At 37.8% G+C, this 144,179-nt stretch overlaps 1 protein-coding gene and 1 non-coding gene across 2 annotated transcripts; one reads left to right on the top strand and one right to left on the bottom strand.

Annotated features, from left to right (window-relative positions):
• Positions 1 to 82,265: 82,265 nt before the first annotated feature.
• Positions 82,266 to 138,993, bottom strand: LOC114153688 (polypeptide N-acetylgalactosaminyltransferase 10-like). The gene is made up of 14 exons (XM_028032388.1): positions 138,719 to 138,993; positions 124,053 to 124,149; positions 121,349 to 121,487; positions 115,396 to 115,562; positions 96,719 to 96,904; positions 94,083 to 94,266; positions 91,941 to 92,058; positions 89,080 to 89,187; positions 87,520 to 87,741; positions 85,089 to 85,205; positions 84,397 to 84,546; positions 83,984 to 84,216; positions 82,582 to 82,751; positions 82,266 to 82,433 (listed from the first exon to the last, which is right to left on the bottom strand). Exons 1-12 carry the CDS (start codon positions 138,881 to 138,883, stop codon positions 84,052 to 84,054), a joined length of 1,818 nt encoding a protein of 605 aa, XP_027888189.1. The 5' UTR covers positions 138,884 to 138,993; the 3' UTR covers positions 82,266 to 82,433; positions 82,582 to 82,751; positions 83,984 to 84,051.
• Positions 131,059 to 131,130, top strand: trnae-uuc (transfer RNA glutamic acid (anticodon UUC)). Its single transcript has one exon. It is a non-coding gene; the product is annotated as a tRNA-Glu (tRNA).
• Positions 138,994 to 144,179: the final 5,186 nt, after the last annotated feature.

Raw genomic sequence — 144,179 nt, 5'->3', positions numbered from 1 at the left:
AAACAGTCTGATACTGTTAAGGTAAATCAAACGTTAGTGCAATCACAATATATATCCACTTCCATTTGATTGGTTCATGTTAAATTCTCTTGCTGCTGCTCTATTCCCGTGTTCTACTGTGTGACTGATTGCCTTGAGTTTAAACTCTGCGTCGTAAGCGTGTCTCTTAATAGAAGCCATTTTGGGGTCGTTACACAAAACCCAGCGTGCACCGCACGCTTCTTCTTCTACGGGGGAAAATGAAGTCGGCGGCTGCTTACCGTAGTTGCAAGACCTGTTGTGGCTCAATATTGGTCCATATATAAGGTGCACCGGATTATAAGGCGCACTCTTGGCTTTTGAGAAAATTGAAGGTTTTTAGGTGCACCTCATAGTGCGGAAAATACGGTACATGGAATACACTGCTTTCTTGTTTCACACAATGGGAAAGTACAAAAAAATTATCAAAACTTGCCATAACATTTCCTCAAAGTCCTTAAGGACCTTGAGGAACTGGTTTGAGTTTTGAGTTGGTTTTCCACTTTTAATCATCATTGTGTTTATGCTTCATATTGAAGTTCCCTGGCCTCTGATTCCCTTGTTTATTTTGCTCGGTTATTTTCTCCAGTCAGCGTCGGTCTCCTGGCTTCGCGCCGTAGTTCCTCCTCATTCCAATAATCACATGTCCTAGTCCTTGTTTTCATTCAGTCTTGGTGACATCCAACTATTGTACAACCAAGATCCCAGCTATTGTCACCCATTGCTCCTCTCGTGTCAAACAATTCTTACTGCTGTTTCTGCAGTTCATGGTTCTAGAGTCTTTACATTCTCCCTGTGTCCAGTGTAAGGCCCTCAATAATTGAGCTTCATCATACAGTATATCAGACACTGGATTTTCTTTATGGTCACAAAAGAAACTTTTTGCTCTCAGGCTGCACATTTCCATGCATTTGGATCCGTCTGTGTGTCTCCCCCAGCAGGTGGTGTGGATCAAGGACTTACTGGTTTCTGGCATAACAATACTTTTCCGTTTCATATTGAAATTGCATTTCACTCTTTCCTTTACATGTTTATTGAAAGAGTCCCCTCATTACTGACTGAACAGCAATTCATTATGCAGTGAGTCACATCTCGCTGAAGTGAGAGCCGCTGTCAACCACATTCATTATCTTCTCATAAGGGTTATGTTTGCTTGTATCTATTGTTGATGCAAAACAACATTCTATGTAAGAGAAATTTAATACATAATAGACTGGGTGATGAGTTAAGTGCAGCTCTTTAGCTGCTCTACATGCATTTTTAAAAGTAGAAATATCTCAAATTGACCAACAGTGTCAACATTGGTCATATTTAGCCAGGGTCTGATATGAAAAACGTTCATAGTCCTTTACAAATTGGATTTATAAAGTAGAACATTTTTGAACAAACATCATGTGCAAACATCATGCACATGATGTTTGCGTTACATCATGTGCATAAAACCAAATCAGCTTTCGAGGTTTCACCAGTAATTTACCAGCGGACAATTTGCTTCCACTGGAGTCAATGTGCAAAGTTATACTGAAAAGAAAAAAATCTGATAATACCCAATTAAATACAAATAAAACAAATAGAGATATAGCTTTGAAATCCCTCAGCTTAATAGGACTGATTTGCTTTCATTATATTGACAAGAACAGAAGTTTATTTATCAAAAGTTGTGAAAAAGGAAAAAAAAAAAAAAGCTAAGATAGTAAGTAAAAGGTTCTGTTTCTTTTTTATGTTCTTCATTAGAAACAAAGATAATTAGTTACAGTTAGGATCATGACTGCCCAACTAGAGTCCTCAAGATCTTCTATCCTGCATCTTCTACACACCTGGATCGGTTTATTGGCTCGCTGCCAGGCCTCTGCAGAGCTAAAAATTTAACATCTTAGTATGTACATTATTGCATTATTTTGGCATTTGTTGTGGTATCTTGATAAGACTTCTTTTTTTAAAATTGCTAATAATCATGATGCTCCTGTTGCTATTTTTGAGTTTTTTGCAGTTATGTTTAAGGTTGATGTTATTATTACGTTTGCTGGGTCAGATGGTCATTGTGATGCGGAGTTTTACAACATGGAGCTGATGTTGTAAAACTCCACAACTGACATCCTTAGTTAGAGTCTTACTGCTGGGTAAATCCAGTGGATTGATTGGTACTTTGCTTCTGGTTAAGTCTTTCTGATTTCTTGGTTATTTTTCTGTTTCCCACAGTGATTATTTTATCCTTTTGTTATCTTAGGTAGGACTATCTCTGCTATCTTGTACCACTAGTTGATTCCTAAAATTTTTTGGTTTGGTAGAATTTAACCTGTTGTATGTTCAGAGTTGAACCTGTAGGCAATCAAACATTAGTTAGATTTATTTTATATACATATATAAATTATTCACTGGTTCCCACAGCTGGAGAACACCAGAAAGTACTTCACATTGGGAAATTTTTGCCAAGGTGTAGAAAAGAAAATACTTCTTATTAATTTTTTCCATCTTTTGTAGCTTTAAAAAAAACAAAATATGCCTTATCTAGATAAAACCTGATTAATATTTGAACATCCAACTCCAAAATAAGGGTGGTGTAAAGATGCTTCGTTTTATGTTGTTCAACTAAATAAACAATTAGAATATCAGAAAAAGGGCCTAGTTTTCCTTTGAGAAAAATACTTCCGTTCTTTGAATTATGACAACTACAAAAGCCTACAGAGAATTACTGTTGATACGCAAGTAGAAAGAATTTGGAACAAAATGACAGATCCCACCTTACATAAAAGAAAAATGAAACACACAGGAAAGAGAGTACCATCACTGTGAGCGAGGATTAGAAAGCTGTGGCTGCATGTGAAACAACAACAAAGACAGGATCTTGTTAGCTCATTTACTGCGGTGAGAAAAATGTCCGTGAACAGATCAGAAGATTGTATGTATAGCAGATAACAAGGAGAGCAAATCGCTGCATTAACTCTGAGGTCCAGACTTGGAGGGTTTTTACACCATTAACAACGGTACGGCTTGAAACTTCTCTATAACACATTTTATAGGAATATGGAGTTTTGCTGCTTGCTGCAATAAAAGGGTATTTTAGTGTTGCAGAGTTTTGGTAATAAGCTAACTCCTTTTAACCACATTAGTCTTCTTCAGCATCAAATCAAATTGTTTTCCAAAGCAAAAATGAAACCCCAGTCGGTCAAGAGTATCGGCTTGTTGTTAGGCCGATGTCGCTCAGGCCGCACCGAAAACAAGTGAATGCAAAATTTCTGTCTGGAACCGTTGAACACAGATATTAGTTAGCTCCTCAACAGTTTCAAATAATATGTTTTAATTTTTTTTTTTAAATATATCAGGTGGAAATTAAATGTTTTAATGTCTATTCCAAAAATGTTTCCTGTTCCGATGTCATTTTGGAACATTCATGTTTCCATTATTTCTGCTTCCTTCCTCACATAAACAGACATAGTTTGAGTTGTGATTTTAAGTAGATGTGAGCTTGCTTTGCTGGCTGTCTCTATCTGTCAGGCGTCTGATGGTCTGTGTGAAAATTCTCATTTTACATTACAGGAATCTCTGGTGGAAAGGACACTTTGGATAAACAGAACATGCTGCGAACAACTGTTAAAAAAAATCTCTTTGTGCTTGCACCTCCTCAAGGCCCTTCATCTTCCTCCTCAGACAGTAACTGACCTGAATACGTCCATCCGTGTCCCCTGTGACCCGAGCTCGCTGCTTGCCACACTGCCACAGTCGTAATTTTCCATTAGTGTGAGACAGAGAGGCCGTTTATGGCAGGAAAACCCAATGGAGAAGCATGTTAGCGGTAATTATTCAGCTGATAGGTTAGCAGAAGAAAGGATCTGTCACACCTACCCTGGCTCACTGAACTCTGCAAATCACGAGACAGGATGAACATTTGCCACCATGGATATTAGTCACACCAGCAGTGAACATCTCGAAGAGAAGGAGTTAGGTTTTACTAACGTGGTACAGTGCTCTCTCTCTCTCTCTCTCTCTCTCTCTCTCTCTCTCTCTCTCTCTCTCTCTCTCTCTCTCTCTATATATATATATATATATATATATATTCTTCACCTTTTTTTCATGAGCAACTTTCTCTCATCTTAGGTTCAATAACCACACAGGGAAGAAACTTGTTGAACTCAGGAGGTCAATACAAGCCTGCATTCATCTCTTTGCAGGAACACGTCATTTGTAATTGTAATACTGTGTACATTTGCTTCCTTTCTTCTGAATTTTCATCCCTGTTTTTTATATGATATTTCATATACAGTACTTAATTTTGTTGAAAAAAGTAATAACTCAGGTTGCAAATGTACCAAGTCCAGAAAAGTAGCATAGCCATATTTAGTCCTGCAAAGAAAAGTTGGACTTTTGCATAGGCCTTTGGAAACCTACTTAATGGTAGCTGCTAAGGTTAGTTTGCTCCAGAAAGGGGAATAAAATAACAGAAAGGTGCATTGAAATATTGCTAATAAAGTTAGGTTTATGTTTAATACCATCCATCCATTTTCTAACACCTTGTCCCTAGAGGGGTCGGCAGGTGCTGGTGCCTATCTCCAGCTAACGTTCCGGGCGAGAGGCTGGGTACAGGTTGGCAGTCTGTCGCAGGGCAACACAGGGACAGGCAGGACAAACAACCATGCACACACACACACACACACCTAGGGAGAATTTAGAGAGACCAATTAACCTAACAGTCATGTTTTTGGACTGTGGGAGGAAGCCAGAGAACCCAGAGAGAACCCACCATGCACAGGGAGAACATGCAAACTCCGTGCAGATTCTGCTTGTTTAATTTTTTTTTCCATTAAAACCATTCAGTGTCTTATTTTCCCAGCTCCTGCAAGTAGAAAATATTGTTTATTTGTCTACAGGAAGGTTTTCAGACATACTGTTTGGTTATGATCTCTGAAGATTGAAGAAAACTCACTGAGTAAAGATGTTCTATTTCATTCTGCAGCATGCAGCCTTCAAATCCTCCACAGAGACTCCACAATGGGATGAGTATCGATTCTGACAAACAACCAAGAATACACACTGCCTCAGTCTGTTGATGGGCCATATTGGTACATATGGCAGACACTGAAAGTGTTCAAAATGGATGAAACTGAGGAGAGAGAGAAAGTAGGAGACATGCTGAGCAGCTGGGGAAATGAGAATGAGGTAGACAGGTTTAAACAAGGTTTTGTGTGACAGACACTTGAGGGAACAACCCCATCTGTTAAATATTTTACAAGCTGAAGTTGCTTAACTTTGCTTAAAGAAACTTTCTAGGGTGCACCTTGAATAAGCTGCCTGTCTCCTCCAATGTACAGTGAAGAATCTGAGTAGAGCCAAGGTAATTAAAATAAACATCAAGACATCGCAAGGCAAGTTGTTTTTTTTTGTTGTTTTGTAAAGAGTAATTAAATTACAAAGCAATTCTAAGATTTTTTTTCCTTCCATTGTCTACAGCAGATGAGACTCTCTTTTAGTACTTTTATTTATCCTCTTAGAAAAGTTCCTCTGATGTTGAAGTAATTTGGTTCACATGCAGTCACAATAGTCAGCTAAACCAAAGGACAGAGAGCGAGGCCTGACAGACCCAATGAAACATCCATACAGAAGCGCATAGTGTGGTTTAGTAGAAGTCACATTATGAATTTGCATGATGGTTGGTGGTCAGATTGTTCAGCTGGGAGGTATGTTTTATAACTATATGTTGTGGCAGCATAATGAGTAATATCTATTAAAATATATTACTCTACACAACAGTCAAGTCAGAAATGTCAGGAGTAGCGCCTTTTACCCAATCTTTGTGTATAACTGTGTTGTTGTTTATGCGATGGAACGTGAGCATTTATTGTTTCTGTGTGTTTTTGGCACAAATACCTTTTTTCCCTGCTTCCCTTTAGGCTCAGTTTTCACCATTAGCCATTCAGACAACTCCACTGAATAATTTTCTTTCCACCTCTATTCGGCCTTGCCAGGCAGTGACTATAACCCTGCAGCTCAACATTGCAGAGTATATATCCCTGTGTGTCACTTTCCCTGTTGGGTATTCATCCTGCTGCTTTTTGCCCAGACCTGTGCTCACCCAGTACTCCGGTCAGTTTAGCCTCTCCAGGAGATTGAATGCCGTGTATTGATTTTGGATACCTTTGAACCCACATAGGCACTCAGAAGAGGCTTATCATGACCATCTGGGTCAGGCCTGAACTACTCACTGCCATTTCTGAACATCATCAATAGTGGATTTGTTTCATTTTTATTATATTTTCTAACTATATTTTGCCTGTTCTGGCCATAAACGTTGGAATTAGATGTACATAGTTTGAAAGACTGATAAGACACATTTGTTTCTTCTGGCGTTTTCCGTGTTATTTTTCTCTCCTGTTTGATCTGTGCAAAAATTCATGCAGTTATCAGACAGGGCCATATTCAAACTAGCTTTCTCCAATGCAATCTATAAAAACTTTGAAAAGTATGTAATTGTCTGCTAATATAACAGCTCCATTGTTCTATAATTTTTCTACTTTTGAATTTGTTAACTCTTTTTGTGTTCCAAAACCTTCTTTGAATTCTTCTGACTAAACTCATGGTTAGTTGAAATTGCACTATAACTGTGTTCTAACTCAAGCATATTGAGGAATTCTAGTCGTTTTGGAACAGAATATTCCAGTTTTACTCTCCATCAAGGCTTCACGTCTGCCTTCATTTGAACTTCCCTCCCTCCAGCAGTAATTGAGTAGGAGACAGGGACAATCGAGAGAGAACAGTTAACAGCTAACAGACATGTAGCCTGAAGAAAACCCACACATGGATATGGAGATCATGCAAACTCCAATCAGAAGAGCCCCAGCCCAGAATTCAAACCCAAAAACTTCTTGCTACCAACTGTGCTGAGCTACTTTAAGAATCATATTTGAATACGATGTTGAAGTATTGACTCTTGCTTTTGTCATGGAAAAAAACTATTTCCAAGCACTGTTCAGGTAAAATCACTCAATCAGGTTTATTCATGAATTGTGCACAACTCAGAGAGCTCACAGGACAGTCAATAATGAAGCAAGTCTGAAACGGAAAGCTCTGCCAGGCAGAGACAACACATGAGTTTTGTACAAAGGGATAAGGGATCCAAAGCATGGGAATCAGACTGGTTCCCATGCAGCTTGGGAAAAACAACGTCCAACCTTGTGCATGTAACCCAAATAGCTTTAACTTGGTGGGAATATACAGAACTTAGAATAAACATATAGCAATACAACTAGCAGGTGTAACCTAACTGTACTTTTTTCCACATCACTTTCATACAAGCAAGAGTCAAGAGCACCATGATGAGAGTTCAAGTCCCCATTGACTATACTTCTGGCGCACACGAGTTTTTTCCTCTAAATCCAAAGTTAAAATGCTTAATTAACTGGAAATAGGTGCACTGACCCCTCCAGGTTGGGGTCATTTTCCTTCGTAAGTGATTAAGTTCAATGACTTTGAAGATCCTTTTATTCCCTATCAAATAGAAAAAGATTATATTTTTGTCCAAACGTTTTCAAAGCCCAGATAGAAACACAAAGCCTAGTTGTAAGGCACTTTGTTTGTGGACGTTTCAGGTCAGTCTTAAAACCTGAGTTAGCCACTGTTTAACTGAGCTGAATGTTCAGTGCTAATAAAACTATGACATTTAATACGACTGTTTAGCTAAACTCCCAAAGCAGGGTAGGACTGTTGCTGCCTTAGTTCAATAGAAGTTATCATAGTTGTTGGTTCAGTGCATTACAGTTAACATTACTAAAACAACAGACTGATCTTGCAAACGTGCTGTATTTCTGTTTCAGCTTTTTGATAAAATGCTGTTGTTTTTTTCCTTTTCCCAGGTCACAACTCTCCAACTGATAGTTTGTGCTTATTTTTTTTTTTCAAATGAACCAAAAAGGCAAGAAAACAAAAAGGCAATTATCAGACACCTTCACATGGTCCTTCACCTCAGCAGATGAGCAATCTCAGTCTTTATGCTGCCAATGCAAGCATTTTTAGTTTTAATTGGCTTTTTCTATTGCTGTTTAGAGGTTGGCAGTCATGAGATTACCACTCAGCATGGATCCAATTGCAACCAAATAGGAAAATGTGCTGCTAATTGCAAAAATCCTGTTTATTGTTTAGGACAAGAGTGAAAAAGGGTTAAAGCACAAAAACCCACTGGACCGCTATCACATCTGCCACAAAGTATACATTTTATGAAAAGGAGACTAATTATTCAAGTGGGAGTATGAAGCTGTTTAGAAATGAGTAATGTTGCACAGTAATTCAGCTCAATTCAGTGTATTTACATAACGGCAATTCGCAATGCGTCTCGTCTAAATCTAATCAGACAGATTCCAAATCAATTTCACGCATTATAAGTTGACCCTTGACAATGCTGTCAAGTTTTGTTTATTGTTAAAATTGGTTAAAAAGTTTTCTACCTAAATAAATCCAGCAGATTGCATCGAGTCATTGACTTGCAATATTCATTCCTTCTGGATGAACATGTAAGGGCAGTGGACAATCTTTTGCATTTTGTTGTTGATGTTTGAAGCAATCCCTGAGACTCAGCATGCAAGTAGCAGTGAAAATGAAAACTTTCTTGGAACAGTAAGAAAACCTCAGGGTCAGTGTGAACAATTACCAACTTGGAGAAGACAGAGCACATGCACGAAAGATACAGAAATAAGGATTACTTGCTCCTTTTTTAGTAAAAAAAGAAGTTAATGGCAGTATTAGCTCATCTAGTGGCTTCATCTAGGAGAGAAAAAGCTAAGTACAAAGGCTCTGAGTCAAATTCAAGAGAGCACATGCAGCCAGCCTCAGTCAAACCTCAGGAATTTCTACAAGAGAAACCAGATTAAACAGTGATAGACAGGGCAAAGTGTATCATCTATAGTAGGAGAACTTAAGTTGTTGATGCCTACCTACAGGAATGTGTCACAGCTAACGGAGCAAGAACGTAAAAGTAAACGTTGGAAAGCGGCATGACACTGCTTCCTTTTTGTTTCCATTTTCTCAGACAAACTTCTCTATATAGATGTAAGTATCATACAGGATACTCTATAGAGAGTGAAAAAGGGTTTTTTCACCCTTTTTTTGCTTCAGATGAAAAGTAAAAAGTGGCTCTTAGATTGACCCATTCGTCTACGATCATCATAACATGTCCTGAATTTCTGGACACCACAATTTGTGTCAGCATGTCCTAGCCTGAAGCAACTTATGTCCTTCTTCCAACTGACAGACATGATCACCTGCAGACAGAGATGGGGGAATCTACTGTAACCCTGACATGTGTGCCAGAGGCTGTGTATCATTGGTATCTTCATGTGTGCAGTTTGAATATACAAGTGGCTGACAAGGTGTAAACGACAGAAGGCTGGAAGGAAAGTGAGGCAAACCAGGGGAAGAAAAATACACACAAACAGTTACGGAGAATAGAAACATGCATTTTAGACCCACTAAGACAAAGATTTCAGCAAAGATAAACTTTAAGAAAGTTGTCTCACAATCAAATATGTAGGTTTGATTCCAGCTCTGAAATGGTGATGTGCACCTGGGCAAGGCACTCAGTCCACAGTGTAAATGTGTGTTTATAACCTTAAACAGGTGACTGTGTCTGTAGTTGGGAACACTTTGCATGGCACTATTTAAATTTAGTATTTGACATTTTTGTTGTCTGAAATAGACTTTTTGAAGAAAATTTCAAGCATTTTTATTGGAGAGATGTGAAGGAGAGGACAGGGCCAATGTCAAAGCAATTGCTGCCTTCCCATTGAAAAACACTCCTTGGTTAGCACTTCTGTGCTTCAGTGTCTCTTTCCTGGATGAAGACATTGTAGCTTTTGACTTTAAAATGTAAAAAAGAGACTTCTGTTTTATGTTTACAGGTGTTGTCCTGCTTGAGAGTGAAGACTTTAGTCTTAAGTTCTCCCTGCATTGCCCTGTATTTACTTTCATCCAATTTCAGTCAGAGACAGACTGCAAATGCATGCAGCACTTTCCAGATTTCATTCAAAAACTAACTTGTTTTCATTTCACAAAATGAAAACAAGTTAGTTGTTTTCAATAAAAACACACATTTTATTGTGGTGTTTGTTAAAACTTTTTAAGCTCTCACACATTCCCTCATGCAAAATCCATGATGGTGAAAATGCTCCTCCATTCCTACTGCTACACTGTGAGTCTGAACTGAGTTTAATGGCTAGTCGATCGTTTAAGCGAAAACCTAGAGTTATTGTCACCGTCCTCTTTGTGTCGGCTGTCTGTATTCAGATGTTGCAGCTCTGAAGCTTGAACGGAATATTGGCATGAAAAGATCAGTCGGAGGCTTATGAGTCAATTTACCATGGAAATGGAAAGTGGCTCATTGACTTTTTCTGAGATGCCAAACGTCGGCATCGTATCTACGTTTTTTAGACAATATTTTGCAGCAGGGACAGACTTGGCAATAAAACACAAAAGCGAATAACAAAAGAACATTTTACTGAAAGACAAAAGAAGACAGATGTATGGTGGTTCGGGGAGCAGAGGGAAACTAAAAAGCCAGACTGAGACATTAAACAAACGGAGAAAGCGATAACAGGAAGGAGAAGGAGGGATAGTTGCTCGAGCTAGATTTAGCTGAGCAGGTTCCCTTGATATGCAAATGTGCTTCTGCAGTATAAATGTTTGATGGCTGCTGAAGCCCGACATGCTGCACAGGCCAACAAAGCATGAAATATACATTACAACTTTAGGGATTGTGTTTGCGCAGAAAGGTGTGAGGCGCACACACCAACATTCATGAACTCGGCAGCAAGAAGTCCTGCTTCAAATCGCTGCACACCCAGAGACAAAGAACAGCAGCTCAGCTTGAGGTCAGACACTGCGTACCTACAACACATCTTGATATGTGCAAATCTGAAAGCATGCCTTTTTATTTACACTTTTGCATTTTTTTAATGGACGGGAAAAAATTAATACATAGCAAATACCTCCAACCTTACAGTAAAAGGAAATGAAAAGTTTAACAAAAACTATGAGAAATACAACCTAACTTGATATGTAATGGTAAGAGCTTTGAGTTTGACTTTCCATTAAGGTTGTCAAATCAAAAGATGAGGCAGAGGAAATTGTTGAGACAATTTATTCTACTTCTGAACTAGAAAAAGATTCAACACAGCATTGGTGTCCATCTTTGGGCCCATAAGATATGTGATTAAAGTGAAAAAGGCTGGAATAATGTGCTGTGGCCTGGACAGGCAGATGAGGGTTGCTGTTTTTTGGTGCTCTGACTTTGTGGGGATGTCAAAGAGGTGAACATCTGGTGGTTGATGGAAAGCCAATTACTTTTTTTGTTTGTTTAGCAACTTGGTTCTTAAAAACATAGACATTTGGGCACAGATCAAACATTCTACTATATCTGACAGTCTAAAAGTATTAGTTGTAAAATAATGTAAGGGTATGATCTGAGATCTATGATATCCCATCTAAGCATCACTGACAAATAACTTAAGTTGACAATCAAAAGATATTCCTAATGTTTTTACCAGCGGATGTTCTCATTTTTCAGCTCTTTCTTTTTACTAATCCTTTAATTAGTTGAAAAGCCAAACTTCACTCTTGATGTGTAGTTTTCTATCTCCAGCTGGTCTTGAACCCAATCGTTAAAGTGGATGATACATTTTGAGTGTCAACGTTCAGCAGCAGAATCACCATTACAAAGCCATGAACAGCAATGTACTGTATTTTATGCAGCACAGACATTATTCCCTCCATATATTCCCAGACAATACATATCAGTCTCTACCCTCTCTTCTCATTCCAATGCCAAACTCCCCGTCCTCCCATAGGCATGCCAAACATTTTGCTTCCTTCCTCCTCTGCATCCGACTAACTGCAGGGACCCATTGTTTGTAGAATAGAAAGTATAAGCTCTGTGCCACTGGGATTATTCTGACAGACTGCAGTCATTTCTTCCCTGAAACATATCCTGCACGTTGTGGATGCCTCATCCCAGGATGGTTTGCAGCTTTACATTAAGCAGTCACTTCCAGGTGACAGGAAATAATTCCAGCTTTTGTCTGGGTCATTTGTTTTGTTTTACGGTGCTTGACCACAACGATTACTGGTTTATGCACCCATAAAGACTCTGCTTGAATCAAATCTGGAAATCAGTTTGGGAAGCTTTAAAAGGTGCAATTCTCTCTTTTTTTTATTTGCTCACCCTATTATGGCTAAACTGATGCTAAGCATCTCAACTTTTTAAACTTAAAAAATAAGAGTTTAAAGGTAAAATACGTTTTTTTTAAAAATACCCGCAAAACGTCCAAAAATTTCTTGGCTTTTCTCAAGTTTATATCAAAGACTTTGCTCTTTGCACAACGTGAAAATAAAACACCAACTCCTCGTCTGATCCAAACAGACTTAAAAATTGACATCAAACATTTTGGTTTCCAGTTCCCATATCGAGCCGTTTCTTGCAGCTCATCTTGTTTTTAGACTTTAAATAAGCCTCATTAGCTGGATGTGAAGCAAAGATCAGCTCTCCTGCTGCCGAGTAAGCAACTTCTTTGGTAAACTTTCCATCTTCAGATGCTGCCATCTGAGTGTGTGGGAGGAGGAAATAGATAGAAGAAGTTAGTCAACTTTTTTTTTTTTTTAAGGGAAGTTTATTAACGTGATATGAAACACAGAACTTCTGACAGTTTTACAGTAATGCAGTCAGCTTTTTACTTAAGAGCCTGAAGAGAGTGGTGAAGAGAGAGAGAAAGAGAGAGAGAGAGAGAGAGACAGAGAGAGAGGACTGCTGCAGCTTTTTCCTTTTTTTCCTTTTATAGTCAAGGCTGAGCGTGCTCTTCAAGGCCAAGAACCAATTAACCCATCTGCGCCTCTGTGGGCTTCGACCGCTGCGACAAGCTCCACAGTACCCAAACACATAATGGTCCAGAGCGGAGGGTGTGCTGGGAGGTCCTCCCTGCCGTGGCGCTGAATGGTAAGAATTGTGCAGATGAGGATGCACAGGGCAGGCCACTCTGCTGCTGCTGCTGCTGCTGCTGCTGCTGCTGCTGCTGCTGCTGAGAGATCAGCACAATGTGACAATAGGTGATGATGGTGCTATTGTCAGAGGTCCTACTTGTCCTCACCGGAGGCAGCAGCTGTCGAAGTGAGAATGAAAGAAGAGCACTTCTTGCTTTAAGAATCTCAATAATAATAATAATAATAATAATAATAATAATAATAATAATAATAGCAATCTTTTGGAGATATTGTAGATGAAGGGAAAGAAAAGAGTGCAAATGTTTCATATCTTTCAAAAATCTCTGAAAACTTTAACATGTAAATGTACTCAGACTCCCACATTTGATCTGAATCATATCTTCACTGCAGATACATCTGAGTCTTTTATCAGTTTTGTATGAGACCAAAAATCTCACCTCTTCCTCTCATAAAAACCCAAAGCACAGTGAGACTAATTATTGTTTTGAAACGTAGCCCTGCTTCTCCACAGGTTGATCCCTGACCTGCTCTGCTCCTTGGTCTTCATAATGCCGTATTGTTCAACAATATTCTATATATCCAACCTGTCTAAAGGGTAATTAGTTATATTAAAGTTAATGGAACATCACAATAAAGATAAGTACCTTTAGAGGACCAATGTATGCACAGGCAGAACAAACTTTCTCAATGAAGACAAATTTAAAGGGGCAGTATTATGTAAGACACTGCACCTTTTTTGAGCTTTACATCATGTTATTATATTATTTCCTCATCACAAACAAACCTTGATTTTTTTCATGCATGTTTGAGAAATACTTTAATCTCCCATGGCAACCATTGAGCTGTACAAAATGCCTGGGTGTTCTTTGAGGTGCTGCAGTGTCCAAGCCTCTGCCTCACAGAGCACTCCTCCTCCATAACACCTCCACTCAGCTCCTTCAGCGTAGTGAGCAGTAATCAGCAAACACCTGGTGGAGCTGTGTATCTGCTGAGCTCATTATGCGAGCTACTTCTCAGTGAAACACTGGTAAAAACATTGTTAAAGGGTAAAAAAGAGTTTTTAAAGAAAGGCCCAGTTTCAAGGTATTAAACAACAAAATCATATTTCACGTAAGTAATATTTGATATATATTGCATTTTATAACAACTGAAGGTACCAGAGTAGCATGATTGTTCTATAAAATGGCACTACGGGCCTAGAAAACACATAATACCGCCCCTTTAAACTCAGGACCTTGTTGCTGGAAGGCAGCAGGGCTCATTCCCTGGGATAACATATGTCCACATTTTTGTTTTTGTCTGGCAAACTCCTGGCAGGTGATATTTCCTGCCATCTCAGATAAAGGCACTCTTTTAAACTACATGTCTCACAACAAGCTCACAAAGCATATGGTGATAAAAGCACCCAGCAGCAGCAGCCATTACTGTCTCAGCAATCTTCTGCAAATAGGGCTTTCTGTGTTGGTTGTGATTATTTCAGTTTGATGTGTCAAACAGCTACAGCTTAGGGTAGACTGACCAACACATTAGCAGAGGTGGCAATTTCTGCTCATGTGGGTTTCTCCCAGAAAAAACACATACAGGCGTGATAATGGTTCTCTGGAAGAAGAACAACTGTGTAGCATTTTTCCTGCAGCCTCAAGCATGCTGTCTCTTCATAGAGATTGGTTTAAATTCTAGCTTACTAGAAATCTTGTACAAGGCACTCTTAATGGTTAAAAATCTCGCTAAATGGGATGCCTGTATGGTTAAGGTTGAATAAAATTTTAATCCCAGCAATAGAGCAGTATGAATAAAAAAATGAATAAATATTGAATTTTGAAATACTAGCCACGTTCTGGCAAAAATCTAACTATCACAGTCCAGCAATGTCATGTTTTGGGTGCGCTTTTCTTCCACAGAGACAAAGAAATCCAAAATAAACTGTCATGAAGCTTGTTATTTTGTAGCTAATTGTGGAAAAGGTGAAGCTTTCTGTGTATGATTGCAAACATTGCAAAGTTTCTAAACACACCACCCAGATAAATTTGAACATTTAAGCATCATGGCCTGACTGACACCTGACAGTCTGTTCAGCGATTTGATCACCGCTTTGAAACACAAATCATGATAAAACGATAAACAAGATATTTCTCTTTAAATTTCCTTTGCTGATGTTGAGAATTTTAATCATGATAAAATCACATCAGATCAACCTAGTGAGACTAACTTCTGAATTTTACATCATAACTTATTTCAGAATACCTTAAATTATTCGTTAGATGGAAGTTCTGCTTTAGTGAGAAGAAAAAAAAAGTTAATTTTTTTCTCTTGAATGATCATCTGATGATGCCACCACTTGTGCCCTCTGGTTCTTTCATAAATGGCACCAGCTCATTGAAAATCACTTTGAATAATTTTCATATCCATCATCAGCCTGCATATGAACCAGACTGCATCTAAACTAGATCCATCTTCCTGGGAGTTTGTGACAGACAATATATTTATTTATTCTCTGTTTCTGTCATTTTTGGTCTCTAGAGAACGATGGAGTCTAGCTTTGAATTACTGAAATGATTAGATATTCTCCTAATCATAACAGCGTATCATGAACAGCAAATTTTGGCAAAAAGTTGCCTGTTTACCTGTTTTATCAGACAGAGAGAGAAGGTTTGGAAATGAAGAGCTTTTCAATTTTTCTTGCTAAAATTGGTTTGTTTTTTTTCCCTCAAAGGTGCTCATGATACACTTAAAAAGTGAAACTTGGCTAAAAATGAAGAAATATGAAGTGTGCCGTACTTTGATAAACAAACCCTTTAGCTGCTTAAAGGAGCATACAATATGTCTGCTGAGAGCACAGATAAAAGCCGGGGTGGAGAGTTAGCAGAATCACTTGAAATAATTGCCTTCAGTAGAAGGAAGAGGTGGAGAAGATCTAGGTTTTACTTAAGGCTTACGATGTGAAGTGTAAATATTAAAATCTTTTGTTAAGCGCTAAAACGGGAAAATAAAAAGTAAACATTACAATATTAATCCTGAGAAGTGAATTGTTTATTTCCTCTGCAATGGCGGTTTAATTGTTGCTGTAAAAGAGTTTTTAAATGCTGTCAGGGCTTTTTGAATGAATTTGCATTTTTGAAAAAGACAGTCATCCACGTCAAGTACTTACCATTTGTCCTGTGAAGTCTTTTATAAAATTCATAAATGTTTTTTTTTTTTTTTTTTTACTGAAGCCAATAAGGACATTCTGATCTGGTCACAATAAAGGCATCCACACGTTTTCTGTGCAATGTTTTGACAGGAAATGTCAAAAAATTTCCAGACTTGATTTGGTTGTCAAAATTTGGACCTGAGTGAATAAGTGCACTCAGGTTCCTTGTATACTCTGAGGTCTGTAGCCCTTTTTTGTCTACCTGAGCCCTGACTGCAATCCTCACATCAATGGCAACAGAAAATATCGTTTCTGTATGTTTCTGTACAGATGATAAATAAAATTGGACAGAGAGTAGACTCCTAATGAACCTCACTATTCCTTTTTATTCATTCTGGTTTATAAGAATCAACTCACTGAAACCTTTTAGCAAATCACCAGACAATCTTACCTATTTTTTCACTCTACAACTTAGTATACTGCGATCAGTTGCGTCAAACAAAGCAAGTTCTTGATCCATCACTAAGTCATTCAAAACCTTTACCAATGCAGTCTCTGTGCTGTGGTGAGGCCCAAAGCTGGAAAACACTCAGGAGAACTTTATCTGTTCAAAAACTCCTTCAAACTGAAATAAGATTTTATAGGTTTGAGTCAATGTGACAAAGTTAAAGGAGCATCAGAAATCACAGACTCTGTAAGATGTTCTTTGATGTTTCAAGTGTTCACACATTATTGTACTAATCTTTGTCACATTCAAGGTATTTACACTTTGACCTGCAGTTTGGACTTTCTTCCAAACTGTTAAGCTAGTTATCAGTTATAGTGCAGTGTCAGAAATCTTCTAATTAGCAATACTTGTGCTTTTCCATTAGCTATTTCCTCCACACACCATACTTTAATCATATACATTTAAAGCCTTTGCGTGCTTTTACATTCTAATAAGCATATTTTAATATTTAAAAGGGCATATGCTTCACACCATGTTTTAGTATTGCAAAATTTCAAGCCTCACTACTGTAAAAATCGGTCTGGAACGACATTTTCCCCCCTTTGCTTCATTCCCGCCGTCATCCTTTGACTCAGTCTGTGCTCTCTCTCTCTTCACTGATGCTGCTTCTCTTTTCATCTCAGAATGCGCAGTGCAATAAAGTCCAGACAGAGTAATTACAGGCTGCCGACAAATAACGCAGAACCATCCGACAGAGTGCAACTTCATATGCTTTTAAGCAGCTTATTTTCAACCCTCTGCAAATTAGACACTTTGTGCTAAATCGACTGGCCTCTCCCTCACACGCATCCCTGTCAGGGTTTAATTGTGTAAACAAAAACCCACAGACACACCTTCCTCTACGAATGCTTTCTGCAGGAACAGTATCTGATGAACCAGTTCATCTATTGGTCTGTCTTTGACAAGCCTTTCAGACTTTTTAATATGCAGCAAGAGAATGATTTCATGCACATAAATTTCCATAATATTCTGGTCTAATTGTTATATTTAATATTAAATTACCAGCCTCTTCATGGACAACAGATGGATGTCACTGATAGGCAATTTCTTTATTTGTGCTTTAATCATCATGGTATTGTTTTATTTATACATATATAAAAAAGTCTGTTATTTGACCAAAACGTAAAGTACAAAAGAAGAAAAATACAAAGTGTCCAAAACCACACAACTAAACGGTTAAATAAAGGAACAGAAAATAAAACAAATGTACAATATACAGAATAGTTCATTCATTTCAGAGACTCAGTTAACTAACTGAAACCTGTATGGATCAATTAGACATGGGATCCTCTGGATCAGTGCTTGAGACTTACAGTATATGTTTGTTGTCATCAGAATATCATGACAATTTGAATTACACAGAATTACGCACAGAATGTGTCTTAAACGTTTGGTCAACTGATGAACAGCACATTTAAAGGTCTAGAAGACCTCAGAATGGCACTTTTATTACAGAGGATGTGGAAAGTCGCCACTCTCGCCTTTCCAGATTGACCAACAGCTAACAATTGTCTCTGGGTTTTTAGAATCAAAAACTGTTTTCATGCAAACAAAAAGTTTACATGCAGTTCAGTTTGTGTTGTGACAATATGGTCAATGACGGCAAAAATCTTTATGGAAAAATTTTATTCTTTTCAAAATTTCCATTAAGCAAATTTATATCATTTCACTTTGCACAGTTTTATGGTTCATGGAACTGCAGCTATGGGCAGGAATAGTCCGGGAACAGGAATGGAGACAAAACAAGGGAATGGAGGGACTTCTGGAAAACTAATAGCACAGGGCAGTCTGTAATCTGGCAGGGAGGCTGAGGGGAGCTTAAGTGCTGCAGCAAACAGGTGAGACAGGTTGACAGTCAGACTACACACTGCTGGGCTGAATGAAGCTGATGAACAGAGATGGAGCTTGGCAGGAGGAGCGGAGAAATGTGGAAGCACAAAAACATTGTGAAAATGGCATGGAGATGTGACAGCCCGCACTTACAGGACACTGTGAGTTTTAGTGTCTAACCACCTGAAACCTGCTGAGACGTCGATGGATGTTTATATACAAGACTGCTTGCTGGAAACTCTACTGATCTTTTTTTTTTTTTTTGTAAGTGGTGTTCTGGCCAAAAACATAAACATTTTCCTTGAAAATGTTTGGCTGTGCCATCCCTTTTCACTTCACTAACTTCAATTTGAACTTATAATTAACTGAACGGTGTCCTGCAGTGTCGCACTGCATGAAGAAATATTAGGGAACAGATGTAACAAGGTAAACAAGCAACATTTTTCTCTCTTTCTAGGCTTCCATACCTGTATCCAAAAAATAAAAAGAAAAGAAAACCTACTGTTTTGTGTGTTGCAGTGGAATGGTCTGAACAGGTTTTGTTTCAAACTGTCACAGTGCTGCAGCTTTCATTTTAGGTTGTTTTTTTTGTTTTTTTCTTATAGAATAAATTTGTCATTTTTGAGCACTGTTATCACCACCAGCAGCCGTCTGCTTGACAGAGATTGGGCTCAAGCCGAAGTAGGGAGGGGGAAGAAAATGGAAGTGGCACTGATGACAAGATAGTAAACAATTTGCTGGGATGGCAGGAATTACAGGAGAAATCCAAAATAGATGGAACAAAATTCAGAAGGAGGGAAGATGTAATAACAAACCCAACGATCAAAGGAGGGATCAGAGAGATGGAAACTTTGTGTGAGCAGAACAGACTGAAAGTCTGCAAATCACCTGTTAAATAACTATAAAATTCCTCCTTTCACATGTATTCGTTCATCGTTATTCATTCATACAAAAGAAGCTGATGTCAGCAGGAAGACTTTCATGGTCCAGTTATCTTGCTATATGTTTTAACCGAGACCGCTGGAAATAAAGCAGCCTACTGGATAATTTGAGTTTTGTACCAACAATGTACAAACATACCCCAAAATGGAAAGTAAATTATAACGAGACTATGGTCTCATAAGATGGAGAATGTCTTTGAGCCAAGGCGGCGGGGTCAAGGTCATGTTCATTTTGGGCCATATCAAAATCATGAATGTCCTCAAATGAGAGGTTGTGATAGAATGTATTAATAACACCCATTAACAAACTGTTACATTGTTAATAAACAACACATTTCCTAAATAATACCGAGTATCAAACTAATGTCATTTGCACTATGAAGACAAAAACTGCTTTGATTTGATTAATGACAAATATTTTAATCACATAACTTTTACCATTGAAGGCTGAAGATGACAATTATGTGTTCCTCTAGAGGGCCACATAAAATCTTGTATAGGGCCGGATTTGGCCCCCAGACCTTGAGTGTGAAGATTTATTTCTTAAAAGAGTTCTAACTCTGGAGCTTTTTCAGAGTTAACTTGGGTTTCTTTCCTCCATCACTGATTAATGCTCCTATTTCCTGTCCTGTCACTTTAAGTAGTCTGACATTTTTGGTAGGTTTCCAATTATGTCACTTGTTCCATTTTCGGATGATAAATTGAACAGAAGTCTGTGAGACATTTGAAGCCCGGGATGCTGTTTTCTAATCTAACCCTGCTTTTAAAAATCTGCACAATTTAACCTGACCTGAACTCATGATGGTTTTTGTTCTCTAATATTCTCTACAGATTGTAGATGGATTTCACAGAATACAGAGAAAATATTACACATTTACTTTCACTTCTGCAGATAGTTCACTGGGTTGTATTTGGTGGTTTTGAATATAATTACAGAACATTTAAAAATTAGATTTTGAAACCTTTTATAAACAATATCTGTATCAATTTTATAATTCTTCATCTCTTTGTGTTTTTCTACCTCAAAAAAGTCAAATACACTGAAGTGTGTGGTTGCTACAAAAAAAAAGTCAACAAAAGTTCCAGGACTATTTAAAAAAAATAAATAAATAAACTACACATATCCTAACCAAACTTCAGTCATGATTAAAAGAGGTGAACCCTCCTGGTTCTTCAAGCTTTTTCCCTGTCATGATGGAGCATCAGGCCTGATTATAATGGCTGTATCTGTATCCCAGCACGTTTCTGACACAAGTCAGTCACCAGTGGGTGTTTTGAGCTGTGACTTTTCTGCTTGTAGATCAGAACATTTTGAATCGAATGGCATATTTTAAGAATAAAAAAAAAAAAAAAAGAGAGAATGATGCCCTTTGGACGGCAAATACAAAACTCTAGACTTAACGAAGGCGTTTCAGTCTGAAGCCCGGCAGGCTGCGGCTAATGAGGCGACTTCGTTAGGTGAGGAAGATGACAAGCAGGGAGACCAAGTGGACGAGCTGACTTTAAGGGTTAAGGACAGAGGGAGAGCAAGCAGAAATCTTAATGAAACCCTCCTTATCTGATGTCTGGCAGGCCACATCTAATGATCACTTTGGGTGAGTGAAGGTGAGGAAGGAAAGTGGGACCGGCGGTTAAGATAGTGGGGGAGATTTGCCATTTCCTGCCACTACACATTCTGAAAAGGTCACAACACTTTCCTTAACTCTGACTCTAAACTCTCTGTGGCAAAAAAAAAAAAAAAATGCTGACATCTTTCTGCCACCCTCTTTTAATCATTTATGCTCGTTGGGAATGACTTTCAGTCTAAATACGACATGAAATTTCCAGCGGGACTCAAAAGCCCCAGACTTGACCCCGGTCTACACTTTAGGATGAGTTCCTGTCAATCACATCTTATCTCCCAGCATCAGTAAGTGTTTTTTTTTTTTAATAATATTACTATGGCTAAATAAAGGAAGGTTCTTGCAGCCAGACTACTATTTTGAATGATCCACTTCATCTGAATAACAGAACATTTCAGAGTAGGTTCCAGCAGCACTGAGAAGCTCTCATTGGACTCCACCTTGCTCTATTCAGCAGCAACACATTCCCACAACAAAGTTCCCATGCATGTTCATAACTGGAGCAGACACGACTCTTCTGAGGTATATGGTTATCCTCCATGAAAGAATTAGGCCATGCTGGCTCAAAAAGACAGTTCATCATGGGTATGTATCCTCTGCTGCTCCAAAGCTGTAACCAGGACCAGCCATAAATCAGTTTTCATGCCTTGCAAAAGTTTTGTGTATCCTAAAAACTCGTGGGCTCTCTTCTTTTTTATTACTTGCAATGATAGAATCGCCCATTAAGTTCCTTAACATCAGGCTAAAGACAAGAAGACTGTTTGGCAAGACAAAAAATACAAATCTTAACTTGAACGTGGAAACTGTGTATTTTTAGAGTTGGGTAGTAACTAGACAAATTTACTTGATCAATTTAATCAATTTACTTTGATTTTAAAACAAAGTACTTTTGGAGTTTTTTTGTTTTTTTTTACCGCACTGTATTTTTTTACTTTTACTTGAGTAATTTCATTATGATGTGTTGATACTCTTACTTGAGTAACATTTCTGGATACTTTACCCTCTGTGAGTAACTTCACTGAATGAGGAACACATTTGTTTTTTGCCAAAACCAGACAAACACTTGCAGTTTTTGTTCAGGTTTTGTACGTTTTTTGAAATTATATTTCTTACATATTTTTAGCTTTTTGATTTTATCACCGTGTCCTGAAACTTCTGAGTACCGTAATACTCCACGTCTCTCTGTTTCTCTGGGGTGTAAACAGGACATGAAAGAGAAGCCCATTTGTCTCTATTAATAAAAACAAAACACAAAACAATTCAGATGTATGCTCAGGGGTCAGATACTGGCAACAAGAAAACAGCTTCTTGTCTAAACTTACATATGCATTTTGAGCAGCTATTAAAGTTTAAAACTTGGAAATAAAACAAAAAACTTTGCGTCAAAGTGTATCTACCTTGCCACAACACAGCAATCCCGATGGTAATGAAGATAAAAACAAACCCTTAATTCAAGGCATAATCACATCTCAGTTCACGTTACCATGACAACCATCAGACGTTTCCCCTGCCATCACAAATTTAACATGCGTAGTTTGCATATGAGATTAACTGGAACTGTGTGGTTTTGTCGGTTGAAATTAAAATGAAGATTTTCAGCAACAGACAATGACTGATGGGTCTGGTGCAAAATACAGGATGAATTTGAAGAAATGTCTGTTATCTATGCTGATAGACATGTGATGTCATAGGCCTATTATTTGGTGATACCAGATTTCAAAACAAATACAAATGTGGAGGGTTCTCTCAAAGATCCAAAAACAGGTTTTTGGTGGATCTTTAACCAGAACAATCTGTAATATATTGCCAAATCATTAGAAAAATCATGAAATCAACCTTTTGTTATTGTCATCTTAGTCTTCAGATCTTTTTATTAAACTTATTTTAATACTTCTTCACAGATCAATAGCTAAGGTTAAGTTTAAAACTGGCCATTACCAACTCATGTCATGTTGAATTTTCTGCTGGACCAAAATGAAGGAAGGAAGAGACTCAAACACAAAGTGGGGAGTTTTTAATAATAAAAAATAAAAATGGAAGGAGAACAAAAGAAAAATGAAAAGTTATCAGACATGTTGAACAGCAAGGAAACTGAAGCATAGTTTCTATTACAAATGTATGTAAAACTGTTGATATTCTGTTAATGTCAAAAAAGCACAACTTTGTTATCGCGGTGTTTCCACTAAGTAAGAAACACAATTAAAATCACATCTAAATAAGTTTGTTGATTAGTCATTAAAAAACATGCCACGCCACCTTCATCCTGCCACACTTTCTATTTATTGTTTTTGTCAGCAGTAACATTCGGTTATTAATCACGTGGCTCGTGTGTTTCCATTGCAGGTTTGTGAAATACATACATTTTGATACGGTTAAAAACATCACATCATCCTGGAGCAAAAACCTTTTATCGAAAAACAGGAAGTTCTTTTGAAAATGGCGTAATTTTTTGTTAATTCCAATTTGCACAATTATATGCAGCTATATATATGGAAACGCAGCTACTGATGACGACTAAATAACTCAAAAGGAACTACAAACCAAGAGTAAAAATTTAACACAGATCTGAGGCAAACTGATCCTAAAGCAGGAAGAACAAAACACAAGAATAAACTAAAACACTAAACGCAAAGGAATGAACTAAAATGGCAAGACCTGTAGAAATTTATCAAAAACTAAAGAAAACCAAAATCCAAAGACTATAGGATGATGACAAGTTTTTTTTATAATTAAAGACCTTGTTAACAGTACAGTTATTCAAAGGAGAATCCACACCTCCTCTACACAGGTGTGTGTATCCTCCCCTACACAGGTGTGTGTATCTCTCTCACTGCTATGCCTTCACTACTATGAGGCAGAGAGGCTGAGCGTTCAGCATCATTACCCCCATTTTGATTTGTCTCTGAGGTTTCCTATTCTCACTTTACCCTTTGTGTTTACTTGCAGCGATGTGTTTATGCGCGAAAGGTGTCTGCAGGGTAAAAGCTGCCGTTTAAATTTGCATGCATACCTTATGTATCCACAGGAGCAGAGAGAAAAATGAGCGGTGGCTCATTCAGCTCTCCGCCTTAATGTGACTTCATCATTACGCTCTAAAGAGAGGTTCGCTGTTACAAATTGTTGCTTTGTAAATGATAGCACACACACCTGGAACACACCTCACAGAAATGAGTCGTCTTTCTTTTGTCTCAGGCATAGAATGTTGCAGTTATTATAAAGACTAATTAAATGGAATTTATTTTTGAATAAGAGCCACAATGCGAGGAACATGGCTTTATTAGCATCTGTAACAGTAAAATACAAATGTTGATGCTTCACATCTTCTTAATAAGGTCATTGTTGTCGTTGTCATTTTCGACGGAGTCATCCTCTGCACCCGAGGAAACGTTTATCACCTGTAAAGGACACAGAGGAAAACTTGCTGGAGGGAGAGGCTGAGGGAAGAGGTGAGAAAATGCATATTGTTATTTTTTAATGGCTTTCCTCTGGGGAACGGAGGGGCCCATTTCCTGTTCAGCTAATGAAAGAAGCGAGGACAGCAGAGAGAAGAGTGAGAAAAGAATGAGGATAAAAGGATAAAATGGGGTAAAGAACAACAAAAACATGAGAAGTTTTCATGATTTTAGCCACATCAGTTCACCCTTAGGTGTTTCGTTAGAGAACAATACAAAAGGTAAAGTGGCAGGTTAGACATTAGAATTCCACTAAACATCTGGAAATGATGAGTTTCATTTCCTTTACATTCACATAATGTTCCTCTGTAGTACACAGAGGGCTGTTGAAGGCTTAACAGGGTGTCAATGATGATCATTTTCCAGTAACTCTAAAAGCAGCAGTGCTTAAGGTTGTGAGTCAGACATGGATCCAGACTGAATGGCAAGTTAGCCTGGACTTGTAGTGTTAACCTCAACTTTGGGGGACTGGATCTATACGAACATGGAATACTGCAAAGTAAAATTTGTGGATTTGGTCCTACAAAGAGAAACCATTTTTTCCGACTGTCAGACGTTCCTCTTCGATTAAACGCTTGTGTCATGTGAAATGTTTAGCAGCTGCTAGAACCCAGTTTACCCCGAGACAGATTGTACAGATTTTACTTTATCTAAAAGAGAACAAAAAAAATAATAAATCAAGACGTTGATTATAGGTGAGAGGGTGGGATAGAAAACAACCACAATAGTAGTGCAGACGGTGAAATACTGATGCAATGTTGTGGGAATTTGAAGTCTAGTTTGAAGTTCAATGTGTTTTTTTCAGACAAAAAGCTTTATAGCTTTAATAAAACATGTGTGCAACTATGCCTTGTTACAACATAAAATTATCTTTAAACTTTGGCAGTTTGTAACTAATTTGTAGCCTGGTCCTTGTATGTGATGATCAATCTGCAAATCTCAAAGTTGAAAGAAAAAAATGTTAGAATTAAAAGCATGTCCAGCATTTGAAAAGTACTTGAAAGTCTTGTCCTCAAGAAGAAGAAAAAAAACCCCAAAAAACAGCAAAGACTCAACATAAAGTGAGAGCAAATTTCCTTTTAGAAATGTTATTTCTGTTTAACATCAATAGATTTTCAGTCACACTGGGCTTTAGTTTTGTCTGTCACCATCTGCATTTCCATTGACAAATAATTGCTCAATTTGACATTTTGAAAATAAATTTGCTTAATGGAAATGTGGCAATATTTAAAGACAACTTATTTTTTTATTAAATGTTTTGGTTTGAAGGAGAGATGGTATCGAAATTGGCCTTTTTTGCAAAACTGTAAGGGAAACACTTTTTTGCATCAAAAATCTGATTATTGAACATGTGTTCAATAACCAGATATTGCCACTGGCGCAAACCACAAAGGAGAGGATGGTTGGAGGATGATAGCGCCATAAGAGAAATATTGACAGCAGAGTTTTGTACACTTTTATTATGGAAACTCAGACTCCATATTTGTTAAGCCATAAATAACCCTAACCCATAAATAAATAAGGATGCCTCCACATTTATTCCTACTTTACAAGACTAAAATCACAAAGTTGTACCACATCGGGTGGGTATGATTACAATAAGGTGGACACTCAGTATTTTAGGGTCTAGGGATCACCGCTTCATATAAATTGCTGAAATCCATGTATACTTAAAATTTCCTCTAAACTCACTTTTAACTGCCTACTAATGCAGTTCAAACACCAAATGTACCTTAATTTGTATTAATGCACAGTGGGAATTGTCTTAGCATCACCAATGTGTGTGATATTCATGGTCTTCCTTACTCTTGGGGAGTACACCCCATCTGCAGCAAGAAAAATGGATGGCGCTCCTGGATTGACTGCTTTGGGAATGCCAGTCAATAGTACATCAACTAGTATTTCAGCTCTCGTAGCTAAACTTTCTGTTTTAGAAAAACAATCTGCAAATAGATGAAGTTTTAGACATCAACAAAGACAGGCAAAGTCTGAATTTCTTTCTCTAGGCTTCTCAAGGGAAATTGGCTCACAAACCAAAGTCAAATGTTCTTCAGAAATTATTCACTTAAGTACCAAAAAATAAGTAAAAAAAAAAAAAAAAAATTCAGCAAAAGAAACTAAAAACCTTAAGATTTTTGATCAAGATGTCTGTAGCATAACAAAAATCCTGAGGAAAAATCAAAAGATACCTGAGAAACTTTTCCCAGTACTGTACATTTTCCCAAAGTTTTCCAAATCATGCTGACCAGGAGTGCGAGAAAAAAAAGGAGGACTTATCGCTTCACTTGGCTGACTCTCGATCTTCTTATGAAGATCACAGCTGTAGAGTCCTCAGTTTGATATTTTCTGATGTGACCACAGGCCTTGGATGAAATTTATCAAAACTGACAATAATGCAAACTGACTGTTACAGCTGATGTCTGGACTGAGAAAAGGACAGAAACATGTTTAATATACCACCCACTGGTGCATTCATATTTAACAACAATAAAAGCAAAGTTGAGTAATGAATTATGGATTTCCACTGAAAATCAAAAAGTGCTTCGCAAAAATGTCCCAGTCATGTGCATGCGGAAACTTGGTTGGAAGGCAGGTTTGATCTCGATTAAATGACATGTTGATGTAAAAGCGACAAACTATAACAAAGGTGATTTTGATTGATTTTAAAGGAAGAGACTGGCTTTTACTTATTGCCTCATTTTCTTGCTACCTCCTGCTGAGAAGGTAGACGCAGCCAGTGTGATGTGATAAACACACAACAAAGAGAGAAAAACTCAGTGCTGTGAAAATGTTTTTTGGTCTTTTGTCAAAACTAGATGTTTCAGGTCAAACAAATGTGATAAACAGTAGCCCCCAAATGCAAAATCCAGCGTTCAAATCATTATTTTAAGGAAGAAAAAGCTTCCCAAGACAATCCAGTCCTGTGCAAAAATCTATTTGTTTGAAAAAATATATTACCCACAGTTTTCAGTCCACTTTTACTATGACAACACGAAGAAGCTTTGAAAAGGTAAATACCATAGCACAGTCATATTATATAAGTTGTATCTAATATAGTTTAAATCAAATTTGACTTTGCAATTTAATGTCTTGGAATTGGGCCTCTGTCTCTTTAAGATACTCTTGCTTTTTCTGAAATGCCTCTTTCAGGAAGTCATCACAACATCGCTCCTCTACTAACTTTTTAGCTTTGTTTTTACCAGCATTTCACTGAAAAGCAGCTCACACAATGAGCTCAGCAGACGTGCAGTTCCACCAAGTGTTTGCTAATTGCTACTGGCTAGTTTTGAGGATATGAGTGTGTGTGTGTGTGTGTGTGTCGGGCTATTTTGCACATAATAGCTATTTTGCACAGATGAATTGAGGTTAAAGGAATTCTCAAACATACATGAAAGAATCAATGCAACGCTCCAAGTATGTTTTTGATGAAGGAATAATCTTATAACATGATGGACAACTCAAAAAGTCAACTTTACATGATAAAAGATGAAATCATTTATTGAAACCTGTTTTTGGTTTCATGAGGTCATCTGTTAATGTTAACATTGTTTGATCCTGAGCATTTCAAGTGTAACAAAAAAGTAAAAACAGAAGACCTGAACAAGGAGGATAATATTGTACCAAAATATAACTCTGGATGAAGATCTGAGTTTCCAACCCTTTGTTTTAGCTACAAGGCGATGTGTTACGTTATAAATCCACTGAAGTGTGTTCTCTGGTTCTCTCTCTGGTTTATCAGTGTGATCGCTGCCCACGGCTCTGCAGCATCTCAGAGCTCAGCGAACAGCTGGAGCTGCCCTCAGCAAAACAGCCCCGTATGTTTTGCTTCATGCACTGCTTGCTCCCCCTCCCCTCCACGTTTCTGTCCATCAGCCCCGTGGCTTTTTACCATCCTGACATTTGACGTGTCACTCAGGCACGTTACAGTGGTTAAAATGGTGTTCACAATGAAAACATGCAGGTCTTTTCGGTCTTTCGCTTCCTTTTAACAGACAGTCATAAATTTTTGCACTCCGTCGTCCTCCCCCTTTATCCCGTCTGCCTGCCGGGGCCAATGACTCCAGCTGAACAAATGAATAATATCCATGGAAGCACAGATTCAATTCAGCATGTTACCGTGCTTTAACTGTGCCCTCCAGAATTATTGGCAGCCTGTGTGAAGTTCATAACTTTTACAGCTTCTTGGCTTACAATAACCAAGAGTGCTTATTATTCTACCTCACATTTTCTCACCTGTTATATATTCTATGCAACACCTCCTGAATACATTACCATATTCCACTTTAAAGGTGTGTCTGATTCATTAACCTCTCAATAAGAAATCACACCTTAAAAGGGAGCAAAACAATGTGGTTTATAAACCACAGGACTGAGATCCACAGAACCAAAGTTAAACCCCATCAAAGGCCGAGGCATGTGTTTATTCCAACAGTTTTATGGTAAACAGAAGCAATGAGCACACAGAGAATATCACTGGGAGTCCTGCAGCAGAATTTTTTATATCTTATTTAATTACATGAGTAGATAAAAAGTTAGTGGAAGTAGTTTTGAAATAAGGCTACTGGCCACTTATTTTTGGTATGAATGGCTGATTTTCTGTTGGGCCCTCTTTTATCTTAGCATTGATTCAAAACATGTGTTTACTGTCTGGCATGATACGGTGAAGTAGTTGAACATTTATTGGCCATGAACCGTATCTAAGTAGGAACTTTATTAGATTGAGATATGAAGACTGTGGAAGCCATTGGAGAACAGTTAATGGCTGTGTTGCCATTGACCTTAAAATTGTAATTGCAAAAATAAATTTGCGTAATGAAAACGAGCCAATTTCGAGAAAGCTTTTGGTGTAGGTGAGATGGCTTTTCAGCTGCATCAAAATTAAAGTGTTTTGCAAAACTGCAATGGACTTTTTTCCACATCACACGAGTCAAACCGGATACTACTGGAGGGAAAGGAGGGTGATGGCACGGCATCAGCCTCCCTCCACTTTAATGATATTTTAATGATAAATCATTAAAAGGCAACAAGTGATTTTATTGACTTATCACTTGAACAAATGTATTCAGATTTAGTATAAATGCCATAGTTTGGGAAATTGTATTTTTTTTATATTAGCTTATTATTATTCTTAATATTTCTGTTTCATCCCAGTAAAAAACATAATGCTCCAGTTTATGTTTTTCACTGTTTCCTTTAAATTCCTAATCAGTAAAGTATCTTTGGTGTGAAAACTTCTGCTTGTCTATTGAAAATAAAAAGGAGGGCTTGCAACAAATAATTTTATGTTTTAAAACTGGAAAGTTTCCTGCCATTTTCTCACTCTTGCATTTAAGGAAAAACACAGACCTGCCGTGAACTTCAAATTTCAAAATAACCCATCAGGCTTGGAAAACAATACATTAGGAAAGAACAGAATAATAACAAACTCAGAGAGTAAGACATAGCAGCATATAACACAGTACTTAAGGAAGATAATGTCAAACAGCATTCGAATGCAATAAGCTAATGTTATACTTAGATGAAAAACAAAATTAAAGTGACAGCTATGCTGAAAATAACTTACATCCTCAACTATTAAAAATGATGAGAGAATATTTTCAGATGTAAACAAATCTGATGTTTTGTATTTTAATTAGTATATTTATTTCTGGCCAGATATCATATTTTTCCATCTTGAAGTTGTCTTTGGCATCATACTTATAAATCAGAATATTTATTTTGGGGATTTGCCACTTGTTGCATGTATTTTTATCCAGTTTGATCGACTTTCCAAACAGTAAGCAATGAGAAAACTGCAGGGAAAGTTTACTGTAAAACTGTAAAATGTAAAGTAACACAACTTTTATTATATTTATCATGCGCTCTAAAAGTCCAGGCTTTTATCATTTAGATTTTTTGTATATTAGCTTTTTAGTATGCTGGCATTGGATGGAATGATGTCAAAATAAAATGCTCTGTGTCACATAAATCTCAAAGTATTACAGAACTTGATGGGCCACAAAAATCTCCTTCGTTTCCTCACATTTAGACCAGTGAAACAATATTGTTACAAATCACCAGCATACATGGCAATTTTGGAAACAGTCACAGCAGATTCATATTCCTACATCTTCCAGCTGATATTGCTTTAAAAGGTTTATTGTTTCATTAGATGTTTCTAATGTAGAAACATGATTGAAATATGATTGTGGAATCATATTTAAAGACGTACACTGAGGAAAATATTTATAAAAAAGAAACAAAAGTAAGAGAAAATGTAGGATTAAGAAAACATAATTCCACATAAATTAATCTCAAAGTCCAGGGATCATGCTCTATCGTCCTCAACATCTATGTTTGTCTATTTCTCTCCAAAGCTTTTTGCTGGGCTTACCATCTTATTCCTTTGACAGATCTTCTAGCCTTGCATGTGCTGGTAAAAACATTCACACAGAACGCTTGCATGCACAAACTGCACACAGACTTCAATTAAAGTACATTAGTAGTCTGTAGGAGCTGGAGATCTGGTTGTGTTGTAAGGGATCAAATACTTATTTTTGGATCTTTGACCCAGATTATGAGTATCTACAAAAATATACAAATAAAACCAAATGTCAGTGTTTGAACCTGAGCAAAGATTTAAAAAAATCTGACTAAATAGTTGTTTTCCCCATTTTACTTGCAAACAAAGCCAGACGGCATCATGGGAACTTCATGTAATATCAATATGCGCACATGCAAAACACTCATTCACCACACTGCATCATTGCGATTCTCCTCCTTAAATCAACTCATTTGGATGCAAAGCCACAGTTTTCTTTCCAATTACACACTTGCACTCGAGCAAAGTAAAGCTGGGAAGGTTTTAGAAATTACAGTTATTAGATTATGGTGAGCAAAGTTCACTTGAAAGGCTTAAGTCTCTGCAGCTCATTTGAGAGAAGGAAGTGCTCCACATGGCACTCACCATGCACTTCAACCAGAGCCCTCTTTAATCCCTGCGCTGCATATATCACATGTAAAAAGGATTAGAATTACATTTTTCACTTTAAGGACTCGGCTACAGCAGGTAATTATTTTTTTAAAATATAGATGCAGAGTCACTTTTTTTAACATCTGTAAGGCTGATGAAGCTTCCACTACAAAACCACCAAAAATACCAGCAACAGTGTTTTTCATTTTATTTGGCATTAAAAGAAAAACTAATGTAACAAAGGCTTTAAAGATTTTAAATATAAGAAGCAGAATCATCCATTTGAAACTATGACTTGGTGCCTATTTCTTTCTCATATACCAACTGATTTTACTGGGTGATTAGTCTTAACTGCTTACTTTTGTAACTTTCTTGCTTAAAATTTGGCTGAGCTCTTATTTTGCTTTCACTGAAATAACAGGAGGTTCAATAGAATTGTGTAGTGACATAAAAAGAAAATGATGGCAACGTTGAAGTGAGGACATGATTTACATCAATTCCTCGTTTTTTTAGAGAGACTTTTGTTATAAGGTAAAGAGACTTTTGTTAATTCAACTTTTGCCTGGATGATGTGGCAGGATAATGATCCAAAGAACACAAGTCTGTGACTGAAGTGTCAAACTAAACCTAAATTAGGCTGTACGTTCTCAAAAAAAATCTCCAAAGTGAAAATATTAAAATAAATAATCAAAAGTTGAAGAGTGGATGAAAAGTCTTGCACAGTAATTTGAAATGTTCATTGCTCATTATCTTAAAGACTTGACTGTAATTGTTTCCACTAAGGGAGGCAAAACTATTAAGATTTTGGGATGACTACTCTCATCCATGACGGGTCACCTTGTTTTTAGAGGCTGTTTTTCCTTTAAATGGATCAAACATTTGGAAACAGCTTTCTTTTCTCAGGTTATCTTTTTGTAAATTGAAAATGAGTATGATTGCACCACAAAAACACAAAATCTAACCAAGTATTTGCAAGTGCAAATATCTTAGTGCACTTTAAATAAGACAGAGGAAACCTAGAATTTCATTCTGACCAAGATAGGAGCTTGTTTTCAATAATTAGTTCCACTGGCAGATTACTTCACCTGTAACATGGGAAAAAATATAATTTTAGGGAAATAATCTGCCAGGGGAACTGAAACATTTTTATAAATATTAAGGAATTATTTACTTCACCACACCTATACCTTGCTAACAAGTTACTTGTTAGTCAATTTCAAATGTTTTAAAATGGTTTTATTAAAAAATACTTAGTAATATTTTGTGTTTTTGTCATGTTGTATTGGTCTAACACATATATTTCTGATAACTGCCAAAAATATTGACATTTGCTACATTACAAAATCTGCAAAAGTTCAAGGGAAACAAATATCTATGAATAAAAAAATCTAAAAACGTTACAAGCAGGAAAGTTGCCTCTATTAATGCTAATCTATCCCAAGTATAAAACTTGTCCACCAAACCACTGAATCCATCACTCGCTCTCCTTTCTGCTCAGTTTAGAGAATCCATGCTGGGAGAAAGCTCTTTTCTCTCTGACAGAAGACAAAGTGCTCTTGAGACAGACAGCAGGTTGGTCTGACAGGGACAGCTATTTGGCCACCTTCTGTTCATCACTGCCAGTCCAGACTGAGTTGCCACATGCGGTGCTCATGATCTACGCTCATGGGAATGCTCCACTGTTGCAATCACAGACAGGGATTTCACCCAGCAGACTTCCAGCTGCGATGCCTCTTTCCAGGCTTCCATCAGCTTTCATCCCTGTTTATATAGAGGACAAAAATGAATCTATAACATGCATGTCCTGTTCTGTCCTTTTAGTTATATAGTGACAGATGTGGTTATGATAAAATACATTTTATCTGTCGAAACTCTCCTTAATGGAGCAAACCCTTCAGCTTGGCAGATGGTAAAAAAGAGACCTGATTGTGATATATCTATCTAAATAGTTAGACAGGTGAAGATATCAATGGTTATAGCAGAGGATAAATTATAAAAGTAAAGCTATAAGTGATCACTAACAGAATTATAACACAGATATCAGATAAAAATATAATAGGCAGCATTATTTTCAAAAGCATTATTTTCTTTATTTGTCTTGAACTTACTACTATGAGTCACTTGCTCAGTGATAACATTGACCCAATGTTCCTAGCAGCTCTGTAAAAGCAGACGAACATCAATAACGTTAACTTTGCACAGATCTCTATGGGCTCTTGGTTCCTACCATGGAGTCTCAAAGGCTATGTGGCTTGGAAATTGAGAAGGTCAGCCAAATAGTAATTCTTTTTCGATCAGCCTGTCTGTGTCGATTGACATTGACATCCAGCTCTTGAAGTTTAGAAAATGGTAAGAAAATAAGGTTTAATGTTCTGTTATAACCTTCACAAGTTGAAGTTTTGCTACACTGATTAAAGTTTAAAAGCATGACCTTAACACTGTAAATTACAGCTAAAAGAAAACCCTAACATAATATATTTATTTTTCGCTGGTACATAAATTTAACCAAAATTATGCTAATATTATCTAACTAATATGTCCTATATTTTTGAAAAATGTTCTTGTTTTACATGATCTCATTATGGGATGTATCACTGTATTCTTAATCCTACATTGATATTAAGTAAAGTCTTGATGGACTTGTTTATATTTATTGCACATTTCAGTAACAAGGCAGTTCAAAGTGCTTTACATCATGAAAGCAATGTGTACAATATGTAAGCGATTTGATTGACAGCAGAAAGCGTTCTCTGTCCAAAGTTGAGAGGAGTATTTCTTGGGGCATCTGACCACTCTTCCCCATCAGAGTCAGCTCCACATCATTCTAAAACTGATCTGCCACTTTGAGGTCAGAGCTCTGTGCTGACCAGTTCACACTTCTACACCAAATTTCTGATTTATGCCCTTCTTGCTTTGTCCACTGATGCAAAGTCATGTTGGAAATTAAGACGCCATCTTCAGACTGTTCCCACAAAGTCAGGGGTATGGAATTGTCCAAAATATTATTAGCAAGATGCTCAGAGGGAGCGTGGACAATGTCACGGTCGCACAATGGGGAAGCAGGGGGGCAGGGGGGGTTTCTGCATACCTTGGGTCATCATCATTGGGTCACACAGAGTCAGTGCCACCCTGCCAACTGCTCAAAAAGTATAAACCCATTGTGTTCATATGCTTCTTTCTCTTTAGACGGTAAAGAACACCAAGAATTGAGTCTAACTCCTGAAAAACAGTGTATACCAAACTTAACAGTGGCCACAGCATAGTGCCATTCTCTGGTCCAGTGGCAAACAAAAAGTCATTCAACTGAATTGCCAGAAAGAGGCAGCCTTCATCACTCTATGTTGCTCTAGACACCTATGTGCTTTACATTATATCATTTGTCACTTTGTGTTATACTTTGTGATGTAATACTTGAATGAAGCTGATTGACCATGAAGATACATCCCACAAAGCTCTCTATGCATTGGAATTGAGCTAAGCTGAAGGCCACAAACTGATGTTTAGGGACCTGTAGCTACTGACTGCAGAAAATTACAAATCTAAGAACTTCATTATTCATTGACTTCACTCTGTGATTTTCACTGCATTGCTGTCATTCTGAGATTCTTTTACATTGTTGGAACATCTCTAGCTGTTGACTGGAATATGATGTATCAAGAAAACTTCATGACTGGACTTATTGCACAGGCGACATTGTATCACTACATCATGTTGCATTCCCTGAGCTCCAGAGAATAACACATTCCTTAACAAAAGATTTTAGAAGCTGTGTGCAGGACTAACTGCTGGAACTTTTTGAAAGTTTGTACAGTATACAGATGAAAATGATATGAACTATCCTTCTAACTTGTAGTTGTGAATTAAACTCATCCTTAAGACTCTTTACAGCTTGTGAGGTGGCAAGGAACTTAACTGTTCCCCAAGACCTTTCCTCATGCTATCAGAGTATGTAAACATCAGTCTGAAGAGATTAATTATGCCAGGCAAAGAGATGGAGAGTGGATGAAACAGGATGAAGAGAAAAAAAGGGATCATATCGATGATACCCGTAAGTCTCCTTGACTTAACTCTCCTGTGGCACCTTCTTGTCTTTACAATAGAAGAGGCTATAAATATTTTAAATCAAATATAAGGCAGCATAAACTCAGCTTTCATGATTTATTCATCAAAGCCACAGGGTGTACATGCACATTCGCAGGTCTTCATGGCTGCAGGGCCAAATGCTCTGGTGGTGTTTGTTTTTCTGCGGGCGTGTGCGGGTGTGTGTGTGTGTGTGTGTGGGTGTGTGTGCTCCCACAGCTTTTATATGAAAGCTCCTCCTCTACATGATACCTGTACGTCTCTGTCTGCCTCTGCTAACACACAATTTGCATTTCTTACCAAACCCTGGAGTTGTGATGTGCTGCTACATATGAATAATGAAGAAAAAAAATATCAGCTTGATTTCAACAAATGTATTAAGTCTTAAACAGATCTGATAAATTTCTAAAATGGTTTTTGTTAAAGTTCAAGGGGCTTCTTCATCCTTATGAAATATAAATCACAAGATAAAAGTTGTGCCAAACGGTACAATTTATTCATTGGGACTAAATCGATAACTGCTTCACAGATTAAATATTTCATCTTATCCGTCTAAATGATTTAAAGGTTATTGTTTTGTTGTACCAGGATTAAAAACTGGACTTCTGCATTGCAGTTCAATGGTGTTGAATATCCTCTCAGATGTAGTAGATATTGACATTAACCATGTGCCTATCGCAATATACATGTATATGTTATTGATTTATTGTCCAGTCCTATGAAAATCCAAAATCAGTAAACAGTTTTTTTGTTGTACAGCACCATTTGTGAGAACAAGCATAAATTGGGTTTGACACCATCTTAAAACCTCTAAATTCCTCCAAGAACTTTGCTTCCTACAACAAGGATCTCTACCAGTAAAACTTTCTGGGTAAGTAAAAAGCAATGAAACCTCCCATGATTCCTAAGAAATCCTCCATTAATCTTTTCTTCTTTCAACTGAAAGGGTGTGATGTCACATGCAGCAGAGGTCATCTAAGGTCTTATGGAAGATATCAAGGAGGATTTAAGCAGTACCAGCCAAGCTGAGATGGGAAAGCAGTATCAAAGAGCGGCTAAACCATTAAATCAGTGATATAAAAGGAGCAGGGTTAAGAAATATTTCTTCAGAAAAAAAGAGAGCCGAATTGGATATTGATCCTGTGGGAGGTTACAACAGGGGAAAGAAATGAAATGGAGAACACGAGCCCTTTCTTTAGTTGACGGATACAAGGGTCAGCAGACAGAAGAGGGGAGTGGGAGAGTGATGAGATCAACAGAGTGACATCACCATTAAAAGAACATTATTGGACACATGTAACAACTTTGTGACGCAGATAAATTACTTAATTCACTTCATAAACATTCAGACAACTACATTTGTTCATCGTGCTTCTCTCGGAGGATGAAATACTGGAGTGTTTTGTGTCATAGCAGCATCAAATAAAACACTCCGGATAATTTATCTGGCATGACCAATTAGTCAATCTTTTATTTTATAGACGACAGCTGATTGTATGATTTTTCCTGAAGTATGTTTTTAGTACATGTTACTATTTTGCAGCTGCTATAGGTGCAACATGAATTTATTTTTCTCTTCATTAAAAAGCCAAAATTATATTTGTGGTGAAAAATGATGCACAAACACTGTTTGTCATTTAAAAAAAGAATAAATATGCCAAGTCTACATGTGATTTAGAATTATTCAAGCAGACAAATACTCCCAGATGAGGTGATGATTATGTAAATACATGAAAATTAATGGTAATTAATGTGCTAAAAGATATTAAATCACCTAGTTTGTCATGAGCAAAATCAATTTTTCAATTAGAACCTGCAGTTAGTTTTCATCTAATTTGACTGGTAGCAGAGGAGTGAGGAGCAGAAAGACTGCAGGTTTTATTTGTGTCAAAAGCCACAGCAGAAAATATCGGCCTCCCCTTTATTACTTTCTGTCTGCTGCTCTGAAAGCTTCTCCATCACCGGTTCAGAGAGCATTCAGCAGCTCTAAACAAAAGCAACCTTCTGCTCTCTCTGGGAGGCTGTCAGATCATTTCCTCCTACCAGCAACCTTTTAAAAGAAATATGTTCATATTTGAGAATTTTCATTAGCTAATGAGAATCTGTTTTAACAGCATCACTGTGTGATGTTTGTACCAAAATTTGAGTCCAAAACCAGCAACTTGGACTCCAAAGATCTCAGAATTTCATGTGATTAGTTATAACTTTTTATATCATAAAGCAATATATACAACTGTAGAACATGTAGAAATGATATTATATTGAACTGTGTTTCCATTGACCATATAAATGTCAAATTTGACATTTAGAAAAATAGTTAGCTTTTTTATTCAACATTATCAGAATACTGACAACATTTTCCACACACTAATAATGGAAACTCAACCACAGTTTGTAGGTTGTGAAAGCATCCAATGCAAAGATGGGTGGATGGTAAACAGAGTTCTTAGATAATAATTTTCAAAGAAAACCTGCAGCAAAGATTGATGAAAATAAAGGACATAAATTCAGACAGAGACCAAACTGGCACACAGGATAACAAGAGAAACCTGGAAAAAACAATAAGATCCAATGGGCTTAAATACCAGTCAGCTGGTTGGGAACAGCGTTCAAAGAGCTGGCACCCTGAGAAAAGGTGGATGGTTAACACAGAAGTGGTACTGAGGAAATAAATTACAGAACAATACTGATCTAGTGAAGCTAAATCCAATCTGCACAATCTACAACACAAAAATATAAAAATAAAAAATAGAAAAACACAAAGGAATAAACTGATTCAGCAAGACCTTTAGAACAATAATTAATACAGGACACTGAATGGAATATGGCAAAACTTAAATGAATATAAACAAATGAGGAAGTAAGTAAAGTTTATTCGTAAAGCAGTTTTCACAGACATAAAATCACAAAGCGCTGTACAATAAAAATCAAACTTAAATCATACAAAGAATGAAACAATGAAATTGTGACATAAAAGCCGGTAAAAACATAAGTACAAATGAAAATAAAAACAATCAGCTAACTATGATAATACTTTGTGTTGTTTAGTATGGAACATGTGGAAAAAGTGTGAAAGATTTTCCGGCATGTTGTCAACATGTGAACATTTTGCCATTTTTAAACCTTTTTCACATCATGCATTTCACATTTTAGTGTAATCAGACATGGAATATATGACTACACTGCAAATCCTTCAAATCTTGCCCAGTCTTTTGATGTACTTTCTAGTGCAAATATATTAGTACACTTTAAACAAGACAAAACAAACATACAGGTAACTTTACAGCAAGATAGATGATTTTGTTTAGTCAATTATTCCTTAATAATGATGAAAAGTATTAGTTCCATTAGTAGATTATTTCACTTTCAACATAAGAAAAATGTCTTGCTATAAGTGATACATCCTACTTAATCTTTACAATTGGGTGAAGATCAACTGTAAAAATTCTACCTGTATTTCATTTATCATATGAATGTGAGTGAAACTTAGCCGTTCTTTTCTTGGCGGTTCTGTTCTGTATCTCCACTCGGAGTCTGTTTACCTTAAGGAAGCAAATTCAGATTTTAACCTTCTACACAAACAGTCTTGCATGTTCTCACTGCTGTGAGGCAGAGGGTGCCGGTGGGGTCAGCATAATACAAATGAAGACAGGATGTTGAATATTTATGGTGGTGGGGCAGTGTGTTAGTGCTCTGGTGGAGTAGCTGCAGGGTCTGTCAGGCAGTTGTCCTCATTAGCAGTGACTGAAGCAGGCTAGCAGAAGCTGCATGCTGCAGCGGTCAGTCTCTCCTCTTTAGTTGTAGTTTCTTTTGTTTTTGGACTGTTTGGCCTTCTTTAACTCTTCACTCTTTTTTTTCCCCATTGTTTTGTAAACCCCCTGACTGGAAACTCTTCTGCTCCAGCGAGAAAGTTTGTGCAAGAATTGAACAATGTCGTCTGTATTCCTCACCTTATCAGAGATGGAGAAAACTTCGGCTGATGTGGGAAGAAGCGCAAAAAGGCTTTTACTCTCTTCTCTTCCCTGTCAGCAGTTTCTGCTTGAATCCGAGCTCAAAGCGTGGGTTCTGTGAACCGTCTGTACACAGGAGTATGGAATGTGGATGACACAAATATCACAGCTTTCTACTGAGAGCAGCTCACTGGGTAACGGGGGGAAAACCTTGTAAGCTTTCCACAGCTTTTCTGCATAGTTTCAGAACAATGCAACACACTGCGTTCTTGCTTTGGCATTTGAAACAGATATAAATTAGCACTCTCTCCACGGACCACAGAGTGTCTTCTAACTATTGAGGGATCACAATCCAAGCCTCCCTAGGAAAGATTACTTGGTTAAAATGGGGGCTCCAAACTGATTGTCAAGAGGGGATTCAGAAAGAGCTTTGATCCTGGCTGTGGATCAGTGAACCAGATCTTTGCCCACGTAGAGGTGATGATGGAGTCGTACTATTTGGGTTATTCATGTTTCAATAATCCGTTGTTTTGTGTTTCTTGTTCTAGTGTAGGCTTCTGACATTCCTTTGGGAATTTTGACAGGATGCTACAGCAGTAAGAGGTCCTTGAAAACCCAAAGAACAATTCATGTCCTCATTCGAGGCTCAAGGTTCCTGGAATCCATCAGCACAGTCTCTGTTCTCATCTGTGCCCTTTGCAGATGTTGTGGTTGTCTTGGTGCATTCTACCCAGAACCAGAACCAAACATGGCGAAGCAGCATTCAGCTTCTTTGAGCCGCAAATCTGGAACAAACTTCCAGAAATCAGCTGAAACACTGAATTCATTTAAATCAAGACTTAAAACCCACCTGATTAGAGTGACCTTTGATTAGTAGAAAGTGAAACTTTGTCAATAGATTTGACATATTTCCATGATGATTTTGATAACATTTGAAAAATGTGAAGTTGGTTGCTTGTTTCATAACTGATGACAATATGTTGGTTTTACGATGTAAAACTCTTAACTGCCTTGTTGCTGAAATGTGATATTCAAATAAAATTGACTTGACTTAAAACTATAGGATGGGTTTCAAAATCTTGAAGCTGAATTTTCTCAGGAGCATCATATCCAACCAAAATAAATAAATTATTATTGTAATTTATGTAACTTGTTGATGTTTTTCTTTGAAATATATATTTATATTATATGAAGTTTAAAGTAGATGTGGGCAACAACCCATGTTATCCTTCCATACATAGAAATCACAGCAATACTGTCCACAAATTAAGTTATGGCTAAACGTAATAATGACACATGACATATATTAAAAAATTTGTGGAAAAGTTTGTTTTTAGAAACAACCTTTATTTTTATTATTATTATTTCAACTTCTCTGTCAGAACTTTTACCTCTATAGCTACAAAATACTTTTTTATCACTGTGTTTTTTAATTCAAAATATTATACTTGGTTAGTCTCAGATTTCCAGGCTTTTCTCTCAACTTTTGCTGTATTTTTAAGTGTGGAGTCTTTGTTTCGGTTATACTTTGTATATCATAAATTTATGAAAATTAGCTGTAAAAACACGCTATTTAACAAATTTCAGATTGTTGCTCATTATTAAACCTATATTAAGCCAAAATGAAATTTCTTTATCTCAAAAATGAGGTTCCCCAATGTTGCTTTCATAGAATTTAAGAACAGAAGTGAAATGGAAGTGAAATGTATTTTCACCAAGGAGAAAATACATTAGCAAAGACTTTGAAAAGCAAGTGTTGCTGCCCATCAATCTGGGAATGATTATAATGCCATATCCTATCAATTTAAAGTATATTAATCTAAAATGACAGCAATTATTCACAAATGGAAAACATTTGAAGGAGAATCAGACTCTCCATGAAGAGGATGTTATCTTCTACGTAATACGCAGTGAAATAGTAAAAAGAACTACATCTGAATTTTTTTGACACATCATGTTAAAGATCATTAAAAGACTGTTAGAAAAACGACTCAAGATCTACTTGTTAGAAGGAGAAAAATCCTTCTCTGGCAGCATGTTTAGGTTTGGAATTGGATCTGAATGAAACATAAGACTTTTGGAACAATATTTTTTCTGACAAGTGGACCAAAATAGAGATGCTTGGCTATATTGCACAACTCCATGTTTGAGGGGGGGAGGAGAGAGGAAACTGTGCACCTTGCAGTTACCCAGTCAAATATGTTCTCCTCTGTTTAACCTAACTCATGTTTTTGCACTGTGGGCGGAAGCCAAAGTCCCCGGAGAGAACCCACGCATACACAGGAAGAACATGCCGAAAGACCCCAGGCCTGGATTTAAAAGAGCTGTGCAGAAAGGAAAGGTGTGCAACTCTCAATGAACTGAAACAACAATATGCAGTAGACCCCAAAATTCTTCCACAACATTGTGAAAAGCTTTTTAAGTCAGACAAAAACCCATTACTGAGAGGAAAGGCTGCAAAAGATGGTTCTAGAAACTGATGAATCATGATTTTCTCTTTGGCTTAACCTGTTTAATAACTTACACCATTGTGTAAAATATGTGCTTTTGTACATGTTTAGTTGGCATTAAATCTTTGCAGAACCTGGTCAGAATCAGATCTGATAAAAGAGGCTGTAAGCACTTTTTTCCTCCAGCAGACAGACGTGCCGCAGCAGCAGAGCTGGCAGTGGCAGGGCAGCTTCAGCTCGGTGGCAGGGTGGCTGCGCTTCCAGTTGGAAGGCCGGGTTTCACCTTGGAGCATGCCAAGGTCGTCCTTGGACAGGAATCTGTTTCCCCACTGCTCACAATATGTTACGACCAAAACACGTTTACTGATTTAATTATTCAGCAAAATTATGCACTGAAACGTGCATCAGTGTATAATGTCACATAATGTGTTAATATCGCTGTCTAACTGAGAATGTTCTGTTTTGGAAGTGAAACTAAGCATTACATTTCTGTGGGCGGGTGAGAGAAATGTTCCAAAGGTTTCAATATGTGTTTGAAAGAACAAGTTGAACATAAAGAGAAAAACATTAGCACAACATAGCCAGCATGGCAAATATATGAAAAAGCATTAAATAAATGATCTACTGTGGTCACACTGAACTTGTATGAAAATAATGCAGCCTTTGTTCTGAGTACATTTATCCACATTATGAACTAAAGTCACATCTGTGTTCCTGATTGCTTTTTCTCTAGAACCTTCTTATCTTCTTGCCTGTTTTTGTCTGCTTTTCCACTTTACTGGACCGCTTATGTACATTTCAGTATCTGATCCTCCTCTAGGATATCTGCATCTATAGAGGTTTTCTGAAACCAAATAAAAATACTGTTTCATCCAAAAGATGTTAAAACTGTTAATTCTTCAAAGAAAGTTGTTTTAAACAAAAGTTAATTCATGTGATAATGTCTCAATTCATTTATTTTCAAAACACTGAGTCTAGAAATCTGTTGAAATCCCTCTTGATACTGATTATTTAATGGACAGTGAAACATAACGGCATCCGCTTCTCTGACTAAATGATGCTGTCGCCTGCAAAGCTCCCCAGACTGCAATACCATGTTCTGGTATTGCAGCAAGCACTGGAGAACAATTTCAGCTGTACCGCTGCAATATTCATCCACAGATAAAAAAAAATAAAAATAAGAATGAAAAGTTTGGAACTCACAAAATTAAAAACTATCTTTCACACGAAGCACACGCTTGTCTGACTGAAGACATTTGTCAGCTGCTCATGGTACAGCAATCTGGTAATTTGGTGCTAAATCAAAATTTGAAGCAGGGCTGTCACAATCCCCTCAGCCCGTGCAGCAGAGGCAAACATCCCCCTTCATGCATGCTGTGTCAGTAATGGAAACTAATATTTATGCAGACTTGGAGGTGCAAACAGCACCAAACATATATATATATATATATATACAGTATATATACACACACAGTGTATATGCCACTGAAAAAAGTGGTCAGTATGGCGTTACTGACCACTTTTTTCAGTAACGAGTAATCTAACACTTTGCTATTTCATATCCAGTAGTCAGACTACAATTACTTATCAAAATCATTTTGCATTACTATTTTCTTTTGGAATTTAATTTTATTTCCTCTAGGCGTCTTGTCGAGTGATCGCCGTTTCTATGCGACAGTATCAGCAGCGACAGAAACGTAAACAATGGAGGGAAGAGGGAGATGTGCATTTTGTTGGTAGAAAAACAGGAACTACTTTGAGTTTCTGTCACCAAGTCTGATTATTATAAGCGGCTGTGGGCTTTTTTTCTTTTTTAAGTCGCTAGCAAATTTAATGAGTCGCGGGTTGAGCTTTTTGGGCTCGTTTTTGATCGTGAAGTTGCTCATTTGGGCTTGGAAATAAGCAGACAGAAACCCCAGAATGTGTCTGAATGTGTCTGACCTCCAATTAGTTTTAGTCAGGCTCTCCCTGTCCATCATAAATGATCCGTCCTGCTGTGTCTTTGTTAATGTCAAGTTAATATATTACCTGTGACTTACGTCGAGCTATCCAGAACATTGGAAACATCGAGACTAATATGAGAAGCGCAATAAACGTGAAAAAAGCCATGAATGAACGAGTCCATAAAGTTGTGCAACTAAACGCCATTATAATTATTAATATTAAGATAAGTGTCACAAATCTGTGCAGCAGCATCTGAACTGTGGAGCCGCAGGAGGTGACGCCAAACGCAGGGCCGTAATGCACAACCTGGAGGCTGAGGGGTGAAAATCCTTCTTAGAGGTTTACAGACAATAGTGGACCACACAAAACATGCACAAATTACTAACCTTTTTTTGTACTGTAACCATTAAAAAATCTTGTCTTCAGTTCAACCTTATAAATGGAGATACATTGTTGATGTTACCATTATAAAATAGCTTACAATTAAGTATTGACAAAGATCAATGTAATTGTCATAGCATTGTTGTTAGCAGCTGCTGAAAGTAACTAAAAAAGTTACTTTTAATGTAACTGTCATAAAGTGCAGTGTGGTAGGCGGTGAGGCAAACGCTGTAGACCCAGGTTCAAATGAAAATGGAGGTTTATTGTTGAGAATAGACCACAAAAAGTCCAACAACCAGGCAGCACGGCAGAGCAGAAAGCCAAGGCTCAGCACAGGTAGCAACTGGAGGCAATGAATGGACAAACAACACTGACTAGATGCATTTACAAGGACCCGACGAGGAAGAAGGAACACAGGTGGGGTTAAATACACAGAGGGTAATCAAGGAAACGAGACACACCAGGGAGCAATCAAGGGGTAGAGAGGACAACACGGAGACTCAGGGACACAGAGAAACTCTAAATAAACACAGGAAAACACAGATCACAACAATAACTTTGTTACTTTTCAAATCAAGTAGTCAGTAATCTAACTGAGTTACTTTTCAAATCAAGTAGTCAGTAATCTAACTGAGTTACTTTTCAAGGAGTAATCAGTAATCCAATTAAAGTTACTTTTTCAAAGTAACTATACCATTACTGTATATATAAACAGTACAGACCAAATGTTTGGACACATCTTTCTAATTCAATGGGTTTTCTTTATTTTCATGACTATTTATAAGGCAAGAAATCCCACTTATTAACCTGACAGGGCAGGTTGACCTATGAAGTGAAAACCATTTCAGGTGACGACCTGTTGAAGCTCATCAAGAAAATGCAGAGTGTGTGCAAAGCAGTAATCACAGCAAAAGGTTGCTACTTTGAAGAAACTAGAATATAAGGGCTATTTTCAGTTGTTTTACAGTTTTTTGTTTAGTGCATATTTCCACATGTTATTCATAGTTTTGATGCCTTCAGTGTGAATCTACAATGTCAATAGTCATGAAAATAAAGGAAACTCATTGAATTAAAAGGTGTGTCCAAACTTTTGGTCTGTACTGTATATACATATATATATATATATATATATATATATATATATATATATATATATATATTTCAAATTCAAACGTTTCATAATATATTTTGTCAAATGGCTTCAGAATGCATTGCTAAAATACCTCAGAGATGGAAATGGTCTGTTGCTGCTTTGCATATTTACTGCTCCCCACAGCAGGTGTTGCTGCTGCTGCTGCTGCTGCTGCAGAGTGATTTGCAACAACCTGCTTTTCTACAATTAGCATAAAAGTTTGAGTTGTGTGCTCCTCATTCAGGATAATTAGACTTCTTGGTAATTTAATGTAAATTACAGTTTTTGTTAAAATTATATCTTCATTAAGTTTTCATTACTTGTCACATCTACCTAATGAAGCTGCTCATTATGTTGTTTATTTTTATCCTTCAGCAGCTCTTGGAGAAAGGAAAGGCTCATAAGAGCCCTTGACCTACATCACGTTTTTCCGCCAGCGTTCCTCTCAGTGCTCTGTCTGGTTTATCTGCCTTCCAGTATGTGTCTTGCATCCTGTTGGAATAGCAACACAAGACATTCACAAAATCAACTCATAAATAAAAGCAGGAGAGCCGTGATTGGTGGATACATTTGAGCGAGTTTAGAAAGTATTTAGTGTCTTTCAGGTCTCTTTAGTTTTGCTTTTTGTGTTTCAGATCATCAAATTAATCTTAATATCAGACAATGATAACCTAAGTAAAATAAAATATGGTTTCAGTTGTTATTCCATTTATTAAGCTTAAATTAACATATATATATATATACATATATATATACATATAAATCCAGCCTGACTCAGTGTTAAAATTTTATCACTCCCTGCAACTAATAACTGGGCTGCCCTGGGTATCAACCAAAGCCATGAAGTGTTTATGATAACTGGTAATATGAAGCATCTCAGTTAACTTCTAAGCTTGCATTGTTTAGGAACCCAAAAGTGATTGCTTTTAACTTTGCAGACTTACATCTTGACTTTCTGTAACTCAAGCCCTAAATAGTTAGAATTTGCTGTGTAACTCTTTCCAGGCTGATATTGGTCAAGTATTTCTTGAATACCTCGGAACTGAAGTGTTGTGCTGCTTTTCAGGGTATTTAGTTAACATCATGTTGCCAGAACAGATTTATTGATTCTGCAGTTGTAGTGTGAGCACTGAAACTGAACTGTCCTTTCCAATATTGTAAGCTAAATCAAAGTAAAGTCATGATTTACCAAGGCTGGTTGGCAGATTACAAATGTCTGAACAGGCACCAGCCCGACTTTGTCCCTGTAAGGACAAACAGGTACAATAGCTGGACGGATAAAATAGAGGAAATTCTCTGAAATGTCCCTTTTGTATTTACTAAGGGCATCTTCATCTAATTGGTTTTATTTTTTGAAATTATCTTAAAATCAAAGTCTCAAAACAAAAAAAACATCTGCAAGGACAGATACTACAAAGCGCTGGCACATCTGGAAACCAGAGAGAAAATGTGTTGGCATTATCAGCACACAGTCAGTCAAAGCAGTGAGTGAAGGTCAGCAGAAACACAGGACACTTCACAGACACATTGGACAGAATTATCAGCCCATGTGGAGTTTGATGGGGTCATACGAGGACTGGGATAGTTACATCATCTGGGGTGAGGAGATGTTCCAGTTGCTCAGTGTAGATTGTTTTATTATAACGTCTTAATTTTGTTTAACAAAATGTGTGCACAGAGTATGAGTGCTGTACCAGAAGGACTGCAGTACTCTGAAACACTGATACAGCCATGCTTCTGATTGTTCTGTCAAGAAAACAAAGCTTGTTTACTCAAGAAAATGATGTAAACTTTGTTTCTTTAACAGAACAGCTAGTTCAGTCATTTAGACATAATTACATATTTTCACAAGATGAGCCGAACAGACCCCTGTCACAATAACGACTCACAGATACTAAGATAATTATATTTAGTTTAGGTAACCAAATATTATTGTGGCAAAACAAGTTCTATTATCTCAAGAGTAGAGTACATAAGTAACTATTAAGACCACACTGTTAATTTAGTTATCACAGGAAAAAAATAATAATATTAATAAAGATAAACTTATTATTATTATTCCTATAAAACAGGCTCCATCATGTTGAGCTTATGACTTTATGACAAACCAAGATGCTATCTTGACATAAGAAAAATAAACCACTGTCACACTAAATCCAGGACAGTCATCTCAAAATAATGGGATATTATGACAGAACAAACTTTAAAAGAGTTAGTTAAACTGTCATCACGACAAAACAAGCTTCATTACCCGGAGACAATTAGAAAACGAGATTTTATCTAGTCGAAACAACCCTAATTGTGTTGAAATAATTATAATTAAATGTGTGGACCAATACAGTCTTATGTTGAGGTATTTCAGTTGAAAACGTATAACCTTAAAACAAAGTTATAATATTGACAAAACTGAGTCAGTTTCCTTGAGATAAGAAAATAATAAAAAACAATATCATAAAAAAAAAGCTGTCCTTCCCAGACAAAACAAACTGACATTTAGAAATGAGTTAATTGAGCCATTATCACAACAAAACAACCTTCATTATCAATTGTTTCCAGAGTGACTGCAACAAAACAGACAGAAATGACTCACACTTTGTTCAATGAATGACAACAGAGCAAACAAATGCAAGGGAGTTGGAATCTGATCCAACCCAGTTTTAGTGATTGGAATGACAGGAGAAGTTGCAAGAATATCTGTTAGAACTTTTATTAAAGTTGATTCAAACAGTAAATATGTTTGTGTGTCCAGATAAACAAACCTTCAGTTAAAGATCCTCCACCCTAATAAAGTAAAGTGAATTACAATGACTTGATACATCAGGGTAGATTCTCAGTTATTCTGGTTCTTTAGTACTTCAATAGAAAGCAGTTGGACTTCTTCTTGTTTATTAACAATGATTACAGCAACAGTCATTGGGTCACTATTAGGGCTGTAAAGGTCAAATGTGTCTCTGGCCTCCATTCAGATCAACGTTTGACAATCAAAACATGTAATATTTATGATTCCACCATATCAGAATGTCTAAAAAAAATTTTTTAAATATATTTTTTTTAAATGACAGCATTCAAAACATAAAAAAATAAATAAATAAAAAGTAGGGCATGTCACCTTAAATTTCATTTTAGTTGCCTGAGTCGCCCTGTTTGTTTGAATTTTTGGACTAAAAAAAAGCTAAACAAAAAACTTCCTCTATTTCTTGATGCTGGATTGTGACTCCTAAACGTAATGTCTGTGATATGGTATTTTTTCTGTTTTAAACAGTGAAATCACTCAATTCTTGAGTGATCAGTTTTGAAAAATCATTTTGAATGAAGACAGCAAAACTGAACTAAAAGCATGTAAGTTCGATGCAGTTTCATAAGTGAATACATTTGAGCTGATGGGTGATATTTCGGTATACGAAGTATGTAAATATGCCGTTTTTTTCCCTCTGTAGTAGCAGATTCAAAATGTATTTGTTGAGTTGTGGTTTCCTGTTTTAGGGACTGCAGGCTTGCTGCAGGGTCTCACCGAGCTCGTTGGTGAGCATGTGGGCTGTTGCCGTCCTCAGGCTGCCTTTTCGAATAAGGATGAAAGTGAAATAATTCCTTAAGCGATGCTGACGTTTGCACCTCGTTGCTATCTTATCCCTGCACACAGATGCTTTTTAGCCACCGGGGGAGGAAGAAGGGGGTGGGGTGGGGGGGTGCCTCAACAAAAGCAAACATTAAGCATCACCAACATTTCTACGGAAGTTCACTCAGTTCACCAGTTATTTTTCTGGTGATAATTTAGTGCACAAGTGCGGGATCGAGTTGCATGCATTTTTTTTTTAGCATGGTTTTCACCAGTGGGCACAGAAGCTTTATCCATACCAGATTAGAAGGTCTCTCAAATCTTCCATACAGTCTCCCTGATGTGCAGCAGAGAAAGATATTCAGAGCAGAGCCACGCGTTTCTCTGTGTGATAGTTTTCACATTTTTAGCGTCTCAGCAGACGCCGTCTCAGCGGACAAAAGAAGCAGCTGGGAGTGCATGATTCACAGTATGTGCAGTTAAAATTGGAAAATTTCCTCTTGGCTCATTCTCTCTGGGAATTTTGATGAAACAAACAAGGAAAAGGGGAAAAAAAGTTATTTATTTAAGAGAGTGCAGGAGATGTGAAGCGCGAACTCTGAGAATTAAGGAAGCAATGAAAAAGAACAAACATACACAAAGCCCATTTATCAAAATTACATTTCTTCTTCTCCACAGTCTGATTCATTTAAAATGCTCTGAGTCACAGATGTTGATTTAAGGCTAGACACAATAATATCAGCTGTTCAAAACCCTTAGGATTGTATCTGGTACCAATATTTTTAAGTTAAAGTAATTGTCAGCAATTCACTAAGAGAAGTGACTTTTTTTCATGTGAAAGATACTATTAAAAATGTTAGAAAGGGGCTGATAATATCCAATTACAACAATGTTTGTTTTTGGAACTGAAATGTTTAGAATGCTGTTATCTCACTTCAAATCTGTCAAGAGAGTCAAACATTGGCCATTTATGTTCCACAGGATGATAGTGTGATGGTCCTTCCCTGTTCAGAGGAGACTCTCTTCCCTGCCTGGTTTGCAGGTCCTGATGACCCCGATAAATCCAACTGATCCCTTTAAAATTGCCTGACTGAAATCCACATGATCGCTTCTCTTCCCTTTATTCCAGGTAGCACCATGTTTTGCTAAATTACCTTTTGAGTTTTACACTAAGTGGTATCCAACTAATGATGATTGATTTATCATCTGTTAACAAACCTGTTATACTGAATCACACCTCACACAATATTTCCTTTCTGAGTATAGAACAAAATATGACTGTCTTCAATTAATATTAATCTCTGCTATTTGTTAATAAATGCAATTCAGATTGTTGTCCTCATATTTAAAACATATATTTGTTAATTACTAGCAGTAATGAAGTCGACATGTTTCTGGACCCAGAACAATACAACAATGGTTGTGGTGAGAATGAAATGTCACTCTATGGAAGTCAACCTGGGTCTCTTCTGGGATTCAGTCAGAATTCTGTCTGGTGCAGTTTGATTAGAAGTTGACATCTCAGCAATTCATCACACGTGGAAGTCATGTGTGACTCCTAATGTGGAAGTCATTACGTCTGTATTTCCATTCCACTGTGAAACATTAACTTTACCGGGGGAGGTAAAGCTAATGTTACCTACTTTCTGATAATTGGCCAGATTATCAGAAAGTAGAGTGAATAGGAAAACAAACACATTGAGAAAGACGTAATAAATGAAGGAGATTACAGCTGTTATTATAGTAGCCAGGAATATTCCTGCTGTTTGGATTTGCATCTGAAACATGGTGCTAACATACATTGACAAAAGGCATGACTTTGTTTCTTGCTGCATGATATTTAATTAGACTAAATATTTCATGCTTTAGGTCAGTTAGGCCGACATATGGAAGGTTTGATACATGGCACTTAAAATATTCGGATAGGTTTTGCTACTTTATTCAGTTAAAAGTTTACATAAATGTCCTTAGTTTTCAGTAGTATTGCTTTCAACTTGTATGATATCTTGTATAACATTTCTGGGTTCTTTGTACAAAAAGTCTTCACAGCAGTTTGATGGAAATTTGCCATATTTAGGAATAATTTCCTAAACTCAGTCCTGTTGAGTCTAAGGCTTATGATGTCTACTGTAAAACATTGACAATAGACATCGTAAGCCTGACAGTAGATACTGTCAGGTTCTTTCCTCGTTCTACCTGGTGTTAAGGAATAATTCTTTATTCCAAATATTTTATGAGCACCTCTCATGTCCTTTCCATTTTCATTCCCAATTATGATTCTAAAAATGCATGCTGTACATTCCCATAAGTTCCAACCTCTTGCACCAGTGAACAAATGAATTTGTCACTATTTATAGAATCCCACTTGCAGCAGAATTCAATTCTCCATAGTCCATCTGTTTACTCAGTGTTTCCACACATCATTATGCCAAAACATGGATGAATATGCTGACGAGCAGAGAAAATTCAGCTTAAAAAATGCTAAATAGCGCAGACGTGACGAGCTGCAGAAAGATGGGTGGATGGATGGATGGGCAGACATGTGAGTTCAATGAAAGGTGTGTTTAATACCTGCTTAAAGATAGTCAGATTTTTATAGCTTTAATTAATCTTATTTTTGAATATGACCGCATATGTATGTGTACATTTTTTGCATTTGTTTTCCTTTGGAGAAACAGTTCAGCTGCAGGTGTATGACATTCCTTCCTGCTTGGTTCATGGTTTAAAAGACAGGGAAACTGTAATGGTCATGACTTATGATGACCCATTTTAGCTGTAACGAGGTAACATCTGTGAGCCCGCCAGAGGGTTTCTGTTTTTAGGTCTGACCTCTGAAACCCTGGGATATGATGCATCAGTTCACCATGGTGCATGTTTCTTACTTTTGTCATAACAGATGTCTGGAGCCTCCAGCAAAGAATGAGCCAGAATAGAGCCCTACTGGCAGAATCACCTTCAATTTACAGACTTCAGAAAACAACAGGGCAACTGTAAGCTGAAGTTTTATTTTCTGTTCGCCATTGAGTACCTGGGAGGAGAGCAATCTACAAAGGCAACTGTGAGCTGGACAATGGGCTTAAAGATTGATATTTTGTTTTGTTTGCAGTAGAAGCTGCATTATGTTGCAGTACTTAGCATGAAAGGTCAACAGTCCAAATCTCATTGAGTTCTCGCTCATTATTGCTAAAATATCTGTTTTGTGAGAAACAATTTTCAGTCCCTTTCTGTTCAGGACACTGAAAAATTGCATATTATCTCACCTGTTTTATCCATAAAATGCATTAACTTCAGAAGTCTTTGGAGAGCCAAACTAATCTGCTATTTTTCCCCACATATATAAGTATAGAAAGTATGAGACAATGCAAAACAAATTTGGTCTTCAAACAGCTGAATCTGCAAAGAAAGTATGAATGCTTCTGTGGAGCTGCCCCTCTGTTCTCAATATAGTTAATGAAATTATATTTGACAAGATAAGTCCCACAGGTATTCACAATGCATACATTTCTGGGTATGTAGGATTGTCTAGAAGTTTCTCTGGGAGTGAGCTCAGGTGTTGAATCTCAGGAGACACTCGTGGGCCTTTGAAAACGTCCTGCCTTGTTCTTCTTGCATCGCTTATGGGAATATTTTGCACTGTATATGTTTTGTCAAAGAAAGCCAGATATTATGCATGCCACTGTGTTGCATAGTCATGTCTTTAACTGTTGCCAATTCAAATGGTTTGATGCTATTACTATTAGCACTTGAAGTCTCTGGGTTTAAAGACAGTAATGGAAGATTCTTAGTGGACTGAATGTTTGAGTGGTTGACAGAGATTTCTAAAGCATCTCAATCTTTGGAGGAAAATTTGATTTAATTTTCAAGTGTTTTACCTCTAATATTGTGGATGATAAATTCAAAGTTTTTGTGTTGAAGGTTGCTGGTTTCTGAGCATAACGTCAATCGATCCTGCAAAAGTGTTATCATCATATTCCATCATTACAGGGAAATATTTTAGATATACAAATATCCATACTTCAATTAGGCTAAAGATAGTTGAGTTTAGTTCACTGACACAATTGCCCAGGAGTTCTGCTGCATTGCCTAGCAACTAGATCCATCTCATGGCAAAGTAGAAATCAATATGATATGAGGATATAAAACATCAAAGGAGAGGAGAAAGCATTATCAAATAACATTCCAGTTTTTGCTAAGACAACTATTATCACTGTGTTGTTGCTACATACTGTATAAACTGTCAGCTGTTGTTTTCTTGCCCTTTCTACTTCTGTGGTTTTAGTCAGTGTGTATTACTCATACTTTCTTACAGCTTCGTCTGTTTTTAGCGTGGCATTTTGCAGGTTTCCTGAAGGTTGGATTTGTTACACATCATCTCCACACAAATAGATATTCTACCCGTGAGTTAATTCAAAACAGGTATTTATGAGATGCTGTGGTGGTGCAGGGGTAAAACTCAATCCGTGTATGGAGGCCTTAGTCCTCAACGCGTCTATCACATGTTTGAGTCCAGCCTGATGACCTTTGCCACATGTCTTCCTCCTCTCTCATTACCCATCTTCCTGGGTAATGAGAGAGGGTAATCTTCCTGTCTGGCCACTCTCACATAAAGGCTTTGCCATAAAAGCAGGCTTTTATGACAATGATTACACTGTTTATATGTATTCTTTATTGTGTGATTATTAACCATTGTTTTTTGATTCAGTTTCACTGGCCTAAGCCTAAGCAATGTCTGATTACTGTCAGACTTGTATACTCAAGAAAGCTCCCAAGAAGAAGCTACAGAGCTAAAAATAAATAAAATAAAATAACCATCAGGCCCCAATCAAAAAATAAAATGAACAGCTGTTGAGAAACAAAGCAGTTGACATTTATTAGTCTGGAAGAGCTTTCAAATCCATCTCTAGGGCTTTTAGACTCCAGTGAACCACAATTAGAACCATTTTCACAATTGGAGGAAAAAATAGACTCTGACCTACCAACTGTACTCCAAGAGCACATCAATGATTCACCCGGAACATCATTTAAAGCGTCTCAGACCACACTTTAGTTGCCTCACATGTTTCTGGTAAGGTCAATGGTCATGATCGAATGGCAAGAAAGAGATGAGCTATGAAATATAAAGGTGGCACTATGGTGTTTTACTGCAGGAGGGACTGGTGCACTTTACAAACTACCTATCACCACAACTAAAGACATCAGACAAGAGATTAAGGCTTTGGGACTAAAGAGTTTTCCAAAAGGATAATCATGTCCAGTTCTGAGTGCAAATACTGAATATTACATGGATATACTTTTCAATAGGCAACATTTGTACTTTTTCAGAAAAACTGAATTTAAGGTTTTAGAATACCTCTAATCAATTCTTACATTGATAGAAATATGTATTTGAAACTAGTAACTCGTGCACAATTTATCTAGATCAGAGATCTGCAACCTCCACTGAGGCTAATAATTGTATCAATAGGTGCATGAATATGTTCTTTTTTACATGTTTTCCTACAAAAAATGAATAACACCACCTTGAAGAAAATATTTCAGCCTAAAAATGTTTAAAAAAAAAACGCAAACTTTTTAGTCTTTAATTTGTAAAATCTAAAACAAATGTCCTACAAGTAGCTAATACAAAGCTATTTCTTTTCAAAGCATTATGCATCTTTTGTGGCTCTGAACAAGTTTTTCTTTTAACTGGATTGAAGTAAAAAAAAGTCTCGTAGGAAAGTAAAGGTTGCTAACCTCGGATCTAGTTAATGAGTTTTAGGTTTTTCATTCAAATACAATGAAAGTCACATTTATTCATGTAACTTCACATAAAATATGAAATGGTAATATCAAGTTCTTCAACATATTGTTTTCATTCTTCAAAGCTACCACAGAAAGGACTGAAAAGGCCAACAAAATATGTTTACAAAATGTTTGTGTGATCTTACAAAACTTGTCTTGGAAAACAATCTTTTTTTTTTCTTCACTGATTTTGTTCCAGGTCGAGCGGGTAGCGTAATTGGCTGACTTTCGTTGCTTTGCTGCTGACAGCCTGCTGCGTTTCCTTCACACACGAAAGAAGAAAGAACTTGACTGCTCAGCCTCTTCTTGCTGCTTCGGTCTGACTGATAGAGAGCAGCAAAGCGTTTTGTACCTGTGGAGGTCTGACGCCGGCTTGCTTCAGTGTGGTTAAATCCACAGGGTTAATAAGCATCACAGGGGCGCTCCTGGAGGAGAAATGGGAATCAATAACCTGACAGAAGGCATTCAGCACAAAACAAGGTGTGTACTGGCTATGGAGCAGCTGAGCTCATTGAAGATGAAGTGTTTTATTTCAAGTCCTGACATGCTGCTCTATAGTTTACCTCCAATTAAGGCCACCGGCCCGCTTCACCTCTGACCTGTGCGAGATGAATATAGCAGAATGTGTCTGTACACATCAGATGATGCTTCGACCAGCATTAGGATTGAGGAGTTAGGCTTCCACACCCCACACATCAGCGGTGGTGTGTTTTTCATCCGCCAGCCTTGGAGGTGCTTGAGGCCATTCTCATTGGTGAATCTCAGATAATCTCTATGGTTTTACAAGTATTTCATAAATGTATCTATTTTTTAAATTCCAGAATTAATCACTGACTCATCCACCGACCTCTCTTTTAGAACACTTTACTGGGCGTGGACATTTTTTTGCTTTCATCACTGCACTTATTCCTTATTGCAGGGAATCAACAAGTCAAAAACTTTCAACAGAGATGCAAGATTGCATATTTGCCAGCTCTGGACAGGCCAATCAAGTTCTTCCACACCAAACGCCACCATGAATTGCTGGACCACGTTTTGTATAATTTGTGCTGGCCTGATTCAGACCACACTTAAAATATCCCCACTACTGTGAGAACATAACACTTTCCAAAGAACTAATAATTAATTCCAGCTACTAAAATGTTGTATTTTAGTAGTTCAATAGATTTACTTGACACAATGTAATCAGGTAAGTCTCCTTCTCTCACTAAAAGGCAAAACCAAACTTGTAAATGTCTGTACATTTAGACAGAGGTGTCATTTGTCAGTCTATGGAACTACACTGCTCTAAAATGCAGTGATAGCATGTTTATATCCCTGCATCAAAACTTTTGCATTGATCTGGATAATTTAAGGCTTGGATGCAGCCGTAGGCCATGAGAACTCCCCTATATAGATGTCTTTAAATTAATCACAAAAATGCGCAAATTGTAATTACGAAATAAGCTTGTTTTATGGAAGCAGGGCAATTTAGAAAATACTCAAGTTTTTTTACAAAATGTTTTTGCACTATGATGAGGAGATTTCTGTTGCATCCAAATTAGTGTAAACTGCAAAAACAATGGAGACATTTTGATACTATTGGCAGAAAAGATGAACAAGACAACAGGAAGTGGCAGGAGGAAACTGCCGCATCATGTTTTTTAATGACTTATCACATAGACAAGTTTATTCATCTGTGACTTTAATTGCGTTTTTTATTTAATCAAAACACTGTAATTGTGAAATTGTGTTTTTTTGACATTTTAAATACTGACAAAGTTTTGAGACCACTTGTTATGGAAACACATATAATGCTGTGCATGCAATTTATTGAGCTAATCAGAAGACCATGAAGTTTTGAGGTGCATGAACTTGCTCAACATGCATCGCAGCATCTACTTGCCTGCTGTTATTTTACGCGGCTTTTATGTGGCTTACCTCTTAGTGTAGAGTTTCTGTTGTTCCCAAGTGCTTCCATTATGTTATATCACAAATATTTGATATTTCTCATGAGGGTACTACTCTCAATTTCAATTTCTTTTGTACTCCTGCACCTATTTCCATCAGCCTCTACTGAAAAAAAATATGCAGAGATATTTGTAAAACTGGCTGAGAAGACCAAGTCATGGTTGAGAAGAAATAACTGGCACAAATTCTGTTCGATTTTGCCACTGGGGAATCTTCAGATGTCACTTTAGAGACACTGCAGTGTCCCTTTTAACATTATTTTTCTTATTATGTAACTCCACAATCATTTGTTGGTTGCCAAAGTGACATGTGAACATGTCATAGAAAATAATATAGATATGAGAATTTAAAAAGTAATGAAATCAGACAGAAACATACTTGGCATAAATGAAACACATCCATGGTTAATAAGAGCATGCCTTATTTCTCTTATGGTAAGTAATAATGAAAGGTGTATAATCACAGCAAAATGGTTGCTGTAAATATGTATTTGCAGCAAGAAGTAGAGGGAAACTGTTAAAGATTTTTTTATATACTATATACTGACAACTACAGTTTACAGTCATCATCCCAGCCATGTGATTTTAGAGCACCTTTGTTCTCATCTTTTTCAAATGCATTGAAAGTCTCAGGCTGCAGGATGAAATGGAAAGCTTTTGTTTGCGTTGCTGTAATTACATTATAGGAGGGAGATGTTTGAATTTAGACTTTCCGTCACGCGCAAAAAATGATCCCGTTCCTATAAAAAAGTATTGGTATTAAGATTTGCTTTGGTAAATGAAGGCTTTAAGCTGGCAAAAATGAAAGACTTTGTCAGCGGTCAGCGTTGTCAGCAATAAAATTGAGATAGACAGGAGAGAGAAGCATAAGGTCTCTTTGATAGTTGAAAGGCTGATGACTAAACTCAGGCTCTGTCCACCGTAACAAGGATATTTTGCAAGGCAAGCTTTTTCTGTATTTTCTTATCTAAATGCAAATACTTTTTAAACTTTGCAATATGGCATCACTAACTGCTTTTATAACATTCAGCCCTGAGACGCCTGGTTTCCTTTTTTCAGAGAGGTATGATGTGAAGGAGTTAAAGTTAATGGCAAATTGATTAGAGCAGTTTCCTTTATTATCCTCTAGAGACGTAATGGCAGCTCAGTTACTGATACATCGCATTTTATTTTTGGAATATTGAAAGTATCCAAATACCCACTTTCTCAGTCGGTAAACCTATCCATACACGAAAACACTTTAACTTCAGTAAAAGTAACATAGATATCTTCATTTGTATGCTTTGATATGCAAACAGGTACCAGTACTAACAGAATCTGGACCACATAATGTGGCCACATACGTACATTTAATTGTTGAATTAAAGCAGAGTTCACAAAAAGATACTGAATTAAAACCGCAAAATCAGAACTTCAATCCAAAATGGCCGACTTTCTGTTTGACTTGCACTGACATTAATTGTATTTTCTGTATTTTTTCTAGGGGAGCTCTACAAATGTACCAAATTTCATGTCTCTACGATCTAGTAAGGTCAATGCGTAGGTTTTTTTTGAAAGTTGCTAGGTGGCTCCATTGAGCCGTTTCTTTTGTGATTTTTGCGACAACCTTAAAAGATGTAAATTTCACACAGGCTTGATGCATCCGCCAAGTTTGGTGAGTTTTTGAATGTGATAAATCCCCCCCCAAAAAACCCTCTTCATGGGGGCAGAATTGTAATATAATAAGAAACAGTATGATAACAATAGGCCTTCGCAGCGCTCTCGCTGCTCGGGCCTAATAAACTTGAACAGTAACTAATTTAACTAGCTGACCTTTTCTCTGCTTCTCACATACAAGCTGTGGTTAGGTTTTACTCAAAAGTGGAAATGTAACTTCAGAAACACATGAAAAACGGATCTGTGAATGTCCAGGAAGAAGACTTCTCCATTTGCTTTTATGGCACCTTAATCACAAACCTATTAAGTAAATGGTTAAAGTGATAGATGAAAAGATTCTTATGCTCCGTTGAGCTGGTCAGTTCAAATGTAATGACATATTCACACTCACACTCCGTCCTCATTCAGATTTGTGCTGAAAAGACGTCTGAACGCAGACGGCAGCAGTGAGGAGACGAGGCGGTGGGGGCAGAGGGCCTTGTATGTCTCATTTGGGGACTGTCGCTTGATTAATGTGGCTCTTCTTTTCAGAGTGGGCATTCACTGTGCATTTTGATGAGCCAATCAGATTTCCTCTGCTGGGTTATTTCTACAGCACAATGAATGAATGCACTTTTTATTGGCTCTATTGTTTTAAAGATGGATTGCATACGGTGGCGTGAGGAAATTGAATACATTAAAGATCAAGTTTTAACAACTTTATAGAAGTTTTGCAAGATTTGCTTTTACCAAATATGTCAAACATTGATAAATTACACTAATATATTTGTGTTAAAGTGTTTATGCTATTGAATGAAATTTAATCTTGAGTAAATGGATGGGAAAGTTATTATCCTGTATTAATTAAAAGCAAACAACTTGCTGTAGTGTTGGTTTGGTTTTAACTTACATCCATCCATCTTATCGTAGTTATTCAGCAGTGGGTTGTTGGAAGGGAAAATCATATATACATAAAGACTCTGCAATTTTTCAACACAACTCCAGATGTCCTCCAGCACATTCCAAGTGTCAGATCTGCACCAATGCCTCCTTAAGAAGATGTTCAAAAGTCAAAGGACAAATACTCCAGATTGACCCTAGAAGACAGCTGCTGGCTGTTTTACCAGGAGAGATCACAGATCTGGAACCGTACATTTGAGGAACAGAATCCGGTTCCATAAGCAAGGTTGAGCAAATATAAATGTCACACCAAAGTAAGGCATCTTTTGAAGTTGCTTCTCTTTTTTCAGTCTGGCTTTTTGTCTTCCTATTTTGGTTAACCCTTAGCGGTCAATCAATCAAATATTATTTGAGTGATTGATTGATTGACAGTGTCCTCATGACCTTGCATCTAAGTGTTTTTGGGTGGCAGTTAAAGGGATTAAGGTGAGATTAAAACAGAAAATGGTTTTAATTACTTTAGCTTGATTGCCGTTTTAATGATTATCTTTCAATTGATACAGTAAGAAGTCTATTGATTAACTTTGTCTTATTTTTAGTTTATCAGTAGTGAGCAGGCATTAACTGATTCACAAATTACTTGATTCTTGGTTAATCTTTAATTGATTTTTAGTTTATAATCGTTAGTTCAACCATCTTGAGTTAAAGTAATTGCCTATGCTGTTTTTCTTCTATTTAGAAGATTTTTGTCCTTTAAAAGCATCAAAATCTTTTGTTTGTCCAACAGATAACTCAATGTGATGTCAATAATTCCTTTTTTTAAGATTATGTGAATATAGTATAACCTGCTACACTTTGATTTGCCTCTCGCTTGTAAACAAAACCAGCAATAACTCAGCTCACCCATTCCAAACCTCCCACCACCTCCAGGAGCTACAGAAGAAAACAATGGAAGAAAAAGGCCTTGAATCGTTTTTGTGCCACTTTCACAAACTCTAGCATTTAAATTGTGAGACAGACTTGGCCAATCAGCTGAAAAGTTTAATAATGTGTGCATTAATCAAATGCTGATAAGTCTTATCTTGCCGCTAGCCCTGAAAAGAAAATCTTAGCAGGTTCTGTATTTCAGACTTATGACTAAAGTCTTTGGTTCATCTTATTTAGTCAGACATTATGTACAACAGTGTGTGTGTGGGCGTGCGTGCGCGTGTGTGGGAAAGAGAAAGTGTGGAAGTGTCCTCAGTTGATTAAATCTTACCATTCATCATTTTTTCTTTCCATCAGTCAAAGTTAATTGATATAAAATTAATAAAAGCTCCCTGCACACCTGCAGAAAATTCTGGTAAATGGCTCTTTGTTTCACACTGAAAGCAAATAGATGATGAGAGTGGGACCAGTTTCAATTCACCGTGCTCTAAATCAAAGCTTGTGCAACGAGGCAGACAAAAGGAAGAGGAGCAACACGATGACAAGGAGAGAGGAAGAAATGGGCCTGATAAAACGGCATCTCATGAAAATGTGAAACCTGTATGGAAGATTTTAGCAAACAAGGAAAAAGGGCAGAGTTTTACTGATTGTGTCTTTATGGTCTGTCATCGATTGTTTTGTTGGTGAGAATGTCGAGTTGTCTAAAATCCCTGCATACAGTCGGCCGCAACTGTTACTCTGTACCTTTCACTGGGACTTGTCTTGTAATGGAATCAACACAATGACCGTCTGTCAGTGAGCTGTGACGTATGTAGGCAGTGTGTAAGGAAGACTAACGGTGGAGAAGTCATGTTGACAAATCTTAGAAATCATTTGAAATAGTTATGAACTCCATTCATCCAACCATGGAAAGCTAAACATCTTTCTACCAGCAACACTTTCCAACTCAAAATGGTAAATCTCAATGTGGTCAAGCCAAAATTGATTATTTTTTACAGCATATCTTGGGCCCAAAGTTCCTCCTTCCCATTGAAAATGCCGACTAAACTTTCAAAACCCAACTGCTAATCTTTTGTTTTCATTCCTTCTGCCAAGCATCTTCACTCACTTCACCCTCCTTGCTTTCTCTCTCACGTCTTGTTGTTGCTGTTGGGTGACCCCAGCTGCTTGAACTCGTCCGCTCCAAAATCCTTCTATGAAGCTTCATTGCTCCTCTTGCCTCCTTCGCATTTATTCTTATTCATGGGTTTTGCCTCGTTTCTACTAACTTAAATTGATGTTTTATAGAACGTCATAGTTTATTTGGATTCAGACCTGTCCAAATCTGCCAAACTGTGAATCACGAGTGCAAAGAATTATGTGGCATTGCAAGGAAGATTTTTTTTTTTTTTAAATGTAGCACCACTGAAGGTAGAGGAGAAACAAACAAAAATGTTCTAAATTTTTAAGCCCTTAGAAAAAAATATCTGAATGAATAAATCCATGTCCGACAAATCTAAAAACCTTTTTGGGACACCTCTGAGAACGTTGAGGGATTCATGGAGGACAGATGTTGAATTTACTCCTCTGAGTGTTTTGTTTATTGAGCCTGTGCCTTCAGATTTCAGCTATTGGCTGACAGCATTCTTTTATGCAGTTTTTATCCTTTTTTTTTTTTCAAAACCACTCAAGGTCAAATACGTTGTGTGGTTTGAAAAGCTTCTATACTCATCAACCAAAGAGTTTTTCTTAGACAAACTGCAGAGTTTCTACGTTGCTTTGAACACACAATTCAAGTTATTTGACCTTTCTGACTTGTTTTGCTCCATTGATTTGGTTTTTCAAACTCATCTGGCTAAAGTTGAAAAGCTGCTTCAGTGAACATCCTAACAGACTGATGAGTAGAATCAGAACAACTCCGAATGATTGAACTGAAAACAAACCACTATGCAAAACTGAAACTCATTCAGATTAAATTTGTCTCAGTTTTAAAGACCAAACCAAAAATGTCTAAAAGTAATTATTATTTATTCATTTGTGTATGTATTTTCAATATAGCTCTGTCAGTAATTGCTTATAACAATTTAACACACAATCCTCTACAGTTCTATCTTCCCTGGTCGTTTTGAAATGAAAAAATATAGGAATCTTGCATGGAATATTAAAAGGTTATAATTCCTCTGTTCTGGACAAAAAGCTGCAGCTCCATTTTTGCCATGTCTTGTGAGTTCTGATACTTTGTGTTAAAAGAGGACCAGCGCTGGTGGTTTGAGGGGTTTTTCTCAGATATCGTCCTTTCGATGTGTTTCAGAAATGACCCGCTTGGAGGACAGCCTTGGGTGTTACAGTGATTGCTGGGAAAGCATCTGGATTCTCCATGAGGAGACTAAAGCCACAGAGATGAGAATCAATCTGGAATATTTAGAAATGAAGCTTTTTATTCCCCCACACGTTTTGGCATATTTTAATGTTTTATGTGTTTTTTGGCTGTTGAGTTAGGAGATACTAACAAAGATAACCTGGCAAGATCCCTACCAGACCAATAAATAACCTTTCTGGCATTTTCTCCTTTACATGGCCTGAAGACATGCAAACAGGCAGCATCCATTCTACTACAGCAGGCTTCATGAAATATCAAGTAGAGAGCAGGATCATCCGCACCATCCCTGAGGGAATGTTCTGCTGCAGTTTTTTTTTTTTTTTTTTCTCAGTCGTGATAAGCTTCTGCAACACTTTCTTACTGTATTAAAAAGGGAGAACGCTCCTCTGTGCCAGTTTCTTTCCAAAGTTAGGTGGAAATAAAACTTTTGGTTTTCAAGGACATATTTTACATTTTCTGTTCCGCCACAGTTCACCTGGGTAATGTGCCTAAAATGACTTTACTGTATTGTAATGTTTCTCTAATGTTGCAGTAGTCTTCAACTGAAACAAAAAAACAAATATAATACTTCACAACTCAATAACACAATTTCAGAAATCATGTTATTGTTTACTGTAAGGAATGTGTTTATATGAATGAATAATTTCCAGCATAATTTCTCTTAAGTTATTTTGACCTGTGATAATAATCTGTCTTGTTTGACAATAATTATCTGACCTAGACAGGAATCAGATCCACACTAACTGCAGATAGGGCGTAATGTGAAATTTTTAGCAGATAATAGACAATTCAAAGATGTTATACATATGAGATTTGGCCATTTTTATGATAATCTCTATAAACCAGAAAGTGAAAAGATGTGGTGCAACATTAAGGGAGCTGTGTAGAAATTAATGGCTTCAGATCTCTGTCCGCTGAGGCAAGGTTGGAGGTAAAATAAGGACAAAATTCCTTCACAAAGATCTTAGAGACTGATAAAGTTAGACAGAAAATGAATATTGAGATTTATAACTGCAATAGCTGGTTCAACTTCACTTTTATCACATTTCTTCCACTGTAAAACTGACTTTTCTGACATAAACATTGACAAAGCATGATTTGAAATACTGTTAATGTAATGTGATATATATATATTTTTAAAGATGCCACCTGACACACACTCCTCACAAGTGGATATATATTTTAACAAGGACCAAAGACAATGTGTAAAATGCTCCAACTGTGTTTCACTTTATTTTTATTCAATGAATTTTCAAGTTAGGGATGCAAAACTTGAAAACTGACTTGCAACTTGCAACTGTAGCAACAGTGCAACAGTGTTGCCTTGCAGCAAAAAGGTCCCAGGTTCGATTCCCAGCCCGGGGTCTTTCTGCATGGAGTTTGCATGTTCTCCCTGTGTATGGTGGGTTCTCTCCGGGTTTTCTGGCTTCCTCCCACAGTCCAAAAACATGACTGTCAGGTTAATTGGTCTCTCTAAATTCTCCCTAGGTGTGAGTGTGTGTTCATGGTTGTTTTTCCTGTCTGTCTCTGTGTTGCCCTGCGACAGACTGGTGACCTGTCCAGGGTGACCCCGCCTTTCACCTGGAGCGCTAGCTGGAGATAGACACCAGCACTCCTCCTGACCCCTCTAAGGGACAAGGGTGTAAGAAAATGAATGGATGAATTTTCAAGCTGCATTAAAAAAATAAATCTGACTTTTGTCCAACTTTTTTGCCTAGGTTGCCAGGGTAACCACTGCGCATTTTTATTAGCAGGTGACACCACATTGGGAGTGGGTGGTATAAAATAATAAAGGATGACTGACAGCTCTATCTTGCACTTTATTGCATTGACTCTTAAATGTCACCGAAATAGAATTGCTCCCTTTTCCTTGTTCAAACAGCTATTAAAATTAAATTAATCACAGATTTCATTTTAGGATCATTTTGAGGGCCATGAAGGGGGAAAAAAATCAACACCAGCTGGGGATGTTTTCTTCCACTGTTATTTTCATTTGACATTTTCTTCTCTGCACTCAGAGACTTTTACAGTTTACTGGTAGGTTGTGTTTTCACTCAACTGTGGTCTGTTGTTTATGCACAATAATCATCAGTGTGGAAGGAGGGACATGGTTGAGAACAGTCGAGTGGAAGCTGTCAAAGCAATGCGGCACGTTTAAACTCAATAAAATTAAAATTATGAATGCACATATCTCCACGTTAAATAAAAATGTAAGTATATGCATGCTTTGTGTTATTCTGGTGCATTATAGTTAAAAGAGTTTTGCTGTAAGACTCATGCAGCTAGGGTTGCAGCTGAGCTACTGAATGTTTTAGTGTACGAGGAGACTGGAATAATTGAACAGCAGTTTAAACATGTTACCCCACTGCTCTGCAATCCTTGTATTTGAAGTGAAAGCTGCTTCTTTCTTTTCTGCTAAAATCGTGTGCATGCTGTTGTAACACAATGTCAAAAATGAATAAATATTAGCAAATTATGTTTTGGATTCCAAAGTGGTGCCAAGGGGCTGGGTTCAAATCCTAACTGAAGTCCTATCGACAAGGAGTAGCATGTTCTCCTCATGCGTGATCTGGCTATCTGACAAAATCCAAAAATATGCATGTTAGGTAAGTTCATCACTCCAAATAAACTCTGTGTGCACAATCATCTGTGTGTTGCTGGAAATGGACCTCAGGTCTACCGAGGGATGCCTTCCAAATAGGTTTTTTCCTTGCTCAAACAGCAACTAAAGCATTTTTTTAAAATTAAACCATGATCTGAAGACCTTCAACTATATGAAAATGTTTCTCTCTGTCTATATTTGCAAAGACAGCAGAGAAGAGAGAGATTAACCTAATCGTATGTTTACAGATATTGTGTAGCTCTAGGGCAAACTCATGTTTGACCTTCATGAGTGCAACAGTGTTCCTTTGATGAACCAACACATTTTGTCTATTTTCTTTTGGAAATCCCTCCTAATAACTGAGATGTCCTTGATGCCAAAAATATCACGGCAGAATGAAATGGATGCATTAGTTTAACAAATTATTAACTGGGACTAATACAGATACTGCCTCTTTATTAACTGTGGTTAATACAGATACTGCCTCTTTATTAACTGTGGTTAATACAGATACTGCCTCTTGATCACTTGATTCCAACACCAGTTCATCAAGATGAAACAGGTGCTGCACTGAGAGGATGGCTTCTGCATGCCACGCAGGATGGAAATAAAATGGTGTTTGTGTAAGAAAGTGTCAGTAATTCAGAAGGATTTATAAGCTAAACTTATGCTATTATAATGCTGCACTCTCTGTGGTGCCGATTAGCCCACAGAAAAAGACTAGGAGCAGAGATAACAAGTCTGATCCTCAAGTCTTAAAGTATTTAATTACTCCTCCTTATTTTGTCAAAACATTGACATCCTCCTTCTGAAACTCAATTTAAAACATCACCAAACTTGAACTTTTAGAGCAAATGTAGCAATATTTTTAGTACAACTTGGACACTTTAGATCTAACTTAGAAATAAGCTAAAACATCCATGATTGGTTTCCACTGAGCAAAATTTCACTAACGAGGCAATGCTTCATTCTTAAAAACTAGAAATGTGATCTACATGCAGTAACGACGCCAGCTGACACTAACTGTAGATAAACGGTGATTGGGTTTGAACGAATGGGCTAATTAAACCATTCTTTTAATGTCTTTGTTTAGGTTAGCTATGGATTTAAAAGGTATTGCTTTATTGTATTTTCGGGAGGTAAATACAGAAAAGGGCAAACTGATCTGGAATAGAAAACATGGAGGGTTTTTCTGTGTAAAAAATACACAGGTGTAAAAGTTTAAGATTGAACAGAACGTACTCAAGAAATGAAGGATCTCTTGCTGTTTCATAGTGTGCATTTGTCTTTGACAATGTTGACGTTTCCAAAAAGAATCAGTAATGCAAAAATTTATCTTAAATTCAGGAGGACTACTGCTGCTATCAAATATTTCTGAGTGAAAGCAGAACATTTCATGTACTCCATGTTCTTTTTTAATATTTGTCAACATGATTTAACAGATTCTTACAGTTCTGTTAGATTATCATGATATAAATCTTGTTTTTGGTTTCCCTTATTGTAACTTTTTAGATGCCCTCTGAAACAAGTGCATGTCGAATCTTGGTATTTTTTCCTTGGGAAATGTAACTTTCATTTGTCACTGATTCTTTCCTGAAGTAGATTATAATGATAATCTTCTTCATCTACTTTTCCTCTGAGGATATAATGAGAAAATTGTACCAACTTCTTTTCTAAACTCATTGTCATGGTGATTTGTTGGTAGATTGTTTGAGGACCCAACTGCAGAACAGAGGAAACATGGAGTGAATAATGAAAAAGGTCTAATGAAAATGATGTATAAAAAGAACTTACAAAGAACCAAGGCAGAATACAAACAAAATCCAAAAGAAGCCAAGATGGAACAAAAACCAGAAACCCAGAGATGAAATCAATGAGGAGAAAACAGGTAGAAATGCAGGGATGTGAAGGTAGTAGATGAAAGGATCCGGCAAGTAGTGAATGAGAAAGAGAGGATTAAATATTGGGGAGGTTATATGCTGAATAAAAGACTTGGGTTGATGAACTAACTGATTGCAGGTGTGAGCAGAGGGAGCAGGCTGTGGAAAGGAAGAGAGAGAGAGAGAGAGAGAGAGAGAGAGAGAGAGAGAGAGAGTAGCACAGGGGAACACGAAATAATTCTAACACTAAACAATAACCAGACTAAAGAAACCTAAGACAATGAAACAAAGAACTATAAGAAATAATCATAGCTAGAAAATTAAGATAAACTGAACAAAAGGAAAACAGGAACAAGACAGATCTAACCAAACTAAGAAAGTAACACAAAATAAATGAAGCTAGAATGAAATTAAACTACAAAAGAGCCAAACAACTAAATGACAACTTAACAGTCATTTAGTGTAAATGTGGTCAGCAACATCACAGGACCCCATGAGTATCGTCAAGTGTCACACAAAAGTGATGCCAGAGTGTAGAGAGGAAGGGTCCCGTTCCATTCCTGGTTTGGTTAATGTCGTGCTAATGAAGAGAACCAATTTCTACCAAATTAAAATTCATTGGCAAGAAGCTGAAGTGCATCTGGTGGATACATTTTCATAAGCCCAGTCAGGGACTCAGTAGGGGCAACACTTGAGGCGTTTCTGTGCTTGTAATAACTGAATTAAAATTGTATTAGAAGCAGCTAATTTCAAGTGAAGGAAATTACTCTGACAAGTCAAATGGTTTGTGAGGCACTGAACAGAAGCGAAGCAGGAACATTAGAGAGGCTTTTCACTCTTTGGTCTGTTCCGTGTGACACATTCACTCTGCTGTGGAACACGTTTCTGGAGGGCAACCTTGTGTTTCTGTGTGGTTTGAAAAATCAATCACTCCTAAAAAAAATTATAGGTGCAAAATAGGGTCTGAATGCATTAACATGTTTTGCAATAAATATATTTCCAGTGGGGCTATAAAACTGAAACCACTAGTCAGTAAGAATCCTAGTAATCGACACATACAAAGGAATAACAAACTAGTGGTCCATTTATAACACTATTTGTTATAAAGTGGAACAACAAGGGGGAAAAAATAAACAAATGAAGAGAAGAAGCTGCACAAAAGCATAGAAAGCCTAGAAATGAGCTGAAATCAATTCCAACTGATGGACTGTAAAAAGCTTTTTCATTACCAAGAAGAACGGCATGAGGGGTAAAAGCAAAGAGCGCTCTGAAGGCCTTGGGAAACTTATTGTTGCCAAATATATGGAGAGCACTGACTGCAGAAGTATTTTTAGTCTTTTGAATGTTCCAGTATCCACTGTTGGGACAATAATCCAGAAGAAAAGAAAAAAAAATCAAGGGCAAAAAGCTTTAGAAAAACCTGGAATTACGTTTTACTTACTGTTCACAGAAAAAAAAGTGCTTTAAAAACATAGCATTAAATGAAAACATATTAAAATAACAAAATGTAAAGAAAAGGATAAGTAAGGTATAACACACTTCAATATACACTTGCTGCAAAAGACTCCACTACCTAAAAAATGATGCAAAATGTTATCTTAAAATTTGCTCCAGCACATTTAGAAAAGCCAGTGAAATACTGTGAATATATAATAAGTTTGGTTAAAAAACTAAATTATTAAATATCATTGCATATTTTGTTTTGAAGACTGGCCCAGTAAATTATTTCCCAAAAATATGCCAACATCTAAGCTTGGAGCTGGGAACAGTCCAGACATCACTGACCTACAGACTAAACAGGGACGGCTTTTCGAGTAAGGGGCTACAGCAGAAAATATGTAGGAAGAAGAAAAAATTCTCCATTAAAAATATATACCAAAAATTATAGTTACCAACCACAGAAAGTTTTAGATACACTTCAGCAAGCATATTCAATACACTGTTCTCTTTGTAATCTCATATTAGCTCACATAATTTACGGATTTATTTGTTTTAATCTTGTAAAAGTGCATATCTGGTGTAGATTTTATGTTAAAATTACAAATGTTAACACATTTTCATTACAAATATATTTACTAACAAACATATCTACAAAATGTTCATGTCTTCTTGGCCAGGAAAGCATCAGCTGGATGAGGTGGAGAATAATGAGGTTTTTCATCCAGAGACAAATTCATCCAGTCTGAAAAAAAGACACAACAAGAAACCTTCACCTGAAATGCTTTACTGTGAAATGCAGTTTAAAGTTATAAAAGATAAAAATTACACACAATTTGTTTCCATGAGCATGAATAAAAAGATTTTAATTTCATGTATTTTTTTTATTTATTTATTTTTTTTTCATATTTCACAGTAAACAGGGTCCAGGTAAAAATAATGACTTTTGCTTTCTGAATCTTCAAAGTTGAGAAATAAACCAACAGTTCCTGAGTTCAAAATGTTTTTTTTTTCCAATTTATTGCTGGATTATCAGAAAACATCATGTCTTTTAACACAGGAGACAAATTCAAACCCTTCAAGGAAAAGAGCTGGTTATTTGTTTAAGAGAGTAAATTAAAATTCTAATTTTAATTTGTTCTTTTCTAATTTCATCAATTAGAATTCAAATTGATAAAATAACTTACTAATTTTATTTGTTTTGTTTTTTTACCACTGCACTATGTAGCTTAGTGATTCTACAGGGGATTTTTTTTTGTATCTACAGAGGGAGACATGGTTTAAAGCTAAATGAATTGATGTAATTTTGTTTTCAGTGCCCTGCCCAATTCTTCATGTAGTCAACCATAGAGCAAGAGAAAATAAAGAGAATCAATCTGTTCTGCGGTCTGCTGTGCATTTCGATGATCCGTAACTCTCAGACTGTTTGAAACTGAGTATGTAAAGCAGAAATAATCCAACACTGGAGGGTTCTTTGTTTTCTTGTTTAAGATTTAAAGTTGTAGTAAGTAACTTTTATACAAATGTATTTTTTTACTTATTTGTTAAACTGTCATGACAGTATAATAAGAGGCAGATAGTATATGAAAACAGTGAAACTCCTCTGCCTCCTTCCTGTGGTTCTACTACCATCTGCAGAAATACACATCTCCAGCTCAGAAACCACCAATCAGAGCCAATAGGAAAGTCTTCGCACTGTCATATATGACTGCTGATAATGGCGGGTAAGGAAGACTAGGTTATTTCTCTGCTAATTGCGTAGCTGCAGCAAACCGTCAATTTTGAGCTTGTAGGAGAACAGTGTGAGCGTACACAAGCCTGATTGACAACATCTGCTCTCTGACTGGAAAACCAGTGTCCTGACTATCTGATGAACCCTCCTACCTTGTACAGAACAGAGGCTCGTGAAAATTGAACAGGGCTGTTTTCCTAATAAATAAACACACCCATGAAGTTTAGACCAATCACACAATAGATTAACATTGAAACGGGCGTGAAAATTTCCCCAGAGGTGTTGTGACAAGAAGGTTCAGAACACACGGCTGAGAACAAAATGACATAATTTTCATTACGCAGCCACAAGAACAGAAACTGATTTTGTCATTTTGGCCTTTAGTCCAGCTTAGCTCCATGTTCCATCCTGGTGGACATGGAGCTAAGCCTTTTCCCAGTCAGCAAAAGACAATTAGTATGATTGGATAAGCTGTAGCAGACCTCCAACTATTTCTGCCAAGGTAGAAAACTGCATTATAATCTCAGGTCTGATAGCAACAGACATTGGAGTTTCCTCTCCATCACGTCCTCTCAAGGTGGATGAGAAACTTTCTTCCTCCAAAGTTGGACCAAGTCCTGCTGGTCCACGTCTAAAATAAGGACAACACCTTACACCTTCGTCTGTCCCTGAACTTCAGGCGGTTTTACTCTGGACTTTCCAAACAAGACAATCCAAGATCATCCTACAGGCTTTTCAGAAGGTACACAAATTAAAATTAAAATTGGAATTAAAATTTGAATTTGCTGACAAGCACCTCACAAGCACCTCTTTTCCAGTGAAATGGAGAGTATTAAATAACAGTATAAAATGTGATACTTTAGCAGAAAGGCAAGGCAGTTTTGAGTGTAAATGGATATGGAGAGAGCAAATTACACCACTTGATCATAGTACCTGTTTAAGAGCAAGGGAATGTCATGAAGCGTGGATATATAACAGGGCAAGTGGAAGGTGTTTTTCTTCAGTTTTCATCATTCTTTCAGAGAAACCCCTGGAGCTTTCAGGTAAATGATTCAAATTTGAGAGTGAGAACACTGCATGCCATGAGATGAGACTTTAAACAAGATGGAATTAAATTAAAATGATACGCCATCTCTGGAGTGCGGGAAGAAAAAGTGTTTTCTTTTGAACGATCTGGCTTTCAATTCCGATTTGTCTTTTTTTTTTTTTTAGAAACACAGTCAGAAGCATTCGTCTCAGCTCCAACCTGCCTGGGTGAATATTTTAAAGTGGCTGTTTTTTTTTTTGTTTTTTTTTTCTTCTGATGGTTGGCCTTATTTTTCTGTTTCACTCAAAACTATGCTGAGATAATTCAAAGCTTCAACAGAAAAGTTTGTGCTACATTTTCATTGCATTTTTGAAATTCATATGTGGCGCTGTTTTTAACAGAAGAATATTATGATGCCATTTAACTTGCCATGTTTGTTGGATTTCTAAGACAGGATTAAGTGAGCAAAATATTCTTTGAATTACAGAATATCCAACAACATATCTTCTGTTTGGGGTTATCAATATTTTCAGACAATATTGATAGGAAATTGCGGTTTTTATCTCCAGCTTCACATCACCATGTCATTGAACTTCTTTACTGGGGCTTTTGATTCTTGCACTTCTCTCATGTAAATACTATAGCTTTATAGATATCATAGCATTTCTTAAAAATTCACCATGATTATTTATTTTGTGAACTCTACTATTCACTGCAGGATAAATATATATTTATTTTTATTTTTTTAATTGAACAACATTGCCAGCAACAAACATTGTTGATTTGTGTCATGAAGTGCGGGGTGTGGTGGTGACGCAGACGCTGTAGACCCAGGTACGGAGTAAAAATGGTGGTTTTAATGCACAGAGTTACAAACAAAAATCCAACACAGTCCAAAAACCGAGGCAGCACTGCTGAGCGGAATCCAGGGCTCAACGCAGGTCGCAACAAGGCATACGAATGGACTAGACGCCAAATGAGACGACAGCTAGGCAAGGACCCGACAGAGACGCAGAGACACAGGTGACACTAAATACACACGGGGTAATTAGGGAACGAGAAACACCTGGGAGTAATTGAGGGGAGAACAGGACAACACAGAGACACAGAGACACAGAAAACTCGAAATTAACACACAGAAAACACAGAACATGACAATTTGTGGTGAACAACTAATGTTGAGTTTTTGGAACAAAATTGATCACAAGTTGTAAAATTGAATTGAATTGATCAAGATTTGGTTTTCAGTTGTGCCACATATTACTTACTATCTTTTCTGTATTTGTTACAACATCATAAGACAAAACAAGCAAATTTCAAATAGAGAGGAATAAATTTGTGTTTAAATCCAGGTTTCACACAAACATGGATCCTAAATACAGAACACCAAGATCGTTCTCTGCCAACATTTCCTCACATTGATGATACACATCCTTTTATGTTTTAATATTTTCTCTTTGCATGTCGTGCCATTCTGTAGATTAATTGAAAATAGGAAACCGCTTTGATTCTGCATTACTCATCAGATATTTGCTGTCTGGAACTCTTCTTTCAGTGGTGGGAAATATTGATTGTTATGTTGCCAATCTATTTTCTCACATGATGTTACACATGTCAACTCAGTAATGCATTTTAAATCATTAGAAATGTACTATATATACATAGATATGTGGGGAGTCCCTTCTCCAGGAGCGTTTCAACCGGCTTTAACAGTTCCTGCTCTTTCATGGCTCGCCCACGTTCCCACGTTCCCATGTTCCCATGTTCCCGCAGCATTCCTGCCCATATTTACACCCAGATAGTGAGGAACACACTTTCTATGGAGTCACACCCAACTTTACTTGAACTGAGCCAGACATTAACAATGGAGAAAGGGCTTTTGTCTCCTTGACTGATCACACAAATTCTGGACTGGTTTTGTCCACAGGGTAAAATATAGCAAAGCAAGTCATTGTGATAAATATGACTTAGTACAAACTGTTCTTAACTTATCTATCTAAATAGTATTTTCATTTATCTTCTGGCTTAAATTGTGGGCAAAACCAAAATGAATTTTGAACTCAGACTTGGGTCAAAACTCAGGTCAAGTCATGTACATTGAAATGGACACATAAAGCAGTTCCTATCCATTTTCAAAATCTTCAAATCTACATTTAGGCAACCCGAGGAACTCTTGTTAAAAAAAAAAAAAAAGGAGGAGCAAAACACAAAATCTTACAACTGGAAACATTGTTCAACTATTTCAGACTATTGTCAAAAACCACAAATAGCTGAGAAAAACCCAAGTATCAGCTACTTACCAGAGTAAACCAAGGCAGTCACTGTTGGCAGTTTGCTCTTGGATTAGATTCAATGGAAATGTTTAAGTCTATCATTTCTGTCTGCAACAATTACAGCAGAAGAGGGAAGACAGTTTTTTCACTTGATTTCTAGCTAGGTGTGAAAACTTTTAAATGAAGACATATTTTACTTTTTAATTTAACTTGATTTAATACAAAGAAAGCGTGGTATATCATCTGCCGGATCCTTTAGGAACTGCTCTGATGATTTCCTTTTAAAGACACGGGTCACTATGGGGATTTGACCCGAAAATGTCCACCAGCTCCCGGATGACCTGAGCCTGGCACTGCATCATGCAGCAGCCATGATCTTCCATTTGTATGAGACCAGGGAGCCATTTATAGCAGAGAAGCCCTTTGAGGATGTAGGCAAGGTGTAATTATTCAGAAGCGAGTTAAGAAGGTCTTTCACATTTCTTCTGGCTCCCTGGACTCAGTAAATCAAAGTCTGGACATTAGTCACACTGCAAAGAAAAAAAAAAGCTCGTTGGTAAAGGGAATTGAAAGTAGCGCTCAGACTCTTTTGGTTATAGCTCTAACATGAAGCTAATACTTCCATTAGCCTGGTTAACAAAAAAGATAACATTCTTTTCAACTTGACTTTTTTTTTTATTCCTGTGAACAAATTTGCACATAAAAACGTCACGAGTTGACACTAAAGAAAGAACATGTCAATGCTCTTTGGTGGTTTCAGAATTCAATTAGTGCTTTCTTTTTCAGTTTTTGCCTCCAGCTTTCAACTTTTCATTTCATACTTTCTGATATTCACACATCATGACAAAGAGATGAGCTCAGTTTGCTGGATGATACACTAATGGGTTCAAATGGAGAGGTGGATGTAGTAGACAATGAAGTTAAATGACACCTGACATTTTTCTACTAATAATATACTGATAAAATAAAATAGTGACACAGGTCCAGAGTTAGTGATTAGTCTACTTTTCATTTCAGATTCTGACTGTGTATGACAGAGTTAGGGGGGCAGGGTAACATTTTTATATTATTCAAACAGTAACTCAAGTAAGTTAATGTAAATTTAAATGCAAAAGTAGTAAAAATTTTGCCATCCCATCACATTAATCCAAGAGAATTAAAAGAAATGCAATGATTAAAAAGTGTTTCTAAAACACCTACATGTGTTTTAGACTGACAATAATGCAAGCAAGAATAAAGTCAGTATAACCAAAATCACCTCGGCGACCTCGCCCCCAGAGATTGGAGAGCCCAACCCAGAGTCCCCAGGCTCCGCTTCCTCAGTGGAAGGCATGTTGGTGGGATTGAGGAGGTCTTCGAAGTACTCTGCCCACCGGCCCACAACGTCCCGAGTAGAGGTCAGCAGCACACCATCCCCACTATAAACAGTGTTGGTGCTGCACCGCTTCCCCCCCCTGAGACGCCGGATGGTGGACCAGAATCGCCTCGAAGCCGTGCGGAAGTCTTTCTCCATGGCCTCTCCAAACTCCTCCCACACCCGAGTTTTTGCCTCAGCAACCGCCCGAGCCGCATGCCGCTTCGCCCGCCGGTACCCATCAGCTGCTTCCGGAGTCCCACAGGCCAAAAAGGCTCGATAGGACTCCTTCTTCAGCCTGACGGCATCCCTCACCGAAGGTGTCCACCAACGGGTTCGAGGGTTGCCGCCGCGACAGGCACCGACAACCTTGCGGCCACAGCTCCGATCGGCCGCCTCGACAATGGAGGCACGGAACACGGTCCACTCAGACTCCATGTCCCCCACCTCCCCCGGGACGTGTTCGAAGTTTTGCCGGAGATGGGAGTTAAAGCTCCGTCTCACAGGGGATTCCGCCAGACGTTCCCAGCAGACCCTCACAACACGTTTGGGCCTGCCAGGTCTGACCGGCTTTCGCCCCCGCCACCGGAGCCAACTCACCACCAGGTAGTGGTCAGTGGACAGCTCCGCACCTCTCTTCACCCGAGTGTCCAAGACATACGGCCGCAGATCCGATGAAACGATGACAAAGTCGATCATCGAACTGCGGCCTAGGGTGTCCTGGTGCCAAGTGCACATATGGACACCCTTATGCTTGAACATGGTGTTCGTTATGGACAATCCATGGCGAGCACAGAAGTCCAGCAACAGAACACCGCTCGAGTTCAGGTCGGGTGGGCCGTTCCTCCCAACCACGCCCCTCCAGGTCTCACTGTCGTTGCCCACGTGAGCGTTGAAGTCCCCCAGCAGAACAAGGGAGTCCCCAGGAGGAGCACTCTCCAGTACCCCCTCTAAGGACTCCAAAAAGGGTGGGTAATCTGAACTGTCGTTCGGCCCGTAAGCACAAACGACAGTCAGAACCCGTCCCCCCACCCGTAGGCGGAGGGATGCTACCCTCTCGTTCACCGGGGTAAACCCCAACGTACAGGCGCCGAGATGGGGAGCAACAAGTATGCCCACTCCTGCCCGACGTCTCTCTCCCTGGGCAACTCCAGAGTGGAAGTATGTCCAGCCCCTCTCAAGGAGACTGGTTCCAGAACCAGAGCCATGCGTCGAGGTGAGACCGACTATTTCTAGCCGGAACCTCTCGACCTCACGCACTAGCTCCGGCTCCTTCCCCACCAGAGAGGTGACATTCCACGTCCCAAGAGCCAGTTTCTGCAACCGAGGATCGGACCGCCAGGGTCCCCTCCCTTGGCCGCCACCCATCACACAGTGCACCCGACCCCTTTGGCCCCTCCCACGGGTGGTGGGCCCATGGGAGGGGGGGCCCATGTTTCCTCTTCGGGCTGAGCCCGGCCGGGCTCCATGGGTAAAAGCCCGACCACCAGACGCTCGCCATCGTGCCCCCCCTCCAGGCCTGGCTCCAGAGTGGGGCCCCGGTGACCCGCGTCCGGGCGAGGGAACACCAAGTCCAAGGTTTTCCTTCATCATTGGGGTCTTCGGGCTGCACTTTGTCTGGTCCCTCACCTAGGACCTGTCTGCCTTGGGTGACCCTACCAGGGGCATGAAGCCCCAGACAGCATAGCTCCTAGGATCATTGGGGCACTCAAACCCCTCCACCACGATAAGGTGGCAGCCCATGGAGGAGGTCCTCGGTGGCAAGGCCCCGGGGGTGGATGAGATCCGCCCGGAGTTCCTTAAGGCTCTGGATGTTGTAGGGTTGTGTTGGTTGACGCGACTCTGCAATATCGCATGGACATCGGGGGCAGTTCCCCTGGATTGGCAGACTGGGGTGGTGGTCCCCCTGTTCAAAAAGGGGGACCGGAGGGTGTGCTCCAATTATAGAGGGGTCACACTCTTAAGCCTCCCTGGCAAGGTCTATTCAGGGGTCCTGGAGAGGAGGGTCCGTCGGATAGTCGAACCTCGGATTCAGGAAGAGCAGTGTGGTTTTCGTCCTGGTCGTGGAACACTGGACCAGCTCTACACCCTCAGCAGGGTCCTGGAGGGTGCATGGGAGTTCGCCCAACCAGTCTACATGTGTTTTGTGGACTTGGAGAAGGCGTTCGACCGTGTCCCTCGGGGAGCCCTGTGGGGGGTTCTCCGGGAGTATGGGGTACCGGGCCCTTTGATACGGGCTGTCAGGTCCCTGTATGACCGGTGTCAGAGTCTGGTCCGCATTGCCGGCAGTAAGTCGGGCTCGTTTCCGGTGAGAGTTGGACTCCGCCAGGGCTGCCCTTTGTCACCGATTCTGTTCATCACTTTCATGGACAGAATTTCTAGGCGCAGCCAAGGTGTTGAGGGGATCCGATTTGGTGGCCTCAGGATCTCATCTCTGCTTTTCGCAGACGATGTGGTCCTTTTGGCTTCATCAGATCGTGATCTGCAGCTCTCGCTGGATCGGTTCGCAGCCGAGTGTGAAGCGGCCGGGATGGGGATCAGTGCCTCCAAATCCGAGGCCATGGTCTTGAGCCGGAAAAGGGTAGAGTGCCTTCTCCGGGTCAGGGGGGGTGTCCTGCCCCAAGTGGAGGAGTTTAAGTATCTCGGGATCTTGTTCACGAATGGGGGAAGAAGGGAGCGGGAGATCGACAGGCGGATTGGCGCAGCGTCTGCTGTCAAGCGGGCGCTGTACCGGTCCGTCGTGGTGAAGAGAGAGCTGAGCCAAAAAGCGAAGCTCTCGATTTACCGGTCGATCTACGTTCCCACCCTCATCTATGGTCATGAGCTTTGGGTCATGACCGAAAGAACGAGATCGCGGATACAAGCGGCCGAAATGGGTTTTCTCCGTAGGGTGGCTGGGCTCTCCCTTAGAGATAGGGTGAGAAGCTCAGTCATCCGGGAGGGACTCAGAGTAGAGCCGCTGCTCCTTCACATCGAGAGGAGCCAGTTGAGGTGGCTTGGGCATCTGGTCAGGATGCCTCCTGGACGCCTCCCTGGTGAGGTGTTCCGGGCACGTCCCACCGGGAGGAGGCCCCGGGGAAGACCCAGGACACGCTGGAGGGACTATGTCTCTCGGCTGGCCTGGGAACGCCTCGGGATCCCCCGGAAGAGCTGGAAGAAGTGGCTGGGGAGAGGGAAGTCTGGGCCTCCCTTCTGAAGCTGCTACCCCCGCGACCCGACCTCGGATAAGCGGAAGAAGATGGATGGATGGATGGATGGATAACCAAAATTATTTCCAATTGCTAAATTCTTGCACAATGAGTGGAACTTTCTTCTTTTTTATTTTTTTAGAACTTTCTTAATATTCATATATCCTTTGTGTTGTAACAATGAACTTGGCAGGCTGGTCTCTATCGCACAACTCAGACATTTTCCAGAGTCAAAGAGTTTACCTCCACAAAAGGTAAAAGAAGGTAAAAGTATGAGAATCAGTGGGCAGAGGTTGTGTCAAAAAGGACAGAAGGATCAAAAATACTAAAGGCAATAGACTGGAGGAGTAGCTGCACTGCTTGCTGCTAGAGACAAAGACGAACTATGAACACAGTGAATCAGTTCACAGGAGGTGGAGGTGATTTTAGGCAGGTGTGTTCAATCAGGCTGGCCGGGGGCGGCAGAGGTGGGGCATATCAAGGTTCACAAGTAAAAATGATTTGATAGAACTGTCCTTGGTCATAGTTTTTGGAATCCTTCCATAACCTTCCAACATTACTTTCCTGGAAGAATTTGTTCATGATCTTACACAATAAAGCAGTGTGTTTGAGATGCTGCAGCTGGTAACGTCACTAAATACAAAATACAGAAGCTCAAGGATCCTAACATAAAGGCCTAAAGTTATGATTTTTTTTTTACGTTACGTTTCTTCAGCCTTTTTATATGTTACATTTTTTCAGTCTGATATTATTAGGAAAATTAGGACTGAACATATGTTTACAATCTTTGGTGAGCTTTTAAAGTCCGTGTCAGAAAGACAAATGAAAGAATGAATCACATGATAAATAAATCTGAGCTTGATAAGTTCAATTCTGATGATTAATATTTGTTGAAGGGCAGTTTTGTTTGCAGAGACATCATACTCATTTTGGTTATGGTTTTGGTTGTGTGTGGTCTTTATTTCTGTTTTATTTATTGTTTTTGGTTGTTGTCATTTATTTTGAATATTTAAAATGTCTTCTACTTCCAGTGAGGAGTGTTCAAAATGAAAGTTTCTTTTCCTTTGAGAGGGTGAACTCGCATTATTTTGCCATTATTAATGTAGAACTTGAAAATAGTCTCAAGAATCATGGTCCACAGAAGTCCAATTATTAATATTATTATTTTTTCACGTTTTCATGAACATGCAATATTTAAATGAAGCAAAGTAGTCAGATTTGTATTAAAAAAGATATTTTTTAATCAGTATAGATCCCCAAAGATCCCATATATGTTATTTGTTAAAAAATTGATTTCAATTGATGGAATCAATCAAAGAAATGTCTTGAACTTCCTCCCTCTGCATCCATGAAGCCTTTTTTTGAACTCTTCTGAGATTTGGGGTCACTGTTCAGGTTTTAGTTGAGCTTTTGAGATGCTAATCAGCTGTTCATATTTGTAAAAACAATACTTTGTTGTCACGGTTACGCATCTTAAAAATAGTCTGAAACTAAGAAAGCAAGAGCAAAAATCCTTCCAACTACATAGCATCACAAAAAATGTCCAAACATGTTACACCTCAATTATGAATTATGAACATTCATCTACAAAAAGAACAAACCACAGCGTATGGAGCAGAGCTACTAAACCATGAGCTGCTCAATTCTACAGTCTGAGTGAACAGCGACCGTGTTTGGATGAACAGTGTGGACATGACATGGGGTTCCAGAGAAATAACATCATTTTATTCGCATGTACCTTAGATGTGACTAAGTTTGAACAAATTATTTTTCTTCCTTGTTGTGTTTGCTCTTGTTGGAATTAGACAGTCAATAAGTTCTACTGCGAGTGATGACTCACTCTTTGTCAATAAGAAAAGAAAATTGGCAAATGAACTTTGGACCAAGAATCTGCCTTTCCTCCGGGGAACATGTCAGCTGGCTGTGGAGATGCTGAGGAGATATGATGACTTTTCTTGGCCTCTATTTTACCAGTTTACTGAACGTATCCACAGGTGTTGAGCTGAGAACTCAGACACGCTGCAGGGATGTTTACACCACAGCCTGATTATGGTTTTGTGAAGAGCTGGCTGCCTGAAGGTGTTGATCAGAAGTCAGATTCTGTCATGATCTTAAGCAGGTTGTTTATGGTCAAAAACCCTTGAATGTTACTGAGTTACAGCAGTTCTGCACAATGTAACCATAGAGATGTAAAAGACTCGTTACCATTTATTGTGAATAGTTGATAGTAGATGCTCCTACTAAGAGTGGTCATATTTAAGGGATTACTTTCTCAAATAGAATCAAGTTAATTTTGATACATTTGTTTCTCATATGAATAAAAGCAATATTTTCTGTTTGTATCTTTGATTTCTTTTGAGGATTCAAATCGTAGGTTTTTTTTATTTATTTTGAACATGATAGAAGTATAAAATCACACATGAACAAGGAATGCAAAAGACACAGTAATCTTAACATGCTTGAAAATTTGATTAACACAAAACAAACAAATAAATTTGTAAAGAGGCAGATGGCAATGAATGTATTGACTGCAGCCCCTCTAGTTGCAGTTTGCTGCTCATTTTGTCATTTGATGTGGTGCTTGATAATGTTTTTTTATGTTTTAACTGCTTCTTATACTTTCCATTTGTTGCATTTGGTATAATATTGCATCTTTGCATGAATGTTCATGTTTTTCATGCCATATATATGTATTTTTTTAAGTTCAGCCATGATATGAAGCTCCAGAGCAAGAATCTTGGCAGTGCTTCTGCCTTCAGCCCACATGCTCATCTCACTAACCCGCTGGCTTGAACACGAAGCTTATTCTGAAATCCATCGGCTTCCTTCCTGTGTGGGAAAATTCAGCTGTTTGCCTTTATGACTCCTGTAAAGTCCAGCAGATTTTTTTTGAGTGTTTTTGTATCTACACCTACCTCTTCTAACGGCAACATCCCGTGAAAATAACAACACAAAGCACAGCAATAGTTTGCTCCTCACTAAATTCACTTTCTGCGCATTTTTGTAATTTCATTTGGGTCTCTGCTGCTTCTAGAAACTGTCTAAGAACTAAGACAAATCATCCAGCCATTTTCTGGTAAAGTTAATGTTCTTTATGGAAGTTAGTGAAAAACAAACTGATTCAAAAACCTCCCAATTATGAAGTCACAATCAGCAGGCATTGCCCACCACCTAGCAACCCAATCAGAGTTCCAGCATGTTTGGTCAGCTGGTTTAACTGCTGTATGTACTGTACAATGGCTGCTGAAAAAGACATGTGTTTTGTTGTTGACTTATCCTCCAGAAACCACTTTCTGAATTCTTCTCGGTTGTGCTGGAGGTTCTTCTTCTCCTGCTTCTGGATGTGACTCCGTGTCAAAGACGTTTGGTTGTACAATCAGTTTGACACCATTTTCATCATTTTTGTGTATAAAGTCTGACATTGTGTTGGGGGATGTTTGTGCAAACAAAGTAATGAACATGTTTTATAACCAACAGACCTATCCTACTTTAAGAAGAAGCATAATAGGTCTTCTTTAAGATGGTAACAGTGCTATGAACTAAACCATCATGAAGTCCTTGACAGTAACAATTCATGACATGGTGATCCATGTCATGAACCTTTTGAAGAGGTGTACTGTTGTTTTAAATGGAAAACTTGTGTTTCAATATAAGTTGTCAACCTGCCTGATTTTTTTCCTTGCCTTTCTTCTTCATCTGTTCTTTTCTATCTTTATCTTTATTTTTATCTTATACTTAAAACTGCTTTAAACTTTGATCTCCAGTCGGTTGTGTTTCAGGGCCAACTAAGCTTTTATTACGCTGAAATGACTTTAAACTCTTTTTGAAATGTTGCAACTTGTATTTGTCAATTCTTTTTTATCTCACTAAGGATTTGATGTAATTAAAGCCCACAGTTTATAATTTGCAGGCAGTGAAGCATAACAACACACACACAAAGAGCAGCAAAGTCAACTTCTGTGATTTGGTTTCTTTATTGCATATTAGAAAAAAAACTACATTTGTACTGTAAATATGAATATAAACAAGATGTTGCTCCTTTTTTAAAAAAAGGATAGTATGATTCACTGGGCAGGAATGAATCAATTTCTTCAGTTTCTGCTTTCACAAGCTATTTAGCACCATAAATGACAAACATGCCAGCAATAGAAAAATACAAGACCAAGGAATCCATCCATCCATTTTCTGTTCACCCTTGTCCCTAATGGGGTCGGGAGGGTTGCTGGTGCCTATCTCCAGCTACGTTCCAGGCGGGAGGCGGGGTACACACTGGACAGGTCTCCAGTCTGTCGCAGAGACCAAGGAATGCAAAAGAACAAATCACCCCTCAAATCTACCAGTGTGTGCAGACAGATGCACCCTGTCAATGAAAGGAGCGCGTCTCTCAGCAAATATTTGCCGTCTTTGAAAGTCTCTGAAAGCTTTTCAGGTTTCCTGCAGGTCAAACAGATCTCAATGCGGTCCTCCCACCCTGGAGAAGGACAGAGTACAATTCAGATATTTTATTTTATTTTTTAAATCAATTTTTATCTTTATTTCTTGGCAAGTGAATTTCAGTGGGCAGAAGATAGAGTGAGTGAGGAGTAGCTGGTGTACAGGGAAGCGTGTCTCTCTTTTACCTCCTTCCACATCACAAGCTTGAGCTGCATGATTGGATTCTGGGTGTCGAGGCGTTTGGTCTGAACAACACTTCAGCTGTCAGCCGGGGCGCTGGATCTCTGCTGTACCACGGGAAATGATCGGGAAGCAGCAAACTTCTGTCTTGGAACTTCTGAACTTCCAGTCTTATCTTGAAAACAGACAAGGAACAAAGATAGGTGTTTTTTCTCTATCTCTCATATTGAAACAAACTTTCAAAAATGTCCTACTTACCAAATTAAAAAGACATTAAGAATTGATTCTCCAAGTATTTATATTAATCTTACAATGTGTGCATAAACATTTTTTTTATCTAGGGGAGAACAGCTGCTGAAACTGGAGAAAATCTAGGAAAGAAACTTATTTTCTCTAAAAATGTCCCAGGTAACTAAATGGTTTGTCTTAAATAAATAAGGTGAAGTCATTAATAGAAAATATTCTTGTCCAGCAGCACATATTGGATTTCTTTAATCCGTCAGCCTTACCCAACACACTCAGTGGGCGGGGCTAAATCTGCTATCCGGCCAACATTTCTATATAGCATTAGTGACCATTTATTTTTTACCTGATAGCCTGTAGCGATATAAATATAAAATAATAATAGTCAAAACTTATATTAACTCACCTGATTTCACCTATTTAAACCATTGTGGTTTAAAATTATTACACCTTAGCCATACATTTTGTTTATCCACTATATTTATTTCCAATTTTATTTAAGTGGTGTAAATTTGTTGGTATTTATTTAAAGCCTTATTGGACTATGGGACTTTTGCCCCTTTATGTCTACTAGTGGTGTGTGTGTGTGTGAACAGCCTGGTCTCACTGTTACAATCAGTTATCTGCATTCTGTCACTTCTAATTTCCTACTTCAGACCATTGTGCGTTTAATCGCAGCCAAATTACAATTGATGCACGATACATCATCAGTTTGTTGAGTTGATTGTCATTTGTTTACATATCCGTATCACTCCAGTGAGTGAAATTGAGTCTATAATAATAACTGATGGTGGTTTTTGTTTGTGACAGTGATAGTGATTGTGGATGTTTAGCTGAAGCAGAATTTTAGGAGGTCATTTTTTACAGTGTGAAAAGGGTAGAGAAATATATGTAATATAGCTGAATATTGGTAGCGCCCATAAGAGCAAAATAAAAATCCGACATCAATATCACTTATACTTACATCTGATATTGAATATTGCTTTTTTAATTATGATTCGAGACACTTGATGCCAAAAAGATGCTTTAATTGGCCAAGTTTGTGCAAGCAGGAAGGAATCCTCTAAACAGACAGAGATTTAAAGATATCAACTTTCATACAAATTGTATAGATTTTATGACTTGTGGATACATTTTTTTTTTTTTTTTTGTCTTGACACTCACTTGAACAAAGGCGATCACAGTTTCATGATCTTTTCCTTGGAAGATCCTCGTCTCGCTGCCCCCTGACCTCAGTCGGTGCCCCGGTTGAAGTGCTCCAGCACGGTGGCGTTGGTTCGCTCAAACAGCCACTGCTGGCTCAGAGAGGAGGGGTCACACGTGTTCATGAACACTCGGCGCTCGGTGGTACTGCTGTCGATGCAGCTGTTACTGATAGGATGGTAGAGACTCTTATCCTGGAGAACAGGAAACAACCGCGGATCTTAAAATACTCTGTTGTGTTCCTTCTTCTCAAACTACAGCCAGTAGGAATGTAAGTTTCAGCAGTTAAATTTAGCATCAAAGCCGATACTCCAACATCTGGATTCAGTTTTGGTTCTTTATAGAAAATCAAAAACAGTTTTGGAGCTCTGTACCTTTCTGTAGCGCCAAAGCTGATTCCCCTTCATGCCATGACAGTCGTACAGAGTAACAGGGCTGTTGTGTGAGACGGCATCAAAGCAGACCTTCCTCGTGTGATTGGGTTCACCCACCCGGATGTCTTCCCTCCAACCAAACGTCAACACCTGTACAAAAACAGAAACACTGAAGCCGTTGAGCATTTACTCACTGAATTTAGGTCTAAATGACATCTAAGTTGTTTGTAGGAAAAAAGTTTCTAAATCTAACCACCAACATAAAGTTCATTGGACTTCTAAATAGCAATGCATATCGACAACATCAGTTCAAGCAATAAGCCCCCAACTTTTCACACATACAGCCGACATCAGCAGCACCTTGTCTGTGGTTGGTGCTCCAAATTTTGCTGGACAATAAATGACCCCTGTACTTAATGCAACAATAATGTTGTGGTACTGAAACCATTTTCAAGTAATATATTGATAATGGTGAAATAATGCAAGCTAGTCCTCTAAAAGAGCAAGAAACTTACATTTTATTAATTATATTAAGTGACACTGACATGTCACTAAAGATTCTTTCTTGGATTTGCATAAGCAGACAGTTTTTAAGTCATTCAACTTTAAATTTAAAAGCTAACAACACACATTATATCCAAGATGGTGTGAATGTTTCTTCAAATAAATATCCACATATAAATGACAGCTACCTGTCCGTGGCTCCAGCTGATTTCCCCTCGACTTTTCACACAGTTCTCCAGGCGGATGGGACTCCCAGAGACAAAGTGTTTGATCTCCATACACATCCCACTTCCCACATTTCTTATCTAAACACAAAGAGACAAATATAGAATTTGAATTGTACTGAATGACAGTCTTTTTACTTACTTGTCTGACTTTTCTAGAAATACATAAAATGTGGAATAAGCCCTCCTTCTGCTGTTTTGAAGTTTAGTTTTCATTCATTTTACATGTGAGGGGTCTGGGCTTTCTTTTGGCTCCTGGCTGTGCAGCTCAGAGTCCCTGATCGGAGCCACAGCTTGTGGGTGAGAGGTCAGAAATTCATGTTATTGCAAACAAATGTCATCACTATATTTCCCATGTAATTAAAAGCTTGAATTTTACTAACACTCAAACTAAACAGCAGTAGGTATTTCTTCTGGAGCAGTGAAAGCAGTGGCCGCCTTATTATGCAGGGAAATGATTGAAGAAGGAGATTAAACACAGAACATGGTCAGCAGAGATCCCCCTCCAGGCTTTGGGGTTTATATTGCATTTCTGAGCTTCTGGGGTTCATTGGATAACTTTTATCACAATGATTTATGTTGGGTAGTTAGCTATGTAGATGTTTAAATATCAGGTTTGCTTTATTTAAAGCACCCTTTATAAACCACTTCTGAAGAAAATTAAAAGCAGAAATCATATTTCTCCCTTTAGTGCTTTCCTTGATTGGCTTTATGTTTAATCCAGAAAAGAAGTTCAAATTTTTCTTCACATTCATAAAGTGTTTGATAATAATCAAACACCTTCAGTAAGCTGAAGGGGTTAATGGTGTGCTATAGTGTGATGTCATTCTGTTTGTGACCGTAAACATTTTAGATTGGAATAAATCGTCCTAATTTTAAAGGGGCATTAGTATGTAAAATTCACTTTGTGAATTTTAATGTTATAATCTTATTCCTTCATCAGAAACCAACCTGTGGCGTTGCCCTGATTCATTCATGCATGTTTGAAAATGTATTTAATCTCCATGGCAAATATTCAGCTGTGCAAAAAGCCTGGTTGGCCATAGCTCCGCCTTCAAGGATGGAGCTCCTCCTCTGTGTTTCAGTGTCCAAACTTCTGAGCTTCAGCCCCACAGAGCAGCCCTCCTCGTAACTCCACCACTCAACTCCTTCAGACTAGCCAGCAACAATTAGCAAACACCTGATGGAAGTGCACATCAGTTCAGCTATGTCTCAGTGCAACACTGGCAACAATGTTGTTAAGATAAGATAAGATAAGATAAGATAAGATAAGATTTATTTGTCATTGTCATCAACAGATTACAACGAGATTGAGATTTGCTCAACTCAAGTTAAGATGCAGGTTATGTGTGTATACGTAATATACCAAGATAAAGAAATGAATAGTACAAACTGAGAAATAAACTTATATATAAATAAACATCAGAAGATGGTTGCAGCGCCTGGAGGTGTCGCAACAGAATCTACATTTATAACAAAGTGGTGTCAAGAGCAGAAGTTCTTATGCCTTTGAATTTAGTGCCATGATTGCCATCGGGTAAAAACTGTTTTTTAGGTGATTTGTCCTGGTTTTTATTGCTCTGTATCTCTTGCCTGATGGCAGCAGCTGGAGGAGACCATGGCCAGGGTGTGAAGAGTCATTTAAAATGTCCAAAACTTTCTTGTGGAGCCTGGAAGTGTAAATCTGTTCCATAGTGGGGAGGGGGCAGCCTATGGTTCTCTCTGCTGCCCTAACAACCCTCTGGAGCGCCTTCTTGTCCACAGATGTGCTGCTGCCATACCAGACACACAGACTGTATGTGAGCACACTCTGTATGGAGCAGTGATAGACGGCCTGCAGCAGGTCTGAGGGGAGACGGTTCTTCTTGAGTATTCTCAGAAAGTACAGTCTCTGCTGTGCCTTCTTCAGCAGCTCCTTGCTGTTGGTGCTGTTAAAGGGTTAATAAGAGGAGTGACGTTGTGATGACTGAAGACAGAGTTTCAGAAAGAGCAGGAGTTTTTAAAGAAACAGAGACCCAATTTCAAGGCGTTAAATTACAAAGTAAAATTTCTTTGAAGTCATATTTGATAGATATAGTAAATGAATGCAAAGTAGTTACTTGATTTTTCTATGAAATGACATTATGTGCCTGGAAAAAACATAATACTGCCCATTTAATCATCAAAAATTGCATCTATGTCAGCTACACTTCCCTTTAAAAGTTGCTCTTCAGGTTTTTGTTAATTCATCTTTCTTAAAATTTTAATCACAGTTAATTTGAAACTATGATGTGAAATATAAATCATTTCATAAATGTTAGTACAATTATTTACTTAATGTCTTTTTTATGGGAGTCATTATGGACTCCCAATATGGATGCAGTGATGCAACTTTAAAAGACATTTTTGCCTTTACCTCCCCCCATGCAGCGGCGGGGGGCTCCACCGGTGGGTAATGTCTCGGCAGGTCCCAGGCCACCTCGCTCATGAACCACCTGAAGTTTTTGCAGCTCAGTCGGCTCCGCAGCTCCTTCTGTGCCGTCATGTCTCCGGCCGACAGGTGGCGGTACTCGGGCCGATGCTGGTAGACGTACTCGGCGTATTCGTCCATCCACACCTCCGCCACCCGTTTGAGATTCTGCAATCCATCGAATCACTATATTACAGTCATATCATCATATAAACACAACAGTTCATTGATTTTTTAAAATCCTACTAGCATGTTTTACTTTATTGAATCTTATGATACTGAAAGCCGTCAGCATTGAACCAAAGTGAGCCTTTAATAAAGAGAAAATCATTTAAAGTTGTGAGAAACAACAACACAAGGCCAAAGTTTTCTGCATTACAAATAGTGACCTCGCAATTTCATGTTAGAAAGGCCGTCTGCTAACGCCGTTGGTTGGAATAAAACAACAGAGCTGAACCTTCAGCTGCATTCTGTGCTCAGTTCCAGCCTGAGAGGCGAAGGGCATACATAATGAATGGCGCTCGGCTGAATATCAGATGATTTAGCTCTTTAGGAGAATTATCCATTCTGTGGCGGTGCTTTAAAAACAAAGGAACTGAAGCACATTCTTCATCGCTGCACCTGCGTAGGCCCAGAGAGAAGATCTCACTAACGAAAGACCACCAGGAGCGAGAGAGAGAAGAATGCAAACCGCCCTGCATTCTTTATCTAACTCCTCTGCAACTCCTCTACAGCCTGTTTTAAATCTGTTTGCTTAATTGCAGGCAAAAGCACAAAAGTTTGTCCAGTTTGGTTCATGGATTCCTTTATCTCTGTGGAGAAGCTCAGATGTTGTTTGTGTATTTATGTCAAATCAACTTTTTGGAAGCTTTTGCACCTAGAACACAAAAACTCTCAGGCAATATTCACATTTCCAAGCTCAACAGCTGCATATGCGGATTTGTATCTGTATTGTAAACTAAGGTTTTGAACTCTGTTTATTTTTGTCCTGGATGAATTTAATTTCCTATACTCCAACAGACTAACATTTTACTTCTGTTTAATGAACCAAATTCAAGGAATAATTGAAGGAAAGTGGTTTAGGAGCACAGCTTATGTATTTAAAGAAACCCTGCATTAATAAAAACAGGCTTAATTTAAGAAGAAAGTCACTAAAAACTGGACATGTGATGATTAAACAAACAGAATTTTAAAGCTTATTTCCTGTACATGTTTGTTCTTTTTTTCTGTGGAAAGTTTTGATCTGCTGAAACAAATTTTGATTCCCATTAAAGGAAAATAATGGAAGATTATTATGAGAACAACATTAATATATCCTGTATAATCTATATCTTCACCTTCCTAAAATAATATCTTTTTTTTTTGCCAAAAGTAACTCTTTTTACTTAAATCATGACATTTTATGCAGTCTCTAGCATCTTATCTCCCCACTTAGTACAGTTAGTCTCTGCCCTCAGGCCTAATTTCTATAAAGTGAACATTTTATCATAAAACGTGCTGCACTACCTTTGCCAAGCTGATCCCGCCGGGAATCTTATAGGGAACATATTTCCGGTAGATGTGTCCCACCCTGGAGCAAGGGATGTCCTCCATCCGGCCACCACACATCCACACCTACAAAAACACATGTAGATGTGTTGACTGAAAGAAGCTAAAAGAAGGTGTGAAATTGATGCTAAGGTTTTATCTGACTGGTTTGAAAATCTCCACTGATGAGACACAACTTCAAGGCAACAAAAGAAGGCAGGTAGTTTGCAAAACACAAGCAAAAGCTGCAGAATCTGTTAAGAATAACATTCCTAAAATATCTTTCAAATTCTTCAACAAAGGTTGAAGAATTTGAAAGATATTCTTTTTAAATCACAATAACGCAAAAACAATTCACCCTTTTAGAAATTGTTCTTGTTTTGTTTTTTGTGACTCATTATGTGACATAGCAGACAGTGAATTACGCTTTCTGACTTTAATCCTCATTCAACGTAAAGAAAAGAGTCATTCTTCTCCCGCTTGGCTCCTGATGCTGAAAATAAACCAGGAGGAGAAAAAAAAGACGAGAAAGAAAAGACGACTTAACCAAAGCAGGCAAACTGGAAAAATGGGCTTTGTCTTTCACAACAAAAGCTAAATGCAAGCTAGAGAACCTGGAGGGCAAAGAGAACATGGAGAGAGAGTCGGAAGGAAGGAAGGAAGGAACAAAGGAAGGAAGGAAATTATATGTAAGAATTAAAGGAAGGAATGAAAGAAAATAAATTAAAATAGTTAAAACAGATAAGAAAGTAAAGAAAGAAGTTAAAAATGAATTAGGGATGAAATGAGTAAAATTATGTGAATAGAGAATAGAGGAGTAAGACTAAAAAAAAGCAATGTATAGAACAAAGGAAGGGAGGCAATTGAAGGAGGGAAAGAAGAACTAACTAAGGAAAGAAAGACAGAATGAAAATAAGAAAAAATAAAAAATAATCCATGCATAAATAGCATGAGGGAGAAAGTAGGAAAGAAGGAAATAAATAAATGAACAGCTGGGTGGACAACAGACAGACAATGAAACATAGAGTACTGTGGATTAGATTCCATACTTTTCAACCCTTTTCCAGGTTGAGTAGAAACCCTGAACTCAGAAGGTTTGAACCGCAATACAAATAAAAAAGACCTTGAATTTTGAGCTTTTACATAATTGCTGAGGTCATCTGGTTGTTAAATTGAGCTTTTAGAAGCTTTTCATTCTCATTCACCTCGGCTCTAAATAAACATATTTTTGGCTCTTTAATGTTAGTTTAATAAATCGTGTGTGTGAAGAGTGTGTGTGTGTGTGAAATGTGTGAATCGGGAAAATGTCTTATCCCTCTACTATGCATGTAAGGCTGTAATGTGTTCAGACATTAGCTCGCTGTGTGAGCTGGAGACACTGAGCGCTCCCACACCAGTGTTTCCAGTATGGAACTCCAGCTTAACCAACTAAACGATTGTGTTATAAACACAAGCAGGGCCTGGTTTGTCGGTGGGAGCAGCAGTTTGCTTGTAAGGATTAGTATGAGAGCCTGTTAATCTCCTCACCTCAGGAGACTGGCTGTCTGTGGCGTATCAGCTAATGGGGATCTTAATAGAGACGAAACCAAATTGAATATCTGAGCACATAAAGTAGACCTAGGAGGCACAGCAAGGCATGTGCTGATAGAATAATTTCTTACCATGATAATCCTGGCTGAAATAATAACCTTGGTGTGGGATATTATCTCACTAATTACTTAAATAAGATGAAAAGCTTCAGATGAGAGTTAAAAACATCAGAGCCTTTCTGGCTGTGCCCGTCGCTGGGTCAGGAGGAGGTTTGTCATTCATTTCACACTCAAAGCTACAAATAGAAGGGATTTTAATTTCTTACAGAACGCTTAGCTCCAAGGCAGACTTATTTGAATTATATGTGTGTAATACAGATACTTCCCATCTAATTTTAACTGATAACCAATGCCAGTACAGACATTTAATTATGAAAACACTTCTAGAGCAATGTGTCATTTCAAATTTATTCTATTTGGCCAAAATTAAGAGACATTTGGGGGGGTGAGAGAAAGACCCAATTATATTTAAAACACAAGTTGGTATTTTTGCTTACTCAACATTTTTAGGGAAAATTGTGACCATCATTTGATTTTAGCAGCATGATGATTAACCTTATCTAGACTGTGGTGAATAATAAAAAAATGGCAGACAATCACTAACAGTCAGTTTGACAATAAGTCAAATGAGTGGCTTCCAAACCATTCAGCTTATGACCCAAAGAGACTGAAATTGATTTTATCCTTTTACCTTAATGCTTACTCAGAACTTTTTATATGCTGTAAAAGCACAAAATCCCACAAAGTATTTTCTGTCTAGTTTGTAGTGGAAATATCTTAGTACACTTGAAATAAGACAAACTTAACTCACAAGTAACTTTTCAGCAGGATAGACTTGGTCAATACTTTTATAATATTAATGAAAAAGTATTTGTTCCACAGAGAGGATATTTCACTTATGTCATGAGAAAAATGTATTTTTATATGTGAAATAATCTGCCAGTGCAGCTAGTACGTTTTTAACATTAATATTAAGGCATAATTTACTTAAAACAAGATAGTATATTGCTGAAAAGTGATTTGTAAGCTAGTTTTGTCTTATTTCAAATGTGCCAGGATATTTGCAGTAGAAACTAGACAGAAATATTTGTCTAGATTTTGTGTGTTTGCAGTGTTAGCTTATTTTAGTCGACCTAAAACCAGAAAGATTTTGTCTGATTTATCTGACAGCAAAAGAGCTTACCCTAGGGTTTTTTTTTTTCAAACATATGTAAATATCTATGTGCAGTTGCAGACATTTATCTTTTTTACCTTGAAGGAGATCTCATACTGTTCTCCTCCCCAGATCTCCAGGCCGGTGTCGTATCCTCCCAGCTCCCAGAACCACTTCCTGTCCACAGCGAACAGTCCACCTGCCATCACCGGAGACCTGGAAGATGAAGTAAAGCAGCAACAGTTACGCATTGCTTTGAAGATGGGAGTTGCTGCTGGCCTATGAAAGGTATATTTTCTGAGTCTTGGATAAGAACTGCAGCATATGAGCCTGTTGAGTTTATACTGTACGTCATTTTGGGTTATGTGCATTTTAAATACCGATCTCATTTCCCAGCAAAAACACACTTTTTGGTTGAATAAAAACAACGTTACTAAATCTGCAAGGAGTAGAACTAATTTGAGGCTTAACTGTATAGACCTACTTGCTATATGAAGTATAAATATGTTTTAAGTATATAATAGTTCTTGTTTTGCTTCTAGCAAAACAAGGATCCAATAACTAAATATTCCTTAAACATCTTTTCAATATCAACAAAATGGTTGTTCAAGCAATTAGAGACTATTCAGTGCACAAACTAGGTTTTAATAAGTTGTAACTAAGTTAACTATAAATTACTACAGTACTTGGAGGGTCTCCTTTATTTGCTTTGCTTAAACCTGGAGATGGTTCTAAGGAGATTGTGTATTTATCGCGACACTACTTCCTAACACATAACGGTGTACAGAGAGCACCACCCATTAGCTCGCTATGAACTCTCTGAGCTGTGGAGTGGAGAGCTTGTTAGCGTCTGCTGAACCTGACTGTTGCTGCTGCACACCTGAGGCAAAGAATTAGGGCAGCAAGTGAACGCACAAACACTTGTTTGTGTCAGCCTTCAATAAAATCTCCTTCTGGCAAACGCATTATTAAACAAACGGATCTGTCTTGTCTACCCATCAACAACTGTATTATCCAGTGCAAGGAACGCACTAAGCTGCTTATAAATGTGCTCAACGTTGCTATAACTACTCGTCTTTGATTAAATAGAAGATCGGAGGCAACATCCCTAAAGGTGGTCTTTTCTTGCCAAATTTGTCCCAGAGGAGGATCAATTAAAGGCAAACGGGGCAGATTTTGTACAGTCAGCCAAGAGAAAACCTCCGGGGCTTTCTTCACACCACAGGACCACTAAGCTGAAAACATCCCCACTGTGAAAAACCGACAGGTCTTTGCAGTTTTTAGAAGACATGAACACAATCAAAGCAACACAGCAGATACTGAAGATATTCATGGGCGTCTTTTGAGCACCAGAGTCTGTACAATGTTATATTTTTAACTTCTTGTTTTAGTAAGAGACTATTCAGTGCACAAACTCTTAGAAGAGCTAAGGAGATAAAAACCTTTAATGCACAATACAAATAGTCATAGCATAACTTCTGGGTGATGATTTATTATTCGTGTATAGGCAGCAAGAACCTTACCATACTAATGGTAGGATGTTTATACTATTAACATGCAGCCCAAACAATATTTATCAAACGCTTAATTTCTATTAAAAATGATGAAGGAAAATGCAAAAACTTGTGTGGAAAGAATCTGAATAAACCACATAAGTCAACAGTTTTTGAAAATGCTTTTAAAAGCAATACCTCTTAGTTGTTTTCTGTATAACTTTTCTTAAATTATAGTTGAGCAATTTTAACTCTTCTTTCCAATATTGCTTCATTGTTTCCATGTGCCGATGTGTATTTAGTAATTTTGTCTTTTCATTATATTCTGGTATTCAAAAGATTAAAATTTAAACTGTAATTTATTTTTGTTATGTCTATAGTGCACCACTGCTCTCAATGTAAGCAGATGAGGCAAAGTTCATTGTTTCATTCTGCATTTGCTCTTTTTAAGTTGATTTCTGTCAAATCAACAGAATAATTTCTTGTTTTCACCTTTCAAAAATGTTTCTTTCTGTAAAAATATGCGCTAAGTAAAATAAATTTACATCATTTCAGTTGCATCACCTTTTTAAATTCAACCTCAAAATACTCAACAAAACTGTAGAGTGAAATCTATCAAATTAAGTATTTTTTTAGTGTAAGGCCAATCAAATGGAAACTCAATCTGGAGATATTAATCCATTGTTTATGGTATATTTATGTTTTTGGTACAACTCCACCACATTTCTGGAGATTGCTGTTACTCACTCAAAAGGTTCAGTGGGGTCATCCCTCTTCATCTCTGGAGGAATGGGGATCCGTTTGTAGTACATCTCCCAATCAAAGGCCCCCCGCATGGCGTCCCCCGCCTGTGTGTCGTACCCAAAGTGGTCGTGGTCGATGACGTCTATCATGGGACACACAATGGTCTTCCGGTTCTGGGCAATCCGGTCTAAAAAGCACAGAGGGACACATTTGATTGTGTCTTAAAAATGACAGGAGGGGAATATACTGAATAATATGCAAATAAGTCATTTGACAAATATTTGAAGGAACTGGATTATTTCCTATTTTTCCAAGAAGAACATTCAGAGCGTTTTCTGTAAGGTTTACTTTCTCCCATCTTAGCTGACTAAGAAGTCAACTATAATGTTTTCTCTTTCAGTTAATGCACTTTTGTTTCAACTAGTTACATTTACTCATTTACCTTTACTTGAGTAACTTTTTTGGGGAAAAAATACTTCTGACTGATGTTTTGATCCATTACTGAGCACTTAAGTAACATTTTTACCAGACAGTTTCCAGAATACTGTAGCTACATTACCACAATCCAAGTGACATACTTTCAACCGATCCCAACTTGATTTGGAAAGAGTTTGATGGGGCGGTAACCCGGGTTAAACGTTCTGCTGTAAAATGAGTTGAAGTCGTGCTGAGCTGAACACTCGTCCTTAATGGCAAAAAGGTCATTGAGAAAGTGAGAATGTGTTTGTGAGCAAATCCATGAGGCAGGGGAAGAGGCACTCAGCCTCTCAGTGGGGGTGATGTGCCTGTAAACGTCTCTGTGTCATTTAGTGGGCAACTTGATTGGTTCAACATTCAAGAAAGGAGTTTCAAAGCATGATCAACACATCAGGAATAATGAAATTTTAGGAAAATCACAACATTTTATAATTCTATGCAAGTTTTTTATGACCTGATAAAATTTCTGATGTGTCAAATTGGGTTGCTGACTTGAGAACTGAAAGTGTACTTCTGATGGAATTACCAAAATCAGCCTAGTGCCCTGGCAGAGTTGGGCACAATGAAAACTATATGGAAATTGGTATTTTTAGAGGATTAGGCCAACCTTTTACATTTGCTTTAAATCAATATATGACAACCTATTAAAGGTTAATATGTATAATTTTCTAAAGCTAGTGTTCTTTAGAACCAAAAAAGCCAGCAGTGTATACTTTGCAATTAAAAGTACCAAAATTAATTAATTTATTTTGCTGTAAATTTGGGTATATTTAGGCATATTGTTACTCTTTATAAAACAGTCTTGTCAAAATTTGTTTGCTTTATTATGTCTTGCTTGCTCAGCAGTAGCGACAGACCATGTATCTATTCAAAGTTAAAGTACCAATGTCTAACACTGTGGAAACACAAGAAAGAGATGAGAATCTTTTGTGATTTATGGCCTCATTTGTTCTCAGATTTTGTTCTTAGATGACATTTACTGCTGTAAATGTCATCAAATGTTAGGTAATAAACATATCATGTTTACTTACATACATTTTTAAATTTTTACATTTTTAATAGATTATTAAATAGGTACTGTTTGCAAACAAAAAAATAATACATAGAAACCTAAACATTTATAAGTTTAGGGACAAAATACTTACAGAAAAGGATATCAGAAAACAAATAACCTTCTAGAAACTGTTTCAGACACGTTTAACATAAAATGCTCCCTACCCATAAGATAATAAATGAAACAGAAGTTTTTGGAAGGAGGAGAAACAGACCTCCATTGATATCTAAAGACACAAACTTACAAGTAGTTTAAGTGAGTCACTTTGAAAAATGTGCATGATGGGAAGATTTCCAAACACATTTGGGACACTGAGATAAAATGGATATTTGCGGTTGTGCCTTGCAGTTACAAGCTTCAAGGTGGATATAAAACGGGAACAATGCTAATCATCATGCCAAACCTGCCATGATTGTCTCCTTTGAAGATGCTTCATAAATATCTATATTCATAACATGTTTTTGAAGTATATAAAATCTAAAGGGGACGCAAAACTCACATTTTACACATTTTTTTTACCTCCACTTGGGTGTCTACTGCTTCTAAAAATAGCTCAGGTGCTTAAAAAAGGACATCAGCTTTTGTCACTAAGTTTATGATTTTTGGTGTCTGGAAAATGTTTTGAAAACCTCTCAAATGTTAAGAAAACTGAGCTGTAGTATGTTTGACCAAGTTTTTTGTTGTTGACTTACCATCCAGAAACCACTTGTTGCATTCTTGTTGGTTGTGCAGGAGGCTCCACTTCTGCTTTTCAAAGGTGCATCATTGTATAATTGTGATTTTGTTTGTAAACAAACATGCAAGTGTAAACGCTGAGTTGAGGGGGCGTGGCCAGCAGCAGTTTATTTGGATTTAAAGTGGCAGAGGCCCAATAACAGCTCATTCTGAAAGGTCCTCAAAATAGACAGAACTAAGCAGACTAAAATCTCATTATCTATGAATTATTTTGTGAAAAAAAATTTATGAACATGTTGTATAGCCCACAGACCTATTTTAACCTGTTCAATGAAGCACAATAGATATCACCTTTAAATTAAAATGTGCATCCTTGTGCGATATAAGTGGGAGACATTTTTGGTATTTTTGAATTCCTTTGCGTGTTCCTCACCCAGCAGAGGCGGCAGCCAGTTGACGTTGGCCTCACAGTGAGAGTCCAGGAAGGTGATGACCTCTCCTTTAGCGGCAGTGGCTCCCAGCAGCCGAGTCCTGATCAGACCCTCCCTCTTCTTTGTCCTCAGGATGTGAACCTTGGGTACTCTCGTCATGTAATCCTCCAGGGCCACCTTCAGGTGCTCTGCACAGAAGAAAGGGGAGTTATGTAGATGAGGTCAATACTTCTTTCCATTTTTCTGCCTACAGTAATTGCTTTAAAAAACTTGTATTTTATACACCCATTATTTGCTTTCAGCTCGACTCTTTCTTCCCCACTAAAGACCAGACCAACCCCCTCATTGCTGTAGACGAAACCCTAATGTATCTGTCAATCTGAGCTGCATATATTAACCAGGTTAAACTGCTATTAACTAATATTAATGCAATATTGAACACTGAGCCTCGGCAGTACACTCAATATCAGTGTATACAGTATATATATATAATGCTTATTCTTACAGGTAAGAGGGATGATTCCGTTTTTTCATTTTTTATTCTGTTCTTTGGATTGAATGCTGAAGGATGATAAGAACGTTGGCTCTCTGAGCTCTCAGTTGTTTAAAGCAGTCAAAACATGACATATTACTTTGACAGCTTCTTTACAAACAGCCACAATGCAGCCTGTCTGAAATGTTGACCTTTTCAATTTATCTTTGCAAAACTTTTATTTGCTTCCCCGCCAAGTACAGACCTATCTGTGCTGCCTTTATGCACTGCACAACAGAAATCAGAAATGTTTACTGACATTTCCACTCATAAAAGCCTAAAAGGATTAAACTCCTTCTGATTTCTTTTAGGCTTTTATGAGTGGAAATGATGAAAGGAGTAGGGAGGTTATTTCTACAGCTTTCATAATGCTATTTGTAAAAACTACAGACTGTAAAGAAGTAGATAGATGGATGGAAAATTGATGGAAATAATGAAAATTTATCCACATACCACCCTTAGTTAATATGACAGTTTTTGGTAAATTATTTCTACTTCTCCTTGAAAACATTGACTTAGTAAAACTTTTCTCAGATTTCACAAAACAGATTTAAAAAATACAAACACCACAATGACTCAAGTGTCTCCAGGCACCCAAGAAAATCTGACTCTTGTTGTTTCAACAGGTCTAACCACTCTGCTTCTGGCACAACTTTCTGCCAAGATGGAAGGCAATGCAGCATTAAATTCAGTTTTACAAACATCTGCTGCCTTTTTGAGCTAATCCTTTCATTCTGAAAGCATACTGTTGTAAAAAAAAAAAAAAAAAAACCAAAAAAAAGACTGCTTGGTTATGAGTGCATCCCAAACTAATCCCAAATCAAATCCTTTCATCCTTTTTGGAGTGATTTCAAATTACAGCCTTTTCTCCCTTTTCTGCAGATTCCATCTGAACCTACTGAAGGTCAGCTCTGTTTACTGAGAGCATCTTTACTTTCTTCATCACCGTCTGACCTGCAAAACGCTGTGAAATATGACTTTGCAGCAAGGACAGAGGGTGTCCCAGAGGTCAGCCTCATACGCCAAGGAACGCTGTCCTCTGCGTGCGCTCCCGCACTCCCATTAAAAACAGACCATTACACGGAGGGCTGTGTGTCTTTATGAACGCAACGCCTTACAAAGAGAGGCTTACATCATCCTGGTAGCGACAGAAAACAAGGAAAAATTAATCAGAGCACATTTGGCCCTTGTGTGAAAAGGCTCTGTTCATGGAGAGGTGAGGGAATACGATCGAGGCATTTAATTATGATTGGTTAATTTCCCTGAATGAATTGGAATACAGCTCATACTGTTTACCAAATGCAAGGAGGCCATTAATCAATGTAATGAGAGTGAGCTGATGTCGGCAAACACATTAGTCTTTATTAAAACGTGTCGGGGAGAACGGAGGAGGGATGAGGATGCCGAGGTCACTTCAGAGCTTTGAAAAGATTTTGGAATGACCCAAAGGACATCATATTATCCATCCATCCATCTATTCATCCATTGTTTTCCACTACTTTCTCTCCATCCAGCTGCTCTTGGGGGATCCTAGGCCGTATCAAAGCTAGAAGATAAAAATACACAAATGGAAGTCATCATCAAGCGCCTGAAACACTTCTGCTGACTTCTTTTGATTCAGAGGAGCAGCATCGAAACTCTCAATTCCACCCAGTAATAATTTTAGCCGCTAATAACCGGGACCTCATTCTGCTTATTATCCTTATGAACGAGTCACCAAGACATTCTAATGCTGCAAAATCCTCACTTATAACACAGTAGAGTTTCATTGTTTTAGGAAAGCTGGTCCTGGGATACAGAGTCTACTGGACTGTTGAGCTTAAACTTTATGCAAAATTCACATTTTGAATTCTTTACACTTACATTCGGGTCTCAATTGAAAAATTTGACAGAATTTTCTAATGTATTTGAATTCACTGAAATAGGTGTTCAAGAGAACTCCCTCTGGCCGCAGCTAGCCTGAGGCATTTCACCAAAATTCAATTAGTCTTGGATCCAACGTCGTATGCAGTGAATTACTCCCCAGACTCTGGCACATCACCAATAACCAGAGCTACTCATTTATTCTCCCAAACTATTCCCTCGTCCTTGAGGACTCCATTACTCTCTTAATTTTCCTCCTGAGTCCAAAGTCATTGTTCACTTGACTCAGATTCTGGACACAGGGTTAAATTCAAACATCTTCATGCATTTTTTGGATGTTTTACAAACTATTCATCTTTTAAGTCATTGAAAACCTTTAGTGCATCTTGATAAGAATAACCTATCAGGTCATACAAAAAACATTATCTAGAGAAAATAAATAAAAAGGAAAGGCCTGATATGACAGGCAATCCCACTTGACACTATTGGCAACTAATCCATTCATTTTCCTTGGAGTTGACTTACAGGATCCCTCAGAGACACAGAAGACCATGGATGTTATAGCTTCTGTGGTAGTGCTGCCTATTCTAAACTACTAAAATAGGCAGTGGTAAGTATTTTTAGAGGGAATCTCAAGTATAGATTCCAGCTATTCGTGAGTGGTTGTGTTGTCTAACCTCTGGATATCAGCACAGATGCCTGCCTACTAACAGATATGTGAGCTGAACATCATATCAGCAAGTTTAAAGATATATATAAATAAAACATTACCAAAAATAAATAAAGAAGAAAAAAGTGCATCTGATAACATGAAGGCTTTAACCTTTTGGATAGAGGCCAAACAGTTCAGGAACAAGTGTTTTAATTTGTTTTATTTATTTTTTTGCTGCTCTAACCAGACTTTGTCCTCAATTTATGAACTGTATCTCCAATTTTATAAAGACTCAGTAAAAGATGTGGACATTTCAGCTGTTTTAATTTCAGTCAAGAGTTTAAATTTGGCTTGAAAGTGAAGCTACATTAGTTTTCGGTGTCATTACATCGTATATTCTATGAAGACAGAGTTGATTGAATAACAGACATCTGCTGCCTGTGGCTCATCATGATGTGATGTGGAAAATCATCAATCATGTAAATGTCTGTATACTTTAGATAATATATTAGCTAGTCCATGTAGCTGATAATGTTGGTATGTAAACAAATCAGCTTTAAATGTGCTGGTTCACAAGATTTATACTTTTAAGTTTAGAAGAACGACAAAAAACAATTCCATACGGTCATGCCAAATAGCGGAGAAACTGGGTTATATTTTCATAGAAAATATGAATTGATTGACAAAGATTAGTTTTTGCAACCATTGGGTTGTACATTAACCAATAGAAATGCATGTTTTGATATTTTATGAAGTCTATAAATATCTGGTTTGTGAGAGGGAAAACACCTTCTAAATGTCTATTTTCTTCTATACATAATTAGCTTCATTAGTGATAGAGCAAATCACTGAATTTTATAATCTAAATAATTACTTTAGAACTCGGTGTGGTATTTTAAAAATCTATTTTGATGGCATTGTCCTGAGGTTTGGTCAATTGTTGGCTGCTGCCCCACCTGAAGGTTAAAACCCAAACTTTGCAGAACAGTTTGGGTTATATTGCATTTGCTTTTGCACACCATTATGCTAAGACTTTCTAAACCATGTGATCCACGCAAAGTACAGACTGATGTTGCTCTTGAAGGCAGGGCATCACTGATATGATGCAAAGACAGTGAGTTTTCTGCTACTCAGCCTTTGCTAAAGCTGAGAAGAGAAAAGAGACCAAGAAGCACCAAAGCGAGCCCACGGCAGATGCAATGGAAACTGTAGCAATTACATTTTGAATGTGCTTATTGTTAAAACCATCGAAACCTTGAAGAAGAGATTTCAAAACCAGGCGATGTGAGTTTGGAGAACTGCTCAGCTTCCAAAAACTGAATGGTGGTGAATTGCACAGCCAGTGTGACAGACTGCACACTGAGTACTGGACATGAATTTGACATTGATGGAACAGAGCTGGCTGTGGAAATCAGCAATCTGCCAACCCTGCCTTCTGATAACATGACTGCACTGGAGCTTTTCTCTTTCATCCAAAAAAAAAAACTCTATCCAAATCAATGTATTTTCCAGCAGACTGCCCGCACTCTCCTTCACCGCTCTGGTCTTGCCAGAGATCAGGTTTAACAGAAAACAACAATGTGTTTTGTATTATAGGAACGAGGTTAATTCTTAATGTTTTTGTTGTAGTTTATGTATTCAGATTTTGGTAGTATATAAGTGTATTTCAATTTTATTTCTGCTCATTTGCAAAGTGAACCAGTTTATCATCATTATTGTTTTTATTATAGTTAAATTCTATTTTGTTATTAATAAGATCTTTGTTAAAGACTAAAACCAGCAATCATGACTGAGCATAAAACAGAGATTCTGCTAAAAGTTTAAATGTGTCAGTGAAGTGGATAGCAGTAAAAAGTCCTTAGAAAATGCAGAAATTTGATGTAACTTTTAACATAAAGGACCTGCGAGCATGGAGACATGTTGGGTACCAGGAGTCTTGTGCCTGGCAATAACATAAATACAATGAGAATTTCTGTCTGTTTGCTGCAGTCTCAAACATGGTATTTGGTTTTGAATATTCTTTATTTTAAAGTTTGAATTGATATTATCATGGCATAACTATTCAATATCAAACACCCTTAGATTTTCCGCTTTTGACTGCATGTTTTCAAAGCATGAGCACCAAATTGTGATCAAAACAAACTATTCTTCCTGGAGCTCAAATGTTTTTGTTTGTGTGTGTATCTGTCATTCCAGTGGTAAGTGTCTCAAATTCAGATAGTATTGATGAGTTCAGAGAATATAACACCAAGCATCAAAAGAAAGAAAACAAAACAATGTGAAAGTGTTTTCCAGTATGTCTGCCTTGAAGAACATTTTTGCCTAATGTGTGTGTCATTTTATTTGCTTTAATAAAGTAAAAATAACGTCCTTGAATCACAGTGTCATGAACATTGAAAGAGCTGCATCACACATCAGAGTGTCTCTAAAAACGTTGAATGTGCTAAATGGTTTTTAAATGAAGCTTTACACTACACCGGTCTGTAAATATTTCACTGGAGCTACAGTTGATGCAGTTCATGTTGTATTCTGACAGTGAGTTTGACTCATACTGTTTTGTGCTCTCCAAGAAGATGTCTGAATACACACACACACACACACACGCGCGCGCCCCCGCACGCAAACACACACCTTACCACTGATGGCTCTACATCTCTAAATGGCAACTCTCAATTAGCTGCTTTTGTCCTCCGTCGTTTGTCTCCCGCTTCATATCCGCCGTCTCTCCGTCACACTTCGCTGAGCACCATTACCTCATTATCTCCCTTCGTTCTCAGTCAGGAGCAGAAACGCACACACCGACCAGAATGAATAAACATGTCGAACTTTGTTCAGTGTTTCTGCACTGCCGCCTCGCTCCCTCTCTTCCTTTCCCTTCGCCTGTCTCACAAATCATTCCCTATCTCCCCCATCGCCGAGGCTTCCTCTCCCCACCACTCCATCATTCTGATGGTGAGGCTGCATGTGTTGATAAGAAGCTTCAAAGTAGCTCTGCGGTGCTGACAGCAGCCCTCTCAGGCAGCCAGTGGAGCTAAATTATTTAGAAAATAGGTCCTGAAACTTAAACACACTGTTTATTCAATGAAGGCATGAGGTCTGTTCTCAACTGGTCAAAAAGTCATCAAACATTTTTTTTTGTATATGTATATATATATTCTTGACAAAAAAAATGTTTGTCACACAAATCTTAGATCAATGAATCGATAGATAGACAGATTTACCAGAACATGTACGTGTCCACAAGCTTAAACATGTCCTTGTACCTCTTTGGTTGCCAAAACTATTCTGACCTGAGTGGTTGGGTTTTTGGAACCAACAGATAGTTTCATTTCAGCCTGTTCCAAAGTCAGGGCTCCGTGGATCACATTTTGTTGTGTAGCACAACCTACAAATGCTGGGGAGATCCGAGAGACCAAGTCAACACTTCGAACTCATTGCTTTGCTCCTTAAACCATTCCTGAGCTTTTCCTGTGTTGTAACATCCTACGTTATCTCTCTGAGAGAGTCCAGAGAAATAGGAAACACTGTTCATTTCTCAATGCCTCCTGGAATAATGTTTGGGTGGGCATCAACGTAACACCGAAGTAGCAGGATCGAAGGTTTCTCTAGTTAAACAACACACACATATTTGGCCGCCCTTGTGACGTAGAGCAAAATATAATTCATCAGACCCAACCACCTTCTTCCACTGCACCATGGTCAAGTTCTGGTGATCATATGCCCATTATTTGCACATTTTTGCTGATCTGTGGATATGCTTTACCAGACACAACCAAGAAGCGCCTTCTGTTTTGACACATTGTTCTTGAGAGCAAACAACACCCTGCCTTTGTTCTCCACTTGTATCAGAGAACATTTTGCTGCCTATCCCCATCACCAGTTATCACTTTTTCCATTGTTGGAAAGCCTTTGAGAGATACTGGTCACTGCGGACGCAGAACCGGTGGCACAAAAAGTGGGTATGCACTGTATGCGATACATAGGGGCATCACGTGAAAGGGGCCGCTAAAATGATGGCAAAAAATTTATTTCTAGTGGCATTTTTTGTATTTAACAACTGTTAAATGTTATGCAACTGTTTATGCTTTGAAAACTAACGTGTTGGTATACATGTCAACCCAAAAGAGCAGGAGTTTTATGGCCTTTGTCAACTCACACAAATCGTTTTCCATTTTCAAACATCAACTTTGATGTTTGGAAGTGGCCTGATACCTACCAACAAGAACCAGAACCCATTATGAAGAGATGATCATTGTTATTTTACCTTTCACTTGTCAAAAAAGTCTGTATGTTCAGTGTAGTTATCTCTAATTTACTAAAAGCAACAGAAAACTGGAACAAGCAGTTATGAAAGGAGTTCAACTCCTGCCTGGCAGATCAATTTTTCACCCTGTGCCCTAATGTTCCAGGAAAGGTTAAATTATGCCAAAACTAAATGAATAAATGTGCCACTGACTAAGAAAAACACACAGCAGCTTCTTAAACAGGATAGATATGCTGAACAGAATTGTTTATAGGAAGCCGTTTCAGACTCTGAATGATGTTGATATCTGAAAATGTTCACTACAGAAAACATATGACAGAAAAGATGTCTGAAAGCGTACTTTCTGGGGTTTAGAGGTTTTCCATTGACTAAAAGCAATTTTCGTCAAAACAATAAGAGCTGCTAGCTTCCTGCTCTTAACCCAACATAGAGTCCAAACTGCACTGATCTTAGAAAATTACCCTTGTGTTACATTCCAAAGAAATAAGTAAAACTTCAAAGTAATAGTGAGAAAGACATCCAAGACAATTTATAATAGCTAAAAAAGACAGTATTATCCCCAATTTAAAAGCCACTATGATGATGATTCTTCAAATATTATTAGATAATCGGAAGTCTGTGTCCGGAAAAATCTGACTTCTTTTTCATGTCTCCACATCAAAGCTCTTTAAAAGAAAAAAAATCATTAGTATCAATATTTCAATTATGTGAGATAAAAATATTCAGTTGACCTTGGGATTGGGGGCAAATTTGTTCAGACATTAGACAGTAATCTACACTATAGTGTTTGATTTTTATCTTTTAGTTCTGAATGTTCAGATGTTTCTTCATGTCACTGTGAGAGTTTTGTTTTTGTTCTGTTTCTCCAACAAAACACTTTCGTACCCAAGCTACACCTTGTCTCTGGTTGTACATTATAATTAAATTAAATTTAAAAACACGGTACAAAACGTCTAAATATTCTCAAACAGAAATGACTCATAAAAAAGTGTTGTTTTTTTTTGACAGATACAGGACACTATAGGCCATTTTTTTTATTTCAAACTGATGAATAAATGCAGCAACTCGAGGGTTAAATGTCTTTCAGATATGGCAAAAATCTGTCAGAGCTCAGACTCCATTAGTGTCATTCTTATCTTGAATTGTGGCGTAAGAAGAAAAGCCTTGTTCAAGAAAAGCTTTTCTCCTCTTGATGTGGTCATTCCAACTGACTGATTGAATTTCAGCCTGAAAAAGGGGGGATTATTTCCTCACTGCTGCATTCATTGCCTTGACTGTACACCTGCGGTATGAGAAGTCAGTTATTTTCCTCCACAAAACCATAAAAATCTGCTCCTGATATATTTCCGCACACGTAGCAGCAGACCTCCTGCACAGAGCGCTACAGTGGTTTGAGACTGGTTCCTGCTGGGAGCCATTCTGTGTGCCCACAAAACTGCCTTTACATCTAGACTGGAAATACATCAAAAGTTCCTTTGCATACATCCATCCCACACTCTTATTTGAAATGAAGTATGGCAGCCATTTGCTCAACTGATCCCATCGGGAAGCAGAAAGTGGGAAAGTAATTGGACAATCAATCTGCAGATGGCAGGTTTCCTTCACACAGGAGCTGATAGTGCAGCATGCCAGAGCTGTCCTGCTGAATAAATATGGGCTTTGTTTCTGGCTCTGATTACATGACACATCTTTTTTCACTCCTGAATGAGCATTCTGTGTGATTGACAAATGCGACAGAAGTATTTACACATGAGGCAAATGAAATAACAGGAGAAGCAGTTTTGTTTTCCAGGCTGTGGGCAAACATAAGAATTCTTATGTCCAAAAAGGAGACAAAGCGGCAGCTTTATGTATTTGGCACAATTAATAAGGACATATGAGAAAAATCTACAATCCATGATATTTTTAGTCTCCTAAACAGACTCTGAGCTCAGAACATGCAGAATTTAAAATATCATTCACCTTCAGTTGCTGTAATTGTGTTTTAGGTACAGATTCAGAAAGTTTTTATTGGCAGTGAACCACGTTGCACAATTATTTTAATTGTCCACTAATTAACAATATTGTTAAAAAAGCAAACATAATTTACAAACCAAAAAAAAATTACTTTAACCTGATTAGTATGCTTTTTCTTAGCAATGCAAAAACAAAAAATCTTACTAAGCATTTTTGTCTAATTTCTAGTGCAATTATCTTAGTACTCAAAGAAAGAAATGAGAAAAAAAATATTTACAAGTAACTTTTCAGCAAGACAGGATTTTGTTTCAAGCAAATATATTCTTAATGTTAACAAAACATTTTTCCCATATTTTAAGTGAAAATATAATCAATATTAAGGAATTATTTACTTAACATAAGCTCATATCGAACTGAAAAGTGACTTGTCTTATTTCAAATATACTAAGATATTTGCACTTTAATCTAGACCAAGCATACTTGGATGTTGTGTACTTGTCCTGTCTGGGTATTTCAGATGTACCACATGGAGAAGATGGCTGCCTACATGTTAGGATATTTCAAGAATCCCTTCTAGTATAAAAATAAATAAATAAAAATCACTAAGTGCTTCATAATAGTACAATAACCCAAGAGCCAATAATTCTAATGAGTAAATTTATTATAAACTTAGTCACACAAAATTAGTTCAAAATTTAAAGCAAGGATTTTAGATTCATATTTTTAGTCACAAGGATCTCTTTGAGATCTAAGAACCTTTACTGTGAAATAAATTATTCTTTTTTGCACTACAACAATTAAAAGTTGGAGTCATCTTGAAGATCTTGACAAACAGGAGGATCTTCATGATGAAAAACTTAAATCTACTATTTCAGTCAATTTTTCTGAAAAATAATAATAATTTGAGCAAAAGCAACCTCAATGGTTTATGAAGCTTTTCTAATGGTAACCGAACCTAAATTAGCTTTCATTGGAATTTATTATGGAGACCCACTGTCACTGGTGTTAAATATATATATTGTAAAAATTTAACTGTTTTTTTTTTTCTTTTGCAATATTAATCTTCCAGAGAATTTGTGACTTGATTCAGCACAATGGCAGCCAGACTTACCTGGCATCTCCTCTCAACGTCTCCGCTTTGAATCCCTGCTGTGCCTCGACCAGGGGAGATGAATGAATAATTCTTTTGCCTACATCATTAAAACCTGAGCAAAGTTTTCTGCCTCGACTTGATCTAATGCGCCAGCAGAGTTGCAGGTGGTCCTGCTGGCAGGCTGCCAGGTGTGAGGGTTTCACCCGGCAAGACTTTCACCTGCTGTTGCATCTATAAACGCTTTTTTTATGAGTTACTTAACGAGCTGGAACATTACCTTGTGAATATTCATGTGTGGTAAAATGCTACATGTGGTTTTGTAAGTAAATATATCTGGCTTATCATCTTTTGATGAAAACATAGTTGAATAAGATCAATTTAAAAAGTTGTAAATTATGATCTCCCAACAGCAGGAATACACTTTCAAGTCTTGACTGTAAAAAAAAGGGACCCAAACTGTCATCCTGTAGGTGTTGTCTGGATGCTATGTGACATTGAAGGTGACCCATTATGCTTCATTGAACAGGTTAGGGTTGGTCTATACAGAACATGTTTTGCATAAAATTATCCTTGTATAATCCAACTTTAATCTTCTTGGTTCTGCCTATTTTGAACTTTCAGAATGAACTGTTTTAGGACTGTTTGTCACTTGAAATCCAAATAAGCTGCTGCTGGATACACTCCCAAACTCAACGTTTACACTCACGCATGAAAATGTCTGCAAACAGATGCACAATTATATAACCGTACATCTTTGAAAAGCAACAGTGGAGTTTCCTGTACAACCAACAACAGCGTAGCTAGTGGTTTCTAGATGGTAAGTCAACAACAAAACACTTGTCTTTTCCAGCATATCTGTGTGAAAATTCCCTTTTTTTTTGTAAACTATAAGCCTCTGTTGACATGAGCAGGCAGGAGAAGCAGGCAGAGTGAGAAGGGGGTCCATGCCATCTACGGATTCCCTCAGGACCTCCTGAAATCTAGCAAAACTTGAAATTTCTTTTCAAAACACTTGTAACTCCCCACTTTACGGTTCCAATGAGAAATATACCTTAAGATGCATTAATAGAAGGAGCATAAACCTTCTTAGCATTACTACAGAAGCTCACAATAGCATATGTCAAGTAGCATTGCACATAGGTACTTCAGCTTCCCAAGCTCTATTTCTTTTGAATATCTTAGATATGCTCCATAAAAGAAATCGGCTAATTTTCCATAAATGCATTAGAGTTATGTTCTAAAGAAAAAACGCAAAAAGCTGAACACATGAATGCTGAACTGTGAATGGGTGACACTGTATAAACCGCTACGTCACATGTCATCCTATCCTTGGGTGAATGTTTTCTACCCCAGGCACTTTGCTGTCAGAAAGCATTTTAAGGTCTTCAGAGGATTGTGCACTGATTAAGAACATCATCCAGAGTAAAATCCAAGGGTGTCCGTTCTTTCAAAACTGGTGCCCTGCATGTTTTATATTCCAAATTTATTTGACACAGCTGAATTAATGGCTAAATTACCTCCTTTACCATCTTCCTGGTAATGACTAATTGATTTGATTTAGGGGTATTAAGCCAGTGGGAAGATCTAAAGTGGACAAAACACCCATTCTTGAGAAAGTGAACTTCACTATTCAAAACTGCTGTCCACTCAGGGCTTACCTAGAAGCCCCATTTACATTCAAAATAGCCGAAAAGGAGAATCCCAATGGAATTAAAAAATAGCCTTATATTTACTGTCAAAATAGATTTTACAAAAGACAATTCTGGACGAAAAGTGGAACCATATGGTTGTTAAACATGTCGCATGATCTGAACTCACTATCTTACTATCCTTTGTCCCACAATCTCGATTTATTTATTAAATCAAACTAGGTTGCATACCAGAACCCCACTGATAGTCCTGATTCATTCTATACTAACCAGCCTGCTCAAAATCTACACATTCCCCATAAGTGTGAGAAGTCAGAAGGAGATGGATAGATGAAGCTAGGCTCCCACTGCAGTAAAGAGATTGCACCTTTGATCTACGTAAAGAAACAGCTTCGCTGAAAGGCAGTTTATCGGTCAGTTGATGCTGGAATGTTTCAAGACCCAGCTGAGGTAGTTAAAAGGTATTTGATTTGGATATCTACTGGATAGCTTCGTTTTGAGGTTTTGAGGCATCTCCCACTGGGAGGAGTAGCAGGGGCTGAACCCTGGAAGTGCTAATCCTTCCTTCTGGCCAGGGGATGCTTTGGGGTTCACCAAAAGAAAGTTGTGACAGGGAGAGCAATTTTTCTTTTATTTCAGTGCTGGACCTTACCTACGTGATCAGAGATGGATGGATGGATACATGAACTTACAGGAAAACGGATAGGAAATCAAAGCAAGAGGTCGTACTAAGAATTTTGAGCTTTTGGCACTAATATCATGCTTAGTTCAGGATTTTAAGTACTTTGAAATCCATTTGCTCTTTACACATGGTTAGATTTTTTTTTACTAATGCAGACACAATAAAATCATTTTTCAGTTTTTCTTCCCACCCATATATGTGAAGTTATAGCAACTTTTGCTATCCTGTCTAGTCATAAATCCATGAAATGACTTGGGCTCCACCAGCATAATTCATCACTCATACTCAAAAGCAAATGCTAAACTGCGAGGATAAACTTTTTCTTCCACACAGTAGAGAGAAGATGAAGAAGATGAGGAATTGCTCTACTGCTATGAAGCCAGAAATGTATTCTTCCACCTCAGCATCTTTTCAGACAATTTGATTTGTCCAAAAACATTGTTACAGCATAAAGTGTGATGAAAGTAAAAGTTAAAGTAATGCAAAAAACAAAAGCCACAACCACAAGGTAGGAAAACCAAGCTAAACCAGGAAAACATAAAAAGTGTTTTCAGCTCTGATCACATAACATGCAAGCTGTCTGTCACTCAGCATCACAGTTGAAGTGTTGGCTCTATATTTGAGGTGACTGCTGGTCAGATGTGGCAAAAGGGTGAGAATGGAAAGAGCAAAACATGAACTGAGAATCAGAAGCCAATAAGAAATATTTGCTCCCCCTTAAATCAAAGGTGTGAAAAACGTTACCATTTTGTAATCCTTTTTAATGCTAAGGAATCTAAAGCAGTTCGTAGCTCAGTCAGGTGTTAACATAAACAAAAATGAAGAGTGAGCTGTTTGGCCACAATAACAAGCATACTTGGAGAACTCTGTCCTTTTTGAGATTTGATTTTAATTTGTGTTTTGTATATTCTACAAAACTATTTATCATATTCAGTTCATTTTTCTGTGCTCTGCTCTTCCATAGGTATTCATGTCACTGTGGGAGCGACATGAATATCATAAATCCCATGATTTGCTCACTTGCATTCCCTGTCATTCTACACTCTTCTCCCAGTGTATAAGCTCACTGGTTTTCATTGTTCCTTCCTGGATTCTACTGTTGTTCTTCTGTGTTTCACATGAGTTTTTTCTTAGGTTTTTAAATCCATCAGTCCACACTCCACTATGTGTCTGTTATTGTCCTGCAGCTATTTGGGTCCTCCTCAACAATACCGAAAGATGACAGACTTAAAGTAAGACTTTTAAACCTAACATCTCCGTGTCAACTGTTATGTATGCTGTTGACACTATAATGGCATGCAGGAGTACCTCAAAATTCTTCAATTTCACTTTCAATCAACAGTGTTCCAATATTAAACTTCTAGAATTGCCTTATCAATTCAACTATAGTTTAGACATTTTGCTAAACTATAGTTGGTTTGTATGGACATATTATGTCATGTTGCAAATACGACTGGACCCATGTGCAGACAAAACTGAGGACCGCTGATGAAAGAAGAGGATAATAATAAGAGGAACAACTAGAAAATTCCTGAAGAAATTTAACCGGGGCCTGCCCAATGTGTGCCCGTTGGTTTGAACCCAGCGTTCTGACGCTAAAATATAGCATCAATGCTAAAGAGAGCTGCAATGTAATCAATAGCATGTGAAGAGTAACAATCATGTTGATGGACCTGGACTTGCACCATTCAGTATGTTAAAATACTGAATACTGAATGGTACATCTTACTAATGTAAGACTAAATGCTGTCAGTAGCATGTGGGGTATCATTAGAATGTTGTCTTAGATTGACTTCCTACATTCAGTGTCGTAAACATGGCTAATATGTAAGAAAAATAGCTAAAAGCTTATTTTAGGGAAAAGGCTAATGCTAATGCATTTTCACTGCGCAAGACAGTGCCCTGACCTGAGAGAAAAAGATAATGCAAGGTAATATTATTGCACTGCCTACAGCGGTGCACTGGTGGGGGGCAGTGAAATGCTAATGTTTGTGCTAATGTTAATGTACTGCCTTGCTATGCATGGCAGCGCACTAACCTAAGAGAGAAAGATAATACAGGCTAATATTATTAACTAACCAGAGGGGAGTATTAAGGCTTTTATTTTGAAATTTTAAGCAAGCTTCATTTTAAATGTCCAAACTAATCCCGTGAGTAGCAGTGATTGGGTTAAATCGTTTCTATAATGCTCAAAAGAGCAATAATCTCATGTAAAAATTGTCAAGGCTTTTATTTTGAAATTTTCAGTAAGCTTCGTTTTAAATGGCCACACTAATCCCATGTGTAACAATGGTTGGATAAAATCAGTTATAAAATGCCCAAATCACAAGTAGTTCTATAGGCCAGTTCATTCCTCCTCTGTAGTAACTGACAGTTCCACCATGTTGTAGTTCTGCCATAGTTAGAACTACAGTGACACGTTTTTGTAGTTCTAATCAGCTGCTCTGCCTTGCTCTTTGTTCTGTTGCTATGGTAATGAAGCATTGGGAAAATAGAAATATCAAAGCCACCTAAAGGTCTAATCAGAGCCAAATGGGAACAGCTGAGGTAGTGTGCAAGCAGAGGGGAATTAGGTAATGGTAAACAGCTGTGGAAGGGATAAAAAATAAAAATAAAAAGACAGACTGAGGAAAGGTGAATGATAAACAGAAAAGTTAAAACTCAAAGAAAAAAAAAAAAAAGCTAACAAAGCGAGTAAAATACAAAAGCCCAGAGAGAGAAGTAATGAATAAATCAACTAACACCAAGTAATGAACCATATGTCAAGAGCTAAGAAAGTAAATATAAAACAAGGGGGTAATAAAAGAAGAAACACAAATGAAACCCAAGACTCAGACATAAATGAGCCTTAGTGTATAATTATGCCCCTTTGTGGATAAAGAAAAATCAACAATTCATATTTAAAGGATTGATTTATGTTGAATTATGTATTATTCCACTGAAAATTAGCAGTTCAAATAATTAAAATAAAAAAATAACTAATAGGTCCATCACTCCTGTGATAAAAAGTTTATTAAATTCTCACCCAAACTTATATTTGAGATGATATTTCTCTATTCTTTATGTGCATTAGATGTGATGCTGTTCATGTTTTAAAATTTAATTTGCAATCATGTTTGATTGAAAGATAGCAACACATACTGATAGGCAGATAGAAAAGAAGTGTGGTAACAAGAAGTATGAAAAAGATAAAAAACAATCTCATGATGCTTGTGGGATATGGAGAGAAGAATATAGGTTCCGGATCAAAATCTGCCACAAGGCAGACATGCTTTAAAAAATAAAGATGTATTCTTCACTTTCAGATTCACTGAAACTCGTCTTTCAGCAGAAGGCTGAAAGGTTCAATCATGCCATGAGACATGAAGGTTGCTGTCAACCCAGCAACAGGGAAACCTTGAATCCAAACAGACATCCCCAATGTTTAAATAGCTGGAAAATATAAAGCAGTAGTCAGTTGATTCTGAAAGGGAAGAAACTTCACTCTCCATCACAACTGAACACTGTAGAGTAACAGAAACTAGAGTAGTAGGGCAGCACTAAAATAAACTGAAACTTTCTTATGTGTTCATCACTGATAATCTGATCTGAACAAGACTCATTCCAACTGATGCATGGAAGCATGAAGATTTTTTAAAAACGTTTAATGACCTAAGCCATTAATACAGAATTCTAAATTTACCATTTCACGTTATCAGTGGTTACCATGGTTGTTTGTTTGTACCGCATTGGCTGACAATATCCATCCTGTTATGTGTAACTTTCTTTTGATTCCCACTTCTAGCAGGAAGATGCATCATGCCACAGAGCACAATTTATCTCAGACTGGTTTCCTCAGCAGAACAATGAGTTCACTGTTGTGCAACAGCCTCCATAGTCACCAAGTCTTAATCCACCAGAGCACCTTCGGAATGTGGTGAAAAATTGATGTAAAGCCAACAAATCTGCCCCAGGTGTATGATGCTATCATGCCAAAATGAACCAAAGTATTCATGAAAAGTCATAAACAGATTCAATTGCAGCATACGTTTGCCAGCATTTTGTTTCTGCTTCACTTGGCAGTGGGATGGTTTTGTCTCAAAGCCCTTGATGTTTGTTAACCTCTAAATGAGCCTTAGGCAGTGGAACATTTCATTACAGTCGACAGGACGGGCACTAAACATGTCCTTCAGTAAGAGACGGTGACGGTAAGCGGTAATTAACAAGGTGTAAAACACTTCATTTAGTGCTGTAAGGAATAATAACTGAGAAAATCTGCCTTTAATTCAAGGAGGTGTTAATCGGACATATTGGTTTATTCTGTAAAGGCACAATATTTCAACACTGAGTCAGTTTAAAGGGCAAATTTACTATTGGTCTTTCCAAAACTACTCACCTTTTGAATTTTTCACATTTTGTCAAGGTACAACCAAAACTTCAATTATATTTTCTCGGCGGCAGCTACAACCGATGGAGGCTCTGCCACTTTTTAATTTTAGCCTTGATTGAGGGACAGATAAGCCCTGATCTGCCAAACTCAGGGACTTGTTAAAGACATATGACTGAACAGATTATAAATGTATGGAGGTGCATCACAGGACAGCCGTATGTATCATAATCTGTATGAGACAGAAGTCGAATCCGTAACGATCAGTAATGGTATATCTTGGGAGCACTTAGAACTCTAGCGGCTGCATTTTAAACAAGCTGTGGATGATCTAGGAAGGTTGTACTGACATAAGGGCAGATCAAATTACAGGTAGCAATGACAACTGTGATAAATCACCATCAAAAGTAACTCCAAATTTTAACGGTGGGTTTAATGTATGCAGAAAGAAAGTCTAGTTGTCAAACATTCTGCTGCACCAAGATATTCAGACCACAAAATAGAATTTTGGTTTCCTCCTGCATAAATTGAAGAAAATTGTCCAGGAAATAAGATTTTACATTATTCAAATTCCGTAAAACCGAAACATTCACATATTTCATTAAAAGTAATAAAAAAGCATAACATCATCAACATATTGATCAATGATCTGAAAAGATATGACAATCAAATAATAAATAAAACATGACCAAGAAAACAACTGAGTGAAATTCCATGCTTAGAAGTAACAATGTGAAAACAAAAACCTGACAGAAACTTGTAAAGTAATTGAACAGATTCAAAATATTTTAGCATACATTTGTAAGAATTACATTGATATAGCAAATTTTTCACTTTTGAGGTTCATACATGCTAAGACCTGATTAATGTAACGTAATCTAGCTGAAAATAAAACTATTAGAGGTTCTGAAAGTCTTGAGACTAATGTCCGAGGTTCTCTTTCCATATCTTAGAATTATTCAAGGTACAAGCCTAAATCCTAAAAACTGGGGATCTGTGGCAAGACTTAAAAAGTTATGAGTCCAAAGTTGAACTTTGGACTCAATATGGAGTCAATCTGACTTCAAAAGAAGACGGGGCAAACATTTCAGTCTCTAGAGAAACACACCACAAAAAACTTGCCATTGTAATTGCTATAAAAGGTGGTGCTACAAAGTATTTTCTCAAAAGATTCATACAGATGCATAATAGCCTTTTCAGATTTTCATTTGAACATAATTGTGAGAACTATCAATTCATCCACAGTCCATCCTTGCAAGGTCTCACAGGGGCCGGGTGCCTAGCTCCCTCAGTCAATGAGTGTGAGGAGGGAAAACAGAGAAAAAGCAGAGACACACAGGACAAAAACACACACACACACACACAGACAATCACTACTATGGGCAACTTAGAGAGACCAACTGACATAACAGTTTTTTTTTTTTTTTGGTTGTAAAAAGAACCCAATAACAAACAAGGACAACATGTAAACTCAACATGCAAGACCTTCCTGGTCCAAGGCAACAGCAACCAACTGCAAATCCTGCAGCCCATTTCTAAAAAGTTGCATCTTTCACTTCACAATAATTCATTAGATAGTGCATAGCCTACAAAATCATAATAAAATACACTTGAGAATGTACCTTTGTCGCTGAAGTCATCAACCAGGATGATTTCTGCGATCAGCTCTGGAGGAGAACGGTTGATGACGCTGTGAACGGTCCTCAGCAGAGACGACCAGCCCTCGTTATGAAACGGGATGATGATGCTGGTGTTGGGCAGCTTCTCTGCATACAGCGTCTGTTTGCAACTGCAGACACACACAAAATAAAAATACGCATTTTAGTGTTTTTTTTCTTTTTCTACAGACATCCAGCAAAGGTTATTTTGCTGCTCACCCGGCTCTCCGTCAGATCTGGGGTCACAAAGGTGATGTATTATTCAGAGTTTAAATGGGTGTGCTTGGCTTGTTCACAGCAGCTCTACTCACCAGGCTGGGATCCAGATGCAATCTTCTAAGAAAACTTTATGCAACCCATTTCAGAGAAAATAGTTATTGCAAGGAAACCACTGGGTCACCAAAATAATTTATTTTAAAAAAATATGGATTTATTCCACATAACATTCATTTAAATATGCAAAAAATATTTTAAAACCGCTAGCAATAACTGAGAATTCTATCATGTGTTTCTATCCGCAGCTAACAGAGCGAATAACTGAACATGTTTATTTGTGCAGAACACATGCACCATATATATGCCTGCAATGATTCTGTTTGGACATAACTGGTAAAGAAACAGTTCAGAAACGGATATTATCATTTATTTGGTTTGCAAGTGAATGGCATGTCTAGAATAGGACAATAAGTTAGAGAAACAATGTCTCCTATTAAAAATAACCCATTCAAAAAGGACCCAGATTCTTTTTCTTTTGTTTCTTACAGAATAAGTTTTTAATATTTCTCTAGTTATTGTCATGGTTTTACAAATACACATGGTAATGACAGAGGTAATATATCACCAGATGTTTTGATAAATTACACTTTCAAATGGTGACTAAAGAAAGAGAAAATAATTAGGCCATTGTTGAAATAAACAGTTGAAATATTACAACAGATGAACACTTACGTGGGTATGCATACTAGCAAGACCTTATCACCTCATCATCATTTATCATTTTCTTTCTTCTAAGGGGAAATAAATTTTGGCATGCCTAGTGAAAATTATCCATAACAGCTGCCCAGGTCTAGAATAGTGACCAGTTTTAGTCTCACATCACATTAAGAACAAATGCATGTGTGACGTGGGATCTTCTTTCATTATAGATCAGAAAGTCAATCAAATATCTGACTATAACCAACAACTTAGAAAAATGCCTCAGTTGTTCATGATAGTCAATTCGAAATATTTCTAGGTTAGATTTTGGTGACTTTTAGGGGGCTTTGAGCTTTATGTTTGGAGTTTATTAACAGCAGTTCTAAAATGTAAACAGTCTGTAAAAAATTAAACACATGCCCTAATTAAACAGAGACGACAACAATTAGTAAACCAAAGGCCTTCTGAGTGCTGCACAAAAAGATCTTAGTGATGCCGCAAACGTATTACGACACAGACAGCTTTAATTTCATTACTAGCAGCATGTACAGAGGTTATCAGCCCCAACATGTGCTCCAAACGATGAGAGACAGCGATCTCCTCATAAATTACCCCAGCAGGTGGCTCAACCCCTGCAGAGGTGTTAATCACAGGAGGTGAGTTATGTCCCACCGGAGAAAGTGTCTAGTGAGCTGTGTCAGTCGATAAATACAGGTGTTGAATATCAGCCAGAATGTTCATTCACATACAAACACCAAGAGCTGCAGTGATGGACAGCTGACTGGGTGGTTTACTTAACAAACCTCGTCCAATTCCACGGGCAGACGGAGGTAACGGTTAGAGAGTGTGCTTCCAGTAAAAATCACCAGTTTGCAGAACTCAGATGTGCCAGGTGCAGGTTTGTGTCTGATTGCCTCTGAGTCACCAACAATGAGCTAATCGCAGCGAAGCAGACGGCACCCGCAGGGCAAGCCAGGTGAGATACGGATGTGTGAAAGGTGCAAGGCGACAGCAGATGTTTTTATTTAAAACGTGTTCGTTTTTTATAATGCCATGAGAGCCGCGATAAAACAGGACTGTGGTTGCTACGTCTGATACGGAAAAAGGAACATTTTGCATGGTTGTCAGTGAGAATTCATGTTTGTTCAAGTAATTATAAATAATGCGGTCCTTATCAGTTGACGAAGCAGGTAGTGACAGGAAGGAGCAAACGCAGGCTGAAAACAGGCAGGTCAGCAAAGGAAGCTATAGATGTTCGTTTGAAAAGCACAACTAAAAACAAAGAGAGGTGCTCATGGAGAAAATGACTAACATCTGGCCAGCATAGTTACTAACAATACTGCAGGGTGTCACTTTTTATAGGCTGCGAGTGAATAAAGAGGGGAATAGACCAGATTGTGGCTCTGCAACGAAACTGAAGACGATTTAGAGATTATCTATGCATTAGCTTTTATTGTTTCTCTGGAGCATTCAAGTGTTTGTTAACACAATACCAAGGCAGACAAATATCAGCAACGAACAAGCAAATTTTGTTTCCCATCAATTTGCTAAAAGGTCACTGCTATTTTTAAACCTCCATTCTTTAGAGAGAGAGATTATTACCAACAGGAAAACATTTAAGATGCCAAATCTTCTCCTAGCAAATTCATGCAAGAGCAAACTTCACAATGCTGAGAGAACTGACAGAAAACCCCAAAGCTCAATCTTAGTCTTACTTAGGATGATAAATGTTAAAGCTCAAAACAGAAAATGAAAAAAAAAAACAACTGTTACCAATTCAGGCTTGTTTGGACAGATTAGGTCAAAGTCTGGTTCACATGGCAAGATTTCAGATTTGTCAGTTCAAAACCTGAGAGACCAAACACAATGATAAAAATTCATACATATTACTGGATTATTTGTGTGCAGTCAAACTACAGACACATCACTTTCAAAACAGATTTCACTCGAGAACATTTAGATGTTAGATGGGACATCTCTCAAAACCTCTAGATATCAAACATGACTTCAGAGTAAACAAACATGGCAGACGAGGAAGAAACTGTGGAGATTTTTAACAAAGAAAAAAAACAAAAATATATCTTTGATGTCCACCAGACATTCTGGTGCACTGTGGCAGTTTTATCTTTTCGGTTTTGGATTCCCCTCTGTGTTTCCGCCTTCTCGCTTTCTGATTAGCTTCAACATTCAACAGACTGTTGAATCGTTTGTCCTCAGAGAACACCTCACAGGCTGGAATACCAGGCCAAGACTTAGAGGTCGTAGCATTCTTTCTAGACTAGATCGCTCTTATAAACCCCACACAGAATGAACATCTTCTAAGATAATCTCTAGAGACATCACAGTAATCGGAGCGTCAGAAGGAAAAGATCAGGTCAAAAATCGGCAAAATATCTTCCTGTGTGAACCAAACATTAGTAGAAATGCCTGGTTCACACTTGAGCCAACACTGTTACTGAGCAAACAACAAATCCAAATACATCTGATGAATTGCAGTTTATGCAACCTCCAGTGTATAAAATAAAGATCATTTGGGCATACATTTCCATGGCAACCACTGCCAATTCAAACATAATTTGCTGGAAGCTCACCTTCTCTTCATGCATCTAAACACATCACTCTTCCCCTTCTGAACATGCGGAAATTTATGAAGCGCACAGATTGTTTGCCAGGTGAGCTGAGGGGGGGTGGCGACACCATTCAAGTGTTACAGAGTTTTTCATGTCAGAGGTGTTTGATTAATAGACAGACGACTTGTTTATAAAGGAAAACAGCTCTAAATCAAGGAGAGGCGATGAAGAACAGACGTTTTAGCACAAAGTCTGCTCCTCTCCATCAAAACAGTTCAGGTTTAATGGATGCCACAGTTTACCTGAAAACCTGACAAAAAGAGGATGGACCGTAAAATCACTGTCAAAGAGAGAATAATTTGGTCATATGTAATTTGCTCAGCTGTGTAATACAGCTATTATTCTAAATATGCAGTGCTATTTTTTGGCAGATCGCAAGAGTTTATTTGAAACAGTTGTCACGACGATACATGGTATTTATTTAAGCTCCCTTGCACAATCTACACCATTTACTTTAAACCTAAAAAGTGATACTTTCATTTCTGCCTGTAGCCATCAGGCTATGCAATGTCCAACTCTGAAAGACATTAAACTTAACTTTTCATGCACATACTTGTTTATTTTAATTTATTTATTGAATTTATTTTATATTTTGGTCATATTTAAATTACTAGTAATTTCACATGTTATAAATGCTGTGACACTAATAGCAATATTTATATTTACTTATATTTGACACTTTAGAAGTATTTGACACTCAAGCAATTTCCCCATGTGGTTTGATTACTGATTAGAGAGATTTATATTTGTCTTAAAGGTGATCTGTGATGCTTCCTTGAACAGGTTAAGATACATATATGGGATATGCAAAAAATGTTTATTATGCTTTTTTTGCCTAAAATCATTCTCAGAAAATGAGATTTTATACTGCACAGTTCTGCCTGTCTGTAGCTTCTTTCAGAAGGAGCTGCTTTAGGGCATCTTGTCGCTTTAGATTCCAATAAGCTGCTGCTGGCCACTCCTCCATCTCCATGTTTACACTCATATGTGGAAATGGCTGCAAACACATGCAAAATTATACAACCGAACATCTTCGCAAAGCAGAAGTGGAGCCTCCTGCGCAGCCAACAAGAATGCAGCAAGTTTCAGGATAGTAAGTTGACAACAGAACATTTGTCTTTTCCAGCAGCCATTGTACAATGGTAAAACCAGCATGCTGGAGCTCAGCTTGGGTTGCTAGAAGATGGGATGGGCTTTGCTGGGGTTTCAAGTTGATGTTACATTACTGAGGTTTTTAAAACAGGCTCAGTTTCCAAACACTAAAAAACATGTACTTCATGTGTCTTATTTTTTAAGCATTTCGGCTAATTTTAGAAGCAGTAGAGCACACAGATGGAAGTACAAAGATGTGCTAATGTGAATCTGAAAAAATATGTCCTCTTTAAAAAAGGGTTTCTGTTGTTTTTTTTTTGCATATATATTTGCCAGTTTATAATTGAGCATCCAACCTGCTGCTTACTTAACTTAACTTAGAAACTACAGCATCTACTGTTGGAGTATGTGGAGCAACAAAAGCAAATTTGGTTGCTTTAGTCCTGCTGTTGGAAGACAGGTTAGAGGCTGCCTCACTTTTTATACCTGCATGAATTAACATTGTGTATTACGATATACTGTAGATGAACTTTAGGCCACATCATCCAGTCCACGAATTGAAAGCTTAGGTTTTGTCTCTGGATGTGATCTTGAAAATCTGTAACCTGTTGTATCTCCTGCCTGGACCAGAAGGCCAATTTGGAACAAAAATACTTTCAAGTTGTGTTCAGCATTTGCTTTCAATGCTGCAGCAGTAATAATAACAACTGTTGTAACAGATTGCATTTTCATTAGCAACAAAAACACATCATTCATCTACATCTTGATCTGTTTGAGTTGCAGCATTGATTTTCTTTTTCTAATGTATCTGTCAGCACTAACAGATTATTGCAGGGGAGCTCAGGTCAAGGAACCTCTGCTTTCATGAACACAAATTAAAAAAGAAAACATCCTTTTGGGAAAACCAGTGGCATGGAAGCAGCTATAGTTGCTTTCAAATGAAAGATGATGTGAGGTGAACTGTCAGAGGAAAGGTCTCACAAGAAAAACTGAAAATTGTCCTACAGCAGCATTCAAAGACAGAACCTTCACACAAGAGTCTAGATAATTTTGTCTTTGTGATGGAAACATTTTTACTTTATCTATGCATAAACACATTACCAAACGACCTCCAGATGAGCGGCTGTCATTACGAAGGTGAACCTGTTAGAAATATTCCTCTGTAAAAAACATCATTAGAATGGGAACAAAAAACAAACAACGGGAGGTATTTCAGTGATTCAGTTACTTTGATGCACACCCACTCATACTCTTCCCGTTTTTATTGGTAAGGCACTCACTTTTCGTGGCGGATGTCAGGCAGGGAGCGGTTCAGAGAGATCCGGTTGCTGACATAAATGTTGAAGCCGTTTTCCCGGTAGGCCTGGTCGACCCGGTCAGTTTCTGTCAGAGGGAACGGCTTCCCCTGTTCACCGTTACCTGCAGGACACGTTTTTGCTTTAAATTTTCATAAATTCCCATGACAGTACAATGACAGTACTAGGATCATTGTAGATAAAAGAAAATAGGTGGACATGGAGAAGGAGTAAAGAAAACAACATTTTAATTATGCTTTTTGTCGTGCAAAATTGCAAGTTTTTTGTTGTAAATATGTTAAATGAACCTCAAAATTCCAGCTTTTATTTTCTTTTGCCCCTTTTGACCCTCATAGTGCGTTAAAATAACCATTTTCCTCAGGATTTTATGTTTTCTTTTCAGTATGTTGCTCTTATACAAAATATTTATTTTATATCCCTTTACATTTTCTTTATTAGAAGTCTAATTGGTTTACAATTTAATTTTAAGAAGTAAGATTTTTTCCATCATTTTGTGATCTTTTTCTGTTTCCTTTGAAATTGCCTGAGTCATTATCAGTTCAATTATCATCAGTGCCAGACATAAAGCAAAGAAATTCACGCTTAATGTGAGCAAATTAACTCTGACATATGAATCATTTGGGTGAAGAAAGCTTCCTAAACCACATCTCTACCCTTTTTACTGTTCAACTGCTTAAGATTTTAGTTAAATTTGACTTATGTATTCTTCATTTTTAAAATCACACTTCCCAATATGTTGTGGTGTGAAATGACTCAGAAAAGCCATCAAGAAAACTCTTCACAAAGTCTGTAGAATGATTTATCGGGATCATCTGCAAAGACAGCAGGAAACTCTGGAGTCAAATACAGTATGTAAAAAATAAGTAAAAGGGAATATTTTTGTGGTTTTTTTTAGTACACATAATTTGGTCAACCTGAAAATATTATTTTAGTTCTGGTGTTTAGTAAGTCTGCATGGTGATATAGAGTTTGTTGTATTTTAAACTAATCCAAAAGATCCAAACTGTGTACAGTACTGGGAAGTACTGTGACAAACACAATTCAAACTTAACATTTGTTTCACTTTTTATCTCAAAGTTCTGTGAAGTCTAAACTCAGGCTATAATTCTGGTATTTTAAGGACTTCACTGAAAACAATAATTCAGATGAGTAAGATTTCACACATTAAAATTGTTCATTATAAATCATATGACACTAATACTTACAATATGTAATGCAAACATATGTTACAACAGGGTAAAGTAACTCTAGTGGCAATATGTAGTGTTTACTGTAGACAGAAGCAACATTAGAACAACAAAGCTTGTGTAAAAACATGATGTCTCACTTTAACATAAAACCATACATTTGAGGTGTATTTTTGGTTAAAATATCTCTGTTCTTTATTCAGTGAAGTTTTTTCAAAATGCATAGAGTATTTGGAAATTTTACTAAAAAAAAAGATTTGGAAAAATAAGAATATTACTCAAGTAAAAATCAAATGCACAATATAAGTAACACTACACTAAAAACTTTTTTCTTTTTTTTGAAGTTACTCAAGTACAAGTTATTATCCACCTCTGGTTCCAACCTGTGTCTCTTAGTTAAACAGAATTCTGAAAAAAGTTATATTTAGTCATTGTTTAATTTTTAACAGCAATTTGTAGTCAAAATAACAGCCATTTATGATGAAAATATTTTAGAACTATTTTCTTTCTTTTTTTTGTGAATGTGTATACAGTGGATCATCTGTAATCAAGAGGATTAGCATCACAACAGCCTGCAAATATCTTAATTGATACCTCAAATAGTTGAGATATAAATATAACAACTGCCTCTTTGAACAGTTATGAACTCCAAATATTCCTAACCACAGAAGGCAACATTCTGAGTCTTTCATTTGTCCTTTTTTGGAGCTACAGCCAATCAGTGCGAAGAAAAATGAAAGATGTTCCTGGATTGGTTGTTGTAGAAATGTCAGCATTTGCAAAACAACCAAGCTATTTGCCTTTTCTTTTGAACATAACAAAACTGGATAGGCAAATTTTCTGTGAATAATTTGGAGCTGAATACTGAGTCGTGAATTATTCTTGAACTTGGCAGGAATTACAGAATAAGATACTTGAATTGTTTGTTCAATGTCTGCATCTCTTGAGTTTTAGATGTTCCATTGTTTTAACATAACATCAAAATGTTCAAATTTTCTCCTCAGCTACTTTCATATCTCTGTAGGAGCCTACTGATTACACTTTTTTTCTTAAAAAACATCAAAAACATGAAAGATTTTCCCCTAGCACAATTGGCTAGTTTTTCTACATCTGCCTTTTGTCAAACAAATTCCTGAGTACTGACTTATTTAAAGGAAGCACTGTGCAATATTTTAGTCTTAGACCTTTTCCTTAAAAAGTCCAGGTAATTTTCCATCCAAAGTTTCTCCCAAAACTACACAAAAGCCAATTAAATCCTTTCACTTGTTTCTAACTCAACGCCAGGGGCAGAATCAATGCTTATTGTAGAAGATTAAGTGTGTTTAATTATGAACTCAGGGCGCTACAAGCCATATTGATTCATGCTGGTTATGTGGTAGAAAATCCACTTGGAGGAAATTAAGGAAAGAAGTCGGGGAAAAATAGAAAAGCAGTGAATGTCTGTGTGGCCTGAACAGATTCAGCAACGAGTTTGGCCCTACCGATCCGAGCCGCGTCTCTCCTTATCGCTTCATAGTCGTGCCAGTCGACTCGCCGCACACCGTCAGCTCCTACCTGAACCACCTTCTGGCTGAACCCCTACAGGAGCAGAAACAAGAAAAAAAAATCACCAAGATATAGACTGAAATGAATTTTTTATTTCAGGTTACATTATCTTTTTCAGATATTGAAAACTTCTTTAAACAAAGCAGGCACATCTGCAGACACCCTTTAAATCCTCATCAGCTTTCTGTTCTAGCTGCCATCCAGAACCCTCCATTATTTTTTATGCTACTGACAGCTGTGGGTTTACACAAAGGAAAGGCAAAGAAATCTTGCTCTTTATTTGTTTGACACACAGCAAAATGACATTCACTCTCATCTCTATGGTGAACACACACTCATCACCACGAGCCTTTATTCTCCGCCGTGCATTAAAATGCACAAGCAGCCGTTTATGAAATTCTCTCCCGCCTGCTTTAGAAATGACTTTCGGTGGCTCGAGATGTTATAGGATCACAGCACAATGGTAAATTAATTAGCTCCATGGGAGGACGCAATTAGAGGAACGTTGTTAATACAATAAACACGGCTGACTGTGTGGAATACTGTTAACCGGGCTGCTGGCTGATAGCGCTGCACAGTCAAACAAGCGGCGCTGGCGAGCCGTGGGACCGTGTAAAGTGTCTGCAGCAGCTGTTCTGCAATTTTTCTCTGTTTGCTTCTGTTCTGCCTCACAATGGCTCCAGGAGAAAGACCAATCAGCCAAGGAGGGAGACACTCCATAGAACAATAAATCATTTAGTCAGTGGTGCGTTCCACATTTTATACTCAAGAGAAATTATATTTTAACTGAGAGATGCTTTTTGATGATTGTGCAAATTGATCAATTGTAGATTCATTCATCACAAAATGCTCAAAGACAAAGAAATAAAAAATAAATAGGAACCAGAATATACTTTATTGATCCCCAAGAAAAACTGCTTTATTTTAACAGCCTACTCTCATTCAGGGCAGCATCTCGTTGGGGATGGCATGATTGCATTGTAGTTTCTCAACTTTACAGTAAAAAAAGATTTTGTTTTAATTTGCTCTCAGATCATATTTTGTTTGGTTTATTTAGAAATCAGTGCATACAATTTGTTTTGATTCCCTGTTGTTTCTGTTTAACATGTAAAAATGTTATTAAGGAAAATAGTTTGGTGATACCAATATATGTTAACTGTATTCTGTCCTCAGTTTAAACAAAATCATTCAAAGAAAAAAAAAAAACACCTAAAGGTAAAACGTTTGATGATTTATTCTACTTAAATAATAAACATATGTGTTGGTATCAACTCTTCACCCTACTTTCTCTCCACTTTACTACTAGAGCCTAAAATATGTTCAAAAAATAATAACTATCCAATTATTTATAGTTATTCATAGTCAAAAAAAACCTATTCTTGCACAAGTAGAATATCTTTATAGTCATGTGATTAACTATGAAATAGTCCTTCTGAAAAGGCTCAAGCCAGGCTTTATTCACTGCTTTGTTGTTTACCTTCAAAGAAAAGCATACAAGCATTATTGCTTTCTATCAAAACAGTCTTTCAAATGGAGTGTTGCTTACAGAGCAGTTTTCAGAATCACTGTAATCTTTGGGGTGAAAGGTCAACTCCAGTCAAAGAGAGCCCAGCAGGCTCCAGAACTGCCTCATCCAGAGCCCATCCGCTACATAATTGTGATTCCACAGACTCAGAGCTTGCACAGCGTTGGGTGTGAGTGCCTCTCTACACACAGAGAGACAAAGAAGTTTAGAAAAGCCAGTTCTGTTTAAGAAAAACATCTAGGGCAGTCAAACAGTGGATAGCGGAGAACAAGCACAAAGTTATTTTCTCTGAAAGAATCCTCTCTCTGATTGCTTGTGTCTCATCCAAGATTTACCAATTCTGGTCAAGAGAAACTCCTTGAATGAAGAGAGTGATCAAAACTTCCTGAGAGAGCAACTTCTTCCAACATCCCCTAATCATTGGGTATTGAGCTGTGTATCTCCAAGCATGGTGGTGTAACAAAGCTGCAACACACTGATCAACTCCATGCCTGGCCTCTATTGTTTACAAAATCAACACCGTTAGAGAAATTGCAGTATTTTGTAAGTGTTTAAGTAACAAAATCAAAACCTATTAAGTTGCGTACATTATAATCATAATTTTATATGAGATAAAATCCAAAAAGCAAGTGAGAGAAAATTAAATGTCACCACAACTTGCAGCCAAACATGTTACACCACCTGTCTATGATGCTGCCATTATGCAACCTCCCTATGGTGCCGCATTGACTCACCAATGCCAATCTTAAAAAATGTTTTCAAAGCACAATTCTAACAATATTCAACAAATGTAGAGATCAAATCAACACCTTAAGCTTGTTTTTGTTTCATAAACATTTTGAAATCTTTTAGAAGCATCTCAGGGTAAAAGTAGAGGAGTATGAGAAATGTGCTGAAAGAGACAGAAAGGAACGCATGGACCAATGTATTCATTTAATGAAAAGAAAGAAGAAAAACCATCAGGGAGATCAATGCCTGTCTGGACTGGAGAAGAGATGTCTCAAGCTAAAAACTTTTAAAGCTGACTACCTATCCCATGTTTCTCAATTTGAGAAATACAAACTGTCACAAGAAAATGAAATGCACAAATTCATTAAGTGCAAGATAAACTTCGGAATAGACCCATCTGAACCTTTATTCAGTTTTATGTCTTTGAAATAATTGAAAAGACAGATTGTGTTCACAGCCAAGGACATTTTCGAAAATTCTTGTCACTGGAACCAGTGGAAGTTAATATTTCAACAAAACAATCAAAATGAGCAGCTTTTCTTGCATTGATTCATTTTTATTCTGCATAGTTGATAGTCTGTGACATTTGAGAATAAACTTTCCCTTCTTTATGTCTGGCCTGCGCCACATTTCTAACAAACTAGGGACATTTTGGGACCCAATGAAGCATTTTGGTTGTTAAATTTCTTGTTTTCTTTTTGCAAACTGGCCTCAAGGTGTGAAGCTGCTGTTGGTCGATTTGTGTAAAGCTGACACAGATTTTTCTAATTCAGATGAATCAGTTCTCTTCTTCAAATTTGTGCTTTTGAAACTGGATGAGTCCTCTGATATCTCTTCTGAACTGCAATAATGAGGCCATTATAGCAAAAGAAATTAGCTTTTCAGATGCTTGGTGCATTGCGTACTTGCTGACAACAATCTTTTATTGACTAAGATTTTCAAAATGATCTTTTTTTTTTTGCAAGTAGCTCCATTAGCAGTTGATGGAAAAATAGTCATTCTTGTTTCTGTTTGGTCTGAGGCATCATAGTCTGTCCTAACTTTAGTTCTCTTCCCATTTAATTCCTAATGTTTTTTATTATTATTATTCATATAACTTTCATCCAGAAGCCAAAGAAATCAGAGTTTCACACTTCTTTAAAGAACAGTACTACAGCAGGGACTGCCTTTGTAAAAAAAAAAAAAAAAAATCATGATTACAACTCAAATGCAGGAAAGGTGGGCTGCACAGTGATGCAGTTGGTAGCACTGTTGCCTTGCAGCAAGAAGGTCCTGGGTTCAATTCCCGGCCTGGGGTCTTTCTGCATGGAGTTTGCATGTTCTCCCTGTGTATGCATAGGTTTTCTCCGGGTACTCCGACTCTCAGGTTAAATGCAGGAAAGGATTTATATCAATAGATAAGTAGACTTTCATCTTCCCTTCCTGCTGCTGCTATTACCTTCGTCAGCCTTGGCATTAACAGGTCTTCCCAGGAGAACTCTCCATCTCATCATGGAGGTTTTTCTAGGCCAGAAGAGACAAACAGTCCAGAGCAACAGAAAGTTTTCATGACAGTTGGAACAGAAAGTATATTGTTACTGCTTCCATATGTTTAAGAGCGACAGCAGCAGCCAGGTGCTACCATAAAAGCAGGATATTCCCCCTGGTTTGCTCCTGGTGAAGGTCTGAAAACCTTCAGCATAGAGTTTAAAGAAGCAACACATTCTATCCTAAATCTCAACATTTATTACATGTTAAGCTGGTGCGGTTTGGTTTACACTGCAGTGTGTCAAATGAACCAAACCCTTTGAAAAACCTTTTTCCTTCCTTCACTTGTGGTGATGCTGCACCAAGAACCACTGAAGGAAACAACATGGAAACTTCTGAAGAAGACACTTAGTTCAACTTGCTTCTTTCTGAAACGCAAACAAAAATGCATGAGAATTTAATGGTTGTACATTTTCTCTTTTGTCTTTGGCAAAGGTCATTCCTCCAGCTAGCGCTAATTGCACATTTGTTTTGGTTGTATATACCAATCTTGTCTTTTCTTGCTTTTGGAGGGGTTTCTGATCTGCTTGGCATTAAAATATCTATTTGAATTGCAGCAGAGTGACTTTGACCGAACCATGACCTGGGTTTTTAGGCATACCAAAATTTAACACCAACTGAAGCAAACAATACAGTCAAGGAAAACGAACTACAGTTAGGTCAAAGTGGACTTAGTAAGGCTAGGATGAATGCACCTTAAAGTACATCATCTCACAGAGAGAGATTATATACAAGTGGAAAACATGAAGGACAGTGAGAAATCTTCCAGTGGACATCCCGGCAGATTTATCTTTAGATCAGATGGTGCAGTATTTAGAAAACAAGCAAAAAAAAAACCAAACAATGAATTCAGATTGACTACAGAGGATTTGGTTAACATGGTAAATGTCAACATTCAGGACATCTGTCTTGTAATGAACGTGACGGTGGGATGATTGAAAGAGACTAACAGTTATATTAACACCAGGGAGGTGTTATATTAAAAACACTTCCCTGGGAAGCCTTATCTGTATAACTTACCGCTTTTCAGCTTTTAGAGCAGATTCTATCAATCTCCCAATTATATCAGCAGTAGATCTCTAAAAACCCAAAGCTGAAAACTTCCTTTCTGACGGGGGCGACGATGACTTCAGACTTGTTGATCCTTATCCTCATCCAGGAAACAAAATAAAGTTACTTAATAAACTTCTTTATTGTTCCATTGCCAGAACACGAATACAGATAGGAATCTATTTTAGATCAACTTTTTTTTTTTTGCTGCTTTTGGTGGGTCAAGTAGAGTGTGAGTCCATCTGTGTATTTTCCAAATGAATGGAAGTGATGCTACGCCAACACATTTGCTTCTAATTAAAATTTCAGCCGCTGTGGATGTTTTATTCCACTGAGGCTTTCCACTCCAACCAGACCTTGAGCAACAGAACACAGAGAATAAAAGACTATAGCTGATTCTGAAAGCTTCAGAGTAACTCTTATTTTTATACTGTTTTTTGCACAAGTCTCTATGCTTTGCGCGAGTGGGCCGAGGCTGTGAAAAACAGCATGAGAGAAAAGATGCTGGTGATTAAAACAGAGTCTTTTTTCCCCGTCTGGCCCAACGTACCCCCTCCATAACCCCCCCTCTCACACATACAGTCACACAAGTGAGTAGCCAGCAGTTGTAGAGGACCTTGCAGAGAACAAACAGCCAAGGGAATATAACTCCCAGAAAAGCTGTCTTAATAACTCAACACTAATATGCAAGAAATGAAGCCGGACACCGCATTAACCCAGCTTTCTGCTGGAACATCCATTTCTTTCCTACCACATAGACCCGTGCATTCACTCTGTTTTACTTTTTTTCCAGTTCCGCTGAATTCTGCTCTGTTCAGTTTAGATTTAAGGTGAAGCTTAAGGCTGAAAGTTTTAAGGGTTATTAAATTATGGGCACATATATTGCCAAGTTTTCTCAATGCCAGCATAAAAAGACCAATTTAATGGAGCAAGCCTCTGCAGTACGGTGAGAACAACAAATACTGTGTGCAAAGAGCTAGAACTTCAACTTTTTAATATTTAAATAATACATTGAAATGTGTCATTTGATGCTCTGCCCCGTTGGCATAAGAGGGTCAAATGTTTAAATCTGTAAAACAAAGGAATTTGAAAGGGTGAGAAGAAAATGAAAAACGTATGAGCAAATCCGAAATTCCAAAAAGATTCAACTTGAATAATAAGAACCATAGTAAAGTGGACAAAACAATAACACAAAAAAAGTGAAAATAAATCTGTAAAAGTTCAAACTCAGAATAAGACTTCTGTATGGAGGAAACTTTATCTTCACTTTTTAATTCAAATATTTTATATTTTTTAAACGTAAAGACCAACTCTTTCAACTTTCCTTTTTTTTTCATTTTAAAGACCCTTTAACTGTCATGATGATGCCAGTGCTCTCATGGCCTTATTGGATAATGCAAGTGTTTTCATGGGGACACTTAAGGGATTAAATGTATATTTTTTAGCAACGTTTTTGGACTTATTTAGCTCAATTCCTTTCTTTACAGCTTCATAAATTAATTATAAAATCATCTTTGTTTACATCTTTGCTTTCTAAAATCAGTCTTATGTCTAATTATGGAAGGTAAAATGGAATATTTTCTGTTTTAAAATGTATTTCCACCTCAGTCAGTGAAGGATCCAGGATTTATTCCAAAATTGAGGCCTTTATATGGAAAATACATTTTCCTGCCAACATAAAGTTGTTTTTCTTAATATACAATGAAGCTGCAGAACTGCTGCATTCCAAAGTTTTTCCTGAGAAAAACTCCTGTATGTTAGTTAATGTCTTAAAACTGCAAGATACAAAAATATTAATTTTAAAGCTCCAAGAAATTTTAAAAGTACATTTTGAATATGTATTCACCCATAAAGATTATCCACCAGTAACTTAAAAGGTCAAAATTTTCACTTTATTGGTTGCTGGAAGAGGCCCCATCCAAATGTCAACTTCACAGCAACTTTACTCTCCTAGAATAAAATGAGAAACAAATTAACCTCTATTATAAGTTACATTTACAAGCAAATAACAATTGTAGAATAAACATGTAGGAATATTTAGCAACTGTTAACTTTAAGTTAGAAAAACAGGTTTATTATTGACCTTAAAAATACAGTTACTAATATATAAATCCCATATGGTCTAGCGGTTAGGATTCCTGGTTTTCACCCAGGCGGCCCGGGTTCGACTCCCGGTATGGGAAGACTATATTTGGGGTGCTGTGGTGGCGCAGGGGCAAAGAATGACCCACATTGAGGCCTTAGTCCTTGTAGCGGTGGTCGTAGGTTTGATTCCCGGCCTGGTGACATTTGCTGCATGTCTTCCCCCTCTCTGATTTTTCTGTCAAACTACTTTCAAATAAAGGCCACTAGAGCCAACAAAACCTTTAAAAAATATACGTAAGAAGAACCTCTTCTTTGTCACTTCTAATATTAATTTCAAATTACTATAATACATGAGGCTTCCCAAAAGAGGCTCCATCCCTGAGCCAGCCCTAACCTGTCGCACAGGAACAGATTTGTAAAGGTCTTCAGTGCCCAGAAATAAAAAGAACTCCCTGTACAATGAGTGGAAATGCCACGTTAACATCTACAACAGCACCTTTTCAGCAAAGACTTGCCACATTTTGCTTTGATACGTTAACTTTTTTTCCCTTTCTTCTTTTGACGTGTTCCAGCTTAACAGAGACAGGGAAATACGAGAAGACGATGTGATCGGTGACAAATGGCAGCGACCCTCACAGGTCAAATTTGTCCTTTTTAAACTTTTTGCTGCACCACCTGACCAACTTTAACAAAGGAGGTTAAAATGTCGAAAGTTGTTGTTTTTTTCTTTTGCTATGGTTAAATGAAATAATTTATGTAAATGCTATCACTTTTCTGGCTGCCTTTATATCTGTCTTGTCCTAGTACATTATACATTGTACTATAACAGTGTACATTGTTATAGTACAATGTGAGCAAAACATTATACAGGCCATACTTCTCCTTAACTGATAGGTTACTTATGAACTGGAATGTATTGTTTCATTTGTATTGTAACTGTACAAATGAAAATATGTAAGGTCCAGAAAGTAAGTGTACGGTTCATGAAAAAAAACATAAGTTGTGAAATGTGGCCAGTTGGTTCTATGAAATAAGTCTTGGAAAATAACCTCCAACTTTTGAAAAAGATGTAGACTCTGCTAAATAATGTAAATCTTCCCACAAGCTCCCAGGAAGTAATCACTGAGCTCCAGAAAGTTCTGTACTGTAATGTATATCTTCTGGAATGAAACCTATTATTGAAAGTAATCTGAAAGTTCTGTAATTAAACTGTGAGTTTAAAAAAGTTCTAGAAAGTAACTTGCAAATTAAATGCAGGATCTATTGCTATCCACATGTTGTATTTTATCATTTGTGACCTGTATTTTTATTGTGAACATTGGTAAATTTGATCAAATTGAATGTTTTGTCGTTGCAAAGCCTCAACCAAAGCAACTCTAACATCATGGTTGTAACATGGAAACAGGTGGAATGTTTCCTCTAAGATTCTCCTTCTCAAGTATAGTATCATTCGTATAGCAGTAACGATTAGATAAATCACAGGTTCATCTGCAAAAATGAGAGCTTCACTCCAGTGTGTGGTGAACATGGCCCAAAATCAAGCACTTCTATAACTATTTACTTTCCAACCTTGATATTTGGTGAAGAATCATAGATCACGACAAACAGAACCAGAATGAGCTCTGCCTTAAGAGTTGAAGCGCTCCATCATCAGTAGTTTGGATTAGAAGTTCTGCTTCTCCACATCCAAAGGAATCAGCTGTGGTGGTTTGAACATCTGACCAGGATCTCTCTGGGAGGACGGCCCAGGACAGACCCGGATCTCATCAATGTCAAAGTATCTACTTTAGCCTCTGACCACTTTAGATGGGTGTTTCTCTGCCACAGTCCTCTGGGCTTCCATCTCTTACATGTTTTGCATGTTTCCTTTCTGCCTGCCACACTTCTGCCTTCTGCAGCACATGGTAGCAAGCTGGAGGTAGAGCAATCATTTGAATCAGGTGTGCTGGAGAAGAATCCATCTCAAACATGAAGGACTGTGGGCACCAAGGTCCAGGAGTGAGAAACATTGCCTTAGGTGTTAGAGCAGCAGAAGGATTTGATGACTGGCTGGATGGATCTAAAGTAAGAAAACGACACAAGCTAAAGAAAGAAAGAGAGATGTCTACATTTTACCAAGTCTTGTTTGGCAGGGGGAAAAGAGCAAAACCGTGCATTTGATAAAAAACAGATCTGAGCATTTGTTCTCTGCGGACCAAAGAGTTCGACCACCGTGGGTCAACACCACCTGTCTGTTCTCTTTTTTCCATGCTAAAAGTGAAAGCCTTCAGAAGGCTGGACTCAGAGGAGATTTTTTTTTTCCCCCTCCATCTTCTTCTTCTTTTCTGTTTTTCGTTAGATCACAGAACCCCAGGGAGACAATTACCTGCTTTTCCTGTTTTTATCTCACCTTCTGCTCCCGTCTTCTTCCACTTTCCGACACTTCACAGACAAGTCAATTTTGCTGGGAGCTGAGAGCATCCTTTTGCTTTGTCCAGGAATGCAAAAACTTGTGTGCACAAAAATACCCATTTCTACCTCAGTCCAGGGAATGAATCAATATCCTAGCTGAGTGTGAGCAGCAGCTGCAACTCCAACTTTAAATGTAGTCCTCATCCTTAGTTGAGGACTAAGAATGACATTCATAAACAACATAGTTTGTATGACATTTACTCCAAATGATTTAGTATTTATTTCAAATTTATATACCAGAAAATCTGCAGCAAGTATATTAGATGTAAATTATAAATTGCATAAACAAGAAATGTTACATTTAATGTAATTTATGCTGAAAAAGCTTTTAAATATAAAGAATGCCAAAGATATAGTTTCTTAGTTCAACTGCAAGTAAAAAATATTTTTTTTTTACTATTGGTACTGAATGTTCTAGAATATTTTTTACTTGTCAACACCAATGGCAATAACTTTCTAGTCAATTTTTGTGATTTACTGCAACTGGGGTCTAGAACCTGGTTATTCACAAGACTCTTACTAAACTCTGTTTGATGACAATGACAAAATATCAGCATGGATGACTTGAGATGAGACTGTCAAAGATGGTGGTGGCAGCATCAGGGTAAGGGAATTCTTTCTTATCAGTGTCACTTGTACTCAGCATGAAATGGATCTAATAATGAAAAAGAGGACTGATGGAAGTTGGATTTAGTTTTAGCATTTAAAAGTCAGGCTGACTTTAAGTAAATTTGTGGCCAGTACTTAAAAGGTGTGTCCATTTCAGGAAACAATCTGATTTCAAGGATCTCCAACAATTCTCCCAAGGAGAAATGCCAAATATCCAGTCAAATTTAGCCCAGAATGTTGCTGATAGCTTCAAAAAGCATAAATATGGAATGTAACCTCTGAGGGACATTTAGAAATGAAAATTCTAAAGTTGGAACACCAAGCTTATAAAACATCACAATCAATAACATTTGGCTACTTTTTCTTTCCCTGTGATTTATGAGCAGCAGGGCAGATCCTTTAAAGATTATGATCATAAGTTAAGTTATCCAGTTTGTTTTGTCCAAACACACTCACATCAAAGCTGAATGCAAATTCTGAAAGATGACATATGATGTTTTTAAATCTTTTGCTTTGAGGCCGAGCATTGGCTAACATTTCTGTGGGCTGTTTTCACAAGTTCTCAGCCCTGAATATGCAGACAGAGTCACTTCAAGTTGACAAAACAGCTAACATGTTGCAAAACACTTTCCATCTTTACCAGACTCAGAGCAACAGTGAGAACTTTTTTTGTATTTTCTGGCTGGCTACGGATCAGAACCTCTAAACCCAGCTCACAGCTGCACAAACCCGTCACAATGTGTGTAAACCTCACAAAGATTCCCGTTCTCTTCCTAGCTCCAGGCTGCAGAAAACCCTGCAGAGAAAAGCAGTGCAGTAACTCCACTGTAAGGGCCATTATTTCCAAAAACGAGCCATTATGCAGAATCCTGCTGAGCTGCAGAGTGGACAGAGGACCCAACAGAGACTGCAACTTGTGAAAACTTCAACCTCTCTCCCAGAAAGTGATGGATTAAAACCTATGAGTTTTAGAAAACATGCAAAAAACACACAAGCACGCGGGAGGTTTTGATGCCTCTTATCTGAAACAAGAAAGCTCCGATTTGGAGAAACTTTCACAGAAAAATTCTCTTTCCCATCATCAGTGGGAACACCGCAAAGTTACAACCCGTTACTAAATCCATTAGCCTAAAATAATTATTGTGTGACATTGTTTTGTGATTTAGATTGTCTCCTCTGACAGCCACATGTCCATAAACAAGTATCCACTGAGTTGCCTTGACTGAAGGTCTGTGCAAACAAATGCAATAAACACACCTCTGGCTAAAACAAGCAGAATCTCTTCTGGTACTGGAGAATATCAACACTGAATGATATCAAGGTTTACTGCTTATAAAAGGTTAGAGAGATGTAATAATCTAGAGCAGCGCCGCATCCAATAAAAACACAAATAAAATGCACAAATGCCCTATAATTTTCATTTAGGACATATTTATTATTAAACCTCACTGCTAAGCAGTTTTCATGTGCAGAAATGTGAAATACTACCTGAAACATTATGTGTGAAGTAAGAGATGGACATGCCAAAAAACTGCCACATATAATATGTTAAAAATAAGAGATTCCTGTCAGAAGTTTCCTTCATGGGCATCATGTCATATTTGTTTGGGACTTTTGCTAATTTTGTTGTTTTTTTTTTTTAACCATTGCTTTTCCAGGCTGAAATGACACAAAATACAAACATTTTAATTTAGTGTGAATTTTTATAATTGCATAATTAGGCTCAAATATTCACAAATCTTACAGTACACCAATTTAATTGCTTGTTAGAACAAATTGTACATCTTACCAATCACATGGCAGCAACTGAGTACATTCAGGCGTCTAGAGGTCGTGACCTCAGAATGGGGAGAAAAAGAAGATACAAGTGACTTTGAACATGACAGGGTTGTTGGTGTCAGGAGGACCAACATGGTGTGAGTGTTTCAAACACTGTTGGTCTGTCGGGATTTTCAAACACAACCATCCCTCCCTGGTTTCCAGAGATAAAGAAAACCAGGTGAGGAGCAGGTGTGTTGCCTGAAATGCCTTGTTGGTGTCAAAGGTCAGAGAAAAAAGGGAGACTGGTTACAGATGATAGAAAAGCCACTACAGCTTTTTAAACCAGTTTATGCAGAATATCTGCTACTGCAAATGTTTTCAACATATTTTTTGAATTTATGCCATAAGCAATAAAAGTGGTTCTGAGGGCAAAGGGAGAGTCCAACATAACACTGTGTACCTAATAAAGTGGCCAGCACATTCATCTTTAAATGTTCAAATTAAAGTTCATTTGATTTGGGTCGTTTCCTGGACTTTCAGAGAGCCATGGCAAGGGATAATTATTTCCCTTATTATTAATTTATTATATTAATTCATAAGGGAAATAATTATCTATTTCCCTTATGAATTAATTAAAGAACTGAATTGATATTAAAATGTAATTGATTGCAAAATGTGTCAGAATGTTGCTTTGGACCGTTTTCTGTGTCCAAAGTTTTTGATCTGAGTTGAAATGAAAGAGTTTAAAATGTATCTCCCTCCTTCAACCTTCCCCTCCCTTTGTGCATATACAACAGCACCTCAGCACTATGCTGCCACCACCATGCTTGACAGTTGTAGTTCCAAAATTTGAAACTCTCAACTTGGGCCCTCCAAACGTAGATATAAGCACAGAAAATTTCCATCCAGCTTAAAGGTGCCAATATAATGCCTTCTAGAACTTTCATCATAACTAGATTAAATGTTTAGGTAAGTATATAATCGATTAGCTAACATCAACATTCGATTCAAACTTCTGCCTCTAACTTGATTATTGGACTTTAAAATCAACAGGAGGCCGAAGATGAGTGGATGATTATGATCGTGTTCTTTGTAGTAGAGATGTGAATGGAGAAAATAGTTAATAAACTGTTAGTCAAAGCTGAAAAGATCGTTTGTTCTCGCTAATTCAAACTACTGCAATCTATACTCTGCAACAATCAGAACAAACCTGAATAAAAGTCCCATTTTAAGAAATTTTCTTTCTTAGTGTCTGTGAGTCTTTTTAAATTCTGCTTTATCTAACACGTCAGTGAGAGAGCTCATCCTGTTTGTGTTTTATTCAAACCTGTTTCAGCAGCAGCTGAAGAGAAAACCAGCTAAAATGTCTCTAACTAGACTGTATGTGGGAGAACCAGAATGGGATTACAGTATAGACTTTTATCTGCTTCAGTGAAGCAACAGGAGGCAGAGAAGCAGCTCAGAAGGCAAATCTTCCCAACATCATCCAAACAGCCTGTCACTTTTGTCCCACAATGACACCCTCCTTCATCAGTCTGACAAAACATTTCTCTCTTTGCCCTTTTCTCATCTTAAGCAAACAAAACACAAAGGAAAAGACAAATGAAGACTTGACGTAATTTTATGGTTTATCGTAACAAAGAGGAAGCTGAGCTCTAAACAGACGTTCTCAAGTTTTATTTTTACTTAAAACAAAGATTGAAATCATCAAAACTGTTGGTTTATTTTGCTCTGTTTAGACTTTTTCTAACAGTATGTCTGGTTTGTTTTTAGAGTGCATGTCTGGTATTACATGCTGACAGTCAGTTTTGCACAAGAAGATGCTGCAGATGACATCTGACTGCAATAGTTAATGTAGTTTTCATAGCCTGTGATCTGCTGAGCTGGTTATAATTAATAGCACATCTCCACCTGGATGTTTTAGAACTGATTTATGATGCATTTATTAAATATTGACATATTAATAGTTTTAGTCGAACCTCTTTTTCAGATTTGCTTTTACTCTACAGACTTCGGTCCTGAGAGAAAGGAGGCACTATTGATTGGAAAAAGCTTTTCTGAAGACAGCTGAGAGTGTTGATGATTTTAAAAGCATAAAACATCTTTCTACTTTGGTTTCAAAAAACATTTGTCTGATTTTAAGTAAGCTTGCCTTCGTCTGGTTGTATTTCATTCCTTTGGTGAAAGTTCATTTTTTCAGAGAATTCTAGCATCTAAATGTTTCTAAATGGTTCTTATCTTTTTGTATGATATATTTCATTCTATTTATCTACTAAAATTGTGTTATGTCTCAAATTCAGTTTTTGTATTTGTTTATTTTTTTTTCTCTATTTGTTGATTCCTCATTGTTAGTATGCTTGTTCCTTTGCTTTACCTTCTGTAAAAGTGATTTTTGTTACATTTGAATGTATGCAAAATGGTAAATAGATCTGACTGATTGACAATCAATCAATCAGTTAGAAATGCTAACTGACTGATTAGAAATGCTAGTTAGAAATGTTCAAGCTCGAACCCTGGAGGGAACCTGATCTAATCCCGTCTGGATCTGAGAATCCTGCTTAAAATGAATGATGAGTGAAGTTGCGCTTTTATTATTTCTCAATTTACAGAAGCAAATCATGCTGAATATTCGTGTCTGGACATGCTGGTTCTTCTGTGAAACTCCTTGCGCTCTCCAACGTGCTGAAACTGTACCGAGAACTTTCCAAGGTCCTAATTCTGCATTTCTTAGCTCTAGTCTATCAGCGTAAAGGTGCTCGGTTAAAAAACTCAGCTGTGGTTTCTATTTGCTTTCAGTCGCACATGTGTGGATTTTCTCAGCCAGTTTGTTATTATGGTCATTTTAACAGAAAACCGCCGCCTTACCTGAAGCAGCGCTGAGATCCGGCTCGGTCCGTCCGCTGAGCCCGCGGAGCCGCTGTCCAGCACGCGGTCCCGGTACAAAGACCATAGGCCGACGTTGGGGAAGAAAAGAGCCGCGGCGAGCAGCAGCCCGGTGACCTGCAGCAGCCTCTTCTCCTTCCGCCGCATTTCGCTCTCTCTGTCCGGGGAGGAAGAACTAAACAAGCTGCCGGAATCCTGACGGAGCTCCGCTCCAGCCGGAGACAACTTTCACTCCGACTGACGGAGGAGCGGCTGCTCTAAAAGCTACGTCAATATTATGAGTGACGTCAGACCCGGATCAGACTTTCAAAATAAAACACTGAAAGTGCTCATGACTTAAGTCAAAAACTTTGTTTCGGTTTTAACAAACAAATGAATTAGTAAATGGGTAAATTTTATAATTATTATTATTAATAGTATGTGATCAAGTTTATAATTATTAAGTCGGCATATGGCACAGTTGGTAGCACTGTTGCCTTGCAACAAGAATTGCCCTGGGTTCAAATCTCAGCGTGGAAACTTCCTTCCACAGTCCAAAAACATGATTATTAGGTTGTTGGTCTCTGCAAATTGTGACCCTGCAAAGATAACTGTCAAATATGGAAGTAAAACAGTTTGACGGGGCAGTACCATGTCTTTACCGGGCACATAGTGTCATTTAATAGCACAATCAAGTGTTACCTTCAGTCAGGGGCGCCCTAAAGGGGTAAAAGTTAGGGCAAATCCAAACTTGTCCTCACCCCCTGTCGGTCAAGGGGACTCTCCACAAAATAGTTTTTGGGGGTTTTTTTTCTTCATAGAAATAGAAAAAAATGGGGGCCTTGTCAATTACAAAATTAATTATATTGTATTTTTTAAAATTGTTTTTATCAGTAAAAAATAAATGTTACCACTCCCAGACCAAAAAAACACACATTCAAATTTACACTGAACCCCCCCTTGAATCTGCATGAAATGGTTCCTTCCTGCTTAGCGGTTACGGTGTTCAGCAGCAGGCAGTAGAAGACAAGAACGACTGTGGCAGTTACTATGCTGCCAGGAAAAATAATGAAGTTAGGTTTTCAAAAGGAGAGAAAGAGAAAAAACAAGAGTGTCAATTTGTAGCCCAGTTTTTCTCCAAGAGATGTGGGTTGACTGTGTGAGATTGTCAACCATTTAGTATGGTAGCTTAGCTACAAACTGTTTCCCTCCATTTCACTAGCATTTAAAGAACGAAGGAAAAAAAATCTACCAACATTTTTTACCTGTACCTTTGACCACACTTAACAACAGATGAGTCAGTCAGCAGCAGGTCTAATCCCCATATCAGAATAATCCTTCCTCCCTGTCCCAGTGAAAACGGTGAGCAACGGTGAGTGTTCAAGACAAGCTAGTTAGCATCATTCCAGGGAGTCTATGTAGATTTTTCCTGTCTCACTGCTCTTTTTACAATTACACAACAAAACAATATATTTATTAGTGACAGAAATTCAAACAATATTTATAAAATTATAATAAAAAACAGCCTCTTGTCAGTCCAGATAGTCCTGCTTTAGCTTGCATTTAAATTAGATATCTGTTGCCACGTCCCTCCTGACCCATTCCCTCCTCAGTGAAATTATAGCTGCAGTATGTAACTTTTATTAACAAAAAGTACATATTTGTTAAGACTGTCAATATTTTGAGAGATTATCTAACAATAATTTAATTCCTCTGCCTTTTCCCAGCGCTCTCTAGAAACAACCAATCAGAGGTATGAGGTGGGTTTTAGTGCTGTCAATCACAATCTTTAGCCATCAGTAGTAGGTCAGGGATGAGGTGGAGGAGATTCATCTTTTCACAGATTATCTGTTTCATAACAAACTGTCATGACAAGAGAGCAAGGCATTTGCATATCTTAAAAATTGTGCCGCTTTTTATGGGTCAAATAGACTCAATAAAACTGGTTATATTTCACCTCAAATCCATCCTCATTACCTGTGTACATTTGTTTTTCTTAGTTTTTGAATTGTATTTTATTTTGGCGGAGAAGCTTTTATTTTCTTGTTTCCTGTCTCCGCGTCATATCCTGTGTGTTCGCTGCCCTCCTCAGTTCGCGCCAAGCTGCGCTGGGGAGAGGTAAGCGTACAAAACTGTCCTCTGTTTGTGTATTAAAGTATTCAAAATGTCCTTAAAAGTATGTTTGCCAAACTCACAAGTTGTTATATGTTGTTCCCCAACTGTTTTATGTGTAGCGCAGCACTGTACTGGGTACTTAATTCCCACGTTAATAACATTTATTGAGTTTACCGTGCTAATGTGGTCATTTTTGTTCTTTTGATTGGTTAAGGTGTGTGTGGGAAAGCCAGAGCCCAAGAACTGGAGTGCTGATATATTCTTGTTTTAAACAGAATAAACCTGCCCTACTGCTGCAATACACCCCGGTGTCCTCGTCTCCTGGTTGCCTTTGCCTATTACACACAACGCAGAGTTCATACAGCAGATGAGTTGGATGAGAGCGGCTACATCAAGAATTTGTAACAGCAGGGGGGCCCAATTTAATTATTTGTCATGGGGCCCAAGTTTCGTGGAATGCAGCACTTTTCGGTTCAGTTGCAAAAACAAGGCGAAACACACACGAACTCTGACAGATCATCAGTAGATGATGTAGGCGTTTAACTTAGCCAATCAACCGCTGCTGTGTTCGCCATTTATTGGTGACAACTTTTAGAGTCCGATATAAAGACTGTAATGGATGAACGTGGATGTTGGACTGAATGGGGGAAGCCGGAGAACCCGGAGGGAACCCATGCATACACGGGAAACTCTGCCACCGTGCAGCCCTTCCTTTTTTAAACAGACAAACTCAAGAACTAAAACTTCCACCACGCAATATTTAACTAATAATAACTACTAGAAATGAGCAAATACACTCTAAAAACTAATTAAAACTACCTGAATTAGACGAACAAAAAGTCACTGCTGAATAAAACTGGACTATACTGAAAACCCCAAAACTAACTAGGGAGGCCTAGATTAACTAGCTCCAGCTCTCTTTTAAATATAAAATATCAGAGGCCCATGTTGGGTGGTTTTCTGTTTTGTCTTTATACTGGCGCAGAAATGATGGAGTGATGGCTTTTTTGAACCGTCTCCACAGTAAAACCTCTTTTACCGAAATTCTTCAGAAATATTGTCCTGTTTTTTTCCTGGTTTTGATCGGTGCTTGGTTTCCTGTGCGTCTATCTTGGTTTGTGTTACAATCGTTTGATGGACTGGTTTTGATTGGCACCTGGTTTCCTCTGCGTCCATCTTGGTTTGTGCTAAAACAGATCAGCGATGGACTGTTTTCAACTTTGAGGTCTCTGGTAAATCTATCTGTGTTTGAACAGAGACCATTTTCTTCTTATTATCTTCATGTGAGATAATTTTCTTCAGCATGTTTTCTTGGTGTTTGAATTTAGCATTTAGCTAAAGATTGGTTTTGTGCATCTCATTTTAAAGTTTCATCAGATATTCCTGTACTGCATTATGTCCCAATGCAGACTCCTCAGATCTGGTTTCACTCTTTGTTTTATTTGTTTGGTATTCTGGGCACTTGGGCAAATTTGCAATTTCTTCCAAGTCTTTAAGCAGTCGTATCTTTACGTAGAGGTGGAGCTGTGTCAAGCAGCACTCATAGTTTTCCTTCAAGAAAGTTCTCTTTTCAATTCCCTCAGGTAGACATGGCGTGGTTTTCCACAGTTCCTCGAGAAGAAAGTGTAAATGCTGTTGAAGGTGGACAATCAGTCTAAGTAAAGTTTGTGGTTCTGTCGGACAAGGGTAAAGCAAAGGGATGGGAATTTGAGCGTTGTTATGACTTTGATTTTTGTAGCCTGCAGCTTCGGAGGTTTGATTGTCAAGGGCCTCAGGGACATTCTCTACCTGGACATTTTCTTGGGTTTGTTCGTCAGACACATCCTCCACTTGAACATTTACTTGCGTTTGTCCATCAGGAACATTCTCCACTTGAACATTTATTCATCAGACACCGTAGGGACACTTTCCACCTGGATGTGTTCTGGTTCAGACAAAGTTAGAAACTGGATTGTTTTGTTCATGGCTCTTTCTCCCCCGGCTCATCCTCTGTCTCCTGTGTCTTAGACAAGGCTTCACTTTCAGTGACCAGTTGAGGACTAGAGAAGATAGTTTTCCTATCTTCTCTGCCAGAAAAGGAATCTGCCAGATCAGAAGAGAACTATCACGTTTTCCATCGACATTTTCAGTGGATGATTGTGAAATTATACAAACTGATGTCGGAGGGAAATCTTCTTCTGAGGTCTTCTTGACATCCTGAATTGATTATTTCTTCTCTGACTAAGCCACTGTCTCATGTATTTTAGGGATGGCTTCTGTTATGGTGACCAGTGAAGTGTCTTGCCTTTCAGTCATTTCAACAGAAATATTTTTGATCAATGGAGGCGCGTAGCTCCAGCCAGACTTGTAGTGGTAGCTGCTTCTTCTTCTTCCTCTTCACCTCAGGTGGCCATTTCTTCCCTTTTTCATTCACTGTCTCCTGTGTTTTAGTAATCAGTTCTTTTTTCGGTGACCAGCTGACTAGTAGCAATCACAGTTTGCTTGGTAAAAGTCTTCTTTTCTGAGGAATCTGCCTCCTTGTTTTTTCAGGAACAAAACTATCCTGCCTTTCAACACTTTGAGTGGATGGCTTAAGAGTCACGCAGATGTGCGAAGCAGGAAAATTCTCCCACATCACCGGTGTCTTCTTGACACATTTGCACTTAGAGCTCTGTTTCTTCTCCACTGTCTCCTGAGTTGTAGCGATGGTATCTTTTTCAGTGACCAGTGAATCGGTTGGTTTTCAGCATTGTCATCAAAACAATGTTTGTTTTTTTCAAACCAAATTTTGAATGGCACCTTCCTCTTCTTGTTTCGCCTCGCCCTCAGTGGCTCAACTTCTTTCACAACAATATTGCTGGATGTATCTATTTCAACGATAAACAATTCCAAGGGCCCCTGACCGACAGGGGGCCCTCCACAATATTTTTTTCTTTCAAGAAATAAAAAAAAATTGTGGCCCTGTCAATTACAAAATTAATCATATTCTGTGTTCTAAAATAGTTTTTAGCAGTAAAAATCAAATGTTGCCACTCCCAGACCAAAAAGCACACATCTGTATTTGTCCTGAAACCCCCTGGATCTGTGTGAAATGGTTCGAGCGCTTGACGGTGACGGTGTTCAGCAGCAGTCAGCGGAAGACAAGAATGACTGTGGCGGTTACTATGCTGCCAAGAAAAATTATAATGTCAGGTTATCAAAAAAAAAAAAAGTAGAGAGATAAGAGAGAGAAAAAGGCAAGAGTGTCAATTTGTAACCCAGTTTTTCTCCAAGAGAGGTGGGTAGACTGTGTGAGATTATCAACCATAGTTAGCTTAGCTACAGACTACTGTCTGCCTCCATTTCACTAGCATTTAATGAACGAAGAAAA

Source organism: Xiphophorus couchianus, chromosome 11, assembly GCF_001444195.1.
Source record: "Xiphophorus couchianus chromosome 11, X_couchianus-1.0, whole genome shotgun sequence".
NCBI classification, from domain to species: domain Eukaryota; kingdom Metazoa; phylum Chordata; class Actinopteri; order Cyprinodontiformes; family Poeciliidae; genus Xiphophorus; species Xiphophorus couchianus.
Note: the sequence above shows the minus strand (reverse complement) of the source record. Positions and strands in the feature narration are given on the sequence as shown.

What these genes read in the sequence shown, in the direction of transcription:
- LOC114153688 (XM_028032388.1), bottom strand. Translation starts at nt 138,883, where the DNA reads ATGCGGCGGAAGGAGAAGAGGCTGCTGCAGGTCACCGGGCTGCTGCTC. An exon ending in GAGAGACGCGGCTCGGATCG is followed by an intron (nt 121,488 to 124,052) that starts GTAGGGCCAAAC and finishes CGTGTCCTGCAG; the next exon opens with GTAACGGTGAACAGGGGAAG. An exon ending in AGCTTTGGCGCTACAGAAAG is followed by an intron (nt 84,217 to 84,396) that starts GTACAGAGCTCC and finishes CCTGTTCTCCAG; the next exon opens with GATAAGAGTCTCTACCATCC.